At 34.5% G+C, this 141,843-nt stretch overlaps 12 protein-coding genes, 2 long non-coding RNA genes and 1 pseudogene across 41 annotated transcripts; 6 read left to right on the top strand and 9 right to left on the bottom strand.

The window, feature by feature from the left end:
* Window positions 1-10,490: 10,490 nt before the first annotated feature.
* On the bottom strand, window positions 10,491-14,191 carry LOC110824023 (myrcene synthase, chloroplastic-like). Of its 4 annotated transcripts, XM_088213002.1 has the most exons (8): window positions 13,837-14,191; window positions 13,407-13,677; window positions 13,176-13,283; window positions 12,911-13,091; window positions 11,949-12,167; window positions 11,718-11,856; window positions 11,122-11,367; window positions 10,491-10,920 (listed from the first exon to the last, which is right to left on the bottom strand). In XM_088213002.1, exons 1-8 carry the CDS (start codon window positions 14,080-14,082, stop codon window positions 10,624-10,626), a joined length of 1,707 nt encoding a protein of 568 aa, XP_088069128.1. In that variant the 5' UTR covers window positions 14,083-14,191; the 3' UTR covers window positions 10,491-10,623. The 4 variants fall into 4 exon arrangements, with proteins under 4 accessions (XP_088069128.1, XP_021910220.2, XP_088069129.1 ...); XM_022054528.2 differs by having other exon boundaries at window positions 12,911-13,283; window positions 13,837-14,190; XM_088213003.1 differs by having other exon boundaries at window positions 10,491-10,916; window positions 12,911-13,283; window positions 13,837-14,190.
* A 16,508-nt stretch (window positions 14,192-30,699) lies between these two features.
* LOC110823942 (myrcene synthase, chloroplastic-like) lies at window positions 30,700-34,347 on the bottom strand. 6 transcript variants are annotated; one of them, XM_088212997.1, is made up of 8 exons: window positions 33,994-34,347; window positions 33,564-33,834; window positions 33,333-33,440; window positions 33,068-33,248; window positions 32,099-32,317; window positions 31,868-32,006; window positions 31,273-31,518; window positions 30,700-31,071 (listed from the first exon to the last, which is right to left on the bottom strand). In XM_088212997.1, the coding sequence occupies exons 1-8, from the start codon at window positions 34,237-34,239 to the stop codon at window positions 30,775-30,777; spliced, it is 1,707 nt and encodes a 568-aa protein (XP_088069123.1). In that variant the 5' UTR covers window positions 34,240-34,347; the 3' UTR covers window positions 30,700-30,774. The 6 variants fall into 6 exon arrangements, with proteins under 6 accessions (XP_088069123.1, XP_021910141.1, XP_021910142.1 ...); XM_022054449.2 differs by having other exon boundaries at window positions 33,068-33,440; XM_022054450.2 differs by having other exon boundaries at window positions 32,267-32,317; window positions 33,068-33,440.
* Window positions 34,348-37,733: 3,386 nt separating this feature from the next.
* LOC148268711 (secreted RxLR effector protein 161 pseudogene) lies at window positions 37,734-38,201 on the top strand (annotated as a pseudogene).
* Window positions 38,202-44,592: 6,391 nt separating this feature from the next.
* Window positions 44,593-61,146, bottom strand: LOC110824141 (uncharacterized). Of its 12 annotated transcripts, none has more exons than XR_015816891.1 (6): window positions 60,991-61,146; window positions 60,798-60,901; window positions 59,375-60,694; window positions 55,616-57,723; window positions 53,006-53,050; window positions 50,899-52,863 (listed from the first exon to the last, which is right to left on the bottom strand). It is a non-coding gene; the product is annotated as an uncharacterized LOC110824141 (long non-coding RNA). The 12 variants fall into 12 exon arrangements; XR_015816894.1 differs by having other exon boundaries at window positions 55,616-59,520; window positions 59,619-60,694; XR_015816895.1 differs by having other exon boundaries at window positions 55,616-59,825; window positions 60,559-60,694.
* On the top strand, window positions 45,894-52,398 carry LOC110823915 (two-component response regulator-like PRR37). Its single transcript, XM_022054413.2, has 8 exons — window positions 45,894-46,254; window positions 46,774-46,935; window positions 47,051-47,184; window positions 47,458-47,619; window positions 50,018-50,192; window positions 50,291-50,714; window positions 50,785-51,559; window positions 52,005-52,398. The coding sequence occupies exons 1-8, from the start codon at window positions 45,894-45,896 to the stop codon at window positions 52,131-52,133; spliced, it is 2,322 nt and encodes a 773-aa protein (XP_021910105.1). The 3' UTR covers window positions 52,134-52,398.
* Window positions 61,147-72,951: 11,805 nt separating the features above from the next.
* ELP6 (elongator protein 6) lies at window positions 72,952-77,098 on the bottom strand. 2 transcript variants are annotated; one of them, XM_088212995.1, is made up of 5 exons: window positions 76,801-77,098; window positions 75,419-75,491; window positions 74,934-75,130; window positions 74,680-74,826; window positions 72,952-73,387 (listed from the first exon to the last, which is right to left on the bottom strand). In XM_088212995.1, exons 1-5 carry the CDS (start codon window positions 77,029-77,031, stop codon window positions 73,265-73,267), a joined length of 771 nt encoding a protein of 256 aa, XP_088069121.1. In that variant the 5' UTR covers window positions 77,032-77,098; the 3' UTR covers window positions 72,952-73,264. The 2 variants fall into 2 exon arrangements, with proteins under 2 accessions (XP_088069121.1, XP_088069122.1); XM_088212996.1 differs by having other exon boundaries at window positions 76,805-77,096.
* Window positions 77,099-79,553: 2,455 nt separating this feature from the next.
* On the bottom strand, window positions 79,554-81,865 carry LOC148268710 (uncharacterized). Its single transcript, XR_015816888.1, has 2 exons — window positions 80,811-81,865; window positions 79,554-79,752 (listed from the first exon to the last, which is right to left on the bottom strand). It is a non-coding gene; the product is annotated as an uncharacterized LOC148268710 (long non-coding RNA).
* Window positions 81,866-84,330: 2,465 nt separating this feature from the next.
* On the top strand, window positions 84,331-89,967 carry LOC110824639 (putative serine/threonine-protein kinase PBL7). The gene is made up of 5 exons (XM_088212994.1): window positions 84,331-84,575; window positions 85,339-85,532; window positions 86,402-86,591; window positions 87,080-87,471; window positions 89,248-89,967. Exons 1-5 carry the CDS (start codon window positions 84,485-84,487, stop codon window positions 89,509-89,511), a joined length of 1,131 nt encoding a protein of 376 aa, XP_088069120.1. The 5' UTR covers window positions 84,331-84,484; the 3' UTR covers window positions 89,512-89,967.
* A 1,123-nt stretch (window positions 89,968-91,090) lies between these two features.
* On the bottom strand, window positions 91,091-100,795 carry LOC110824050 (Ypt/Rab-GAP domain of gyp1p superfamily protein). The gene is made up of 18 exons (XM_088212993.1): window positions 100,464-100,795; window positions 99,836-99,905; window positions 98,891-99,457; window positions 98,582-98,767; window positions 98,368-98,481; window positions 97,198-97,256; window positions 96,723-96,789; window positions 96,531-96,582; window positions 96,327-96,419; window positions 96,060-96,143; window positions 95,517-95,926; window positions 94,677-94,738; window positions 94,284-94,353; window positions 94,008-94,088; window positions 93,819-93,920; window positions 92,377-92,501; window positions 92,032-92,149; window positions 91,091-91,574 (listed from the first exon to the last, which is right to left on the bottom strand). Exons 1-18 carry the CDS (start codon window positions 100,520-100,522, stop codon window positions 91,461-91,463), a joined length of 2,433 nt encoding a protein of 810 aa, XP_088069119.1. The 5' UTR covers window positions 100,523-100,795; the 3' UTR covers window positions 91,091-91,460.
* Window positions 100,796-103,403: 2,608 nt separating this feature from the next.
* PGPS2 (phosphatidylglycerolphosphate synthase 2) lies at window positions 103,404-107,055 on the top strand. Its single transcript, XM_088212992.1, has 7 exons — window positions 103,404-104,101; window positions 105,141-105,238; window positions 105,355-105,405; window positions 105,507-105,620; window positions 105,812-105,868; window positions 105,994-106,079; window positions 106,394-107,055. The coding sequence occupies exons 1-7, from the start codon at window positions 103,537-103,539 to the stop codon at window positions 106,512-106,514; spliced, it is 1,092 nt and encodes a 363-aa protein (XP_088069118.1). The 5' UTR covers window positions 103,404-103,536; the 3' UTR covers window positions 106,515-107,055.
* A 295-nt stretch (window positions 107,056-107,350) lies between these two features.
* Window positions 107,351-111,636, bottom strand: GSTL2 (glutathione transferase lambda 2). Its single transcript, XM_022054569.2, has 9 exons — window positions 111,249-111,636; window positions 110,854-110,928; window positions 110,619-110,679; window positions 109,422-109,508; window positions 108,686-108,784; window positions 108,485-108,584; window positions 108,319-108,395; window positions 108,086-108,193; window positions 107,351-107,711 (listed from the first exon to the last, which is right to left on the bottom strand). The coding sequence occupies exons 1-9, from the start codon at window positions 111,491-111,493 to the stop codon at window positions 107,622-107,624; spliced, it is 942 nt and encodes a 313-aa protein (XP_021910261.1). The 5' UTR covers window positions 111,494-111,636; the 3' UTR covers window positions 107,351-107,621.
* A 1,029-nt stretch (window positions 111,637-112,665) lies between these two features.
* LOC110824053 (Protein phosphatase 2C family protein) lies at window positions 112,666-117,906 on the bottom strand. 3 transcript variants are annotated; one of them, XM_088212990.1, is made up of 7 exons: window positions 117,640-117,906; window positions 117,345-117,532; window positions 116,954-116,988; window positions 116,371-116,862; window positions 114,520-114,902; window positions 113,413-113,649; window positions 112,666-113,135 (listed from the first exon to the last, which is right to left on the bottom strand). In XM_088212990.1, exons 4-7 carry the CDS (start codon window positions 116,693-116,695, stop codon window positions 112,914-112,916), a joined length of 1,167 nt encoding a protein of 388 aa, XP_088069116.1. In that variant the 5' UTR covers window positions 116,696-116,862; window positions 116,954-116,988; window positions 117,345-117,532; window positions 117,640-117,906; the 3' UTR covers window positions 112,666-112,913. The 3 variants fall into 3 exon arrangements, with proteins under 3 accessions (XP_088069116.1, XP_021910262.2, XP_088069117.1); XM_022054570.2 differs by having other exon boundaries at window positions 114,520-114,887; window positions 117,345-117,904; XM_088212991.1 differs by lacking the exon at window positions 116,954-116,988 and having other exon boundaries at window positions 117,345-117,906.
* A 1,181-nt stretch (window positions 117,907-119,087) lies between these two features.
* LOC110821130 (Nitrilase/cyanide hydratase and apolipoprotein N-acyltransferase family protein) lies at window positions 119,088-123,667 on the top strand. 2 transcript variants are annotated; one of them, XM_088212989.1, is made up of 9 exons: window positions 119,088-119,368; window positions 119,864-120,000; window positions 120,247-120,372; window positions 121,386-121,444; window positions 121,841-121,953; window positions 122,029-122,121; window positions 122,338-122,440; window positions 122,643-122,724; window positions 123,292-123,667. In XM_088212989.1, exons 1-9 carry the CDS (start codon window positions 119,273-119,275, stop codon window positions 123,362-123,364), a joined length of 882 nt encoding a protein of 293 aa, XP_088069115.1. In that variant the 5' UTR covers window positions 119,088-119,272; the 3' UTR covers window positions 123,365-123,667. The 2 variants fall into 2 exon arrangements, with proteins under 2 accessions (XP_088069115.1, XP_088069114.1); XM_088212988.1 differs by having other exon boundaries at window positions 119,093-119,368; window positions 123,316-123,667.
* A 1,013-nt stretch (window positions 123,668-124,680) lies between these two features.
* Window positions 124,681-125,163, top strand: LOC110821059 (embryo-specific protein ATS3A-like). The gene has a single exon (XM_022050757.2). It carries the CDS (start codon window positions 124,681-124,683, stop codon window positions 125,161-125,163), a length of 483 nt encoding a protein of 160 aa, XP_021906449.1.
* A 191-nt stretch (window positions 125,164-125,354) lies between these two features.
* On the bottom strand, window positions 125,355-131,326 carry LOC110821058 (CAP-gly domain linker). Of its 5 annotated transcripts, XM_022050756.2 has the most exons (8): window positions 131,183-131,322; window positions 130,931-130,993; window positions 130,311-130,369; window positions 130,161-130,216; window positions 129,168-129,614; window positions 127,121-129,023; window positions 126,754-126,960; window positions 125,355-125,952 (listed from the first exon to the last, which is right to left on the bottom strand). In XM_022050756.2, the coding sequence occupies exons 5-8, from the start codon at window positions 129,518-129,520 to the stop codon at window positions 125,632-125,634; spliced, it is 2,784 nt and encodes a 927-aa protein (XP_021906448.1). In that variant the 5' UTR covers window positions 129,521-129,614; window positions 130,161-130,216; window positions 130,311-130,369; window positions 130,931-130,993; window positions 131,183-131,322; the 3' UTR covers window positions 125,355-125,631. The 5 variants fall into 5 exon arrangements, with proteins under 5 accessions (XP_021906448.1, XP_088069111.1, XP_088069110.1 ...); XM_088212985.1 differs by having other exon boundaries at window positions 130,161-130,369; window positions 131,306-131,325; XM_088212984.1 differs by having other exon boundaries at window positions 130,161-130,369.
* Between the last annotated feature and the right edge of the window lie 10,517 nt (window positions 131,327-141,843).

The raw sequence follows: 141,843 nt of genomic DNA, 5'->3' as shown, positions 1-141,843 counted from the left end.
AAAAAAGAAAGATATAAAGTTTGTAAACTCTAGTGTTAAACCTTCCCCGGTAAACTCTGGTGTTGAATCTATGCCAAGACTACAAGTTCTTCATCAAATGAATAAATCAATTGTACCTAGCTCTTCTCTTGTTTGTGACATTTGTCATCTTGTCAAACAAAGATGGCCTTCTTTTCCTATCAACCATTAACTGAGTAATCATTGTTTTGATATTATACATGTGGACATTTAGGGTCTTATGAGTTTTTCCTCTCTATACGGACACAAATATTTCCTAACTATTGTTGATGACAAGAGTCGGTACACTTGGTTGTACCCTATGCAAAATAAAGGAGAAGCAAGAAAAATCATAATTGATTTTTTTTGCATATCTTGAGACCAATTTAGTGCAAAAATTAGTTGTGTCCGATCTGATAACAGACTAAAATTCAAAATGACAGAATTCTATGCAAAGAAAGGTGTAGTTCATCAATGTTCCTATCCATACACTCCTCAACAAAATGGTATGGAGAGGAAACATCAGCATATCCTGAACGTGCAAGATCTTTAAAAATTCAAGCCAAACTTCCTCTGACGTTTTAGGTGGAGTGTGTAATTCATGCAGTATATTTAATCAACCTTTTGCCTTCTCCGATCATGAACAATAGGCAGAAGTTGGTGAACCTGAAATCTCGCTACATGCCTTCACCGGTTGGGTTACTGCCTGCACCATGAAAGTTGAGGCCACGATTCGACAACAATCCATTATTGCCCTCATCGACAACGGGTCTACACATAATTTTATTAATGAAATGGTGGCCAGTCGATTGAGGCTTCCTGTAACACCCACAAAACCTTTCTCTGTCAAAATAGTAGATGGGAGTCCCATGCGGTGTCAGGGACGATTCGACAGCATACTGATGCACATTCAAGGTATCTTTTTTCCCTCAGTCTGTTTTCCTTACCTCTTACGGGTCTCGATGTTATCTTGGGAGTGCAGTGGCTAGAATCACTGGGTCCGGTTGCCTGCAACTGGAAGGACCTTACCATGGCCTTCCACTGGAACAGTCAGCTGTGGCTGTTGCATGACCTAGGCGCACCACCCATCCAACTTGTGATGATCGGAAAAATGGACAAGGAAGCAGCAGGCAAACACTCTCTATATGTTATTTTCTTGCTGCCCAGAATAGAGAAAAATCCAGCTGCTGATCGGCCAGTAATCCAACAACTGTTGGAAGAGTTTTTAGAGCTTTTTCAGGAGCCAGATCAGCTGCCACCAACCTAGAAAGTAAGCCACCAGATCAGCTTGAAGGAGGGTACCAACCCGGTCAATGTTCATCTTTAACAGTATACCTATTTTTAGAAAGCTGAAATTGAAAAACAGGTAGCCAAAATGCTCCGTTCTGGTCTCATCCGATCGAGTATCAGTCTTTTCTCATCACCAGTTCTCTTAGTAAAAAAAAAGGATGGTACATGGCATTTTTGTACCAACTACTGGGCGCTCAATGCAACTATCATCAAAGACCAGTTTCCTATTCCTACAGTAGAAGACATATTAGATGAGTTGCATGGAGCAGCTTATTTCACAAAGTTAGATTTAACAGCAGGATACAATCAGATTTGTGTGTACGTTAGACATCCACAAGACAGTCTTTCGGACACACAATGGACACTACGAATACCTGGTAATGCCTTTTGGACTGTGTAATGCACCATCTACATTTCAAACAGTTATGAATTCTATTTTTTAGCCTTGTCTTCGTTAATTTGTATTGATATTTTTTTATGACATCCTATTTTATAGTCCTAACTGGCACTCACATTTATCACACATCCGACAAATGTTTGAGATTTTAAGACATCACAAGTTCTTCATCAAACTCAAGAAATGTGCGTTTGACCAGCAAAAACTAAAGTACTTGGGCCACATTATCACACCGCAAGGGGTTAAGGTAGATCGCACAAAGATTCAAGCCATGCTCGACTGGCCCACACCCAACAATGTGACAGAACTAAGAGGGTTTTTGGGTCTAACAGGCTACTGCAGAAAATTTGTGTAGAACTATGAGTTTATTGCAAGATTGTTGACCCAATTACTCAAGAAAGAGCAGTTTAACTAGAATTCAAAGGCCGAAGAGTCCTTCAACAGACTGAAGCAAGCAATGACTTCCACTCCTACATTGGTTCTTCCCAACTTTAATGAGCCCTTCACTATTGAGACAGATGCCTCATATGATAGAATAAGTGTCGTCCTCTCACAACAAGGGAAGCCAATAGCCTACCTCAGTCGAGATCTGGGGGTATCCAAATAGGCCTGATCAATTTATGCGAAGGAAATGTTAGCCGTCATCATCGCAGTCCAAACTTGGCAGCCATACCTATTGGGTCACAAATTTTTCATCCAAACAGACCAACGCAATCTCAAGTACTTTCTCGAGCAGTGTATCACAACACCAGAACAACAGAAATGGATTTCTAAGTTGTTTGAGTATGATTATGAGATTACATACAGGTCAGGGAAAGAAAATGCAGCCGTAGATGCCCTATCCCTTCACACTACAGGACCAACACTAAGTGCCTTATTTATTCAGCAAACACAATTATGGGATGATATAAAAATGGAAGTTCAGACATACCCTTACATGCAGAAAATCAATGACCTCGCCGATAAACAACCTGGACAACCTTACGACTAAAAGAATGGATCACTCTTCTACAAGCATCGTACAATTATTCCTCTTGGGTCCCACTTGGTACACCAACTCTTGCAGGTATACCATGACTCAGCCCTAGAAGGCCACTCTGGAGTACTACGAACCAACAAAAGACTAACACAATAATTCTACTGGTCTTCAATGAGAAAGACCGTACATGAGTATGTCTCGGCCTGCGAAACATGCCAACGAGTCAAGACAAAGACTCTCTCCCCAGCTGGCCTGCTCCAACCACTGCCAATCCCTTGTCGAGTATGAGACAACATCACCATAGATTTCATCGAAGGGTTCCCTTCCTCCAACGACAAAAACACCCTCCTAATTGTTGTCGACCGTTTAAGTAAATATACTCATTTTCTCACTTTAGCTCACCTTTATACAACAAAAATAGTGGCTGAGCTATTTGTTGATGGAGTAGTCAAGCTCTATGGTATGCCATGTTCCATCATATATGACTGCGACCCTATATTCATAAGTAACTTATGGAAGGAATTTTTCAAGATATTAGGGACACAATTGAAAATGAGTTCTGCATATCATCCACAAATCGATGGGCAATCTAATGTTGTTAATCGATGTGTCAAACAGTATCTATGGTGTCTAGCTCATCAACGACCCAACAAATGGCTTTTCATGCTTCTATGGGTCGAATTCTGGTACAACACTACCTACCATCTCTCTATTGGCATGACACTATTTTAAGCATTGTATGGACGACCACCACCGACCATGCCATACTACCAAACCAGCATGACCGTCGTCAGCAAAAGTTGATCAACAACTCACCAACTGGAATGAGCTACTCGCACAACTTAAACAGAACTTGTAAGCTGTAAAGAAAAGGATTGGGTCTTCCTCAAACTCTAACCATACCGCCAACAGACCGATTTTTCGCATCGCTCTCCAAAAACTTATTTGCCGTTTCTATGGCCTTTATCTGATAGAGCAAAAGATAAGCTCAGTTGCTTATAAGCTCCAACTACCATCCAACTCCCGAATTCATCCAGTCTTTCACATATGACTGCTTAAGAAGAAAATTGGAGATGCGACCTTCCCTACCAAGGATCTACCGGCCACTACCAATGAAAGCAACTGTTAAATTTAATTATTTTTTTCTGTTGAGTTTAAATTCAAAAAAAAAAAAAAGGAAATCCACCGTGAAGTTGTTTTACGGAAGGATACGTAAAATTCCATGCAATGTGTATGCATGATTTTCGGTCAATTTGATTTGATCGGTTGGTTGATGTAATATGTTTAAATTTGTATTTCTATATATATATGCTGAAATAAAAAGAAGAAATAACTTCTTCTCTCCAAAGAAAGTGCACGCCTCTTCAATACAGCAAAACAGAGGCAGTTGCATTAGCTTGCTCTGTTTTGCTGCCCTCTCTCTCCTCAACTTTCTCTCTCTAAGTTTTCTCATTCACAGAGCCACCTTTCAAGCTTATTCCCCTTCGATCAACAAGTGGTATCAGAGCTGTTATCTTAAGGGACCGGTAAACTAATATACCATCGAAAAAAATCCAATGACATCCACTGGAACAACACTCCCCCCCCCCCCTCCCCCACATTTCAATGGAGAAAAGTACCATGTATGGGCAATCAAAATGAGAGCCCATCTGAAAGCCTTAAGTCTGTGGGATGTTATTTTGGATGACAGTGATCCTCCTCCACCAGGGGACACTGCCACTATAAACCAAATAAGAAGGCACGAGGAAGATAAAGCCAAGAAACCAAAGGCAATTGCTTGCCTTTTCTCGGCCGTTTCGGATAGGGTATTTTCAAGGATTATGAACTTCGAATCACCAAAGGCTGCTTGGGAGAAACTTAAGGAAGAGTTCGATGGAGGAGTCAGAAGCAGGAAGGTAAAAATCTTGATACTGAAGAGTGAGTTTGCATTACTCAGAATGCAAAAAAATGAATCAGTGAAAGACTATGCATCCAAAATGACAATTCTTGTTGCACTAAGTAAGCTGCCAGTGGAGGATGATACTCTCTGGGTGGTGGACAGTGGATGCACCTCCCACATGTGCAAGGATGATGGCTTATTCATATCACTTGACAGAACAATCACTGGCCAGGTCCGACTTGGAAATGGTATGCTGGAAACCATCAAGGGCAAAAGCAACATAGCCATTGAAACCAAGGAAGGTAAGAAACTTATCACTGATGTAAATTTTGTTCCTACCCTCTCACAGAATCTTCTCAGTGTGAATCAGATGACTGATCGAGGCTACTCGGTCGGATTCAAGGATAACTGCTGCAGGATATATGATCCTGAGGATCGCTTGATTGCTTTAATCCAAAAGAAGGATCAAGTCTACTCCTTGAAACTCAGAGAAATAGCCGAGAGGGCCAGTGTTGCCTCTGTAACAGAAGGTGAGATCTGGCACAGGTGCCTTGGGCATTTTCATACGGCAGGGCTACAACAACTGCAGAAGGGAGGCCTAACAAAGGACTTCCCAAATATTGCAGTCACTGAGACAGTATGTGGTGTATGTCAGATGGGAAAATTGGCAAGAAATTCATTTCCTTCGCAAGCAGATTGGAGAGCAAAAGAGAAGCTAGCACTTATCCATTCTGACATTTGTGGTCCAATGACAGAAAACTCCATGAGTGGTTGCAGGTATTTTGACTTGTTTATAGATGATTTTTCTAGGATGATTTGGGTTCGTTTCCTGCAGAATAAAGCTCAAATTTTTTGTGAATTCAAGAAGTTCAAGGCTATTGTAGAGAAAGAAAGTGGCAGTGTACTGAGGTGCCTAAGGACAGATAATGGGCTTGAATTCAATTCCAGCCAATTCAATGATTTCTGTTCTGAAAATGGGATCAAAAGACAGCTCACGGCACCATATTTTCCTCAACAAAATAGTGTCTCGGAGAGGAAGAACAGAACCATTGTGGAAATGGCAAGAAGCATGCTTGCTGACAAGCACCTGCCTAAAGCTTTGTGGGCTGAGGCAGTGAACACTATTGTGTTCCTACTCAACATGCTACCTACAAAGGCTGTAAAGCAGATGACACCGGCGGAGGCCTGGAGTGGCATCAAACCATCAACTAAGTATCTAAAAGTGTTTGGATCCGTGTGCTACTGCCATGTCTCGGATGACAAGAGATCCAAGCTAGAAATGAAGGCTGAATTGGGAGTATTTTTAGGATACAGTACTGAAGCAAAAGCATATAGAATTCTAAACCTAAAAACTAACAAGCTTATGATTCGAAGAAATGTAATGGTGGATGAAAACAACTACTGAAATTGGGAGAAGTAGAAAGTCGAACGAGACTGTGTCACAGTTGAAGAAAAAAAGAAATCAATGACAGTATCAAACTCAACCAGTGATGAACAAGATGAAGAAGATGAAGAAGGTGAAGCAGAAGAGAGAATAAAAATGAAAAGTCTAACTGACATCTATGAGAGGTGCAACTTTGCCTCAAAAGAACCTTCTTCTGTTGAGGAAGCACTTCAGCAGCAAGAGTGGAGACTTGCCATGGAAGAGAAAATCAGGATGATTGACAAAAATAATACTTAGTCTTTAGTAAAATTAAGTACAAACAAAAAACCTATTGGAGTAAAGTGGGTGTTCAAAGTAAAACTCAATCCGGACGGGACAACAAACAAGCACAAGGCACGGCTTGTGGCAAAAGGGTACTCCCAGCTTCCAGGAATCGACTACACAGAGACCTTTGCTCCTGTGGCCAGATATGAAATAATTAGACTCATTCTGGCCATGGCAGCTCAGTTTAGTTGGAGTGTGATGCATTTGGATGTGAAATCGGCCTTCTTGAATGGCAAGCTGAATGAAAAAATTTATATTGAGCAGCCACCGGGGTTCATTCAACCTGGAAAGGAGAGACACGTCTATCTTCTTCACAAGGCCCTATACGGCCTCAAACAGGCTCCACGAGCCTAGTATGATAAGTTAAATACATACTTACTCCACTGTAGGTTTGAGAGGAGTATGACAGAAAATACACTGTATGTGAATAGAGATGAAGACAGTCTTATCACTGTAGTATATGTTGATGATATACTGGTAACAGACAGCAACAAAAGGAAAATGATAGAGTTCAAGCTGAAATTGGAAAAGAAATTTTAGATGTCTGATCTTGGAGAGGCTACCTACTTCTTGGGAATGGAGATTCATCAAAGCAACCTGGGTATTTTTCTTTCACAAGGAAAGTATGCCAAAGAAATTCTAAATAAATTCAACATGAATCACTGTAAATCAGTGTCTACACCACTAGTGTCCAACGTGAAATTGTCAAAGAACGAGAAAGGTAGCAAAGTTGAAGATGAGAATTATAGGAGTCTGATTGGGAGCCTTCTGTATCTCATAGCTACCAGACCAGACATTTTGTTTGCAGTAAGTTTGCTTTCAAGGTACATGGCTTCACCGAGGGAATCACACTTACAAGCTGCCAAACATGTGCTAAGGTACTTGAAAGAAACCTGAAATTTTGATGTTCAATTCAAAGCAAGAGCTGATAGTGGATTAGTCGGCTACAATGACAGTGATTGGGCAGGAAGCGTAGAAGATGCATGTAGCACAACTGGATACTTGTTCAAACTAGGCTCCGGTGTTTTTTCATAGGCATCTAAGAAACAGGATACTGTGGCTCAGTCCACAGCTGAGGCTGAGTATGTAGCCGCAGCTACAGCAACTAACCAAGCAATTTAGTTGAGGAAGTTGTTCAATGATGTAAAGCTGGACAAACAAACACCTACAGTGTTGTATGTAGACAACAAGTCTGCAATTGTCATTGCGAAAAATCCTGTAATGCACGGAAGAACTAAACACATTAACGTTAAGTATCATGCTATACGTGAGACTGAGAGGAATCAAGAAATAAAGCTGATACATTGCTCCACTGATGATCAGCTTGCAGACATTCTAACCAAGGCCCTGTCTAAAGCTAAATTTGAGGAATTGCGGGAAAAGGTGGGGATTGGTGAAAAAAGTCATTAAGGGGGAGTGTTAAATTTAATGATTTTTTTTGTTGAGTTTAAATTCAAAAAAAAAAAAGAAAATCCACCGTAAAATTGTTTCACGAAAGGATACGTAAAATTCCATGCGATGTGTATGCATGATTTTCGGTCAATTTGATTTGATCGGTTGGTTGATGTAATCTGTTTAAATTTGTATTTCTATATATATGCTGAAATAAAAAGAAGAAATAACTTCTTCTCTCCAAAGAATGTGCACGCCTCTTCAAAACAGCAAAATAGAGGCAGCTACATTAGCTTGCTCTGTTTTGCTGCCCTCTCTCTCCTCAACTTTCTCTCTCTAAGTTTTCTCATTCACAGAGCCACCTTTCAAGCTTATTCCCCTTTGATCAACAGCAACATCATTCTCCAACCTGAATTTATCCTAGACACTTGCTAGATCAAACGAGGTGGCAAGATTATTGAAGAAAACCTGGTTAAATGGAAACAGTTCCCAACCGAAGAAGCTACCTGGGAGCTCACCCAGAACTTAGCCGAATAATTTCCTAACCTTTAGGACAAGGTTGCTTTCAATGGGAGGAGGGTGATGATAAGATCCGAAGATCACAAAGAAAGGCCAGACAAAATCTAAGATACTTGGATAACTTATCGACCCAGCTGCTTCGCACAGTTTGTAACAAACAGAGGAAGAAATCTACCCAAAAATCACGGACGAGCTATTATCCACTTCAGAATTTCAGCACCAGCATTTTTTTTTTTTGAATTCCTTTTGATTTACTTGTATCTTCTGTTCTTATCTAAGATTATATAATCAGTTGTACTCATGTCTATTTACAGGTCTCGACATTCGTCAATAAAGGAGTCAAGAAATCCAAAAACTTTCTCTGGTATTTTTTTGCCTAAAGTAGAAAACCTTACTTGAGTGAGAAGCTTTGATTGAGACCTATAAGCTCCTTTTAAAATTCTGTTCAAAACTATTCCTCAACATCAGCATTTAAAAGTGTTTGGGTGCTTATGTTATGCATCAAATCTTTCTCCAACCCATACTAAATTCGATTGTAAAGCTGTTAAGTGTTTATTCCTTGGATATCCTTCTCATATTAAAGGGTATAGAGTCTATGATATCCAGTCTCACAAAGTTTTTGTATCCCGAGATGTCCAATTCTTTGAACATATATTTCCCTTTTCTTATTTATCCTCTACTCCTTCGACTACAGATTCAAACAATCTTGTACTTCCTTGTGTTGATGATTTAACACCAGATTGTAGTGTACAACCGACTTCACAGCATCAGGGTAATGTAGACCTCAGCTACTATGCTGGATCAACTAATTCTGGTAATTCTCATTCCTCATCATTTACATCTGATAATTCTTTTACTCATGCATCTCCTTCTTTGATTGGAAATAGTTCACCAGAAAATTATAACGACTCAACCACAGAATCAGATAACTTACCTATTTCACATTCACCACCACTCAGAAGAACTAATAGATCCATAAAGCAATCGTCTCATTTACATGGTTACTACTTATATGGTTTGAAGTCTCATTCTATATCCACTCCACATTGCCTTTCAAATGTCCTTACTTATGATAATCTTTACAACACACACAAGCCTTTTGTTCTTTCCCTATCCTAAGAAACTGAACTAATCACTTATACTCAAGCTATTAAAGTATCTTGCTGGAAAGAGACAATGGTCACTGAGATACAAGCACTAGAAGCAAACCAAACCTGGGATCTTGTTCCTTTACCTCCTGATAAGCGACCCATTGGTTGTAAATGGGTCTACAAGATCAAAAGACGTGCAGATGATTCTATCGAAAGATAAAAAGTCAGATTAGTTGCAAAGGGATACACCCAGCAATCTGGAATTGATTTTTTCTTTACACTTTCTTACCTGTTGTCAAGCTGTTCAAAACCACCATTCGGACTTGTTGGCACTAGCTTCTGCAAAAGGCTGACATCTTCATCAGTTGGATATCAATATTGCTTTTTTACATGGTGATTTAAAAGAGGAAGTATATATGACTCTTTCCCCCTGGAGTTCATGACTCTCAGCCCAATCAAGTTTATAGATTAAAAATGAGCTTGTACGGTCTTAAACAAGTTAGTCGACAATGGAATTTCAAGCTGACTGAAGCCTTGAAAATTTATGGTTTTATGCAAGCCCATTCAGATTCCTCACTGTTTTTTAAGCATACTGGTTTTTCTTTTATTATGATTCTTGTGTATGTAGATGATGTGTTTCTTGCCAGTGATAATTTGGATCAGATTCAATCAGTTAAAAATTTTCTACATGATATTTTTAAAATAAAAGATCTTGGTGAAGTGAAATATTTCTTGGGTTTGGAGATCTTGTGTTCCTCTGCAGACATTAATGCTTGCCAATGTAAGTATACTTTGGATTTATTTCGTGATACTGGATTTTTGGGCTGTAAACCAACTTCTACACCCATGGTTCCTTCTGTCAAGTTGACAAAACAGGATGGTCCTCCTCTTCAGGATGCTTTCTTATACAGGCAACTCATTGATAAGCTACTTTACCTTGCCAATACTCAACCTGATATTTGTTATTCTATTCAACAGCTTTCTCAATTTTTAAATACTCCCAGTCAAACACATTTGCAAGCTGCACCTTTGATTTTGAGGTATCTTAAAGGTACTCCGAGTTAAAGTCTTTTTTATCCGGCTGAGAACTCTCTGCACCTCAAAGCTTTCAGTGACTCTGACTGGGTAACTTGTAGTGATTCTCACAAATCCCTTACTGGATTCTCTGTATTTCTTGGTGATGTATGGATTCTCTGTATTAAAGCCATTATTCTACAGTTTCTTTATCACAATCTCAATTAATGAAGAGATTGACAGATGTACATTTAGTCATTAGTTTAAAAAAATTACAAAAAATTAGAAAATTAAAATCTATATAAGTTTTTGTAATATGATCAATATCCATACTTCCCATCTTCTATATACCCTTTACTACATAATGTAAATGGGATGAACAAGTTGTGATGATACATAATCTTTAACACTATATCCGTCTCCATAAGAGTCTCCGAGTCTATACATGCATAGGGCTATCCTTGCAGCATCCATTGCAACATCGATGTATATCTTAGAGTGTGGTAGAGAATATGTGATTATGTATGTATTTATCTTTTTCAACATTTTCTCAATTAGATTTCTGATATGTTGACGAGCATCTTCCTCTGATGCTCCAGTCTCGTGCATGTAACACTGAATTGACTTTGAAACATCTCCTCTTTTAAGCTCTACCTATATGTACACAACAAATAATAAAACATCATTGTTATATATTAAAGCTCTACAAAAACTATATCATACTTATAGTTCAATTATGAAAAGATGAAAATAAACTATACAAAATTTGAGATAATGAATTTAATATCAAAAGAATCTCAATTAAATTGAAAAATATATTTAAAATTTTGTCGAAATCAAATTTAAGATACATACCGATGATGTTCCAAGATCATCCACGAGACGTATAATTGTTGAGGACCAACGAATAACATCATGGTATTCATTTAAACAATCTAATGATTTATTATTTATAACGTTTGTAAGAATGTAAACATGCTTTAGAATAATTGCTCCTCCTACTGAAATCCATGCATTTTCCATGTAGTCTTCTAGGCTTGGCCTCCATTTACTATAGTACCACTTGGCCTCTAATAAATATGCTTCACATAATTCCGCCCACTGAAAAATAAAATAAAATTGATTTGGTTATTAACTTGCTATAAATTTGATTCACCTTTTTTAAAAAACAAATTAAGGTTTTTATATACAAAAATAATTTATACATAAAATAACAACAAATCATCTTATTAAATTACCAACTATTTTTGGTTGGATGATTAATATTTATATAATTCTTTATAAAAGTATGGATTTGAGTTATGATTTGTATTAAAAAAAATTGTTATTTAAAAAATTGTGTTATTATTTACTGTGTTAGTATTAGTGTATGGATGATTATCTAATTAATGAAATATATATATTTCTATTGAAAAAATTATTTCATTAATGAAATTGAATTAGATACTTACCGCTTCTCTTAGGTGAGGAATGACATTAGTCCCATATTCCTTGAGAATGCCAAATGAAATTTCGTTTATAGAGTTATAGAGGCCAAGAAAACATATTTGCATGTACTCTGGAAGTTGGTCAATTGTATGAATGTCCCACCTGTAATTTTAATATTTATAATATAAATCTAGTAAACATTGATCATCTTATAAGACAACTACAATTAATTTAGAAAAGTGTGCATTACTAACCTTTTAACGGTATCTGTAAAGAGCTCCAGTTCATTTAAAGTACCATATACATCATAAATATCGTCAATAGTAGTCACGAGAGAAATCACTTTTGTTACCATTTGTCTGTAATATCCAAGTTGAGTCTTAAATGTAATACCGATACTCCATAAAAAGCTCTCCACTAACCTACTCCTCGAGAAGACTAGCTTGTCCTCGAAGCCAATATTCTTCCACCATCTTATTTTGCAAAATAAGAAAATTGCTATTAGTTTGAGAAAATTATAGCAAATGATTAAGATTTTTCATCATAATGTTTTAAGCACATCATATTTTACACTAATCCAAAAAAGTTGCTTAAGTAACATGCAAGTTTGAACACAACCAATTCGTTCCAAGAATAAAATGATACTAATCCAATAAAGTGATGTAGGTATCATGGAAGCATGAAAACAATCAACTCAATTTATTAAAGCTTTCAAAGTTTAGAATTCACTAACTTAATCCCATTGCCTAAAAAATATAGAACATTAACACTAAAGAGTAAAAGAAATATATAAAATCTTTTAAGTTTCTACTAAGCAATTTGATTGACTAATTCTAGTTGTAATTAAGTTTTTACATAATACTCTTATGCATAAACTTGTTAAACCAAAAGTTTCTCAAGTACAAATGTAATACATCTTGTATTGGAAGTTAATTAGCAAAAATAAGACAATAACAACCATAAGTTGAAATTTAGGTAACTAACTGAAAATTTGTTATAATAAAAACTTAATAAAAGATGAATCAATTTATTATTTATCTCTACCTATAATATTGGTGATATTTGAGTCAAGAAATTAAATATTCAAATTGCGTTTATGAATTTCTCATTGCCTATAAGACTATTATATATTGTCTAAATTTAATTATTTTTAGAATTGATTAGGTCTTCTTAGTCATAAAATAGATGAACAAAATATTTGCTTCCTCTTACTTACCTTGACTCTTGTTTTAGATCCTTTTTGTAAATGGCCTGCACTATGTTGAAATCTAGCTTTGCAAACTTAAGCAAGATAGGACTCATGTCTTGTTTCCTTTCGTAGTACTCAATGAACCATCTGGCCTCCACTCTTGGAACTCTCCAGTGTAAGGGAAGCTCTAAGGCATGGCTCACAAACACTGAAAGATCATTTTTATTTTGCTTTATATATTCCTTAAGATGTTTTGTGGTAAAACTTCTAGCTTCTTCTAGAATTATTTCACCTTCTACCAAAAGATATGAAGCTTCATACAAGCTCAAAATTCCCTTTATATCTTCGTTGAGGTGTGCCTTAAAGCTCCTTTTCTCGTCCATAAAAATATTAAAAATCTCTACAAGATACAAATGAAGATTTGTTTTACGAATTTGTACATGTTGACTTAAGCAACTTTATGTATCAATTTCTCCATTATTTAACTCAAAAAAGAAGTGCCAATATGGTCATGTTTAAGTACCTTGAGGTATGTGGTAGCCATGTTGTCTTAGAAGTCTGAATTCAAGTGCTGTTGCATATAAATTATTTTTCTTCCACGAATCATTATTTGTTTTGTTTTTCTCACTTATGCACTTCAAGATTTTGTCTATATCATTTGTAAAGTGATAAGATAATCCCAACCTCTCAAGAATATCAATTAACTCAATGCTATCCAATGGATCCTCCAAAAGTTCAAGCATCGTGCTCACTTGTGCCTTTAGCTTCCTTAACTGTATACCATAAGATTCTTCCTGTACTAAAAGAAAGGCTTAATCAATTTGTAAATTTGAAGTAGGCTAATCAAACGATCATAAATATCATCTTTTTTTTTTTTGGCAAAGTCAGATCATTTTATTAATAAAGAAGATGCACACTAGTAATTAAGCAAGGTAAGAAGGAAACGTACGTACCAGATAATCATTTGTCAGAGATTGAATATAATCATAGCTCCAAAGAGGAGGTTCATAATTTGCTGACCTCCTTGGAATGGATTGTTGATGCATCGGAATTTCACTTCCACCAGCTGCAAGCTTGCACCGAACCCTAAAAGGATCAACACAGACACCATTTTTGATGAGATTACAATTTTCTGGTCTGCTATTCATGAAGAAGAAGCTTGAAGGGATTAATCCTTGAATTAAGCTGTGAATAGCCATACAATAGAAATTTATACACCCTGATATAGATCTTATTATGAATACTGCAAGTTTTAGTAAACGCTTTGTTGTGTATATATCGATCTTAACTCAACAAATGCCCTTATACGTACATATATATATATATATATTTATTTATGACACGATCTGATTTCTTAATTTTCTGTAATTATTATTATTTATTTCTCTGTCTAATGAGTGAAAAAAATATTCCACTGTTGATGGCAGGCATGTGTTTTTCATGCGTACATAAAGTCAAAAAGGTAGGTCCAAATGAATATATATATATATATATATATATATACTGCATTTTTTTGTACGTTCTCTTGTAATTTTTAGCGGACTAACTATTAACTTAGTGCAAGTATTAATCATATATGTTTAATTAATTAATGTACTAATTTTTTATTCTTTTGATTCTAATATTTTTTTAAAAAAATGTGTATTAATTTCAAAAAAAATATTTTTTTAGTTTATGTATTATTAATTAAGTTGGACATGTGATCATTTACAGTTGAATAAATTTTCGTCATAAATGATACGTACTATTTATCAATCAATCGTGTAAATAATTAATTTTTAATTATTTCGATGAAATTTTTTTTTTTAAAAAAAAATTCTTCCTCCTCTCAATAATAGTTGAAAGAAATTATTTTTTCTTAATTTTAATATTTCATCTTTTATATTAAATAAAAATAATATTTATACATTAGATATAATATAACATTTTATATAAAAATTTACTCAATTAAGAAGTCATGCGTCCAACGTGTTGTATCAAATCCACTAACAGTGTAAATATTAATCTAATAAATAGAGATTAGTATGGATGGACAAATTTTAATATAAAGACTAATTCAATAATCATACCATTTTTTTCGTTGGGATGTTGAACTTGTATGTAGACTAACAGAATCTTTGACAAGAATCTACCCAATGAAGAAAATTAACAATAAAATGATATAAACTTTATTAGGCGCTTTAATTGACAAATTTCATAAATAAAAATATGTATTTGAAGATTCATTAAAAAGTTTATAAGAGCAAAATTTTATACGTACGTGAAATTTAACAAGTTAAATATGCTAACACCTAATAAATTTTAACTTGAGCGCATTAAATCTTTAATTAATAAATTTTTATACATTTTTTAAAAAATATTTAGAGATTTTTCGTACGATTTTCATGTGAAATGCATGTTATGTCTATTTGTAATTCTGAGTCAATAAAAAACAAAGCTACGACTTAATAATTCGTATCAGATGTCTTTTTCCGCCAAGATTATATTATTGACTTTCCGATTGCTGAAAAAATTTTAAATATTTTTGTTGATGTGTCTTGAATTTTGGCGATATCTATTTATATTTTGAGAATAATTTATTTGAATTTTTTTCGTATTTATTCTGAAAAATATTTGATGTATATCCTATAAAAATTTTATTTGTGAAAAACTCTATTAGTTTCTCTATAAATAGATTTGCTAATCTGTTGGTGATGTACTCTCAGATTACGTAGTAAAATTCTTTCTTGCTAGTCTTGTCCGTGGATGTAGGCACACTGCCGAACCACATAAAATACTTGTGTTCTTTTCTTTATGCTTTTACTTTGGTATGATTGTGCATGTTTTATGGATTAATTTTTCTCAACAAGTGATATCGTAGCTCGGCTTGAGTTGGATTAGAGAGAGAGAGTGTGTATAGATTTACAGATAAGATCAGACAGAGGAAACAGAGGCGGCAGCCACCGTGGGTAGTGGATCAGCTCAAATCTGCGCAATGAGTGGTAATTTTTCAAAGAAGAAGAATCGATCTTGCGTGCGACTTAGAACTAGAAGGTTCGCAGGCGACAGCAGCTGATAGGGGTATCTAGAAGCTCACCGAATTTGCAAGGAGGAAGAAGGAGCTGCACACAGTTTTGGTTTTGGGCAGAAACAAGAGAAGAGGCTCGCGATCTGACCGAAGCTGCAGCTGTGCATGACAGACGGACAAAGAGAAGCTAGAAGAAGTCGTCTATGTGCGAAACCATGGCCGAAGAAGGAGAACACTTGCCGGAGAAGGAGAACCAGCGCAGCGGCACTTGGTTCGCTCCAGGCCCGTTTTGCGGCGTTCCTAATAGTTTTTCAACATGTTTTCACCAGATCAGTACCGAATTCGTCGAGCTGCACTTTTTTGTGTTTTTTGGTGTTTCCTAGCAGCGGCAAAAGGCGGGCAATGGCCACGTGTGACATCTCCGGCAGTCGTGCATATGACAGCGCGTAGAGGAGCACGTGGCGGCACGTGGAGGAGTGTGGAGGCACATGAAGGCACGTGTTGTGTTTCTATGGTTGCGTTCGATGGTTTTATGTGTAGTGGTGACTCCCTGCGAGTATTTTTTGCTTTCTGACAATGTTTTTTCTCTCTATTTAGTTTTTTAGTGCAAAGTTTAGGGATTCAAGATGATATCCACAAAGTATAAGATAGAAAAATTTGATGGTGGTACAAGTTTTAGCTTATAGAAGATTAGAATGAGATCATTCCTAGTACTACAAGGTTTATGTGGGGCAATTAAAGAAATATATTCTTAGGGTATGAGAGAGTCGAAAAAGGCAAGTATGCAGGATATACCCTTATGTGCGATTTTTATGAGCGTTAATGATAATGTTCTATGAGAGATTGCTGAAGAAATTTTAACTTTAGCTACGTAGAAGAAATTAAAAGATTTCTATTATGTAAAATCACTGACGAACTGCCTTTATCTAAAGAAAATGATGTATAATTTTAGAATGAGTGAAGATACGCCCATTAAACAATACCTCGATGAGTTTAACTCTTTAATTATGAACTTGAATAACATAGATATTAAGATTGAAAATGAAGATCAGACATTGATTATTATGTGTTCATTACCATCTTCTTATGAGACTTTTATTGATACTCTATTGTATAGAAAAACTAGTATTTCACTAGATGATGTTAATAATGCACTAAAATTGAAAGTTACAAAAGAACTTTACTGAATATAGAACAGAAAGGGGAAGGTTTGATAAGTAGGGGAATGACACAGAGAAAGGGCAAATCAAAATTTAGAGGTAAAAAGGAAAATTATTTTAAGTGTGGGGAGAAGGGTTACTTTAGAAGAAATTGTCTTATGCTAAAGAGAAGAAATGAGCAAGAGAGTTATGTTAATATAGTCATCAGAGATAATTCTGATGATAGTGATAACAACAGTGTTGGGGTAGTTCTATCTATGAATTCGAATCATAGAAAGAACTTCTAGATTCTTGATTCTGGTGCTATATTCTACATGTGTCCACATAGGCACTGATTTACTACTTACAGGCAGATGAGTGATACCGTTTATATGGAAGATGATAATTCTGATGATAGTGATAACAACAGTGTTGGGGTAGTTCTATCTGTGAATTCGAATCATAGAAAGAACTCCTAGATTCTTAATTCTGGTGCTATATTCTACATGTGTCCACATAGGCACTGGTTTACTACTTACAGGCAGATGGGTGATACCGTTTATATGGAAGATGATAGTTCGTTATCTGTAGTTGAGATTGATAATATTATATTAAGAATGTTTGATGTTATTATCAAGACTATTGAGTGTTGGCATATTCCTCATATGAAGAGGAATCTGATGTCTCTTTCTACATTAGTGATTCAGGATTACAAATATCATGTAGAGAATAGTACTCTTAAAGCGTATAAAGGCACCAAGTTACTCATGAAAAAAGTTTAGAATCTAGATTGTTTGTTCTTCAGGAAAATATAATTTCAGAAGAAGCTATTGTAGCATCAGAGAGCAGTAATCCAAATCAATTATGGCATCTACGTTTGGGTTATATGAGTGACAAGGAGTTATCTATTTTGAGTAGGCAAAATTTGTTGAATGGGTATAGAAAATGAGCTTTGGGTTTCTGTGAAAACGGTGTGTTTAGCAAGCAAACCAGAGTGAAGTTCAACAAAAAAGCAGTGCACAAGACCAGAGATAAGTTGGATTATATTCATTTGGACTTATGGGATCCATATAGAGTTTCCTCCAAGAGTGGTGTTAGGTACTTTATGACATTGATTGATAATTACTCTTGTAACAGCCCCGGAAATTTAAAATAAAATATGTGTATTAAAAAGGTCAACTGCGGAAGCGTAATAAAAATTTTAATTTAACATCCCTTACACTAAAACCAAAAACGGGCTCAAAGTATAAAAGAACAAACTAACTAGAAGGGAAACTCGAAAATAAAAGCTATAAATATGACTACGGAGTCTTCAGGCGTCCCCTTCGCCGTCTTCCTGCGGAACGGGCTCGGGAACAATGTCTTCCTGATATGAAATGATTAAATAAGGAATGAGCTACACCAGCCCAGTAAAGACATCACACTATCTCACCGTCACGAAGGTAAATGTGGGTAGAAAACACAAAAGGACCAATGAAGCATAGTTTACAACAAACTCGTTTATTAACATAAAAACCTTTATTATCCACTTATCTCGGTAAAATTCATAAAACAATATACGAAAGCAATAACATTATCATCATCACGAAATCATAGAAACTGTATAACATAATACTTATCACGCCTTTTGCATCTCAATCATTACACAACATATTTTTTTTTATTTACCAGCCTACTAGTATCCATGGGGATCCATAGGGGTCCCGCTACCTGTGAACCCTTAACACTTGTAATCAGATTCCAGGGCTGTCCCCATACCCCGTCCGGTATGGGCGCCAAAACTATAAACCTCAATACCCCGTCCGGTATGAGGGTGAAACGGGCCGTCCCTATACCCCGTCCGGTATGGGCGCCAAAACATATAAGATCTCCATACCCCGTCCGGTATGAGAGACCACAATCCCGGTAGGGTTCCCTACGGACCCGGTCCGTCCACCATCTCCCAGGATATCTAGTCAGGCTGACCACATTATACAATTATCAATTCACATAACCTTTCATTCCCCTTTTCCTCAGTCAGCATCATTAATTCGCAAACAAACAAGCAAACCAGTAATTTATGCCAAACAAGACAACATACAACATCGGATTCTCAGTCATTCAACCATAATCAATAAAACAGTAATATGTGCATACGAAACTATGAAATGAAAACATAAGACCTCATACTGCATTTAAAACCGAAAAATAGGCCAAACAACAGCTAACAAACAAACACACCAGACTCGGGCTCCATTAGCGACTTAAAACAATTTCACACATCTGTTGATTCATGAGATACCATTTTATCATTTATTGAACTTTAATACCGTGATAGGAAGTAGGGTGAGGGGTCCTTACTCGTTTCGGGGTTCGAACACGGCTCTACAGTGTGCCTACAGGCTGTCCCTAATTTTTCCTGAATTTTTCCTGAGGAACTGAAACGCACTACTGGTACCTGCACGTGTCCCAAAAAATCCCAAATTAGACCCAGGCCCCTTTCAGCCAATATCGCAATTTCGGCACGGCAGCTCCGCAGTGCTCCGACCAAGCGGCGGCGATTCGCCTCGGGTTGGCCGTGTTCGGCCGAATTCGGCCACACTTGCATCGGTCCCTGCGATAAAACAACCCTAGGACCCTTGGGGGGCCAAAAAATTACGAAAAACCGAAGCTTACCGGCGGCGGTGCTCTCGGGTGCGGCGGCTCTCCGGTGAGGTTCGTGTTTTGGTAATTCGGCTCCGATAAACCTGTAGAAAAAAGAATGGTGATCACGGTGATATAAAAATTGCATCAAACGGAGGTCGGGAAGGGTCTCATCGGAGGCAAAAACTGAGGAGGGGCACGGCGGTGCCGCTGGGTTTCAGCCGTGTTTTTCGGCCGTTTGGCCAGGATTTTGGCTCCAATTTGGCCACAGGGGAACTCAGCGTGGAAAAACGAGTTGGGGGTATGAAATTTACCTCGATCGGCGGTCGAAAAACTCCCCGGTGTCGCGGCGGGTGGCAGCGGCCGGCTCCTCCGGCGTCTGGTTCGTCTTCTCCGGCGAGGGCAGGCGGCTAGGGTTTTTGTGGTCAGGTGTGGGGGTTTTATTTATACCCTTTTGCCTTTTGATCACAGCCGTCCATTTTGATCAAATCTGGGCCGTCTGTGCGCACGCTTGATCTGGGCCGTCCGTGCGCGCGGGGACGCATCTGGGCCGTCCGATCGCGCGCACGCGGATCGCCTACGTGGCCCGTTCCCTGGTCGACGTGGTCTTGCCACGCGGCAGGTCTTGGTTGGCCAGGACTGCTGACTGGGCCACTGACGTGGCTGCTGACGTGGCGCTGACGTGGTACAATTTTTCTAAATTGCGTTTTGACCCCCGGTTTCCGATTTTCTTTTCAAAAATACCTCCAGAATCCTAATTTTCACCCCTTTTTCCCAAAATCAATTTCAATTAAATCCAAATAATATTTTTACCCAATTTTACAATTATTATTATTTTTATTATTATTTTAAATTAAATTAAAATAAACAAAATAAAATAAATAAAAATAAAAATAATAATTGTAATAAAAATAATTTAAAATTATTTGGGCGTTACAACTCTAGGAAGGTATGGGAGTATTTTCTGAAATCCAAGGAAAAGACATTTTTAACATTTGTTAGATGGAATACAATGATTTAGAAGCAGATAGAGAGGAATATCAAGTGTCTTAGAATTAACAATATGTTAGAATTTTACAATCATGGGTTTGATGACTTTTGCAAAAGGCATAGTGAGACATCGCACTTGTGTTGGGACACCACAACCGAATGGTATTGTAGAACTCATGAATAGGATGCTTTGTAATAGGGTGCAAAATATGTTGTCTTATTCAGGTGTGGGACAGGAATTTTAGGCTGAAGCTGTGAATACTACTAGTTTCTTAGTTAATAGATATTCATCTATAACTATTGAGAGTAAGACTCCTTTTGAGATATAGTCTTGGTCACATACTGATTACTCTCAGTTGAGAGTGTTTGGTTGTCCTATTTATACTCATGTTAGGGATGGTAAACTCGAGCTGAGAGCAAAGAATTGCATATTTTTGAGGTATGCATATAGAGTGAAAGGCTATAGGTTGTGGTGTAATGATCCCAAGTTCTAGGATTTATTATCAACAGAGATGTGACATTTAATGAGTCTGCTTCATTAGACAGTTAGAAGGGAAAGACAATAGCAAAATTAGATCACGATGTCAGAGAATAAGCATAATTAGAAGTTCAGTCCAATAGTACAGAGAATGAAGTGCATGATTTTAATCAAGAAGATGATAGTACATCTGATCAACAATAACCATATACTATTATAACAGACAATGATAGAAGATAAATTAGACGACCATAGAGATATGAGAATCTGGTTGCATATAACTTGTCAGTTACAGGACCAGCTGATTTGCAGGAACCAGATAGTTCAAATGACGATAAGATGATTAGTGTTGTAGTGAAGAACTTGATGGCAAATGCCACTATGTTTAGGGATTAGATAGCAAGTTTAGGTGCGACCTAAACTTGGTTGGAGTATGTGATATTCAATAACACCCCAGTGGTGACCGAATAAAACATGTTGAGATGGATAGATTTTTCATCAAGGAGAAGTTGGAAGATAAAACTTTGGAATTGCCGAAGATTTGATCTGAAGATCAATTGGGCGATATTCTGACTAAGGCAGTCTCAACTAAAGTATTCCAAAATATCTGGATAGGTTGGGCATGTATGATTTGATTTGGGTCATCCAATCGCGTTTAAAGGGGGAATGGATTCGAACTGTCCGTACGCGCAGGAATAAATCTGGATCGTTCGATCGTAGGTACGCGGATTGCCAGCGTGGCCTCCCGCGTGGTATCGCGTCAACGTGCCTTGCCACGCAGTGCGCTCTGTTTCGTCGGGGCTGCTAACTGAGCGTCCTACGTGGTACAATTTTTCTAAATTATATTTTGATTCTTAATTTCTGATTTTTCTTTCAAAAACATCCCTAGAACCAAAATTTTTACCTTTTTTTTTTCTAAACTTATTTTCAGTTTCATCTTCTACCTATTTTTCTTCATTTTTACATTAAATAAAAATTTAAAAAATTTAAAAATTATATTTATACATTAATTTTAAATATATTAAAACTAATTAAGGGTATTACATATGACATCTTATGTGTAAAAAAAATATCAAAATTTGAATTATTTTTAATGAAGATTAAAAAATTAAAAAAATATTTTTCCTCTCAATAGAAGTTGAAAGAATTTATTTTTAAAATTTTATGCTTTTAATTTTAATATTTATTTTTTGTTATATTAAAAAATAAATTAAAATAAAAATATATTTTTTCATACTTTAGATATCATATGAATTTAAGATGAAAATTTATTCAACTAGAAAGTCATGTATCTAACTCGTCCCAATGTGACAAATTTCCAGAACAGCATTAGTGATATTTAATAAATAATAATTAATATAAATAGATCAAAAGAAAAAAAATTTAATATAAAAATAAATTTAAATATTTAAAAATAATATAAAAACTAATTTAATATTTACATCTAAAAAAGTTTTTAGCTGGGACGTAAAACTTATATGTAGATTAGTTTATTATTTATAACACCCAACATTTTATTTTTCTTATTTTTATTTTTTAAATTTATTTTAACTTATTTTATTTTAATTTAATAAAAAAATAGGTAAAAATTCGTTAAGGATTAAATTAAAAATAATTTTTGGAAAAAGTGATGAAAATTTGGGTTCTGAGAATATTTTTGAAAGAAAAATAAAAAATTAGGGGTTAAAACGTAATTTAAAAAAAATTACATCATGTCGAATCCTCGGTTAGCAGCCCCGACCAACCAGGACGCATCAGGTGGCATAGGCGCTGACACGGGAGGCCATGCCGGGGGGGGGGGGGGGGGGGGGGGGGAGCTACGTGGGCGATCCGCGTGCGTGCGATTGAACGGCTGAGATCCGTTCCCGCATGCACGGACGGTCCAGATTGTATCGCGCACGGACAATTCAAATTGAATCGCGATGAACGACCCAAATTCACTCCCTATTTAATCGCGATCGGACGGTCCAAATCAAAAAGCGATGGACGGCCCAGATAAAAAATAGATGAGTATAAATAACCCCATTCGCACCAAAACCCTAATCCTGTAGTGTTTTTCATGCATATATAAAATCAAACAGGTATGTCCAAATGAATATATATGTACATATATATATATGGCATTTTTTTGTACTTTCTCTTGTAATTTTAAGCGGACTAACTATTAACTTAGTGCAAGTATTAATCATCTATGTTTAATTAGTTAATCTACTAATTTCTTATTCTTTTGATTCTAGTATTTTTTTTAAAATATGTATTGAATAAAAAAAGTGTGTGTTAATTTCAAAAAATATTTTATTGGTTTATGTATTATTAATTAAGTTGGACATGCAATTATTTATGATTAAATAAATTTTCAAGACAAATGATACGTACTATTTATCAATCGTGTAAATAATTAATTCTTAATTATTTTGATAAAAATTAAAAAAATCTTTCTCCTCTCAATAATAGTTGAAAGAATTTATTTTTTCTTAATTTTAATATTTCATCTTTTATATTAAAAATAACTAAAACTAAAAATACTCTTTTCACATTAGATATAATATAATTTATTAGGTGCTTTAAAATTGAATTCACATAAATAAAAATATGTGTTTGAATTTTCGTTAAAAAAGTTTATAAAAGCAAAATTTTGTACGTATATGAAATTTAAGAAGTTTAAATACGCTGTGCTTTTCTAACACCTAATAAATTTTAATACATATTAAAATATTTTCAGAATTAATAAATTTTTATATACTTAGAAAAAAAAATATTTAGAGATTTTTCGTACGAATGGGGAGCAGTTTTCACGTGAAAACACATGTTATATGTCTGTCGGTAGCTCTGAATCGATAAAAAACAAAGCTATGAATTAATAATTCGTATAAAATAAAATATTTTTTAACCAAAAATATATTATTATTTTTTCCGTTAGTGATAAATATTCAAAAATATATTTTATGTCAAGATTCGATATTAATATGCGATTGAAGGTAGATTTTTTTTAAAAAAATTAAATTTTAGATAATTTTTGGGATAATTTGAAAAAATTTCAAAGATTGAAGGTAGATTTAAAATGTAAAGAAATAGAGAGGATTGAAAAGGAATTAGAAGAAAGAGAAGAGAGGGAGTGAGGGAGAGAGGAGAAGAGAGTTAATGAGAGAGAGGGGAGTTTTTAGAGAGATGAAGAAATAGAGAGAGAAAGTGAGCATGTTTTAGAGAGAGAAAGAGTGAAATATAAGGAGAAAAGAGAGAAGAGAAAGATAAAAAATTTAGAGAAAGAATAATAATTTGTGATTTATTTTGTATAAATTTTTTTTCTCTTAGTTGATTTATAACTAATATTTTATAAATATAAAAGAGTATATAAAATTTTTTATCAACTATTACAATAGTTAAAATATATGAAAGTCTTTATCAACAATTGTAACTAACTGTTTATGATTTTTTAAGATATCAATATTTTACTATTAAAATAAGTTAACGTCGTTATGTCGAAACAGATATAGTGTAGTGATGCAACCTTAATTTATTTTATAAAATTAGTTTATAGTAATTAATTTATTTTAAAGTATAAATTGGTCGATAGTTATAAGTAAAATTTTTTAGTGTATTAAGAAAATTGCAATTTAATAGACTTCAAAAGTCGATGTAAAATTTTGTCACTAGGATAGATGTCAAATAAATAATTTTTATCTACTTTAAGTATAGGATACATCTAAATTTATAAATTTATTAAAAAAATGAGTATAGCAATGAACAAATCTGATTCATATTTATTCTGCATCAATCTTTACGAATAACATGTCATTTTCAAATGAATGAATTTTCATAGATCATCAAAAATTCATATAAGAAAGATTCTTCAAAGTACACATTTTTAGTTTATTTATACAATTAGTTTCCAACAATATGCTCTTAAAGTGCAGAAAGCCACAACAATAACTTCTTCTCAAAACTATTCTCTTATATAAATACAACGTAGCAACCTATTTAACGGAGGAAGTAGAAAAAAGGAGAAAAAGTTTGAAATACAAAAGCCACAATGAATGAATGAAATGTTGGATTCACAAATTGAATTTTCAATATAAATTGTAATTATATGTATTAGAAGTCACTAATCCCACTAAAATTAAAATGTATATTCAAAGCTTCAAAATATAAGAAATTTTAATGGATTTTTATGTAGTGATCATATGACTTGAATCATGTTAAGATTATATTCATTTATGGGATGGGTTAGAAGTACAGTATGCAAGAAATCGTGGGCAAATGATCATCATAATACCCTTTATTATAGCCATTCTGCCTACTCTGAGTAGTTTGAAGATGTCTTCTTATCAACACAATATTTTCTCTAGTCTCCTCTACTATTTATAGTCCAATTAGTTTCTTCTCTCCAACTTCTTCCCAGCAAGATGGTGATTTACAGGATCTCCTGTATAAAGCTTCATAAGGAGCCATTTTACTGTTGGTATGATAATTGTTATTGTATACGAATTCAATCAAAGGCAAATGATCATCCCAGTTCCCTCTGAAGTGAATGACACAATCTTTCAACATATCTTCTAGTATGTCTGAATTACTCTTTTTGACTGCCTATTAGTTTGAAGATGGAATGTCGTATTGAAAGACAGTTTAGTGTCTAAGGTTAGGATTTTTGTTATTTTCAACAATTCAGGTCATCTCGTTTGAGTTTTTTCATGTTTTGACTTTTGAGTTTTTGTTTACTTAAAATTTTCATTATTTGTTCACTAATTTTTCTTTTGTTGGGGATATAAGTGTTATACCCACGATCCAATTATTCGTCTAATATATTGAATAAATTGTTATTTGACAATTTATTCAATATATTATACGAATAATTGGACAATTTATTTTAATATATGATAATAGTATTTTATTATCACATCATTTAATTTATGTGATAAAGTTCTTAATTAAATTTATAGGTTTTACATCAAGACGAGAATTGAGAGAAGCATAAAGTCGAACGAGACTGTGTCACAGTTGAAGAAGGAATGAAATCAATGACAGTATCAAACCCAACCAGTGATGAACAAGATGAAGAAGATGAAGAAGATGAAAAAGATGTAGAAGGTGAAGCAGAAGAGAGAATAAAAATGAAAAGTCTAACTGACATCTATGAGAGGTGTATCTTTGCCTCAAAAGAACCTTTCTCTGTTGAGGTGTATCTTTGCACTTCAGCAGCAAGAGTGGAGACTTGCCATGGAATAGGAAATCAGGATGATTGACAAAAACAATACTTGATCTTTGGTAAAATTAAGTACAAACAAAAAACCTATTGGAGTAAAGTGGGTGTTCAAAGTGAAACTCAATTCGGACGGGACAACAAACAAGCACAAGGCACGGCTTGTGGCAAAAGGGTACTCCCAGCTTCCAGGAATCGACTACACAGAGACCTTTGCTCCTGTGGCCAGATATGAAACAATTAGACTCATCCTGGCCATGGCAGCTCAGTTTAGTTAGAGTGTGATGCATTTGGATGTGAAATCGGCCTTCTTGAATGACAAGCTGAATGAAAAAATTTATATTGAGCAGCCACCGGGGTTCATTCAACCTCGAAAGGAGAGACACGTCTATCTTCTTCACAAGGCCCTATACGACCTCAAACATGCTCCACGAGCCTGGTATGATTAGTTAAATACATACTTACTCCACTGTGGGTTTGAGAGGAGCATGACAGAAAATACACTGTATGTGAATAGAGATGAAGACAGTCTTATCACTGCAGTATATGTTGATGATATATTGGTGACAGGCAGCAATAAAAGGAAAATGATAGAGTTCAAGCTGAAATTGGAAAAGGAATTTTAGATGTCTGATCTTGGAGAGGCTACCTACTTCCTGGGAATGGAGATTCATCAAAGCAACCTGGGTATTTTTATTTCACAAGGAAAGTATGCCAAAGAAATTCTAAATAAATTCAACATGAATCACTGTAAATCAGTGTCTACACCACTGGTGTCCAACCTGAAATTGTCAAAGGACGAGAAAGGTAGCAAAGTTGAAGAGGGGAATTACAGAAGTCTGATTGGGAGCCTTCTGTATCTCACAGCTACCAGACCAGACATTTTGTTTGCAGTAAGTTTGCTTTCAAGGTACATGGCTTCACCGAGGGAATCACACTTACAAGCTGCCAAACATGTGCTAAGGTACTTGAACGGAACCTGAATTTTGGTGTTCAATTCAAAGCAAGAGCTGATAGTGGATTAGTCGGCTACAGTGACAGTGATTGGGCAGGAAGCGTAGAAGATGCACGTAGCACAACTGGGTACTTGTTCAAACTAGGCTCCGGTGTTTTTTCATGGGCATCTAAGAAACAGGATACTGTGGCTCAGTCCACAGCTGAGGCTGAGTACGTAGCCGTAGCTACAGCAACTAACCAAGCAATTTAGTTGAGGAAGGTGTTCAATGATGTAAAGCTGGACAAACAAACACCTACAGTGTTGTATGTAGACAACAAGTCTGCAATTGCCATTGCGAAAAATCCTGTAATGCACGGGAGAACTAAACACATTAACGTTAAGTATCATGCTATACGTGAGACTGAGAGGAATCAAGAAATAAAGCTGATACATTGCTCCACTGATGATCAGCTTGCAGACATTCTAATCAAGGCCCTGTCTAAAGCTAAATTTGAGGAATTGCGGGAAAAGGTGGGGATTGGTGAAAAAAGTCATTAAGGGGGAGTGTTAAATTTAATGATTTTTTTTGTTAAGTTTAAATTCAAAAAAAAAAAAAAAGAAATCCACCGTGAAGTTGTTTCACGGAAGGATACGTAAAATTCTATGCGATGTGTATGCATGATTTTCGGTCAATTTGATTTGATCGGTTGGTTGATGTAATCTGTTTAAATTTGTATTTATATATATATGTTGAAATAAAAAGGAGAAATAACTTCTTCTCTCCAAAGAAAGTGCACGCCTCTTCAAAACAGTAAAATAGAGGCAGTTACATTAGCTTGCTCTGTTTTGCTGCCCTCTCTCTCCTCAACTTTCTCTCTCTAAGTTTTCTCATTCACAGAGCCACCTTTCAAGCTTATTCCCCTTCGATCAACAACAACATCATTCTCCAACCAGAATTTATCCTAGACACTTGCTAGATCAAACGAGGTGGCAAGGTTATTGAAGAAAACCTGGTTAAATGGAAATAGTTCCCAACCGAAGAAGCTACCTGGGTGCTCGCCCAGAACTTAGCCGAATAATTTCCTAACCTTTAGGACAAGGTTGCTTTCAATGGGAGGAGGGTGATGATAAGATCCGAAGATCACAAAGAAAGGCCAGACAGAATCTAAGATACTTGGATAACTTATCGACCCAGCTGCTTCGCACAGTTTGTAACAAACAGAGGAAGAAATCTACCCAAAAATCACGGACGAGCTATTATCCACTCCAGAATTTCAGCACCAGCATTTTTTTTTTGAATTCCTTTTGATTTACTTGTATCTTCTGTTCTTATCTAAGATTATATAATCAGTTGTACTCATGTCTATTTACAGGTCTCGACATTCGTCAATAAAGGAGTCAAGAAATCCAAAAACTTTCTCTGGTATTTTTTTGCCTAAAGTAGAAAACCTTACTTGAGTGCGAAGCTTTGATTGAGACCTATAAGCTCCTTTTAAAATTCTGTTCAAAACTATTCCTCAACATCAGCATTTAAAAGTGTTTGGGTGCTTATGTTATGCATCAAATCTTTCTCCAACCCATACTAAATTCGATTGTAAAGCTGTTAAGTGTTTATTCCTTGGATATCCTTCTCATATTAAAGGGTATAGAGTCTATGATATCCAGTCTCACAAAGTTTTTGTATCCCGAGATGTCCAATTCTTTGAACATATATTTCCCTTTTCTTATTTATCCTCTACTCCTTCGACTACAGATTCAAACAATCTTGTACTTCCTTGTGTTGATGATTTAACACCAGATTGTAGTGTACAACCGACTTCACAGCATCAGGGTAATGTAGACCTCAGCTACTATGCTGGATCAACTAATTCTGGTAATTCTCATTCCTCATCATTTACATCTGATAATTCTTTTACTCATGCATCTCCTTCTTTGATTGGAAATAGTTCACCAGAAAATTATAACGACTCAACCACAGAATCAGATAACTTACCTATTTCACATTCACCACCACTCAGAAGAACTAATAGATCCATAAAGCAATCGTCTCATTTACATGGTTACTACTTATATGGTTTGAAGTCTCATTCTATATCCACTCCACATTGCCTTTCAAATGTCCTTACTTATGATAATCTTTACAACACACACAAGCCTTTTGTTCTTTCCCTATCCTAAGAAACTGAACTAACCACTTATACTCAAGCTATTAAAGTATCTTGCTGGAAAGAGACAATGGTCACTGAGATACAAGCACTAGAAGCAAACCAAACCTGGGATCTTGTTCCTTTACCTCCTGATAAGCGACCCATTGGTTGTAAATGGGTCTACAAGATCAAAAGACATGCAGATGATTCTATCGAAAGATAAAAAGTCAGATTAGTTGCAAAGGGATACACCCAGCAATCTGGAATTGATTTTTTCTTTACACTTTCTTACCTGTTGTCAAGCTGTTTAAAACCACCATTCGGACTTGTTGGCACTAGCTTCTGCAAAAGGCTGACATCTTCATCAGTTGGATATCAATATTGCTTTTTTACATGGTGATTTAAAAGAGGAAGTATATATGACTCTTCCCCCCTGGAGTTCATGACTCTCAGCCCAATCAAGTTTATAGATTAAAAATGAGCTTGTACGGTCTTAAACAAGTTAGTCGACAATGGAATTTCAAGCTGACTGAAGCCTTGAAAATTTATGGTTTTATGCAAGCCCATTCAGATTCCTCACTGTTTTTTAAGCATACTGGTTTTTCTTTTATTATGATTCTTGTGTATGTAGATGATGTGTTTCTTGCCAGTGATAATTTGGATCAGATTCAATCAGTTAAAAATTTTCTACATGATATTTTTAAAATAAAAGATCTTGGTGAAGTGAAATATTTCTTGGGTTTGGAGATCTTGTGTTCCTCTGCAGACATTAATGCTTGCCAATGTAAGTATACTTTGGATTTATTTCGTGATACTGGATTTTTGGGCTGTAAACCAACTTCTACACCCATGGTTCCTTCTGTCAAGTTGACAAAACAGGATGGTCCTCCTCTTCAGGATGCTTTCTTATACAGGCAACTCATTGATAAGCTACTTTACCTTGCCAATACTCAACCTGATATTTGTTATTCTATTCAACAGCTTTCTCAATTTTTAAATACTCCCAGTCAAACACATTTGCAAGCTGCACCTTTGATTTTGAGGTATCTTAAAGGTACTCCGAGTTAAGGTCTTTTTTATCCGGCTGAGAACTCTCTGCACCTCAAAGCTTTCAGTGACTCTGACTGGGTAACTTGTAGTGATTCTCACAAATCCCTTACTGGATTCTCTGTATTTCTTGGTGATGTATGGATTCTCTGTATTAAAGCCATTATTCTACGGTTTCTTTATCATAATCTCAATTAATGAAGAGATTGACAGATGTACATTTAGTCATTAGTTTAAAAAAATTACAAAAAATTAGAAAAATAAAATCTATATAAGTTTTTGTAATATGATCAATATCCATACTTCCCATCTTCTATATACCCTTTACTACATAATGTAAATGGGATGAACAAGTTGTGATGATACATAATCTTTAACACTATATCCGTCTCCATAAGAGTCTCCGAGTCTATACATGCATAGGGCTATCCTTGCAGCATCCATTGCAACATCGATGTATATCTTAGAGTGTGGTAGAGAATATGTGATTATGTATGTATTTATCTTTTTCAACATTTTCTCAATTAGATTTCTGATATGTTGACGAGCATCTTCCTCTGATGCTCCAGTCTCGTGCATGTAACACTGAATTGACTTTGAAACATCTCCTCTTTTAAGCTCTACCTATATGTACACAACAAACAATAAAACATCATTGTTATATATTAAAGCTCTACAAAAACTATATTATACTTATAGTTCAATTATGAAAAGATGAAAATAGACTTTACAAAATTTGAGATAATGAATTCAATATCAAAAGAATCTCAATTAAATTGAAAAATATATTTAAAATTTTGTCGAAATCAAATTTAAGATATATACCGATGATGTTCCAAGATCATCCGCGAGACGTATAATTGTTGAGGACCAACGAATAACATCATGGTATTCATTTAAACAATCTAATGGTTTATTATTTATAACATTTGTAAGAATGTAAACATGCTTTAGCATAATTGCTCCTCCTACTGAAATCCATGCATTTTCCATGTAGTCTTCTAGGCTTGGCCTGCATTTACTATAGTACCACTTGGCCTCTAATAAATATGCTTCACATAATTCTGCCCACTGAAAAATAAAATAAAATTGATTTGGTTATTGACTTGCTATAAATTTGATTCACTTTTTAAAAAAACAAATTAAGGTTTTTATATACAAACATAATTTATACATAAAATAACAACAAGTCATCTAATTAAATTACCAACTATTTTTGGTTGGATGATTAATATTTCTATAATTCTTTATAAAAGTATGGATTTGAGTTATGATTTGTATTAAAAATAATTTTTATTTAGAAAATTGTGTTATTATTTCCTGTGTTAGTATTAGTGCATGGATGATTATCTAATTAATGAAATATATATATTTCTATTGAAAAAATTATTTCATTAATGAAATCGAATTAGATACTTACTGCTTCTCTTAGGTGAGGAATGACATTAGTCCCATGCTCCTTGAGAATGCCAAATGAAATTTCGTTTATAGAGTTATAGAGGCCAAGAAAACATATTTGCATGTACTCTGGAAGTTGGTCAATTGCATTAATGTCCCACCTGTAATTTTAATATTTATAATATAAATCTAGTAAACGTTGATCATCTTATAATACAACTACAATTAATTTAGAAAAGTGTGTATTACTAACCTTTTAACGGTATCTGTAAAGAGCTTCAGTTCATTTAAAGTACCATATACATCATAAATATCGTCAATAGTAGTCACTAGAGAAATCACTTTTGTTACCATTTGTCTATAATATCCAAGTTGAGTCTTAAATGTAACAGCAATACTCCATAAAAAACTCTCCACTAACCTACTCCTCGAGAAGACTAGCTTGTCCTCGAAGCCAATATTCTTCCACCATCTTATTTTGCAAAATAAGAAAATTGCTATTAGTTTGAGAAAATTATAGCAAATGATTAAGATTTTTCATCATAATGTTTTAAGCACATCATATTTTACACTAATCCAAAAAAGTTGCTTAAGTAACATGCAAGTTTGAACACAACCAAATCGTTCCAAGAATATGATGATACTAATCCAATAAAGTGATGTAGGTATCATGGAAGCATGAAAACAATCAACTCAATTTATTAAAGCTTTCAAAGTTTAGAATTCACTAACTTAATCCCATTGCCCAAAAAATATAGAACATTAACACTAAAGAGTAAAAGAAATATATAGAATCTTTTAAGTTTCTGAAGAATACTAAGCAATTTGATTGACTAATTCTAGTTGTAATTGAGTTTTTACATAATACTCTTATGTATAAACTTGCTAAACCAAAAGTGTCTCAAGTACAAATGTAATACATCTTGTATTGGAAGTTAATTAGCAAAAATAAGACAATAACAACCATAAGTTGAAATTTAGGTAACTAACTGAAAATTTGTTATAATAAAAACTTAATAAAAGATGAATCAATTTATTGTTTATTTCTACCTATAATATTGGTGATATTTGAGTCAAGAAGTTAAATATTCAAATTGCGTTTATGAATTTCTCATTGCCTATAAGACTATTATATATTGTCTAAATTTAATTATTTTTAGAATTGATTAGGTCTTCTTAGTCATAAAATAGATGAACAAAATATTTGCTTCCTCTTACTTACCTTGACTCTTGTTTTAGATCCTTTTTGTAAATGGCCTGCACTATGTTGAAATCTAGCTTTGCAAACTTAAGCAAGATAGGACTCATGTCTTGTTTCCTTTCGTAGTACTCAATGAACCATCTGGCCTCCACTCTTGGAACTCTCCAGTGTAAGGGAAGCTCTAAGGCATGGCTCACAAACACTGAAAGATCATTTTTATTTTGCTTTATATATTCCTTAAGATGTTTTGTGGTAAAACTTCTAGCTTCTTCTAGAATTATTTCACCTTCTACCAAAAGATATGAAGCTTCATACAAGCTCAAAATTCCCTTTATATCTTCGTTGAGGTGTGCCTTAAAGCTCCTTTTCTCGTCCATAAAAATATTAAAAATCTCTACAAGATACAAATGAAGATTTGTTTTACGAATTTGTACATGTTGACTTAAGCAACTTTATGTATCAATTTCTCCATTATTTAACTCAAAAAAGAAGTGCCAATATGGTCATGTTTAAGTACCTTGAGGTATGTGGTAGCCATGTTGTCTTAGAAGTCTGAATTCAAGTGCTGTTGCATATAAATTATTTTTCTTCCACGAATCATTATTTGTTTTGTTTTTCTCACTTATGCACTTCAAGATTTTGTCTATATCATTTGTAAAGTGATAAGATAATCCCAACCTCTCAAGAATATCAATTAACTCAATGCTATCCAATGGATCCTCCAAAAGTTCAAGCATCGTGCTCACTTGTGCCTTTAGCTTCCTTAACTGTATACCATAAGATTCTTCCTGTACTAAAAGAAAGGCTTAATCAATTTGTAAATTTGAAGTAGGCTAATCAAACGATCATAAATATCATCTTTTTTTTTTTTGGCAAAGTCAGATCATTTTATTAATAAAGAAGATGCACACTAGTAATTAAGCAAGGTAAGAAGGAAACGTACGTACCAGATAATCATTTGTCAGAGATTGAATATAATCATAGCTCCAAAGAGGAGGTTCATAATTTGCTGACCTCCTTGGAATGGATTGTTGATGCATCGGAATTTCACTTCCACCAGCTGCAAGCTTGCACCGAACCCTAAAAGGATCAACACAGACACCATTTTTGATGAGATTACAATTTTCTGGTCTGCTATTCATGAAGAAGAAGCTTGAAGGGATTAATCCTTGAATTAAGCTGTGAATAGCCATACAATAGAAATTTATACACCCTGATATAGATCTTATTATGAATACTGCAAGTTTTAGTAAACGCTTTGTTGTGTATATATCGATCTTAACTCAACAAATGCCCTTATACGTACATATATATATATATATATTTATTTATGACACGATCTGATTTCTTAATTTTCTGTAATTATTATTATTTATTTCTCTGTCTAATGAGTGAAAAAAATATTCCACTGTTGATGGCAGGCATGTGTTTTTCATGCGTACATAAAGTCAAAAAGGTAGGTCCAAATGAATATATATGTACATGTATATATGGCATTTTTTTGTACTTTCTCTTGCAAGTACTATTCTTAGATGGGGAGCAGTTTTCACGTGAAAACACGTGTTGCATGTCGGTAGCTCTGAATCGATAAAAAACAAAGCTATGAATTAATGATTCGAATAAAATAAAATATTTTTTAACCAAAAATATATTATTATTTTTTCCGTTAGTGATAAATATTCAAAAATATATTTTATGTCAAGATTCGATATTAATATGCGATTGAAGGTAGATTTTTTTTAAAAAAATTAAATTTTAGATAATTTTTGGGATAATTTGAAAAAATTTCAAAGATTGAAGGTAGATTTAAAATGTAAAGAAATAGAGAGGATTGAAAAGGAATTAGAAGAAAGAGAAGAGAGGGAGTGAGGGAGAGAGGAGAAGAGAGTTAATGAGAGAGAGGGGAGTTTTTAGAGAGATGAAGAAATAGAGAGAGAAAGTGAGCATGTTTTAGAGAGAGAAAGAGTGAAATATAAGGAGAAAAGAGAGAAGAGAAAGATAAAAAATTTAGAGAAAGAATAATAATTTGTGATTTATTTTGTATAAATTTTTTTTCTCTTAGTTGATTTATAACTAATATTTTATAAATATAAAAGAGTATATAAAATTTTTTATCAACTATTACAATAGTTAAAATATATGAAAGTCTTTATCAACAATTGTAACTAACTGTTTATGATTTTTTAAGATATCAATATTTTACTATTAAAATAAGTTAACGTCGTTATGTCGAAACAGATATAGTGTAGTGATGCAACCTTAATTTATTTTATAAAATTAGTTTATAGTAATTAATTTATTTTAAAGTATAAATTGGTCGATAGTTATAAGTAAAATTTTTTAGTGTATTAAGAAAATTGCAATTTAATAGACTTCAAAAGTCGATGTAAAATTTTGTCAATAGGATAGATGTCAAATAAATAATTTTTATCTACTTTAAGTATAGGATACATCTAAATTTATAAATTTATTAAAAAAATGAGTATAGCAATGAACAAATCTGATTCATATTTATTCTGCATCGATCTTTACGAATAACATGTCATTTTCAAATGAATGAATTTTCATAGATCATCAAAAATTCATATAAGAAAGATTCTTCAAAGTACACATTTTTAGTTTATTTATACAACTAGTTTCCAACAATCTGCTCTTAAAGTGCAGAAAGCCACAACAATAGCTTCTTCTCAAAACTATTCTCTTATATAAATACAACGTAGCAACCTACTTAACGGAGGAAGTAGAAAAAAGGACAAAAAGTTTGAAATACAAAAGCCACAATGAATGAATGAAATGTTGGATTCACAAATTGAATTTTCAATATAAATTGTAATTATATGTATTAGAAGTCACTAATCCCACTAAAATTAAAATGTATATTCAAAGCTTCAAAATATAAGAAATTTTAATGGATTTTTATGTAGTGATCATATGACTTGAATCATGTTAAGATTATATTCATTTATGGGATGGGTTAGAAGTACAGTATGCAAGAAATCGTGGGCAAATGATCATCATAATACCCTTTATTATAGCCATTCTGCCTACTCTGAGTAGTTTGAAGATGTCTTCTTATCAACACAATATTTTCTCTAGTCTCCTCTACTATTTATAGTCCAATTAGTTTCTTTTCTCCAACTTCTTCCCAGCAAGATGGTGATTTACAGGATCTCCTGTATAAAGCTTTATAAGGAGCCATTTTACTGTTGGTATGATAATTGTTATTGGATACGAATTCAATCAAAGGCAAATGATCATCCCAGTTCCCTCTCAAGTGAATGACACAATCTTTCAACATATCTTCTAGTATGTCTGAATTACTCTTTTTGACTGCCTATTAGTTTGAAGATGGAATGTCTTATTGAAAGACAGTTTAGTGTCTAAGGTTAGGATTTTTGTTATTTTCAACAATTCAGGTCATCTCGTTTGAGTTTTTTCATGTTTTGACTTTTGAGTTTTTGTTTACTTAAAATTTTCATTATTTGTTCACTAATTTTTCTTTTGTTGGGGATATAAGTGTTATACCAACGATCCAATTATTCGCGTAATATATTGAATAAATTGTTATTTGACAATTTATTCAATATATTATACGAATAATTGGACAATTTATTTTAATATATGACAATAGTATTTTATTATCATATCATTTAATTTATGTGATAAAGTTCTTAATTAAATTTATAGGTTTTACATCAAGACGAGAATTAGGAGAAGCAGAAAGTCGAACGAGACTGTGTCACAGTTGAAGAAGGAAAGAAATCAATGACAGTATCAAACCCAACCAGTGATGAACAAGATGAAGAAGATGAAGAAGATGAAAAAGATGTAGAAGGTGAAGCAGAAGAGAGAATAAAAATGAAAAGTCTAACTGACATCTATGAGAGGTGTATCTTTGCCTCAAAAGAACCTTTCTCTGTTGAGGTGTATCTTTGCACTTCAGCAGCAAGAGTGGAGACTTGCCATGGAATAGGAAATCAGGATGATTGACAAAAATAATACTTGATCTTTGGTAAAATTAAGTACAAACAAAAAACCTATTGGAGTAAAGTGGGTGTTCAAAGGGAAACTCAATCCGGACGGGACAACAAACAAGCACAAGGCACGGCTTGTGGCAAAAGGGTACTCCCAGCTTCCAGGAATCGACTACACAGAGACCTTTGCTCCTGTGGCCAGATATGAAACAATTAGACTCATCCTGGCCATGACAGCTCAGTTTAGTTAGAGTGTGATGCATTTGGATGTGAAATCGGCCTTCTTAAATGGCAAGCTGAATGAAAAAATTTATATTGAGCAGCCACCGGGGTTCATTCAACCTCGAAAGGAGAGACACGTCTATCTTCTTCACAAGGCCCTATACGATCTCAAACAGGCTCCACGAGCCTGGTATGATAAGTTAAATACATACTTACTCCACTGTGGGTTTGAGAGGAGCATGACATAAAATACACTGTATGTGAATAGAGATGAAGACAGTCTTATCACTGCAGTATATGTTGATGATATATTGGTGACAGGCAGCAACAAAAGGAAAATGATAGAGTTCAAGCTGAAATTGGAAAAGGAATTTTAGATGTCTGATCTTGGAGAGGCTACCTACTTCCTGGGAATGGAGATTCATCAAAGCAACCTGGGTATTTTTATTTCACAAGGAAAGTATGCCAAAGAAATTCTAAATAAATTCAACATGAATCACTGTAAATCAGTGTCTACACCACTGGTGTCCAACCTGAAATTGTCAAAGGACGAGAAAGGTAGCAAAGTTGAAGAGGGGAATTACAGAAGTCTGATTGGGAGCCTTCTGTATCTCACAGCTACCAGACCAGACATTTTGTTTGCAGTAAGTTTGCTTTCAAGGTACATGGCTTCACCGATGGAATCACACTTACTAGCTGCCAAACATGTGCTAAGGTACTTGAACGGAACCTGGAATTTTGGTGTTCAATTCAAAGCAAGAGCTGATAGTGGATTAGTCGGCTACAGTGACAGTGATTGGGCAGGAAGCGTAGAAGATGCACGTAGCACAACTGGGTACTTGTTCAAACTAGGCTCCGGTGTTTTTTCATGGGCATCTAAGAAACAGGATACTGTGGCTCAGTCCACAGCTGAGGCTGAGTATGTAGCCGCAGCTACAGCAACTAACCAAGCAATTTAGTTGAGGAAGGTGTTCAATGATGTAAAGCTGGACAAACAAACACCTACAGTGTTGTATGTAGACAACAAGTCTGCAATTGTTTGGCAAGGGGGTCTGGCGACTAGGGTTAGGGTTTAGTGTGAAAATAGGTATTTATATTCGTCTCTTTTTAATATGCATTGTCCATCGCATTTGATTTGAACCGTCCGATCACGTTTAAATAAGAAGTGAATCCGGACCATTCATCGCGATTTGATCTAGACCGTCTGATCGCGTTTAAATAGGATGTAGATTTGGACCATTCATCGTGATTTGATTTGGGTCATCCAATCGCGTTTAAAGGGGGAATGGATTCGAACCGTCCGTACGCGCAGGAATAAATCTGGATCGTTCGATCGTAGGTACGCGGATCGCCAGCGTGGCCTCCCGCGTGGTACCGCGTCAACGTGCCTTGCCACGCAGTGCGCTCTGTTTCGTTGGGGCTGCTAACTGAGCGTCCTACGTGGTACAATTTTTCTAAATTATATTTTGATTCTTAGTTTCTGATTTTTCTTTCAAAAACATCCCTAGAACCAAAATTTTTACCTTTTTTTTTTCTAAACTTATTTTCAGTTTCATCTTCTACCTATTTTTCTTCATTTTTACATTAAATAAAAATTTTAAAAATTTAAAAATTATATTTATACATTAATTTTAAATATATTAAAATTAATTAAGGGTATTACATATGACATCTTATGTGTAAAAAAAATATCAAAATTTGAATTATTTCTAATGAAGATTAAAAAATTAAAAAAATATTTTTCCTCTCAATAGAAGTTGAAAGAATTTATTTTTAAAATTTTATGCTTTTAATTTTAATATTTATTTTTTGTTATATTAAAAAATAAATTAAAATAAAAATATATTTTTTCATACTTTAGATATCATATGAATTTAAGATGAAAATTTATTCAACTAGAAAGTCATGTATCTAACTCGTCCCAATGTGACAAATTTCCAGAACAGCATTAGTGATATTTAATAAATAATAATTAATATAAATAGATCAAAAGAAAAAAAATTTAATATAAAAATAAATTTAAATATTTAAAAATAATATTAAACTAATTTAATATTTACATCTAAAAAATTTTTTTAGCTGGGACGTAAAACTTATATGTAGATTAGTTTATTATTTATAACACCCAACATTTTTATTTTTCTTATTTTTATTTTTTTAATATAATTATTATTTATTTAATTTATTTTAAATTATTTTATTTCAATTTAATAAAAAAAAAGGATAAAAATTCTTTAAGGATTAACTAAAAAATAATTTTAGGAAAAAGGGATGAAAACTTGGGTTTTAGGAGTATTTTTGAAAGAAGAATAAAAAACTAAGAGTCAAAACGTAAATTAAAAAAATTACGTTATGTCGGATGCTCGGTTAGCAGCCCTGACCAACCAGGACGCATCAGGTGGCATAGGCGCTGACACGAGAGGCCATGCGGGGGGGGGTGGGAGCCACGTGGGCGATCCGCGTGCGCGCGATTGAACGGTTAAAATCCGTTCCCGCATGCACGAACGGCCCAAATTGAATCGCGCACGGACAATCCAAATTGAATCGCGATGAACGACCCAGATTCACTCCCTATTTAATCGCGATCGGATGGTCCAGATCAAAAAGCGATGGACGGTCCAGATCAAAAAGCGATGGACGGTCCAGATAAAAAACGGATGAGTATAAATAACCCCATTCGCACCAAAACCCTAATCTTAGCCGCCAGAACCCCTCGCCGGAGAAGACAACCCAACCGTTGGGGAACCGACTGCCACCACCCATCGCCGCACCGGAGCAATTTTCGACCACCAAAAGAGATAAAAATTTTACTCTTTGCTCATAATTTACTTTTAAACACATTCATGACCAATCGGAGTAAAAGGACCAGCTGATTGGCCGAAAAACGCTAACAAAGCCCAGCAGCGCCGCCGTAGGGTATTTCAAAAAACGTCTCTAATGAGACCCTTCCCGATTCCCATTCGATGTGATTTTTCTACCGTTGTAATCATCGTTTTCTTCTCTATAAGTTGACCGGAGCAAAACACCCAACCTCAACACGAGCCGAAGGAGCCGCCGTACTAGAGAGCCCCGTCACCGATGAGTTTTAGTTTTCTACATTTTTTCGAACAACCGAGGGCCCTAAGTGTGTTTTCTCGCAGGAACTTATGCAAATTTGGCTGAATTCGGCCAAAAACAGCTAACCCAAGGCGGATTGCCGTCACCAAAGCACGACGAAGCCGCTGTGCTGGATTTTTAAAATTGGCCAAGTAGGCCCTAGGACTGATTTTTGGATTTATTTGGGACATTTGTAGGTACCGTAAGCACGTTTTAGTTCCCGAAGAAAAATTCAGGGAATCTAGGGACCGCCCGTAGGCGCAGTAAACTATTTAGTTTTTCGGTGTCAAATCAAGTAAGGACCCCTCACCTTATTTCTTATCATAGAATTGAAGTTTGAATAAATAATAATACTGTATTTTATACAAATTAAATAGATGTGTATAATTAATTACAGATTGCTAATAGAGCCCGCCCGAACCGGATATTATTTTTTATTGATTGATCTTGCAGTCTAAAAGCATGATGGTTTCTGATTTATCTATTTTATAGTTTAAATGCATGTATTATTACCTTACTTGACCACTGTTTGATTTTAGGATCTAAGATATGATTGCGTTGCTGGATGCATATTTATTTGTTTAGGTAATTATATTTGATTTGGTAACGGAGACTAAGAAAAAACAGGAAATGGGTATGATCTAATAAACAGATAAAATGACAGTCTCACTAGATATCTTAAGAGATGGTAGACGGACCAGGTTCATAGGGAACCCTACCATGAATGTTGTCTCATACCGGACGGGGCATGGAGACTTAGTAATTTGGCTCTCATACCGGACGGGGTATGGGGATGGCCCACTTCACCCTCATACCGGACGGGGTATTGAGGTTTAATGTCTTGGTGCTCATACCGGATGAGGTATGGGGTCGGCTATATAATTATGACTGTTAAGAAAAAGAGTTCACGTATAGTGGGGACACCCCTATGGATTCCCATGGATATTAGTAGGCTGGTGAAACAAGAAATTGTTACAATTTAGTTTATTGTTAATAAATGTGAATTTATTATATGTTTTATGTTGCTGATCGTGCATAAAGTTATGATCTGTATGATATTATTATTTTTATAATTTGTTTTCATAAATTCCTCAATGGTAAGTAAAATGGTAAATTATTTTATTTTTAGTAAATGTATTGGTTTAAATTTAATGCTCCATTAGTTGTTTTTAATTTTCTACCAACATTTACTTCTGTGCCGGTGGTATAACGTGATGTTCTTGCTAGGCTAGTATAACTCACCCTTTATTTAACCATTTCAGATCAAGAGAATCTAGTTCCCGAGGCCGATCCGCAAGAAAATTGCGAGTAGATGCTAGATACTTTATAATTTCTTTTATTTTTCTCATTTCTCGTGTTTCTTTCAGAGAATTCATTCTGTGATGTTTGTTTAGTACTTTTAAGTTATTGTGTAAGTGATGTAAACCTTAATCTTTTATTTCGTTTCCGCATTTAAATTATTATATATATTTTTTTTAGATTTCCGAGGCCGTTACATTATTAGACTGAAAATACGATAAAATTTAAGAGGTGCTTTAAAAGTGAATACAGGTAAATTGACAAAATTCATAAATAAAAATAATATATTTGAATATTTGTCAAAGAAATTTGTGAAAACAAAATTTTATATGTATTTGAAATTTTAAGTTTTAAATACGCTGTGCTTTTCTAACATGTAATAAGTTTTAACTTTGAACGTATTAAATCTTTAAAGCTACCTGTGCACCCATCAAAGAGATAAGATCAAAGTATTTTGAGAATTTTCTATTTGAATAATAAATTTTTATATACTTTTTTAAAATATATATATATATATATATATATATATATATAGAGAATTTTCATACGAAATGGTGTTCGGATTATAGCAGTTTTCATGTGAAAACGCATGTTATATGTCTGTTGGTAGCTCTGAATCAATAAAAAAACAAAGCTATGAATTAATAATCCGTATAAAATAAAATATTTTTTTGACCAAAATTATATTATTGACCTCCCTATTACTGAAAAAATCTCAAATAAATTTCTATAATATTTTTTAATTCAAAGAGAAAAAACCCAGATGCAATCATAAATTATCTTGAAAGATTAGTTTATAGTAATTAGTCTATTTTAAACTATAGATATTAGTTGATAGTTACGTTTATATTTTAATATGTAAAATATTTTTATGTATCAGAAAATTAGTTTCGTAGACTTGAAAGGTCAATTAACTACTGTTTTACATTATACATACAATCGCTTTCTAAATAATTGAATATAATTAATCATACCAATCAATTCATTAATAAAATTTTAATTATACTTAATTATACAATCTAAGAATTTCCATTATGGAAGAGGAGAAGACAAGTCGTCTTGTCACTCAACTTGCTAATTTAACAAACTCCATTACGTATGTATATATATATATATATATATATATATATTAAAAGCATATATAAACACGTGGGAGAAATAAGGAAATGAGGAAACTTTCCGGGTATCCGGACGGTGTGATATAATATATATATATATATATATATATATATTATATATGTATGTATATCAACTCGTGCAGTTTTGAGAATATAGAAAAAGGAGAGATGAAGATTAAATTAATTAATTAATATTGGATCAGGATTAAGAATGGGGAGGAAACAGACGACTACTGAGGCACCAAGATTATATTCCATTATTTGGTTTGCATTAATTTTAGAATCACAAGATTAGTGTTGTGACTTTCAAAACTTTACAGACTGTTATTCACAGCTAGAATTTTTAATGCATCAGTAAAAATTTAGGTGTTGGATAAATTATTAATCAAATTTTAGTGATTTTACTGAAGAATGTAGAAGGATATTGGATTCTTTTCAAAGTAAATTACAGTCTTCTCTATGATTCTTGTGACCAGTTCAGGAATCAAGAATGCAGAAAGATATTGAATCGCCATGGCGTCTGTAAGTTGTTTTCATTCTATTCTTTGATCTTGTGATTTCTTTTTGGATGGAGTGAAGAAGATAATCCAAGCCTTCTTTATGATGTGCTAATTAGATTGCATGTATGTTTTTTTTTTTTTTTTTTGGCAGAAAGATGCCTTCAAAAAACTTTTAACCTAATGATTTTTAATATGATATGATATATATATATATAGCCCCAGTGTATTTACTTATGGAAATGAGCACGTAGAAATTCATTTTTTCTTCTTCCTAGTTATTGTTTCGGAAGCTCCTTCCTGAAATTTGAACATTATAATGGCTACCAAAATACAAGCGAAATTGAAATTTTTTTTCAATTAAGTTTTAGTTACTTATTTAAAAATTTTACAATATTTTTATAATTAAAAAAATTAAATAGCATCGATAATAGATGAAAAATAATAATTTTTAATCATTTTGAATATAAGATAGTTCGAAATTTATATAGTGAACAGAATAAACATAAAAAAAAACAAATCCACTTCATATTAAAATTTCAAATCTATGTAGCACTATAAATAACATGTCAATTTTTAAATGATTCTATTTTCACATGCAATGAAAACTTTGTACGAGAAAGATTTCTTAGAATACATATTTATAGTTTGTTTATATAATCAATTTTTAATACGAAAAAATCACATCATTAACTTTTTATTAAATATTGTTCTCTTTTATGAGTACAAATAAACATAATAACCTGACTTAAAGGAGAAACAAAAAAAAAAAAAAAAGATAAAAACTTTGAAATACAAAAGACAGCCACCATAAATTAGTAAAATGGTGGATTCACAAATTGAATTTTTAATTTAAATTTTAATTATATGTGCTAGAAGCCATTACTATATTAGAAGCTTCAAAATGCAGGAAATTTTTATTACTTTTATCATAAATTTAAATTCAATTTTAATAAGATTTTATGTGACGATCGTATGATTATTTTATTTATATTTAATTTATAAATAATTAAAAATGACCCATAAAGGTATCATATTATATTATTATTTTATCAAATATCACAGTCGTTTATTACATTATAATTTATATTTATTATGTTTTTCTTTTAATTTCATGAAAATCAACATGACTTAATTCTCATTCAATTATCTAAACATTCTTATTCTATTTTAACCAAACATGACCCCTAGATATCTTTTGAGAACAAAATACCCATTGCAAAAATGACCCAGTTAGAAACGAATTTCGACGTGCATGACGTGGCATCTGTTGGCCTTAAAAACACATCCGTATGGGATGATCGACGTCGTCAGCAAATACGACACCGTTGCTTTTCAGCTTTTTTTTAAAAACCATAACGCATCTTTTACTCCATGGTTAGTGCGCCACGTGTCATCCTTTTGCACCATATGGATATCATAGCATCACTAATATCACACAGTTTTAGATTTTACTGCCACGTCAGCAAACGTAACAGAGATGGCATCTGACGTGGCACCGTTTAGGCCCTTCACTTGCGCCACGTCATCTTCTCCAAGTATAGTACCTTTTCTTGTATGTATCCTATTCTTGTGTCCCCCTCTTTCCTCCCTATCATTCTCTACCAGTTCAAGCTGTTTTCCATGTCAATTTGCATTTTCCTGAAAAGTAAAAAAACCCTAAATAGAGCTTCTCTATTTCAAGTTTCAGTGAGAGGAATTTTTCACTCTCGCTAAGTACATGGAGCTGGAACAAAGTTTGTGAGGTAAGTTTGTTCTCGTTTGATATTCTTCTATTTTATCTTTTTTTTTTTCTGGAAAATGATTATGCCTGATTTCAATTTCAGGTTGTTTGGCGGAATTTTTCTTCCAATTTCGGGACACATTAAAATCAACAAGGACTGTTTTTCTTTTAGTTCAATACCTGGATTGATGATTCCGTTTCTTCGATTGAAATTTGAGATCGGATTTCTGGTTTGCTTTTAATGTGCAATTTGGGGAGTCTAGTAATTGACTACATTTTGGAAGATTGAGTTTCTATCCCTAGACTCTACTTGAAACAAAAAGAGTTTAGTTTCCATTAGGACTTGTTTGGCCGTTCGAGAAAATTCGAGGAGAGGAAATCAATATCAGCTTTCTGAATCTGCTTGTCGCCTGAATGCTCTTATTAGGGATGTTGATCCCACGTTGACCAAGTATAAGTATATAATTAATTGTTGAACAACTTTACCAGTTAAGATATGGTGTGACTTAGAATATAAGATGGGATCAGAGGTATTCTATCTGTACTTGTCTGTTTACTTACACGTTCTGCCTGAGGGTTAACCTGACATCAAGCAACAATGAAGAGAATCTATACTTGTTTATCTATCTTGGGAGCAACTCTACCTGTTAGCATATGATTTTAGGTTTTAACAATTCTAAAATTGTCTGATGGCATAATTTGGGAGTTGAAAGGTTTGTTTTCCACCTGCAAGGCATGGTTGCAGCTTGTAATAATGGTATTTTCTTCCACTTCTCAAGGTCTTATTAGTTTGCTGTGCTTGTCGAAGTCAAAAATTTTGAAGGAAACAGGATGGGCAAGCTGTCTTGTGGGATAAAAAGTTTTTGGACATATTCTATCCAGTGCCTTCCTTTTTCTTGGTCCTTTTGAATCGGGTTGATGGGAATCACTGAGACCAGTAACAATGGTCCTGTGACCAATGGAATACTAAAATCAAATCATCAAGTACAAGATGATCCAAATGGAACAAAGGATGAAGTAATAAGAGACAGACCGTTCTCAAAGGAAAATGAATCGCGGATTAATGAGGATGTAAAAGATGTAGATGATGGAAAGACTGGAGCAGTTCAGCTCCAGGAGCATGTACAGATTCTCCATAGGACACAGAAGAGATCCCAAGGGCCTCCAGACCACTGGGAGAGTTTTCTTCCTTTTAGGTCTGTGAAAGTTCTACTGGTGGAAAATGATGATTCTACCCGCCACATTGTTTATGCATTGCTGCGCAATTCTGGGTATGAAGGTGAGTTAGTTTTCCTACTAACGGAAACTCCGCATTTGGCATTGGAACTGTGCATGATTATCTCTGAACTTTGAGATAAATTAGTTCTGTTACAAAAGAAAGGACTTTTATATGATATACTTTGTAAAAGCTAAAATGAAGGTCTTGATGACGCTAACATTTTCAGATCTAGACCACCCTAAGGATTTCAAACATTGTTACCTAGACTAATTTGCAACAAATGAATTGTGTGATAATTTAGTTCTCTTACAAAAGAAAGGACTTCTATATGATATACTTTGTAAAAGATAAAATGAAGGTCTTGATGACACTAGCATTTTCAGATTTAGAACTCCCTAAGGAATTTGAACATTTTTATACTACACTAATTTGCAGCAACCTCATGTGCATCTAAAGGCTAACTTTGTGATGGAATAAGATGTTAAATATTACTTGGTATTGTTATGTGGTGGATTTTTCCCATTTCTCTATTGTGGTAATCTTTTACACAATTCTGACTTTTTTTGTCAATCCTGGCAGTTATTGCTGTCGAAGATGGCCTGCAAGCCTGGAAAATTTTGGAAGATATGACAAATCGTATTGATCTTGTTCTAACAGAGGTAGTCATACCATTTTTATCAGGCATTGGCCTTTTGTGCAAGATAATGGGTCAAAAGACTTGCAAGAATATTCCAGTGATCAGTGAGTATATTTCTTATGAAGTCCTTCCTCCATTTCATGTAATACTGTTAACTGATACCTTTTAACAAATTCTTTTATCCTTTTTGCTGCTAAACCTGGTGAATTTTTTGTGCAGTGATGTCATCTCACGATTCTATGAGTGTAGTCTTTAATTGTTTGTCCAAGGGTGCAGTTGACTATTTAGTGAAACCTATACGAAAGAATGAGCTTAAAAACCTTTGGCAGCATGTTTGGAGGAAATGCCACAGTGTGAGTTGCTAATATTATCTAACTTTACTGGTGTGAACCTTCAATAAACCAACTTTGAACTCTACAAAATCTTCATGTCAATCTTTATATATTCTTTTGTTTGCTAACTCTTAAGCTATCAGAACTATATCTTTACTTCAACAGCAACATTTCAAAAATATTTTTGAAGTTCTTTTCTCCTTTTTTTCACCATTTTAAAACTTCGCCAAATAGAACTATAGAAGTGCAAAACTTTGCCCCTTCTGTTGCATTCATTGTTCATCATTTCATCAGTCTAGTGGTAATGGGAGTCAAAGTGGCATTCAGACCGAAAATTCCTCAAAATCCAAGAGTGTTGAGGACTCGGACTACAATACTGGTAGCAACACTGAAGATGATATAAGAAGCATCGGTTTTAATGCTTGGGATGGAAGTGACAATGGAAGCAGCACTCAGGTATGACCTATTTTTCTTTCCTAAGTGCAGTGCGCACTATTTTCGGTGAAGGGAGTCTTTTCATTTGAAGTTACGGTGATGATTAAAGAATAGGATTACCATTGTTTTCTTCACTATAAAGAGTTACTATCGTTGTCTGCAAGCAAATTCATTCATTTTTGTAACCCATGCTCAGAAAGCTTCAAAATCCCTGATAGTTCCAAGTTAAGTCGCAGAACCAAGGCAAGAATAAGTTTTTTAATAGAAAAAAGCAATTAATAGGAGAGAAATCTCAAGAAACACCAACACTCAGGAGGAAACAATTAAAATCTTGGTAAAACATCTCAAAGAATAGAAGATGAAAGCAGCAACCAACAAATGATGGTATCAGGAACATTTTGAGATTCAAATTAACTGACAAGGTTGTGGACCTTACATCGGGGTAATTAAAAATGGGTATCAGGATCTGGAATACGTAGCCAGTTGGACAAGGAATAATCAGTGTTTCAGGGGATGTCACATGTCTGTTATCATTCTCTATACTGTAGTTCTAAACTTCATCTGTCTTCTTCTCAAGGTTTTAACTAAAGGCTTTAAGATTTCATGGATCTACTTTAAGCAAAATTATTGTGGAGAAATAAGAATAAGCAATAAAAATTAGAGAAAACCAAGCCTTCACAAATAGTCATCTCTAGTAATACATCTATGGTCTAATTGCTATAGGGCAAGCAAAATGACTGGTAAATTCTTCTGTTAAATACTAAAGCTTATAGAACTCATGGTACTCCCGATCCTATAATCTTCCAAAGCAAGAAACTTCTTTGAGTTCTGACTGTATAATGGTCATATATAAGGTTCCAAATGTAAAAAGAAGTCTGCATTAAGCCTTATAGATCCTAATACTCACATCCATCAATTTCAGAACCATCTGTCCTTTTTGACTCCTAACCCAAAGAAACCTACATGAATATAAAAGCCTATCTAAGTGGAAAAAATATGGGGAATATAAGTTATGAGACCAATCAAACTTAACACTTAAGTAATATGAATCACATAGCCATTGAAAACCATAGATAGGTATTAAAACCCAAGCTTTGTCATTTAACACCCCTTCTATCCCATGGAAGACATGTTACATTCTAGTGATTGGCGGCACTTGTGGTGACGCGGGAAAACCATAAATTAGTTATTTATTCTCAAGAATTCTTCTTATTCCTAGATCCTATCTTTAGATACTTCTTGAAAGGAAGAAGAATTTCACATTCTTGGTGAATAGGAAAAATTCCTATTGATTGCAGTTTTCTCCGAACTCCAGCAAAGGCATGAAAAAAAAGGCTCAAAAGGTAAAACTTGAAGGAGAAAAGGAAGTAGGTTTAGGCTTTGAGGATTTTCTAAATAAAGAATTTGTTAAAGAAGAATTAAGCTGCAGTACCTCTTTCATTCAAAATTGGATTTCCCAACCAAGTATTTCTGCCTGTGGCTTCAGAGGTACTGAAGTTTGGCATATTTTCCTGTGTCTAAGCATCTATTGTTCTCCTTGACTTGGATGATCAAGTAGTTCAGAAAACTAAATTTAGTTGTTCATCAATATCTTTCAACAGAAGGCTATGGATTTTTTTCAGCTCTTGTCCAAAACATGCAATAAGTTAGTTATGTTTGCAACTATTGGATATAGTAGCAAGCGATAATTAGTGAAACCGGCAAATTCCAACAGAAGACATCAAGCAGTATGAGGGAAAATTGAAGCATTAACAAAAAAAAAATCCAATAATATAGTAGAATATAACAAGTCCACACCAGCTGCTATAGATCATATGTATCTAGTCTGACAGTTACATGACACCATAGTGCTTAAGACCCCAAAAAAACTAATTTGAGAATAGTTTGTACAAAATCTGAAGAAACTTGCAAAAAAGCATATAATATAAGGTTATCTAATTTATTAATATTTTATAAGATTCCTGATTTACTATTCTTTTGTCAGTCAAGATTTTTACCATTCTTGATCCCTTCCTCACAAATTTCTTTTCTAATAAGTGTATCCCCAGAATGCACTTATTGAAAATCCAAACATCATTCTGATTCTATAATTAAATATTATGTAACTTCACATGGCAAATGATGTTTTCCTATTGAAGGTTCTTTCAAGGATTATCTTATCATTTATGCTTGCTTTGTCTGTTCTATGTGCCATGAAAATGTGCCTCAACACATGCAGGTGTGTCTCCTTGTGCATCTATCAGCTTTCATGTATGTAAATGGGCTTGTGGAGCCCACATTCCTATGAAATGAAAACAGTTTATTTTGGTGTCTGTTAACTGATTTTAAGTGACGACATAGTTCTGACCTGAAACCTGAGAATCACACTACAGAATAGATGTAGAGATTATAAATGCACATTATCCATTTTTCTTTGCAGAGCTCATGGACAAAAAGGACAATCGAAGTTGACAGTCCCAAACCAATGTCACCAGGGAACCAATTAGCTGATCCACATGATAGCACATGTGCCCAGATCATTCGGTCAAGATCTGAAGCAATTCATAACCATTGGTCTGTGACTGCTGCAAAAGAGTACAAAGGGGACAAATTCAGTATGAACAATTCTGTTTTTTTCTGGACTTCTCTCATGAATCCAATACTTTCTTTCCATTTTGCTCCATTAAAGACTATATTCCATTTCACTGTTTAGGCAATATGCTGATGGGCAAAGATTTGGAGATAGGAGTCACTAGAATTCCAAAGTTGCAACTTAAAAAGCCAAGTGCAGAGGCACTAAGCCACATAGATGGTCTACCTGGATTGAACTCGATTAAAGATCCTGAGAATTTATTGAAAGAAGAACAGGGAAACAACAGTGATAGTGATTTAAAAAGCCTATCTGCTGATCTTATTGGTTCCATCAATTACAAGTGTCCTAATCTAGAATGTGTTACCTTTGGCACCACAAATCTTCTTCCCAAGGTCTCTGATGATAAAAATAAGGTTATTTATGACACGGAGGAAATGCCATGCCTTGAGCTCAGTTTGAAAAGATTTAGTGATGCTGGAGATACTAGGAAAAGTACCCATGACAGAAATCTTCTGAGACATTCTAAACTCTCAGCCTTCTCAAGGTATGGATAGATTTCGGTTCCCTACTCAACTCCAAAGTTTTAGTTCGACTAAGATTTCACTTCTTTGCAGGTATAATTCTGCTTCAACTGCTAATCAGGCACCAACAGGCGATATAGGTAGCTGTTCTCCACCAGATAATAGCCTAGAGGTTGCAAAAACAGAATCAGAGCAGAATATTCAATCTAACTCAAATCAGCATTCCAATAGTGATAGCAACAACAATGATATGGGTTCTACAACTAATAATATTTTCAACCAATCGATTGTATTTAGTGACAAACTAGCTCCTATATCCAAAGACAATTGTCTCCCTCCTTCCGCTCTGCACCCTATGCAAAATGGTCATTTCTCTCCTGTTGAGCCTGTGTTAGAAGGTAAATCTGATGCTGCAGTGCCTAAGGCAATGTTGGCTCAAGGGAAGAGCGTGGACCAGCTGATCCAAGTGCACCACTACCATCACCATCATCACCAGTATTACATCCATAATGTGCCACAGCAGCAGTATCTAGCCAACCATGATGATACGCCTTTAAATAACATGGTGGAAGCAGCTTCCCAATGTGAGGCATGCAATTCATCAGGTGCATATAATGATGGTAGTGATTGTGCTCATGCTTTCAGTGGAAGCGCCTCAGGCAGTAACCATGGGAGCGATGGGCAAAATGGAAGCAGCACTGCATTCAATGTCACAGGAACAAACATGGACATTCACAATAGGATATCTGGTGAAGGTGGAGCTGGTGGTGAAATCACCATTGGGATAGATCAGAATCATTTTTCACAGAGAGAAGCTGCCTTGAACAAGTTCCGCCAGAAAAGGAAAGAAAGATGCTTTGAGAAGAAGGTAGCTAAGTTGCATTTTAATATCAAAATCTTTGGTTCCTCAAACAAAATCTAGATATTTACAACAAAAGAATTTCAAGATATCACCCTGTACTGTCAATCATTATGTCATAGTAATCATCCAACGTGCAAACTATTTTGACATTCAATGAGACAGTTTTAAGGCAGATTTTCTCATGGGTATTTGGGCAGCTAGTCATTACATTGACCACCTTAGAATGAAAGAATATCTATTAGCTATGTTTTATTCTGCCAATACCAAATTTGGTTAGCATGCAACTTTGGCACCACTAATGCAAATCCAAAGTATGAGCACGACAACCTAATTAATTGTGAATCCCATGGTTGACTCCCTGTTTCTACTGTATTGTGAGAGTCTTTTACTTCTGTATTAAATTTTGTTAGAACTGAAGGATGCAGGATATTCCTAATTTAGTTCTTTTCAGGTCCGATATCACAGTAGGAAGAAACTAGCAGATCAAAGACCTCGTGTTCGTGGACAATTTGTGCGACAGGTGGTGCACGAAAACAGAAACGAGGACAAGCATTGTCAACCTGACGCTAGTGAGAGATAGCAGATGAGGTTTGTATGAGGTGTCATTAACTGTGTGTCCATTGGAGTGAGCATTTAACATTCCAAGGTAGAATATTTAGGCAAGTGACGGTGTTTAGTTAAGATCTTATTTTATCAAAAAGCCAAAACCCGCTGTAGGTGAGGCTCCAAAAGGCACCTTGAGGTTTTAACCTCTGTTTATAATTCTAAGATTTATGCTGCCACCAGTGTCGCCCAGAAGGCCACCCTTTAATGGCAGCTTTCTCTAATAAACTAAATCTTGACAAGTAGCATCTTCAAAGACTTATTTAAGTCAGCAATTCGGACACCCTTTCTTGAGGAATACCTCTCACATAATTTCTCCAGGATTTTTCTTCCTGTACATGCTAATATTGAATGGACTTCTTAGCTATGCATATTACTCACACAAACGCATTTAGCGGGTTTACAAATAAGCACTTGATCTGGCTTCACCAGATGTTTGTTTCGAAGAAGGGAGCTTTTTTTTTTTTTTTTTTTTCTTTTGGTATAATTTAAAGGAATACAAATATTGCCTTTCAGACACATACTACAACCAGATTTATCACACCACTAGTATCACCTAAAAGATACATAAAGATGACGAAGTTGGGCCAGAAATTATCCATGCAATTCTACAATTAATCAATATCCTGAAATTTAGCCCAGACGAAAAAAGAATTAATTGGAAGAGATCGAAGGCAGCTCTATCCCCTCAATGTTTGCCTCCTCTCCTAAGAAATATAATATGATAACGTGAAATAGTGGCATGCGAACACCATTTTCACGCCTAGTATGTAAAGCAAATATCATACTGCTCAAATACATACGTATCTAATAAATTATATGTACAAGAGAGACAGATAGGAAGCTAACCGTTTTGAAGAAACCCAGAAACATGACAATTACGCAGCTGCTATCCTGAAGAATAAGAGTAAAAATAGGTTAAGAAATCTATTGAATCAAAAGGGTAGAGTAGTTGATCAGAAGTGGAAGCAGAGATGCAAGACTTTTTCATTTTTTGGGTTTCACAAATCAGGGAATTTATTCACGTGAGCAGAAACGAAAAGATGGCTTTCCCCTTTTTACCGGTATTGATGGACGAGTTAAAAGTTCACGTGTTATATATAAAACTAATGGTTTTCTAAAAATTAATTAAAAAAAAAAAAAAGAAAGGAAGAGATTGTGTGATCGAAGTAAAGACAACGTGGCCGAAGCTGTGACATTTAATTATGTGACCTTTCTTTCCTTTTAAGGGGGGAGGGGGGTGGGGGGCAAATACGGTATTTTAGGCGAGTCCACCCGAGCTCAACAAGTAGAATCTCCCAAAAAAAAAAAAAAAAAAAAAAAAAAAATAGTTTAAAAGATATTTTATGTATTTTAAAAAAAACAACTTGAAACAAATACCATAACATCTTTATCTGGCAGATGCGTTTTATAGACTTCATTAAAAAATTTCATATTCACTTTTTACACCTTTCTAGAATGGTCCTTCACCTTCAAAATTTTATTTTTGTCGAAATTTAGACACTTTGTGTCGTTATTACATTGAGAGACGACGCCTATGCCACCGCCTCCGCCCTCTTAGTGCATTATTTCGGAGAAAAAAAAAAAAAAAAAAAAAAAAAAAAAGTAAAATCAATTTTATATCTTATGAGTACCAATTCACCCTATTTGTTGTGAAAGTTTTTCTTTTTATTTTTATTCACTCTGTGTCTTTTTAATTTTCTTTATTTTATAAATTTATTTAATTCATTTATAAAATATAATAAAAATAAATAAAGATAATATTATTATATTTAAATTGATATTTCTGTCAAACAGTTTTTAAATTTTACACAGAATACGTATAGCACATATATGTTGCTAATTTTAGTTGAAGTAGTTGTCAGTTCATTATATATTTTGCTAATTTTTAAATTCTTAACTTATCATGTTTCATACTCAACGGAAAGAGATTGGGAAATAAATGCGCCATGGTAGCATAAATCTCTTTCTTGTTTCTGTCACTCGCATGTTTGAACAAGCTAAAATAGTACTCGATACCCATGATCCATATACAGTCCATACCCATGAATAAGCTAGGAAGGTAGCTCTATTTCTTAAATAAATTCAACCACTTTGCAATCATAACAAAACTACAAGATAGTCCAAAATTTGTGAAGCTAAAAAATTAGGAATTTTTCTATAAGTTCATTACATTTCTTTCACAATAATTTAAGAGTAAGAAAAATTATCAAAGAACCATGTTGAACACTGGGTTCTTAATGTTACTGGAGTTAAGGCTAAGGAAGTCGGTAATATTATTGATAAAGATTATGGAGCATAGTGATAATCACTTCACGAAAATGCTTACGACAGTTCTTGCCGGACAAATGTATTAATTAATAAACATGAAAGAAGCTTATTTTAAGTATGATTGACGCAGTGCCCAGCATAAAAAAAATCTAGAAACACCAACAAAAGCAAAAAATACAAACAAAACAGGACCAACCCCGAGGGATTGCTTTGCATGGATCTTGTTATTTATTTATGTCAACGGTAACTAATAACATTTTTTATAATTTTTTTAACATATTTTCAAGACACGATTAATTAACAAATAAGTTTTATTGTCCTAAATAATATTCTTTAACAAATATATAACACTAATTACAAAAGGTCAGGCTAGAGACGATTTTTCCCTTAAGACTTTGGAACTCCTCCTCCACCCCCTTATCCCTCTAGGTAAATCCAATAACTTTGCAATGAATCTATATGATTATCCAAGCCACCGAACAATTCGACTGGTAAAAACCTACACATCCTTTACAACTGTGACGTTTCCTTATCATGGAGTAGCACTAGTTGATGTCAACCCCATAGGTGAGCCAAAAAGGATGGTGAGCGCATGTTGTTTTCTGGTGAGTGGGTTTGGTGATTTTGTGTTTAAAAAAGTCAGTACAATTGGTCAGCTGGTAGCCACTATAATCAAATATAGTGTTGTATATTTTCTGTTTAAAATTTAACAAAATGTTAATAGAAGAATCATATTAATTGAAAACTTGCTTGTTCAATTTTGAAATTTTTAGTTGAAGTCATGTCTAATGTATACAAGCTAAGCTCAATATTCGATTTTAGTTAAGACCTAATGAATCAACCTCCCGACAATCGATACTAAGGTATCGAACAAGCATAATAATTAAATTTTCGGAAATAGGAACATCTTACGCTCAATGTAAGAAGAAAAAAATTCAAGGAACCTGATTCTGAAGATCTGGAACAGAATCGATCTTCTTATTTCCATTCAGGCTAATAAGCATTTCATCTGATGCATTGACGAATCCATATTCTAGACGAGATAAATTTTTATTTACCTTATATCAACATTGATTATCAAAAATATTGATATTACGCATGCATGAAATTTAAAATTACGAGTAAATTTTTACTAAAACAGTACAAAAATATTTGAAGAGTAAGTGTTCAATAGGTAACGTGAAGTACCTGAGATTTAATAGTCAGCAACATATCTCTGAGTCGCTGCATCCAGCGCGGCGAATCTCGAAGTATCATCTCTCGCTCCATTTTTTACAAAATTAACAGGTTATAATGCAATTATTCAAAAAGAAAATAACGTTGCAAGAGAAAAATAGACATGAAGAAATTGAACACGGAGCAAAGTGATGTTCTGGTTCTTGATCCTGCTTCATTGAGAGTAGCTCGCCGGAGCTGGAAAACCTGGAGAGCGTACTTACTTTTGTTTTCCAAATGAAGAAATTTTCTATTCACGTGTTCTTAAATATGCGGTAGAGAAGGAAAACTTTCACTTTTTAAGGATGCGAAGACCAAGTAAATTTCACGTGTTAAATGTGAATTTAATGCTCTCCTTTTTTGTGTCTCCCTTAAAATGCCACCGTTTGACTAGGAGAAAAAGATATACACCCAATTTATTTTGTCTGCACTCAAATTTTTTCCTCCTTTGGGAGCATACCTCAAAAGAGATCTCTTTTCCTTCTCCTATTTTTGTTGCTTGATTTGAGGAGAAAAAAAATAATAATTTAGCACGTGCCAAAGTCATTCGGTGAAATTATACGAATAATAACTAATTCGGTATACATCAACAATAATAATTTAATTCAAAATATGTTTTATTAATTTTATTAATCCGTTAAAATTTTCAAGACAAATAGCATGTATACGTTTCGTCCAATTTCTTTCATTTTAGTTCTAATTCTTCGCTGAAGCGCACAGAGCAAAGCGAACAAAATAGGGCAAGCGAAGTGATCGAAAGAATTTGAGAAAGTTGTGACGCAGAGCTGATGTCTCGTTGGTCTCCTGCTGTAAGAATGAAAAAGAGTCCTTCTGCAGGACCTACTCCAGAGCAATTAGAGACAAAGAAGTCAAAGCAAGAAAGCGTCAACAAGAAGGCCGTGAGAGGGCATTCATGCCAAAGGGCAAAAGATTGTGGTCTTCCAATCGCAGAAGATCAAACAACAAGAACTTTTTTCAATTCCAATAGCATCTCCTGATGACACTCTATCACCTTAATCCCTTTTTTTTTTTTTTTTTTTGAGGGAGGCTGGCTAGGTGAACCAATCTATTCTTCTTTCTAAGCAGGCGGGAAAAGGGTGTCTCAGAATTTCTTCTTAGGATTTTATTCTTCTTTCTTTTTATTTTACTTGGAGAGATTTCACTTTCCCATCAAGTAATATTCTTCCTTCAGTGAATTTCGGGTGTCCCCCTCTTGTAGGTTTTCCCTTGCCCTACTTCTAAAGATAGATAGAAAAGGTTGGAGATCAATCCTTCCACAGATGCCACTTCAGGATTTAAAAAAAAAAAAAAAGCTTCAAGCTCAGTAAGAAATCAGTCCATCACTTTGATCACATCAACATATGATTGCACTCAGCCTCTCATCAGATCCACCATATTTACACACATACAGTCCTAGCTCAGCCCCTCAAATGCATCACTTTTACATACTCATAATCCTAGCTCAGCATTAGATCAAATCTCATTAATATAAGATATATCACATCAATCACATTAGTACGTAGGCACATCTGGCACCTCATAATATATATACATGCAGGTCATAGAGAAGTCTCTTAAAAGCTTACCGTTTCCATTCTTCACACGTTAAAGAAAAATGAGAATAAAAAAAAAAAAGGAGAGTTAAACATTTTAACCCAAAAAAAAAAATCTATCTTATTTCTAATTACCTGATATACTATTTTATTAATAAAGATTATAACTGACAATATCTAATTACTTATTTTCACATACACCTGACCCAAAGAAAACAGAAAATATCTTTATTTCTTTCTTTCTATTTTTTCCCATTGCATTAATGATTTTTATGTACTCAGTAAAGAAACAGCTGCGATATGAAAACAAAAACAGAGAACTCCAGTGTCATCTAGTATAAGAAAAAAAAATCCTTTATTTAATATTTTTCCCTTATCTATTCTAAATTAACAAAGAATATAATATAAATCATTTCATTTATTATTAAAAAAGATAAATCTCTATACAACCAAGTTCACTTAGTCATGACGGTTACTTCCCCGCTCGCCAAGCTGGAGGGCGAGGGTACGAGTCCTTGCTTGATGCTCCTTCAAGTAGGGACATATTATTCGAATCAGTATTCAATCAACCAAGAGTTGTACATCCGTAAATATTGTAATTTAATACCACGTTTTAGTATCATTAAGCATTTATAAATTTTTTTTTTCTTATTAAGATGAAAAAAAATTAAATATATATTCAGGAATGTAAAAACTAACTTCTCACAACAAATCAAATTATCTTACCAAAAAACAATTCTAAAGATATACCTATCGAGTTGATTGGCTTTGGGTAGCAGTTTGTAAACAAAGGAAGAAACTTCTCAATCTCATTCCTTGTTATTTTGCAGGGAAAGAAAGAAACAAACATATTTTTTGAAGAAAGAAATGCACTTGCTCTCCTTCTGATATAATTAGAGACTTTGGGTTCTAGTCTCTCAGTATTTATCAAGCTCCTTGAGGCTGTCAAGAACTGAGCTTTCACTGTGGATGGAAGAGGAAGGATGGTGGCTTCTTGAAAACACGATGGGTTAGTGGGTGATAACAAAAGCTTTATGAATCAAATGGACAGAGGTGCATGTTAGAATTTATATAACATTTAGGAAAAATATCCAAGTTAGTTCTCAAATTTAGTTCTAAATATTTTTTCTGTCACAATTTAATCCCCAAACTTCTTGTCTTGTTTCCAACTTAAATTATTTAAAATGGAATGGAAAATATGAAATTAGTTTATGGCTTGTTTGAAATTTAAAAAATTTATGGATCATAAAAATAATTTTAAAAAAACCCTAATAATCCTTAAATCATCCTCTTTCATCGTAAATCATCTTCTTCAACCAGCTCATAATTGCTGCAGTGCAGAGGAGCAGAGTGCATTCACCCAATCAGGTAAATATCTGTGGAAATTAGGCTTATCATTGGTGATTCCAGTATGTCAAAAGGAAATGGAGATAGGGATTACAGATCTGATAAGATGGAGGGAACAAAGATGTGACCTAGTTTTTCAGGCAAAAGGAAGAGAAGAACATTCAACTAAGGCATCTCAATCAGGCAGTAACAAGTTAATTTTTTTTTTTTATTTAAAGACTAAACAGTGTTTGTTTTTCGAACAAAAACTAAAAGTTCGGAGACTAAATTGTAATAAAAAATTAAAACTAAATTGTAAGATAAGCTAAAGTTGAAAGACTGAATTTGATATTTACTCTAATATTTAAAACGTTATCTATTAAATATGTAAATATATAATTATGTGTATGTCATGTCAATGTCACATGTACAGAATATGCCAAATAAATGGTCATCTCAGCCCAAAAAATGGCTATTTAGAATGACCACATTAGATGCCATATACTACTAAATAAGAAGGTGTTTGAAGTGTTAACGTTCGGCCAACTGAGAGGCATATTCAAATATAATTCAAAAGTTCAAAGTATATATGAACGGAAAGGTGAAAGGACTTGTTTAAATATTTTAAAATAACATAAGAGTTTTTTACTTATTTTGACCTTAGCACAAATGACAAAACTGTTACAGGGCGAATGCCAGAGAAAGCAAGTAGATTAATTTGTAAATACCATTGAATTTTAGAAGTTACTTGCCTCCCCAACTACCATTAAGCAATAATTCATGCTAATTCCTTTTAGAAATTTTGTTTGTCAAAATTGAATGCTCATTGCAAGCAGAAATGATTAAAGAATACCTGTCCATGAATATTACTTGCCAAACCTGTCACCAAGAGGTCTGCCTTTATAAGAATGTTTGCAAGGTAACCATCTGAAACATGAATGTAAGCCTCCTCATGCTTGAATATTTATCCTTTTGATTAAGTACAAATAAAGAACAATCCTGAAACAAGAGCTATGTAAGAACGCAAAAACGGTTGCATAACTTTAACAGGCGTGAAATGCAAGGAAAGTACTTATAAAGTTCAGTCACTATCTTACAAATTCAGATGTTAAACTGTGGCAAGAGTGCAGTAAGTCTGAGACATGGTCTGAATTCACAGAGAATTTTTGTATAGTCCTGGACTATAGGTGATCTGGAGCACTCTTTTTTTCTTGTTCTTTTAGTTTAGTTTTGTCTAAGAAGAATCTCATATGATTTGATAAAAGTGCTGAGGTTGTCCAATTAAATTCATAGGGTGTTGTGCTCTGAGGTCACACAAAAAGTTCTCCATTAGAAGCCACCTCCGTAAGTAATACATCATCTATCACTATGGTAACTTGGTTCTTCTTAATATCAAGTAAGCTATAAATAATTTAATCCTTCCCTACAACACTACCTATCCACCTTCAGTGGTTTCTCTTTCATCTCCATCAAGCCATGAATCAAGTTAAAAATAATTCCCTGTCATAAGTGCAGCCTAACTGAAAACAATAACTCCAGATAATTTTTATGTTTGACAGGATAAATATTTTATGCAAAGAGAACATAAATCCCAAAAGCAAAATTTTTCTTCTGAATATTTTATTTATATTTGTCGATGAAGCATCTCAACTAGCAAGTAATACTATTGAAAACCCCAAACCTAGTCTGTAAATTGATGAACTTTAACTAACATATAAATAAATTCATGCAAAAATCGTTTTCTCTGATATTCTCAAATGGACAGCACAGCATATGCATGTCAAAGAAAGAGAACAAATTAGAATCCATTTCTGCTAATAAGTCACAACCGTGTCATATTTTCACAAATGAACCAATGGAAAAACACTTTGTGTTAAGAACCTAACAATTAAAAGTTCATCATAAAAACATAAAAAGCACCAATAATTTCTCCTAGCAAAAGACCCAATTATCACAGCTACTTATTTGCAGAAAATCACAACCATATCAAAGCTTACACTGAAAACGCTAAGAAAGAATGTGTGGGATAAAAAATACCCAATCGTTACAGCTACTTATTTGCAGATGCATTCCATCTGCTGCATATGGTTCTAGATCCTAAACGAGACAAAGTTCCATTTGTCTTTGTGCCTTTAGTTGTATCCATCAGCATTTCATCATCAACAACCTTGAACTAAGACACATTCGAAAGTAAAATTTAAAAAGCAAATTTTCGGTAAAGTGGAACCAAATTCAAGCCCCGGAAAAATAAGTGCTCAAAAAGTAACGGAAAGAACCTGAATCAATTCCGCAACATATGTCTGAGCCGTTCCACCCTGCTCCGCGAATCACCGAGCACGTACGGTACCTTCTGCTCTTCCATCTCACTAATAAGTATAAACTGACAAGCAAAGCCCGTTGCAATATAAAAACAGACTAACCAATTGAAGACGGAGCAAAACTGAAACGTAAAGCACTCCGTTTTCTTACTCTGATCATCAGAAGCGGCTCCCCGAAACTCGGAAATCTCAAGCGTAGCCCGTTTCTGGTTGTTCTGGTTTTCAATTATGAAGTTTTGATCACGTATCCGAACAATCCATTAGAGGGCAAAATTGAGAACATAATTTTTTCTTTCACGAAAAAAAAAGAAACTAATTTTTTTTTTTTAACGAAATTATTAATTTTTTTTTCCTGAAAGATATCGAGAGTAAAATTAATAATAAAAGAAAATTAGAGTATCTTTGTGATTAATACTCTTTTTATAATAAGCATGATTTTTAACCATAACAAGTTTATTGAAATTTAATTCAACTTAAAATTTAAATTAATATTTAATTTTAATTTTTTAAATTAATAAATGTATCCAATGATAAAATATTTACGAGATATTATACGAACATTAATAAAATAAAAAATTTTATAAATATAATTAATGTATTAACAAAATAATTTATTATATAATATTTAGATTGGAAAAATTAGTTCAAAATAATTTTTTTTTTTAATTTATAAAAAATATATATAAATAATTAAAATTTATTTTAATTTACTTTTGTTAAAGTTTAAAAAAATAAATAAATTATGGACGAAATTGAAAATAATTCTGAAAATAGTCAAAAGTGCGAATATGGAGAGTATTTTTAAAAGAAAATTTAAAAATATGGAGTAAAATCATAAAAAGACAAAGTTTGACAACGTGGAACGGCGAACCAGAACATGCAAGAGGCCACGCGTGCAATCCGCGTGCTTGGGCGATCCGACGGCCTAGATTGCATCACGCGCGCATGAATGGTTCAGATGCACTCCATATTTAGATGCGATCGGACGGACGAGATTGATACCGATGGACGGTCCAGATTCATCCATGCAATCAACCTAAATAGAAAATCATCGAACGGTCTTCCTCGCTCCATATCGACTCGAACAAGCGAGCTGGATCGGATGGAGAAGAGTATTTAAACTCCTCTTTGTAGGGAACCAAAACTCTAGCCGACACCCAGCCGGAGAAGAAGAAGAAGAAGGCCGGAGGGAAGACCAGTTGTTGGAGAGACGCCGCTGCCACCGCTGCACCAGAGCCACTGTCGACTGCCGAGAAAGGTAAATTTTTGTTCTTCCCACTCGGAATTCAATCCTGACTCTTTCTACGGTCATATTAGAGCAAAAGGGTTGACGGGTAAACCAGAAAACTGCTGACAAAGCTTGGTCGAGCTGCCACAGCCAAAACTGAAAACCTTCTCCGATAATCCTTTTCCTGTTTTTCGTTTTGTGATTTTTTGACTACCGTGTTCACCGTCCTTTTCTGGTGCAGGTCAACTAAAGGAGAACTTCAGCTGCAAAGGAGGACCGGCAGATCCGCCGCACCCAGAGACCTTCCACCGGTAAAGTTTCAATTTTTTGCCTTTTCTGGCCAATCGAGGTCTCCTAACTCATTTTTTCGCAGGTTTATATGTAAAACCGACCAAAATTGATCTAAACCAGCCGAAACTGACTAGGTCGAAGCGAACCACCATTGTGGCAGCAGATTCGGCACCGTCATGGGTAGTGGAGCCAGCGCCGGAGTACGGCGACACCGTCGTGCTGGAACTTTAAAATTGGCCGAAAAAAAATTTCAACCCTATTTTGGCATTTTAGGATATTTCTAGGATATGTGACGGATGTTTTAATTTTTGCAGAAAGATTCAGGAAACCTACAAGATCGCCAAGAGACGCAGTAGAAAGTACGGTATTTTGGACACCGATTCGATGTAAGAATCTTTCACCCTTTTCTTTGTTACGTTAAATTGAAGCTTAATAATCGATAATACTGTATTTTGTGAAAATTAGAAAATCCTAAAATAATTACAAGTCACTAGTTGAGGCAGAACCGGTCAATGTATATTTGTCCTAGTTTACTGTTTATTTTCTCCTGTATTGCTTAAAATGTTTACTATTGTATTGTGTGCATTAAATTGTTAGTTAAAATTATTTTTTCGATTATTTAGTTTACCTAACTACATAGCCCTCATTTATTGAATTATTTTGCAATAAATGTCTCAATCATATTTCTTGATGTACGTATGCCTATTTGTATGACTTACGGTTAATCTGTAAATATAAAATATTGGTATGTAACTGGTAATTGGTTAATGATGTGAATCTATGTATGAAAAGTTTACTGGGTACCCTGAAAAAAGGTGGACAGACCCGATACATAGAAAACCCTACTGTGGATATTATCTCAGTCGGACGGGACTGAGAAGTCTCATACTAAAAGAGTTTGGAAGATATGGTTCATCATCAAACCGAACGGGGTATCGAGATGATGGTGTTTGATGCCCATTACCGGACGGGGTATGAGGACAGTCAGTTAATTGACAAATTTGGATAGTAGGTTCATGCGTATAGGGATATCCCTATAGATCCCCAGATATCAGTAAGCAGGTAAAAATAAAAGTTGTTATTTTTGCTCACTTGTAAATGAAATCATAATGCTATTTGAGTTATTTTCTTTATATATCGATTTTGAAAACTCGTAATAATAAATATGGAATAAACAGTTTTATGTTAAATAAATTTACCAAAATTAAGAGTTCCATTAGTTGTTTTATAATTTTTACCAATCTTCGATTTTTCGTAACAGTGATTAGTGTGATATTTTTACTGGGTAGTGTAGTTCATCCCCTATTTAACCAGTTCAGATCAAAAAGACCAAAATTCATATCCTGAACAACAGAAGGGTTACGAGTAAAAGTTACCTCCCGGACCCCATTAAAGTTGTCAATAGAGGTTAACCCCATAGGATTTTAGTTTCATCTTTGTTTCTGCTATTTTAACTCCTTTTAAAGATATTTTTATAGTTCTATTGGGCATCCTAATTTACTGTGTAAATGATGTAAACTATAACTATTATTTGCTTCTACTATTTTAATATATATTCTTTTTCTTAAGGTTTCGGACATTTACATATTATGAGTTAAACTCTTATATAAGTAAATTTGAAGAAGAAAGATAAAAAACTTTAGGTTTGTTTTTGTCGAAAAAGATCGAAGTTGAGAAAAGAATCCTTAAACGAGGTTAAGAAAAGAATAGGAACCTTCTTCAAACTTTATGAAATACATATAATGGACAAAGCAATTTCTATTTTATAAGTTAGTATATATTACTAAAAATGTAAATTATTATGTGTAATTATACTTGGCATAACTTATTCTCTCATAATTATGAGTCATCTCATATGTATCATATTAGGATAACTTCTTTATATGTATATTTTGGTATCAAATTTCATATAAAAACAAAATATTTTTTGTATCAAGATTCATGAAATCATCATCAGTTACAAAGGAATGAATGTGATAAATGTAACCTCCATCACTTAAATTACAATAATAAATGAATATATAGACATAGATAGAAATATTTATAACACTTTCTTAAAATTAAAATTTAATATTCAAACATATGGGAGAAAAAGAGTTTAAAACTTTCAGAGTCAAAGTTGTTACTTTTAACTTTTAATTGTTCAACTTATTATTTATTAATAAAAATAAGTATTACTCACAATTATTATATTTTTTTATTTTCTTAATTTTATATGTCTTATATAAACAAACAAAGAACTTTCATTTTCTTTACTTCTATTTTCTCCAAATTCCATTTAATATTCTTTTTCTAAATATAAAGGAAAATAACATCAATATTTTAAGACAAAAAATTCACTGATATCACTTTTAAAAATATATACAATTAAATATATTTTTACCTTATTTAGTTTAAATTAAAAAAATATTTATTTTTTATTTAAAAAGATTGATATTCTCGTAACTATATTGACTTAATCATGATGATTATTTCTTCATTCCCTGTAAAGAAGAAAAATATTCAAAATTTAATGTTGGAGTCATTTATTATCTAATAAAATTGTACATCTCTAAAAAATATAACAAAAATTTTTAAACCACTTTTTAATACTATTAAAAAATTTACTTAAAATGTTTTGTTAAAATAAAAAAAAAATGCATTAGACATATTTAGAAAATGTTAGAAATATAAAAGTTAATTTGTATATGTTATAAAGAAATACTTTAAATATATAAAAAACATAACATTTAATAATACGATGTAATGACCCCGAAAATCCAAAAGAAAAAATATATAATAATTTAAGTGCATAAGCAAAATAAAAGGTTAAAATTTACATTCCCTACACAATACTTAAAAGTATTAAACAGCATTACATAATTAATGCTTTGAAAAAAACACGAGAAATAAAGAAACAAATGGAAAATAGAAAATATGTAGCATTTACTCACAATCTTCTTGCGGATCGAGCTCTGGAATTAGGTTCTCTTGATCTGAAATGGTTAAATAAATGATGAGCTACACTAGCCTAATAAGGATATTACACCATATAACCGGCACATAAGCAAAGGTTGGTATAAAATCAAAACAACTAATGGAGCACTAAATTTAACAAATTCATTTATCAATCATAAAATCATTTACCGTTCACTTACCATAGTAAAATTTATGAAAATAACCTATAGAGATAATAATATCATACATATCATAATTTTATGAACAATCAGTAATGTAGAACATATCGTAAATTCATATCCATTAACAATAGACCAAATCATAATTGTTTCTCTTTTCACCAGCCTACTAGTATCCATGGGAGTTCATAGGGATGTCTCTGCTACACGTGAACTTTTTTTCTTAACAATCTCAATTATAGGGTCGTCCCCATACCCCATCCAGTATAAGCGCCAAGACATTAAACCTCAATATCCCGTCCGGTATGAGCGTCAAATTACCAAGTCTCCCCCGTCTGGTATGAGACAACGTTCACGGTAGGGTTCCCTATATATCTGATCCGTCTACCATCTCCCAGGATATCTAGTAAGGCTGTCGTTTCATTTGTTTATTTAATCATACCACTTTCTTGTTTTTCTTTAGTCTTCATTACCAAATCAAACATAATCACATAAACAAATAAACGTGCATAGATAATGTAATCATGTCTCAAATCTAAAATCAAACAGTAGTCAAGTAAGTGAGCAATACATGCGTCTAATGTAACGGCCCCGGAATTTTAAAATGAAATATGTGTATTAAAATAGTCAAATGCGGAAGCGTAATAAAAATTTTGATTAACATCCCTTACACTAAAACCAAAAACGTGCTCAAAGTATAAAAGAACAAACTAACTAAAAGAGAAACTCGAAAATAAAAGCTATAAATATAACTACGAAGTCTTCAGGCGTCCCCTTCGCCATCTTCCTGCGGAACAGGCTCGGGAACAATGTCTTCCTGATCTGAAATGGTTAAATAAGGAATGAGCTACACCAGCCCAGTAAAGACATTACACTATCTCACCGTCACGGAGGTAAAGGTGAGTAGAAAACACAAAAAGGCCAATGGAGCATAATTTACAACAAATTCTTTTATCAATAATAAAATCCTTTACTGTCCACTTACCTCGGTGAAGTTCATAAAACAACATACGAAACCAATAACATTATCATCATCATGAAATCATATGAACTGTATAACATAATACTTATCACGTCTTTTGCATTTCAATCATTACACAACATATTTTTCCTCATTTACCAGCCTACTAGTATCCATAGGGACCCATAGGGGTCCCGCTACCCGTGAACCCTTAATACTTGTAATCAGATTGCAGGGCCGTCCCCATACCTCGTCCGGTATGGGCGCCAAAACTATAAACCTCAATACCCCGTCCGGTATGAGGGTGAAACGGGCCATCCCCATACCCTGTCCGGTATGGGCGCCAAAACACATAAGGTCTCCATACCCCGTCCGGTATGAGAGACCACAATCCCGGTAGGGTTCCCTACGGACCCGGTCCGTCCACCATCTCCCAGGATATCTAGTCAGGCTGACCACATCATACAATTATCAATTTACATAACCTTTTATTCCCCTTTTCCTCAGTCAGCATCATCAAATCACACACAAACAAGCAAACCAGTAATTTATGCCAAACAAGACAACATACAACATCGGGTTCTCAGTCATTCAACTCATAATCAATAAAACAGTGATATATACACACGAAACTATGAAATGAAAACATCAGACCTCATACTGCATTTAAAACTGTAAAATAGGCCAAACAACAGCTGACCGACAAACACACCAGACTCGGGCTCCATTAGCGACCTTAAACAATTTCACACATCTATTGATTCATGAAATACCGTTTTATCATTTATTGAACTTTAATACCGTGATAGAAAATAGGGTGAGGGGTCCTTACTTGTTTCGGGGTCTGAATACGGCTTTACAGTGCGCCTACAGACTGTCCATAATTTTCCCTGAATTTTTTTTCGAGGAACTGAAACGCACTACTAGTACCTTCACGTGTCCCAAAAAATCCCAAATTAGACCCGGGGCCCCTTTCGGCCAATATCGCAATTCCGACACGGCGGCTCCGCCGTGCTCCAGCGGCGGCGATTCGCCTCGGGTTGGCCGTTTTCGGCCGAATTCGGCCACACTTGCATTGGTCCCTACGATAAAACAACCCTAGGGCCCTCGGGGGGCCAAAAAATTACGAAAAACTGAAGCTTACCGGCGGCGGTGCTCTCGGGTGCGGCGGCTCTCCGGCGAGGTTCGTGTTTTGGTGATTTGGCTCTGATCAACCTGTAGAGAAAAGAATGGTGATCACGGTGATATAAAAATTGTATCAAACGGAGGCCGGGAAGGGCCTCATCGAAGGCAAAAACTGAGGAGGGGCGCGGCGGCGCCGCTGGGTTTCAGCCGTGTTTTCTGGCCGTTTGACCGAGAGTTTAGCTCCGATTTGGCCACCGGGGAACTCAGCATTGAAAAACGAGCCGGGGTATGAAATTTACCTCGATTGGCGGTCGGAAAACTCCCCGGTGCGGCGGCGGGTAGCAGCGGCCGGCTCCTCCGGCGTCTGGTTCGTCTTCTCCGGCAAGGGCAGGCAGCTAGGGTTTTTGTGGTCAGCTGTGGGGGTTTTATTTATACCATTTTGCCTTTTAATCACAGCCGTCCATCTTGATTAAATCTGGACCGTTCGTACTTGATTGAATCTGGGTCGTCCGTGTGTGTGCATTTGGGCCGTCCGTGCGCGTGCATTTGGGCCGTTCGTGCGCACGCTTGATCTGGGCCGTCCGTGCGCGCGGGGACGCATCTGGGTCATTCGATCGCGCGCACGCGGATCGCCCACGTGGCCCGTTCACGGGTCGACGTGGTCTTGCCACGCAGCAGGTCCTGGTTGGCCAGGGCTGCTGACTGGGCCGCTGACGTGGCGCTGACATGGTACAATTTTTCTAAATTACGTTTTGACCTCCAGTTTCCGATTTTCTTTTAAAAAATACCCCCAAAATCCTAATTTTCACCCCTTTTTCCCAAAATCAATTTCAATTAAATCCAAATAATATTTTTACCCAATTTTATCATTATTATTATTTTATTTTTATTTAATTAAATTAAATTAAATTAAATAAATCAATTAAAATTCAAAAATTATAAAATAAACTAAATAAAATAAATTAAAAAAAATCAAAATAATAATAATAAAAATTATAAAATTAGTGGGTGTTACATCTAAACCGTAAAATAGATAAATCAGATACTATCATACTTTTAGACTGTAAAATAAATCAACAGAAATTAACAGAGAACAATTTTCGATTCGGGCTCCATTAGTAATCCGTAATTAATTATGCACAAATATCATATTATTATTAATTTAGACTTTGATTCTATGATAGGGAATAGAGTGAGGGATCCTTACTCGATTTAACACCGAAGAGCTAAACGGTTTACTGCGCCTACGGGTGGTCTCTGGGTTCCTTGAATTTTTTCTCCGAAAACTGAAACGCGCTTATAGTACCTATAAATGTTCCAAATAAATCCAAAATCAGTCTCAGGATCCACTCAGCTAATTTCAAAAATCTGGCATAGTGACTCCGTCGTGCTCCGACGACGGGCGCCACCGCTTGCGGCAGCAGTCCGCCTCAAGTCGACCGTTTTCGGCCAAATTTGGCCGATTTTGCATCGATTCCTGTGAACAAACACGTTAAAGGGCCTCAGTTGGCCGAAAAAATACGAAAAATCGAAACTCACCAATGGCAGAGCTCTCCGGTGCGACAGCTCCTCCAGCTCACGTTGCGGTTGGGTGTTTCGCTTCGGTTAACCTGTAGAGAATAAAATGGTGATCACAATAGTGAAAAAATTACGTGAAATGGGAATAAAAAAAAGCCTCATCAGAGGCGATTTGTGAAATTATCCGCGGCGGTGCAGTTGGGCTTCGCCGGTCTTTTCACTCTGATTTGGCCATGGGTGAGCTTAAAATTGAATATCGTGCAAAAAAAAATTTACCTTTTTTGGGGGTCAAAAAGGGTTCCGATGCAGCGACGGGTGGCGACTATTAGCTCCCCGGCGGCTAGGTCATCTTTTCCGGCGATGGGTTCTGGCGGCTAGGGTTAGGGTTTGGTGCATATTTGGGTTATTTATACTCATCTGCTTTTGATCTGGGTCGTCCATCGTATTTGATCTAGACCGTCTGATCGCGATTAAATAGGAAGTGAATCTGGACTGTTCATCGCGATCCAATCTAGGCCGTCCATCGCGATTCACTCTCGGTCATCTGATCGCTTTTGAATCTGGTTGTTCGATTTTGTTCAGGAGGGAGTGCATCCAGGTCGTTCGTGCACGCAGGAACGAACCTCAACCGTTCGATCGCACGCACGCAGATCGCCCATGTGGCCCCCCCGCGTTGCCTCCTGCCTCAGCACGTCTGCCACTTGGCGCGTCCTAGTTGGTCAGGGCTGCTGACTCAGCGTCTGACGTGGTGAAACTTTCTAAAATTACTTTTTGGCCCCTATTTTTTAATTTTTCTTTCAAAAATACCCACATAACCTAAATTTTTACCCATTTTCTCTAAAATTATTTTTAATTAAATCCTCTTTATATTTTATTCTATTTTTTACTCTAAATTAAATAAAATAAAATACAATAATACAAAATAAAATAATAAAATAATAAAAAAATTATATTTATTAATCTTTTAATCCCCAAACAAAAGAAATTGTGGGTGTTACATATGATATCTTTAATATCATGTCAGTCATATTTTTTATTGTATGACTAAAAATGAAATATTTCTAATTTTCAACTACATTTTTATTTTCTATACAGTTGAAACGAAATAAAAAGAATAAAATTATTGTTTTTATTTTTAATTATAAAATTAAATGGAATATTTTAGAGAAATTTGAAATAGATACATGTCATTAACATTTTCTTTCTCTTTTATTTTTGGTCATTAACCTTCAAACTATGTACTCGTGCACATTTTAGTCTAATCTGTAACGACCCCGGAATGTCCAAAGCAAATAAATTATAAATTAAGCGCGAAAACAAAATGAATGGTTAAAGTTTACATTCCTTACACAATAATTTAAAGTACCGAATAGTACTACAAAAATTATCATTTTAAAAGAAATACAAAAAAATAAGGAAATAAGCAGAAAATAAATAAAACTAGCATCTTAATCGCAATCCTATTATGGATCGTGCTCTGGATCCTATTCCTCTTGATCTGAAATAGTTAAATAAAAAATGAGCTACACTACCCCAATAAGAATATCACGCTACTCACCGACACAAAAATGAAGGTTGGTGGAAAATCAAAACAATTAATAGAGTACTTAATTAAACAAATGCATTTATTAATAAGAAACTATTTATCGTCTACTTACCCAGCGAGATTTATAAAAACAACATATAGAGATAGTAACATAGCACTTATCATAAGTTCATATACAATCGGCAACATGCACACATTGTAAATCCATACTTAATAAATCAAACAACAACTGTTTCTTTCCATCAGCCTGCTGGTATCCATGGGGGTTCATAGGGATGTCCCCGCTACGCGTGAACTCTTTCTTTTAACATTCTTTATTAACAGGTCGCCCCCATACCATGTCCAGTATGAGCATCAAATTACTAAATCTCAATACCTCGTCTGGTATGAGGGTGAAACAGGCTGTCCCCATACCCCGTCCGGTATGTGCACTAAATTACCATGTCTCGATACCCCGTCCGGTATGAGACAACGTTCATGGTAGGGTTTCTAATTGTACTCAGTCCATCCACAATCTCTCAGGATATCCAGTAAGGCTGTCGTTTCATTCATTCACTTAATCACACAATTTTTTATTTTTCTTTAGTCTCCATTTTTCAATTCAGTGATAATCACATAAATCAAACAATACATGCATTCAAAACTATAAAATCAATCAATGAAATATTATCATGCAATTAACTCTAAAATAATTCAACAGAATCAATAATAGATAATTTTCAGTTCTGCCTCTATTAGTAATCCGTAATTAATTATAAATATTTTTTAAATTATATAAAATACCGTATTATTATTTATTTGTACTTCAATTTTATAACAGAGAATAGGGTGATGGATTCTTACACAATTTGATATCTGAAAAGCTAAGTTGTTGACTGCGCCTACTAGTGGCCTCCAGGTTCCCTGAATTTTTCTTCAGGGATTAAAACGCACTATAAATACCTACAAATATCCCAAAAAACCCAAAATCAGTCTCAGGACCCATTTTTGGCTAATTCTGGAATTCTGGCACGGCCAATTTTGCATCAATCCCTGCAAGAAAACACGTCAAGGGGCCTTAGTTGACCGAAAAAACACAAAAAATCGAAACTCACCGGCGGTAGGGCTCTCCGGTGCGGCGGCTCCTCCGGCTCACATTGCGGTTGGGTGTTTTGCTTCGGTCAACCTGTAGAGAAGAAAACGGTTATCACAATGGTGAAAAAATTACACAGAACGGGAATCGGGAAGGGCCTCATCGAATGAGATTTTTGAAATTCCCTACGGCGGCGCCGCTGGGATTTACCTGCAGTTTTCGGCCAATTAGCCAGTCTTTTTGCTCCGATTTTGCCATGGGGGTATTTAAAATTAAATTTCGAGTAAATGGAGAAATTTTTACCTCTTTTGGTGGTTGGAAGTAGCTCCGGCGCGTCGGCGGATGGTGGCGGCTCTCCTTCCCGGCGGCTGTGTCTTCTTCTCCGGCGAGGTTATATGGCGGCGAAGGTTAGGATTTGGTGTGAAAAGCATTATTTATATCCATTCCCATTTAATCTGGGTCGTCCATCGCGTTTGATATGAACCGTCCGATTGCGATTAAATAGGGAGTGAATCTGGACCGTCAATCGCGATTTAATCTGAACTGTCCGATCGCCTTTTAAATAAAAAATAAATCTGAACCGTTGATCGCGTGTAAATCTAGCCGTCTGATCGCGTTTGGGGAGGGAATGCATCCAGGTCATCCGTGCGCGTATGAATGGATCTGGGTCGTTTGATTGCGGGCACGCGTATTACTCACGTGGGCTCCCGCGTGGCACCGCGTCAGCGTCCGTTGTCACGCAACGCGTTCTGATTCGTCGGAGCTACTAACCGGACATCCTACATAGCACAAATTTTCTAACTTGTATTTTGACCCTCATTATCCAATTTTTCTTTTAAAAATACTAATAGAATCCAAATTTTCACTTTTTTTTTTAAAATCATTTTCAATTTCATCCTCCATCAAATTTTCTTTATTTTTACAGTAAATTAAAATTAAAAAAATTATAATTATAAATTAATTTAATTTACATTAAATTAAATTTGAGCATTTTGTTACTTTACCATATCAAAATTAACCAAAGACGTGAAAATTAGCTAGAGTTTGAATATGGTGTCATACATTCATTAACAATATGGCGTCATTATTCATTGATAATATATTCAAAATTTGGAGATACTGTTAAATTCATTTCAAGATTGACATTTGATTCAACTAAAAAGAGCAAGAAATTTTCTCTCCTTCCAATTCAATATAAAATTCCAGGAAGTTAAATTTTGTTTTTCAAAAAAATTTACATGGCCTTCTAGTTGCATTACCTATAAATTTAATCATTTATAACTAAATTATACAAAGATTTTTTTCAATACACAGGCTAAAAAATAAATGTGAATGGAAGGGCAGAACGCATGTTCTAAAAATTCTGGAGTACTTCTCTTATCTTGGGAACAAATTTAAACAGGAAAAAAGTCAGAGTTTCCTTACAACACAAGTTTCTGAGTAGCAATCAATATTCGGCATCTACCCAACAGTGTTATGCAACTGGAGATTTTTGCCAATGCATCATCATCCCAAGCATGGAGATCGAACGATAAAATTTTGGCCAGAAAATCTAGTAGTTCGTTTGCTTAACTCCGGTTCCCGGGATAAAAATATTCAACACAATTTTCTTTGACTCTGAAGTGAAAATTATGGAACTTGTTTGTTGAGTTCCCTTGTTGGTTATGCATCCCCTTGTTCAAAACTGTCAACTGCAAGAGAAGTTAAACATATGAGAAATTTTTCTCGGAAAAAAGTTCACAGCAGATCAAAGAGGAAATAAAATCAGAGAAATGGTAAGTGCTTTACAAGCTGGTTGATATGTTTATTTTGCAAGACATTTGGTCAAGAAGGAATACAAGTCATAATCAAGGCTTATTCGCTTATGAGGATTTCACATAGACCTTTCCATCTTTAGAAGAAATTTAATCATAAATCAAAAAACCATCCACCCTTTGGTCTGAATTAGTTGGATATGAAACATAATGGTTTTGCATCTAGAGCCCCTCGTAAGCACATGAAATTTTTTTCTTGGGAAACAGCTGGGCAAAGAATCCTGACCATAGACAACTTAAGGAAGAGAGGAAAGATTTGGTCAATGAGCATGTATTGAAGGAGCAAGAATCCCATTATTGTCTTCTCTTGCAACAGTCAGAGGCTAGAAGGTTATTGGATTCTGCCTTATTCCTTCATAACTTCTTTTGGGTGATGGCTGGATCAAGCAGGAGATTTGGGCTTGATAAGATATTAGAGTTTGTAAAGCGAGAGAGAAACTACTCAACCTCACTCTTAAGTCCATTTTGTGGGTCATATAGAAAGGAAAACAACCGTATCATTTGGGTCACTTACTCTACTCCTAATATAAGACTATTGGTTGTCCTTGAGTATTTTATGGACTGGTCATCCCCTCCTATATATAAATTCTGGAAAATCTTATTGACATTTTGATTTGTTATATGCTAATATGTCATTCTTTGGTTGCACTTGGTGCTCTTAGAATGATATAATTCTAATCTTAAAACAGAAATTTATTCTCATGTTTTCCTGACTAACACAATGCAGAATTTAACACATGGAATCAAAAGGCCCAAGGGTTCCATATTCTAGGCGTCCTAGCTCCGTGATTGAATCAATAGTCCTATATCTGATGCGTGTCCAGAACTCATCCAGCCTCTTCTTCAAATTCCAATTTCTATGCTTCAAGAGAAATCTCTAAACAAGATCCATTTCGCATCATATATAAAGTATTCAGGGATCACAGTGAACAAGCAATGTCGCTCGATCATTATCAAACTGATTGCAATCTTTTTTTCGTCTGTGAGGATCCCACCAAGCGGAAATTCTTAAAAGGATAAATGCTAGAGAAAGAAAGCAGATTAACCTGTTAACTTCTGGCAATTACCTGCCTCACCAACTACTATTTAGCAACAAGCCAGACTAATTCTTTTCAAAGACTTGGTTGTTAAGAGAATGCTCACTACAAGCAAAGCATATTAGAAAATACCTGTCCGTGCACATCAGTTGCTAAACCAGTGGCCAAGGGTTCTGCCTTAATTAGAATGTCTGCAAGGTACTCCATCTGTAACATGGATGTAGGCCTCTCCGTGGTTGAATAAATATCCTTGTGATTAAGTACTACCAAAGAACAGTCCTAAAACAAGAGCTATGTAAGAATGCAAAACGAGTTGCATTATTTGACACAGCCATGAAATACAGGAAAACACTAGACAAAAGTAGAAAGTTCAGCAACTATCTTACAAATTCAGATGTTAAAGTGTGGCAATAGTGCAGGAAGTCTAGGACATGGTTTGAACACCCATTAGCAGCCACCTCCATGAGAGATACATCGTCTATCATCAAAGTAACTTGGTTCTTCTTGATGTCAGGTAAGCTACAAATAATTTTTTGTATTTTTCCATACAAAGCTACAAGCCCACCTTCATTTGTTTCTCCATCTGCCCATGAATCCAGTTAAAAATAATTTCTTGTCATGAATACAGCCTTAGAAAGAAACACTATATCAAACTAATTTTCTCGTCTGGGCAATAGCATTAACATTTTATGGAAAGAAAACAAAAATGCCAAAACAAAAACTTATCTTCTGTAAATAGTTAATGAAGCATATCAACTAGCAAATATTACTATTCAAGACGCCAAACATGATTTCTAAATCAACAAACTTTAATTAACATATATCAACTTAAATAAGTTCACACAAAAATCATTTTACCTGATTTCCTCACCTGGACACTGCAGCATAAGCATGTCAAGGAAAAAGAATCTATTAGAATTCCTTTGTGCAACTAAGTTGCAACCCTGTGCAATGAAGCCAAGACCAAATATAATCAGTTATATGATTGAAAAGTTTCATAAATGAACCAATGAATAAACACATTTCAATAATAAAAACCTACTCATTAAAAATTTTTATGAACTCATGCTATAAAACATAGAAAATACCTATGGGTCTTAAAATCTCTCAATTCAATATCTTACTCCTTAATCATCTCAAAAATAAATTCTCTGCTAGTAAAAACCCAGTTATTGCAGCAACTTGCAGACAACCACAACTATATCAAAAAGGTCACAGTAAAAACTCGACAAAAAACATGTGTACGATGACAATAAAGAAGGTCACAGTGTATTAATCAAATCACTTTTCATGTGTTCCACTCCTCCTTAAACGGCTGAAACGAGCATATCTCCACGCAATTTTCATTCCTCGAAATATAAGTACACAAGACAGCTCATTGGGGAATTGGCATATCATGCCCCTAGTGATTATCAATAACTGTTTGACACAGGCTCTAAAACTTCCGACCTCGGCAAAATCTTTGGCTTTTCTCTTTCTGACGTACCATAATCAAACTTTTTTTGATACCTTCCTAACACTCCTCCTTTCCCCCGCCCCCAAGTTCCCTTCTTTATAGGGAACAGAGTGCAAAATAGGCATATTCCAGTTGGTTAAGCCATTACAGAAGTAAAATAACATCCCAGAAGTCCTTTTTCTAGTCATGCTCTGATAAAGCCAAAGGCCTGTCAGTTATGAATAACTGACTTAATTCTTTTCTTGAGAGCGTTGCTACATAGGCACAACATCCATGTCTAGTAAAGTTACTGCCCCAGGCTGAAATAAATCAAACCCACAGAAAGCCGAAGTGCCTTCTGTCTGCACTTGGAGTAAAGTGCGAAACTGAAAATTTTCTTAAATTGAACATAATCACCGTATCCCAACTATCTATAGTATGTTTCTCTACGTTCATCAACTGGCACGCCCAGGGAAATTTTAATAGTCTTCAAAAATTTGATAAAATCACTCATATTAGCACATTCATTAGTCTTCATTCTCCATTATCAACAAAGACGACCATTTTCATCTTCCAAGCCTAGAGTGCATCAATTCCAACCCGACTACTTACCTTAAACCAGAATCACTCAAAACAAGTTCACACAGCATACAAAAATCACAAGGTAGGAAAAAAGGAGAAGAAAAAAAGCAGCAGCTTTTTCAAGAAAATCAATATATACTAGCATATACAACGACCCAAAAAAACCCACTAGCACGTACACACACACACACACACACAGAGGCTAATATGTATCTATAGAGAGCGAGAGAGAGTACGAGCTTGCGGAGGATGCGATCGTAGTGAGAGAAAGGACGAGAGAAGGCAAGGAAAATGAGGGTATTCATGGAAATTGGAGAGAGAGCACGTTTTATGAGTTGGTGAAGGACGAAGGAGCCGCTGGTCTCGACGCAGTCCTCGATCACCAGCAACCGCCCGCCCAGCGTCCATGGCTCCACTGACTGATGGAACCCTAGGGCTTGATCGAGCAGGTTCCACGTTCGATCCATGATTTTGCTGATTGTTCCAATATTCTGCAAACGTATCAAGAAACTGTGGCGTTCTAGGTTTTAATTATTATTATTTAATAGGGTTTTAGTTTGGGTTGAATTAATCAGGATTTACTCAGGGAGTTAATATTTTTTGTTATTAAGAGTATAATATAATATTAAATATCAATTATAATATTCTAGAAAATAAATTTTAAACTATAATAATATTTTTCATATTAAATTTTACTGAATATAATTAATAAAATAGATATCACAATAATCAAATCTTGAAATATTTGCTTCAAACTAAAAATGGGTCAAAAAGTTTTTGAAAGAAGGCCGTATAAACTAACATATAGAGGTAGACCATACTTTGGTATGGGCGACAAGTACCCTAGATTCTCTCGTCAAAAGATACATATGCGGGATTACGGCTTTTATGATTTCACAAAACTATTTTTTTTTTTTTTTTTTGTTTTGTAAAGCAAAAACTATTAATACAAAATTACAGTGTATGTATATATTGTTTTTATGTATATATATATTATATCAAATATAATCTCCTCAGAATCATACGCGTGTTGACCCACCCCAAAAGAAAATAGAAATAGCAGTTTCATTTCCTAGATGTTTCCGCCGCTAAAATTAGTTTTTCTAAATATTAAAAATAACGATAAATAATAATTGAAATAATAATAAAATATAATTAATTAATAACTATAAATAATTAAAAATTATAAGATTTGAAAGCTTCTACATGTATACGGCAATATTTTTATGTTTAAAATAAATCTAAAATTTTTTCGTAGAATTTATATATAAACCAATACTTATTTTAAACATGTAATAATTAAGTATTTCTTAAAATAAAATATAAAAAAAAATTCAGCTTATATAAAATTTTATGTGCAATTAAGGTAATAAATTTCCAATTTTCTCAATTTTGGTATAATCTAAAATAAAAATTTTTAAGTTACGTATTTTATTACATGTAGATTCAAAAACTTATTATCTTAATATAAAATATAATTGAATTAAATGTGAATTTATAAATGAATTATTTAAATTTTTAAAAATCAAAAACATTTTTTTAAAAAAAATTTTGAACAAAAATAATCACAAAATGAGGATTTGTTAGAGTGGATGCAAATATAATTCACCAAAGTGTATTGGTACTTTGCTATATGAAGATGTCTAAATTTTTAAAATTAGGATATGTATGTAGGTAATTATTATTCAAAATTTTAATGTTTTGTAATAATTTTTGTTAGATTTTATAGAAGATGGAATTCGAATTCAAATAAGAGCATAATAAAATAATTCATATTTTTATTATTTATTATGCAAGTAAGATGCAAGAAAAAAAAAAAAAAAAAAAAAAAAAAAAAGAGAGCCCGGTAAGAAGTCCAAATTGAAGAATTAATTAATGAAACTTAATTGCACCTTATGGGTCATAATCAAATGCCACTTTATATTATGGGTTGGTCCTTCAAATTAAGTCCAAATTCGATGAATATGTCTTGAAAAATTATGAAAATCTAGTTTCCAGTACTACATCTGTAATTAATTTAAAGTTTTTTTATAGACATTTATAACCAAATAAAGTTATGTAGCTTGAATTATATAAGTTTAATGAAAATATATTCTTATCAATCAAAATATCTTAAAATTAATGGAGCAGCTACAAAAACGAACGCATACGACTTTATTTTACAGATTTTGTGATAGCTTGAAAATATTTTTAAATTAATTTCTTATATTTGATATATTTAAATTAATTTTACATATGTTTGAAAATATATAATAAGGTTAAAAATATACTTTAGAATTAAACGGAAAAATGATAGATAAAGATGAAAGAATTAGAATACGCATGAAGATGTATGAGAAAATGTAAAAGAATTTTAAATGAAGTAGTATAATGAAAAATAGCAACTATTAGATAAAATGTGATAACGAAAAATGACAACTTTTAAATAAAGTGATATTTGAAAAGTAATAACATTTTAGATGAATTAGCATGTGATATTTTTTTATAGAAAAAATGGCATATAAAAAATAGTAACATTTTAAGTGAAGTATCATGATGAAATGTGACAACTTTTAGATAAAATAATAAGGTAGAATGGTAGTCATATTTCTTTCGTGGCTCTCACTTCTATAAACAGGGGATCTGAGAAAGGATGGAGAGACATTACGAATAAGAAAAAAATAGTAGGAAGTATAGAGGTGAAGGAAGAAGAGAGAGTACAAAGTGTGTAATATTTGAAAGTATTTTGAAGTTTTAGATGAAAATATTGGGGAAACTTTGTTAAATTTATGAGAGTAGAGAAAGATAAAAAGAAGAAGAATAAGTCTTACGATCAAAAGTAAGTTATAAACCGTTAGAAATGTAAGTTTTTTCTTAATTTTTGAAATTCGGTTTCTCTTTGATATTTGGAATTAGTTTTTGAGTATCATGTTATATATTTTTTAGTCAAGAAAGTGACCAAAAATGTAACGGCCCCGGAAAATATTAAAATGAAATGAGTATTTAAATATATCAAATGCGGAAGCGAGATCAAAATTTCAATTAACATCCCTTACACGAAAAACCAAACAAACGTACTTAAAATATAAAAGGTTAAACTAACTAAGAAAGAAAACTCGAAGATAAACTATGCGTATGTCTACAGAGTCTCTAGGCATCCCCTTCGTCGTCCTCCTGCGGAACGGGCTCGGGAACCATGTCTTCCTGATCTGAAATGGTTAATTAAGGAGTGAGCTACACTAGCCCAGTAAGAACATCACGATATCTCACCGTCACGGAAATAAAGGTGGGTAGAAAACCACAAAAAGACCAATGGAGCACAATTTACAATAAACTCGTTTATTAACATGAAAACCTTTACCATCCACTTACCTTGGTGGAATTTATGAAAACAATATGAGAAAAACAATAACATCATCATAATCATTTAATAATCTAAGCTGTAAAACATAACACTTATCACGCCTCTTGTAATTCAATCATTGTACAACATATCCCTTTTTCTCATTTACCAGCCTACTAGTATCCGTGGGGGTCCATAGGGGTTCCGCTACCCGTTAACCTTTAACATTCATAATCAGTTTCCAGGGCCGTCCCCATACCCCGTCCGGTATGGGCGCCAAAACCATGAACCTCAATACCCCGTCCGGTATGAGGGTGAAACGGGCCGTCCTCATACCCCGTCCGGTATGGGCGCCAAAACCATAAACCTCAATACCCCGTCCGGTATGAGGGTGAAACGGGCCGTCCCCATACCCCGTCCGGTATGGGCGCCAAAACCATAAGATCTCCATACCCCGTCCGGCATGTGAGACCACAATCCCGGTAGGGTTCCCTACGGACCCGGTCCGTCCACCATCTCCCAGGATATCTAGTCAGGCTGACCCCCATAATACAATTATCAGTCTATACAATCTTTCATTTTCCTTTTCCTCAATCAACATCATCAATTCACATTTAAACAAGCAAATCGTAATTCATACCAACAGACAACATACAATATCAGTTTTTCAGTCATTCAACCCATAATTAATAAAAACGTAGTATATGCACACAAATCTGTAAAATGAACACATCAAACCCCATAATGCATTTAAAGCTGTAAAACAGTGTAAAACAGGCCAAATAACAGTAAATCCTCAATCACACTAGACTCGGGCTCCATTAGCAACCTTAAGCAATTTCACACATGCGTTAATTCAAGAAATACCGTTTTATCATTTTGAACTTTAATACCGTGATAGGAAATAGGGTGAGGGGTCCTTACTTGTTTTCGAGATCCGAATACGATTCACAGTGCGCCTGCAGGCTGTCCCTAATTTTCCCTGAATTTTTCTCGGGGAACTGAAACACACTAACAGTACCTGCACGTGTTCCAAAAAAATTCCAAATTAGGCCCAGGGCCTCTTTCGGCCCAAATCGCAACTCCGGCACGGCGGCTCCGCCGTGCTCCGGCGACGGCGCCGCCGCTGGCGGCGGCGAGTCACCTCGGGTTGACTGTTTTCGGCCGTTTTCGGCCGAATTCGGCCACACTCGCATTGGTCCTTGTCAGAAAACAACCCTAGGGCCCTCGGGGGGCCAAAAAATCACGAAAAAACGGAGCTTACCGGTGGCGGCGCTCTCGGGTGCAGCGGCTCTCCGGCGAGGTTCGTGTTTTGGTGATTCGGCTCCGGTCAACCTGTAGAGAAAAGAATGGTGATCACGGTGATATAAAAATTGCATCGAACGGAGGCCGGGAAGGGCCTCGTCGGAGGCAAAAACCGAGAGGGGGCGCGGCGGCGCCGCTGGGCTTCGGCCGCGTATTCCGGCCGTTTGGCCGGGATTTCGGTTTCGATTTGGCCATAGGAGGAATCAGTGGGGAAAAACGAGTCGGGGGTATGAAATTTACCTCGATCGGCGGTCGGAAATTTCCCCGGTGCGGCGGCGAGCGGCGGCGGGTGGCGGCGGTCGGCCTCTGGTTCGTCTTCTCCGGCGAGCGGCTGGCGGCTAGGGTTTGTGGTCTGGTGTGGGGGTTCTATTTATAACCCCTTGCCTTTTGATCACAGCCGTTTATTTTGTTTTAATCTGGGCCGTTCGTTTTTGATTGAATCTGGGCCGTCCGTGCGATTGAATCTGGGCCGTCCGATCGCGTGATTGATCTGGGCCGTCGGATCGCACCCACGCGGATCGCCAACGTGGCTCCTTTCGGAGTGACGCGATCTTGCCACGTGTCAGGCCCTGGTTGGCCGGGACTGCTGACGTGGCTGCTGACGCGGCTGCTGACGTGGCCCCCCCCCCTTTTTTTTTTTTTTTTTTTTTTTTTTTTTTTTTTTTTTTTTTTTTTTCCTCCTCCTTTCCGGGTGCTACAAAAAATCATTCTGAAATTCTGCCAAATTTTTTAGAGGAAAAATTCATAAATAAAGTAAGAACTCTGCCGGAATTAAGATTATAACTGATAAGGACCTAAGATAAATGAATATTATGAATTCATAACCTACTAAGTTTTGAAGTATTTTACGTATTTCCAGTATAAAAATGTATACGTGTTTAATTTATTTTTCTCATTTGTTAAGCAAGTATTTGTTAAAAGCTTACTTTGATATAAGTGTTATTTTGTTTTATAATTTTAAAATGTGAATTTGATATGTTTGCATCATTCATTATGGAAATGAGTTATTCTAAAAGCATCTGTATTATGTTATGCTTTAATATAGTCGTACATAACCGTTCCGTGTTCGGGTATATTGGCGAAATAATAAGTGTGTACTCATACATAACCGTTCTGTGTTCGGGTGTATTGGCGAAGTAATAAGTGTGTACCCATACATAACCGTTTCATGTTCGGGTGCATTAGCGAAATAATAAGTATGTACCCATATATAACTGTTTCATGTTCAGGTGTATGGAGAAACTATCTTATCTGCGTACCCTAACCATTCCGTATTCGGGAAGTAGTAGTGTTTCAAGATACTCATGTATATCGTTCCGTATTCGGGTACATGAAGAACTAGTGATAAGTATATGTGTCTATACATAATGTATGGTAACTGATTGATCCTCCATAATAGTGATGAAGTATATAACATGAATCTGTTTTCTGGTTTGCATTTTCATCTTTTGATTCGTATCTGTTTTGAAAATATTATTTGATATATGTTCTATTGTATGTAACTAAATTATATATTGCATCTACTATGTTGTAATTTTATAATATTATTTATTATGGTATTTTATCTCTTCCTTATTACCTTCCAGATACTGAACATACCACTATAGAGTGAGCGGTAATATGAAAGAAATTTCTGAAGTTTAGACTCTGATATTAAAGTTATTGTTTCGTATTTTTGTTTAATAATATAAGTAAGAAAATTTAGAGTTTCATACGTATATTTATATTTTATATTAAAGGATTTAACGCTTTTGCGACTCTTTTATTATTAATAAAGTTAATTTATTTTACTTAACTCGAGTTTATATGATTTAAAAGAATATACCCTGGTCATTACTTTATAAAATATGGTGTAGTATGTGATACATTTTCTATGTTTTCGGAGTTGTTCCTAAGGTATTTTTATATCTATTTGATTATGATGAAAAAATATTATTAGATTTTGACCGTTAAAAGAAATTAAACAACATTAGTGCTTTCCTTTCAAGCAAGTTCTTTATGCATGTGGATGAAATGAGTGTATAGCTTTCTTTGTATTTTAGGGTAAATTACTTCGAGTGGTGAATGTATTTATTATATATTTGTAAGATTTTAGAATTATTTAGAACAATACTTTAATAATTACTTTTAATTTATTCATTCAATTTTCAAAAAACATATTTGTCGTTTAGAATATCTTTTTTTTTTCTTCATTGACCCAAATAATTTTTTATATAAAATTTAAGTTCAAAATTTGAACTTTTACTCTCTCAAACTTCATATTAATACAAGATGAAAAACATACAAGTTGTAATAAGATTCATGGGATATATTTATTTTAGCTAACTTCCATTATTTTGTATCTAATTTCTCATCCATTATGTTAAAAAATAATCTCACATCATTAAATCGAATTATATATTCACGTGAAAAGACATCTAAACCAGATTATATTTAAATTAAATTATATTTAAAATTATATGTTCACGTGAAAAGACAGCTAAACTAGATTATTAGCATGAAAAATTGAGATTATTATTCATCCCTTTAGCGAATACATTTTGATGCTTGGCTTGCAATAAAAGAATTTCTATTTTCTCCAAGACCAAAAGAAAAGGAAGCATGAATTATTTTATTTATTTATTTTTTTTAAGATTTATATTGGTAGTATTTATACTTTTTGGAAATTTTAATTTAGTTCTTTTAGTAGTATTTTTTTTTTCCATATTATTTTATTATTTTTCAAAAGTAAAATTTAGTCCCCAATTGGGGAAGATGGTTTTACCAACACCTTAAAATACATACTAAAAATTTAAATGTATAAAAGATAATCATAATTTTATCAAGTAATTTTTTAAAAGTACATATTTTATTTATTATAAATATGTATATATATATATATAGAATGTAGGTAAAAATTATAAATAAATTAACAATAATTTATTTTTTATTTTTGTTTATTTCCTACTAAGACTCAAATAGAGATGGGTAAGTCAGAATCTTCTGCTAAATAATATCATAATTTGATAAAGATGAGAATAAAATAAATAAATATGGAAAAAATAAGGTCTGGGTTTACAAATTGACAAAAGTTCAAGGGCATAACTACAAAGAGAAAAAAACAGAAGAATGAGAAGATATATACCAGAATAGAATAGCCTCCTGTCTGACATTTAACCTTTCTCTCTCCTCTCTCTCTCTCCCTCTCTTTCTTTCCTGACTGTCACAAGTTTTGGCTGCCCACTTCTTTTCTCTTATTTTTTTCCGTGTATTTAGCGAGTAGTCTTTGGAGTGAAGGGAGAGAAACCAGGTCAATGAGTTGGTTTCCTTGTGGTGGGAAATCAGGTGAGAATGCAAGGAAGAAGCAAAAGAAGAAGACTGATGATCAGATCCAATCAATTTCTGGTAATTCTATATGTAATCACATTACCCAGTAGTTCAGTAACACATTACTGTACTTCTAGGTTTCAGCATTTCTTTCTTTCACTACTTGTCTTTTTTTTTTTTTTTTTTTTTTTTTTCCTTCTTTTTTTATATATATGCTCTGACAGTATATTGCAATTAGCGGAGAAGAATAAGCCATTTTCATAATGAAGTTTTTTCTTTTTTGAATTATTCTATTATGGGTCTGCAATGCTGTTTTAATCTGAACTTGATATAATGGGTGTGATTTAATAATAAGTATGGGTGTGATTTAATAATAAGTTTCATACTGTGTAAATGAACAAGAGATGTCGTGTCTTGTGGTCATCTGGCGTTGTTTTGATTAGGATTTGATGGCTTGGATATCATCTTTAGACTGGCTTCGAGGTATAACTAAAAAAAAAAAATTATTCCTTCTTCAGAGTTAGTTTACCTGATAGAGTTGAACAACATTTTTTTTCCTAGTCACCAATCTATGAGGGTTCGATTTTTAATAATAAAGAATCCTGAACTAAAGAACCATTTTTGTTTGAGTTGTTTTTGGGGCATCCATAGACGTTAGCCTAGTGGTAAGTCTATGGATGCCTTTTCTTTTTTATCTATTGATTCTTTTTTCCGTTACTAGCTGACCAATATTAATCCTGAAAGCTAAGTCTGCTTTTTGTGACATATGAGTACTGCAGGTTTAATTTAACAAGTCATCCTTTGGGAGGATTGATTCATTTGTTTTTCTTGCTTTATTTAGAAAAACTGAAGGTGAACGCTAGCCTGGATGTAAAAAAGGAGGCCCCTAAGGATGGTGATTCTGATCACATTGCAGCACATACATTTACTTTTCGTGAATTGGCCGCAGCAACGAAGAATTTCAGGGCCGATTGTCTTTTGGGAGAAGGAGGTTTTGGCCGAGTATACAAAGGGCGGTTGGAGAGCACCAATCAGGTTTGCTATAATGAATTTTATTTCTTATATCTATCTCGGTTACGTAGAAATGGTGGCTTGCTTTTTTTTTTGTCAGTGTTAACACGTTTTTGGTATTAAGATAGCAATATGACCTATGACTTGATAAGTTATCCTGGCTGTAGATCAGAACCTCTTTTCTAGTCTTCTTCTCTTTTAATTGTAATGAATCGTTAATGGCAAAGCACATAATGGCTGTTGGAGGGTTTTGCTTTAGATGTTGACAAACTTGCCACAGTCCATGTAAAACATGGAGAAGTAAAGAAAACCTAGGGTTTTGCTTTGAACTAAACCGAGGGTTTAGTTCAAACTTGTTGCTCAATTGACTTCTTTGCACAAAGGAAGTTTATAAAATAACAAGTCACCCACAGGCTCAGCTCATTGCTCAAAAGTTTTAGTTGTCAGTGTTTTTTAGGTATACAGACTGCAATACATACTATACTTTCTCGTACAGAATTACTGACATGAGATGCAGGGTGTTAGTAAATTTCCTAAATACATGGGAATCAGGTCCTCACATTTTTAGACAAACGGAACTGAACACATAATCAGACCAATCCAAACAAGATCCTCAAATCACTAACATGGCAATGAGTCTGAGCTTAACTTTGATACCATTTGTAAAATTGACAAGTCCACCACAAGCTTGGCCCATTACCCAAAAGTTTTGGCAATTGGTGCTTTTGCCATAAATATCTACATCACTTTCTCATATAGCACTATCAATATGGGGTGCGTGGTGTTATGATGTTCCTTTGTTGATATTGTTCACGTTGCATTTCAATGTCCTTGACAATACATAGTGTAGGTTTTTAGTGTATTGAACTATGTTATTTGCTTTTGGTTTGTAGATTGTAGCAATTAAACAATTGGACCGTAATGGACTACAAGGAAACAGAGAATTCCTTGTCGAAGTTTTGATGCTGAGTCTGCTTCACCATCCTAATCTTGTTAACTTAATTGGATATTGTGCTGATGGAGATCAGAGACTTTTGGTTTACGAGTATATGCGATTAGGATCTTTGGAAGATCATCTACATGGTATGTAGAGCACCAAGTGCTAATATTTTCGTGTTCATAACTGATTGCTGATACTTGTTTCCTGAAGATCTAGTTTCTCTTACATGTGGCTTGTGAATATGAACATAAAAAATAGAGCATTAACAATTAATGAATTCCGCAATGAGATCTATAGGATTGAAGTAATCAAAGAGTTCAATATTTGGAATAACATCATGTACTTCATAACAATCTTTTATAAGCTTCTTCCTTAAGTTTGGTACACCAAGAAATCTATCACATCATCCATACATCATCTTTCCTGCATACCAGGCTCTCTATTGGAGATAAGTTGTATGATACTAAATCTTGTATTTGTGTTGGTCTGTCGTGCTTGAGAACCTGTGCTTGTGCTTCAGGAGCTGGATTCTCTTTCTCGTCTTTCTTATTGTCCCAGATTTATCTTCCTTTTTATGGCTTTGTCTAATATAGTTTAGTAATTGTTCTTCTAACTTGCTTTTATACTCCAGACCTACCCCCAGATAAAAAACAGCTTGACTGGAACACAAGAATGAAGATAGCTGCAGGTGCTGCAAAAGGGCTGGAGTATTTGCATGACAAAGCTAATCCACCCGTTATTTATCGTGATTTAAAATGCTCAAACATTTTACTTGCTGAAGGCTATCACCCGAAGCTATCTGATTTTGGCTTGGCAAAGCTGGGTCCTGTTGGTGACAAAACCCATGTATCCACCAGGGTAATGGGAACATATGGATATTGTGCACCTGAATACGCAATGACTGGTCAGCTCACCCTAAAATCAGATGTTTATAGCTTTGGAGTTGTTCTTCTTGAGATAATCACTGGCAGAAAAGCTATTGAAAATTCCAGAGGTGCTGGGGAACACAATCTGGTCGCATGGGTAAGACATTATCTTCTTCAGTTTGATGTTTCCTTCGCTTTTGTGAAAATAATTGCAAGAGATTTCTGTCACAATACGCGACGGGCGAACTTGATTGATTTTTTGTCAGTTATGAGTTATCAGAACCAACGAGCAGAATGCCAAATCTCTTTCTTGTTATAAATGGGGGGTTTTTTTCTGACGCCTAATGTATTATTTGTGACACTATGAACACATAGATAAGGGAAAGTGACATGATTTCTTCGTGGCAATCAGTTTATCCTTCTAACTAATTTCTCATAGCTTTCTTATCCGAAGATGGTTACAATTTTTTTTTTGTTTGGAATAAAAAGATGGTTACAATATTTTATTGAAATGTTCATTGAGCATTTGAATAAAATTTTTGGTGCATCAAGGAGTTGGGATTTATTGTAGTGTTGTCATTAAGCAAATGATATATTAGGTGACATGTTTTCAATGAATTGAATCTTTTGCAAGTACCTCAGACTGTTGGTTCAAAACCCTTTATATAAGCCTCACCCTATTCAAGATGAGGCTGATTTTGTTGGTCTGGTTGATATTTTGTACTTCGGTGGAACCATCTTGGTACCCTATCAAAATCCTTTATATTTTATTTAAGCCTCACCTTACTCAAAATAAGGCTGATTTTGTTGGCCTTGTTGATATTTTGTGTTTGTGTTCTTAAATCTTTTTATACTTCTGTGGCACCCCCTTGGTGCCCTGTCAAGGAATTTATTCCTCTCTTCTTCTTCTCTTTCTTTTCTTTTTCCCCCAGAAAATGTGATATTTTTATGTACTAAACTTTGGTGGCTTAGGAGTTAATTTCTTACCTTAGCTTAACTGATTGGAAAACCATAGTCCAAACTGGAGGTTGGATTACTAGATCAGTTATCAGCAAATTTAATTGCTTAAGGTATCCCAACTCTAAGGTTGGTTCAATAGGTGCATTGAATAAGTGAAACCAAGGTCCATTTGGTTCATTTCTCATTTGACTCCTAGTTATTACTTGATCCTAGTTTTATATTAGTCTTGATATGCATAACTAGAATATGAATTTTTTGTTTTTGATTTATTGTCACCCCCCTCTTTAGATTCTTTGGAGGTGACAGTACAATTTCAATTTCGAGAAATAAGAACTCAATTCCACTTCTAGCGAATTCAAGTTGGGAATGAGAATAACTTAAACACAAAAAGCATCTGTCAGTGTGAATATGAATACTCAAATTAGAAATTAGTTAAAAATCGAAAGGGGAATGAACTAAACAGGTTGTAATAAATAGGGCTGGGCTCTTTGAATTTTTCTATTATAACTAACCTTTTCAGGGGAAAGAAGTCCAGCCTTTTTGTAGGATATGACATACTGTCTCTTTCCTTAACAGGGATGACTCTGATTTAAGCATCTTAATGGTCTTTCGAGATACTGAATGTAATGCTTTGGCACCCAGCAGCTGCTCTGCTCTCCACACTCTAGGAATCCAGAAAAAAAAAATGCTACAGAGAATTTTTCTTTGTTAATTGTTAGCATATAATTCTTTTTAGCAACAACTGTGGAGAAGGCAAATCCTTTTTTAACTTGGGTCTGCCAGTCGTACTGTCTTTGTCGCTTCACATTTGCAACATTCCTAAGAAACTTGTAATGCAATGAGAAAAATACTCAAGCTTAATGCTACAACAATTGTTTAAGAGATCAAAACAAGTTTGGAAGTATCTCAATTTTGCTTGAACAAAACTAGTTAATTGTAAAAATGCTGCTGAAAAGTTATTTTCATGTTACAGGCTCGTCCCTTGTTCAAGGATCGAAGGAAATTCGCACAGATGGCAGACCCACTGCTTCAAGGCCAATATCCAGTTCGGGGCTTATACCAAGCGCTTGCTGTAGCTGCAATGTGTGTTCAGGAGCAGCCTAATATGCGGCCCCTTATAGCTGATGTGGTCACGGCCCTTACTTACCTTGCTTCCCAAAAATATGATGCTGAGAGCCAGCCAATCCAGGGTTCTCGTACAGGATCTTCCATGCCCAGATTCAGAAGAGAGTTGTGAAATGAGAGAAGATGCTAAACAAAGATAGTTATTTAAACAGTTCTGTCTTTTGGAGGCTCATCATAAGCCTTCTGGCACCTGTGCTACCTTTAGATACACTTCCAGAACATGTTTATATTTACTAGTAAAGATATCCGACAACTTGAAAGAGAAAGTTCTGCAACAACTTTTGGTTGCACATGTGATGTTGCTCTCCCCTGCCAGGACCTCGCATAAACGATCAAACTCCAGATGGTAGGTGAAATCTCCAAACACAGTATGATGTAACAAAAGCATTCTTTTTTTTTTTAGCCTGTTTATTTCCTTTTACCTCAATTTAGTTATTCTTGTTCATCCTACCCTTTTTTCTCCATAAAATTTTTTTGTGTACAACTGAGCCTGAGGCATTGTATTTAAATGCCTTACTATATGGAACTGGTATTTCGTTGGATGGAAGCCACAGTTTTCTCTGGATTATTTACGTGTTGATATTGTCCTTCCTTTTTCTGTGCTTACAATGTACAAATGCATTCTACCATTCAAGCTTGGTCATGTGAAGGTAATTGCCGGGTAATATGATCTTGTAATGTCCTTCCCTTTAGTTATTGAAAAAGAATATGTATGATGTTTTGTAGCTACGATTACTTAATAATGATCACTCTTTTGATAATTTGGATAACTTGGAATAATTCCATAATTTTGTGTTGTTAACCGCTTGTAAATTGTAGTAATTTATTGTATGGTATTAATTAATTACTACACAAGTGTTGTTTAATGGTTGATAAGGAATATAATATCTTGTCAACGTAGCGATGTAGTAATTAGGATTCTTATTTTTTTTTTGAAATTACGAATTTAAATTTTATTGAAAATATAAAAATTTAAACTTTACTTATTATAAATTTTTTATCTATTATAATCAATTTATAATATTTAATTAAATAAAATTAAAAATTTAATTTATTAATATATAAATAAAATTACAGATTTAATTCTAATGAGTTATAATTTATATAAATTTTTATAACGTTTAGATATCCTTAATTAAGATAATTTAAACAGAATAAGAATTTGGCCGACATTTTTTTCTCTTATAATATATATAATCCTTAATTATTTACATTGGTTTTGGTAGAACTTGGTGGAATTCTAGCTATTATGCATTTTTTTGCTTTTGGGTCATAGGAATTCTCTTCGAGGCGAGCTCATCACTCATCAGTCTTACTTTAATGTAAACAAAATAGCTTTCTCCTTATATTGACTAAAAGCATAAACTCTAAATCTATAATGACCAAAAGTACAAACTATACTATTGAAATGCATCTTTGGATCTGTCACCTTTTTTTTTTTTTTTTTTCTGGAAAAAGTCTTTTATCACTTAAAATTTAACACTTTAGCACCATAGTAATCCCTTCTTCCAAGTTCTTGAGGTAAATACCCAATTTATCATAAAGGATATTCATTAACTACAAGATGTCCGGTTGGTTGATTGTCGATGTTTAGGGTATCCAAATAAAAATAAAGGCATAGCTGAGCCATCTGCCCGAGCACGAGGCGGCATTAGTACAAGTATAGAATTCTCTTTAATTTTGTGCAATACTTATATCAGACATGAAATGCATTAGTATAAATATAGAATTTGTACCTGATACTCGATGTTCATACCGGACACTTGATCTGGGACGAGGATGACTACTACACACCATGATAAGGCATAGGTTGATACAAGGTCCGGGTGGAAAGATACAATGTTTTACTACTTCCCCTCACTACACTATTATTGTTTATATTCAACAAACGAACAAACAAAAAAATTGATATGAGCTCTATATAAATTGTTTAATAAAAAAATACATAAGCAACCTCATCTACACTTCTTGCATTTTGTAGCTGAAATTAAGAATATATCTACGAGGAATATGAAAATTGAAGATGGCAGAAGCAAGTAACCACTGACACCCATTGTCGTTTTACTCGTTGTCTTGTGCTTGGACACCATTTGTCTCTTTCTGCTGGGAGCTTGGACTCTGTCCCTCATTTGAAGTCTTTGCATCATTCATCGTATCGATATCCATGTTTTTCCCCTGTCCCACCAGTATAAAAACAAATCAGCAATCTTACTAGAAGGTTTCAGAGCTTAGATTACGTGGCTTTTCGCTCAAGGTTCTAGGCTTCAGACGTCAAGACAGAAAGTTATAACAAGAAGTATCTTGTCAATAACAGAGCGCAGTTGCAGAAATACAAGCTTAAATTTCAAGAACATTGAGTACTAATGCTTTGAAATGAAAATTATTTGCTAATTAAGATGCAACATGTTCACTGGAAAACTACATCAAGTTTTTGGTATGAAGATGTAGCTTTGCAGACGAGGAACATCAAGAACAAAGATTTCCCTACCAGTTTTGTTAAAGCATGATTTCATTTAAGTATATTTCATTTAGGTGTTCTATCAAATGATCACTCATAAGAAGAAATCTCCATTATATATTGCTAACATAAAAATGATAGACCATGATACTAAATGACAGTACAAAAACAAACCTTGTTCTTGTCACGCCAACCAAGTCCAAATGGCCTTGCTAACAAGCTAATCTTTCTTGGAGGCAGTTCTTGGGTCTGCTCTTGAGCGCTTCGTGCTTGTGAATCAGGATTAGTTGATCTGTAAATGTAAACTGATTAGAAAAAAAAATTCAGCATATATAAATAACTAAAGCTAAAAATAAATGGAATTTTACCCACCAGAACAAAAGGAAATGCAAAAGAATAGATTGAAACAAGATTTATAGGTCTCATCAACCAAGATAGGCACCATTTAATATTTGCAAGACCAACAAATTTCATTTATTTCTTCATTTTATACGGTTTATAGCAAGTTAAACCAAATACCGAGGAGATGGTTGTGCTTTAAGTTGGCCAGACTGGTACTGCAAGGTCGCCTCCAACATTGATTCTGCCATCACTGCTCTTTTCTCCATTTCAGTAAGTGAAGCAATGGACTCCTCATACTTCTCCTGAGATGATACGCATATTATTGTCTTATCACACAGTATAAGATAAAGAAAAGAACTATGCATAAAATTGATCTAGATAGTTTATGATGGCTGCACAAGCATGCAATTCTACGAAAAGCAGTTAATGCATGTTCGTTTTTTTGCTAGGTAGAATAGTGTAAGTACTACCTATCCTAGGGAGCATGTACTTTTAAGCAAAAATATCCTTAAATTCTGTGGATAAATATTTTCTAAAATATTATTAAATAAAAAATTATTTCAAAATATTTTTTATTAATATATTTTAAAATGATATTACAGTTTAAAACTTTTAATTTTATTTTTAGCATATTTTAATTTTATATTCGGTATATTTTAAATTAATTATTAATTTTTAAAATCTATGAATGATATTAAAATAATTTTTCAAAATATGATTTTAGAAATAAATTTATATTTTTGTATTTTAAAATAATATTAGTTTAAAATTTTTAATATTTAAATCTATTTTATCTATGATATATTAATAGATTTTATATATTTTTATATTAATCATAAACATTTTAAAACGTATTAAGGTTGAACTTGTTCAAACTTCAATAATTATATAATATTAATAGTAATAGGAATAAATACAATGAGATAAATATTTGAATGGAGATAACATTATAATTCTAAATCTATTCCATGTCCAATTTAATTTAATTTTTTTAATTCTTTTTTTGACAAGTGAAAATATAAATGTACCATTGTGGAAATGAAGATATTAGAAAATATAAATCCATCATCATGGAATTGAAGACATTTGAGTTATGCATTAAATATGTAAATTATAATCAAACTCTAATATTAAGATCTAGGAAAGAATAGACTATATTATATTAGAAAACACTATCTATTCATACCTTAGCCAACTATCCTAAATATACTAAATTCTTACTTTTAACACAAACCAACTAAAACGTGCCTTTATGGTTCTAACATATAGGAAAGTCAGGAAAAAATGACGACAACTATGGGTCATAAATTAAGGTTTTTCAGAAGAGAACATGATTGGGAAAATAGAGGTTGACTGCTCACTCTTTGGAACAGTTCATAATCATTTCACCATTAAAATAGAAGTTCAATGGATAAAGATGATCAATTTGGAATGATAACTGCTTTTTTTTTTTTAGTTCAGTCAATATTTTTTTCTAGGTAATAATTCAGTTAGTAATTTGCACTTGAGAAAAAAGAAGCCAGTTTACAATTTAAGCACATATGAACTGTTAGTTACAAATCTTAGCAAATAAGTACCAAATGTTCACATGAAAACAAGTGGTTAGGAACCTGAAGTACCTGAAGTACTTGAGCAGCGTATCTCTGTGCTGCCGCATCCTGCTCGGCAAATATCCGAGCATCTTCTGTTACCTTTTGCTCTTGCTCCACTCGCATCAAGATCTATGTAACAGGTGATAGCAATTATTGCAAGCCCATTGCAAGAGAAAAGCAAATATGAACAAACTGAAACTGAAGTGAAATTGAAACCTGAAGCATTGCATTTTCTTGCTCCTGCTTATCAGATAGGCCTCTTCGAAGCTCGGAAACCTCCTGCTCTAGCTGCTCAACCTAAAGCCCATATGCATGACAGCTAGGTGTAAAATATATTATTTTTTCAAAAGTGTACAATATATTATATTGAATAATATAAACTAACAGAAAGCTGATAATATGTTCATCATCTTTAATTTAGCATGGTAACGAAACACAAGTTTTATGCAAATTCCACAAACCCCAAGACCACGCAAGAGTATGATGGCATACCCTAGCACTCAACTGTCGCCGATTATCCTGCTTGACCATCTCCATCAATGCTGTTTCCAGCTCCTCAGCTCTAATAAGATCAAATAGAAAAATGCAAGAAGATCAATACCAGTAGTCTCTTCGCACATCCTAAAACATAGAGAGATGACAGCTGGAGCTTCTTAGTGCTTCAGCTGAATAGGAAGGATACCAACAGATAAAGTGGCAATTTTGTAAATTTTGCAGAAATTTTTTTAAGGCAACTTTCTAAGTAGGTTAAGCAGCAATTAGCCACTGATGTTATATACTCAAGTTAATAACCATCAGGAAGTAATATTAAGATCAAAGTAATCACAGTACAGACCAAGAAAGAAAACATTATGCAAAAATTGGAAGCACATTGATGAAAGTAACCTGAGGACAGCTGATCTTTTTTCCTCCAGCAAGTTGCATAATTCACCTTTTAACCATACCACCTACATGAAATCAGTGAATTTATATTCAGCATAATATGAAAAAGAAAAAAAAAATTAATTACCATTCACCACGTTTCCAAAAGGTGAAGGAGAATTAGACTTATAATGTTGAAGGCACAATAACAAGACGAACTGAAATACATTTTAACACATTATTACCTCCTGTTGTTTTCCTCTCATCACTATGATTAGTTGTTAGAAACTATCAACAAAACTCTCCTTCTATAGTACCTCATGTGTACCTATGATAACTGATAGGATGCTTCTTGATGTATAAATTGATTAGAATGACAGCCAACCAGCAAGATATGACAGCTTATCTTGATATAAGCACAGAGCAAAGTTTACAGTTTTCATTAAGAGATTGTAGGATGATATGTAAAACTGGTTCATGTGTAGCACCATTCAACACTAACATCAATGTATTTATCCAAATAATCATTTTCTTTTACATCATCTACAACTAAATGCAGCCAACCCCTGAACAAGAGCATGTAGTTGTTATTTAGTTTTTTTAGTAACCTTACTGATCAGATACATATATAAAAAAAATAGGAGTAGAAATGGACGTAGAAATGTAATGCAACCATTATATGTTTACATCCATACCATACAGAAAAACAAAAGAAAATGTTTTCATTATATTAATGACTGTACGTTGGTGCTTTTGGACAAAACACTGGGAATTGATATTAACAAATAGAATATGCCTAAAAGATTAGCCCCCAGAAAGAAGAAAAAATTGTATGCTCAATTAAAGGAGAAAGAATCGAGGAACCTGATCCTGAAGATCTGGAACTGAATCAATCTCCCCATCTCCATTCAGGCTAATAAGCACTTCATCTGCATTGGTGCTTCCAGACTCTGAACGAGATAAATTTCCATTTGACTGTGTTCCCTTGGTTCTATCTATCAGCATTGATTTGGGGTCATTCTTAAAATTATAAAGCTTAGATGCCAAACCCTGGGAAACCCTCCAAGCCTGAAGTCCCTTGGATCTTTCCTCGAGGGCTGCTATCACATCTGGCCTATGCTTGTTTCTCAATTCTTTTAATCTATCTTCATTCACATTTTGGTAACCCATGCAAGCTGTCAATACAAGTTGACTGCTATCAAATGTTGAGCCGGCCAGTGACTGTAACAAAGTAACTGCATCTCCAGCATCTTTTGTTGTAACTAATGCAGGACCTACAAGAAACAGAGATAAATCAAAGTTCTGCAAACTAAAACAGCCTAGAAGATAATATTATGTTCAACAATTCCTACAAGACGTCACATAATTATAAGGAAAAAAAAAGAAATTGATGCTTTTACCCAGTACCATATAACTCCATCAATGCAAGCGCTGTCCTAAAAAGCATAACACGGTTTCCTTCATAAAGAAGCACATCCCAGACTCGAAGAACTGTTGGGAGAAGTCATCATATCAGAAAGCTAGTAATAAGCATTTACCAATCCCAATGATAGCAATAAATAACTAGAACAAAATACATATATATATATATATATATTGCAAAGACTAGAGCAATAACAAAGTCATAAATAAGATTAGCTTAATATTTCTAAATGATACAACATAAAACCTGACCACTTTCCCATGGAAGCATGTTCATGAAAATGGAGAGGAACCATGGTCCAGTAACCCATGCAACCTGCACGCCCAGGTAATCTAGATGGTTGACTGCATAAAATGTAAAATTGACATCAAACCTCCAGGAAAAGAAAAGGCTTCAATTGAAGCAAACACTTCAAGAAAATGAGAATCCAAATAAATGGAAACAGAAAAATAAACCTAATTTAGGAAATCTTTCACGCACCAACTCTTCAAATACAAGTTGGTCCACCTGAGAAAAAGAGAATTTATTGCAAACTGTTCACAATAGCTGAATGAACTCATAAAATGCATTACAAGTTCTTACGGAGAAACCACAAATACATAGAAACACAGAGAGAAAATACAAAGGAAGGATATTGGAACTATAACCTGGGACTCAATCATTTCCTCAGAGTAATAACCATCAAAATAATCATCAATAATGCCCACCAATGTCCTGGAAATTAGACCAGATCTTAGAAGCATTGGTACCATTTTTTTAAATAAAAAGTATAGAATGTATATTAATAAGGTACCAAATCGGGGTACCGCCCATCCTATAAAAAGTATAGGATGTAGAAGCATTGGTACCATAGAAAGCAATTACTATGAAATAAAGTATAAAATGACGTCAAACTAATGAAAGTTCATTTGCTGTTCCTGAAAATGAAGTAACAAATGTCTCCATGTAAAAAAAGGTACTACCATATATTTTTTTAAAAAAATAAATTTATAATGTAAGAAATCGGCACCTAAACAGGACGCAAGACAAAAAGAAATCATTTCAGAGATATAATCTTTTTTCAGAGAAAAAGGATATTTCATAGACAAATTTTACAATAAGTATCTAAACAGGGTAACATACCAAAAGGCATTTTCTTCTGGCATGAGAAGTAGCAACAATGCAGCAAAGAAATTCATGGCCTGCATGTGAATATTATATGAAGCAGCTTAGAAATAGGTAAGAGAAGTCTATATATAACAGCTATGATAAGTAAAAATGAAAATAGAAGAAGAAAAAGAGAGAAGCTTCTGCACAAGAGACAGAATATAAAAGCTTCAACATGTATTTAGCCGCATATGCTCTATATATAGGTTCTGTTTGATTTCAGTTCCACTCCATTCCCGGTTCCTTTTCATTCTTAACATTCATAATAGTTGGTATGTATAATTAAACATATATATATTTGTAAAATTTTTGTATATGGGTTTCATCACTTTAGTATTTTTTAATACTATATTTTTTTCTAAAAAAAATATATTTGAGATGTGCCCACCCCAAAGAATTCAAATTTAAAGTGGGGACAGCTTAAACATAAAATTAAGTTGCAATTTTATAGTCAAGATTATTATGAAAAGTAAAAAAATAGGAACTACTAGAAGTTAAATAAGAATAGAATCCAGTTCAAAATACACAAAAAATAAAGATGACAAATTCATAATATTTATGTCAAACATGCAGCTTGATACTCTCAATTATGGAAGGAATGGTGGAATGTTATTTCATCCAGCCATCACTGCAAGTTTCAACTTATAAAAACAACTTCTTCAGACCATATGCATTACTCAAAGACCACTAGGATAAGGAAAAAAATGTTTAAAATGTACGTACACTTCTTAGATATCTGATTGGGAAATCAATGGGGGCCTGATTTTGGAGGCTAAAATCTTTGGAGGTACCTCATAATGAAATACGCACAATTCAATATATTCAGCCATTAGAATTTGACTGTAAAAATACAGGGCAACAAAATCAAACCTAGAGATACTGAAATCTGATTCTATTCACCAGTTTGTCATGTTAGCTGAAAGCACTCCACAGAGGAATACAAGTCCTCGCCTAGTTATTAACCGCTTTATAGCAATTAACAACAAAATACCACGAATTCAGTTGCTGTCATATCTGAATATGCAAGCATCAAGATCCCAAGTGAATGGAACAGCATATGCACACTCATTAAAAAAGTGCATAATGATGAATGGAAAGGTAGTCTGTAACTTAGGGACGAGTGAATTTTTCGGTCTTAGTTAATACCTGACAGTATCCAACAGATGGGTTATGCCGTGCATATGCAGTAAGTAATCGCCTCAAAGCATTTCTACCATCAGCGTCTAGTGCAGGATGACCTGGAAAGGTTCTAGGCAAATCCTGCACTTAAAGCAGCAATGAGTTCAGATAGTCAGAATCATATCTCCACACAGATGAAAGAAAATGACATAAACATTAGGAGAAAAATGCAGTTAACAACCTTCTCAATCTGCCCTTTCCATTTCTCAACCACACAACCAGCATCTATAGTTGAACCCTTAATATGGCTATCTGACTGCGAACCTTGTTGATCCACATTGTTGCTTGGATTAGTTTCTTGAGCAAGCAGACCTTCATAGTATTTTTCTGTTCTACGTGTCTTCACACCCACAAAGGCTTGCCAAAGCTGAAATATGTGAGAATTATAATGGAAAAAAGAAAATGAGGCATGGTTCTTAAGAGGTGAACTTTGTGGGCAGAGAAAAGTGCAAGGGAGAGATGGAAGTTAGGAGAGATCAAAAGGCATTACCTCTCCCCTAAGAGCCATTGGCACTCCTCCACGAACCAGGACTTCCAACTCTTCCTTCCATGGAAATGAAGATTCCAGAGGGGCTGTTTCAGCAGTACCAGCTGTCGTAGAGGCAGTCACACTATCAGTAGAAGGACCTTCCTGAATCGGGTCTGATCTTTCAACATCATAAAACTCATCCTCTGAGTCCTCCTCCGATGCTCCTTTCGGAAATTTCGCATCTTCAATTGGAGACGCTGGCTTCAGTTTTCCAGTCTCCTGCTCATTTTTGGGTAAATTTGCCTTCTTCACACGAATACTCATCATGTCTTCAATGGCATGCAGGGAGGATCTTATCTCAGTCCAGATTTGTATCCTATGAATCGTCTTCTCCGCAGAGGACTGTACCTCCCCCTCATCTCCTTCAACAACCTTCACTAAAGTACCATCAGCCACTTCCCCATTAGCTTCAGTATCCAATGCTTTGTTATGCTCCTCAAAAGAAGACCCATTTTCAGGCAATTGAGTAGGCTCTGCTTGACGGTCCAAGAAACTCTTCCACCTATCTGATCTTTCCTCCTCTTCCTCCTAAGATAATCAAACAAAAGGATCTCACGTCTCTTTCTCCAAATTCATTTTTCTTTACATTTCCATTTGATTACCATATGAGGTGTTAACATTTGAATTGCGAATTTCATCATTTTTGAATTAAAGATGAAAAGAATTCTCACTGATCCTAAAACAACTAATTATCGTACTTTACTCGATGCAATAAACCCCTCCTTTGCTTAGTCTGTTCATTTTTTTAGTTGTAAGTGCCTTCTTACATATGTTCAGTTTTTCAATCACGACACATTGTTTTCCCTTTGTCCTACACTCATTAAGTAGCCAAAAGGAGACAAACTTTGCCAGAAACCAAAGAGAAAGTTATCAAATTAAAAAAGAAAAAAAAACAAAGATGAAAACCTTGTATATGTTAGCATATTCTCTGTATCTCTGCACATGCTGAGGTCTCACCGCAAATCCATATGCGTCCCTGTCCACCATAAGAGTACTTATTAATTTTCTCCCAAAAAAAGTGCAACAAAACCCGCTATGTTCACAAGTGGCTACCAATTCTAGTACAAACCCGTCAAATCAACTCCTCCAAACTACTGCCTCCTTACATTTTACAACCAGATACTCCATTTAATTTCTCTATTCTATTTCCCATATCAGTTATTTCTTATCGTCTTAGTTCAAACTCAGTGCACTAAAAATCATGCCGCATTTCAAGCACAATCCCTTAATTACCCAAATCAAATGCAAACAACTGAAAATCAATTTTAGTCCAGATCATACATAAAACTTTCGACAGCCAACACGAACAGTTAGATTCAATCGATCAAAATCGAAAAAGTTGAAACAAATTAAAACGAGAAAACGAAAAGATCGACTCAGTTCAAAGCCAAATTCAACTGAAAATGAGTACGTATGTGATATGCCAAGTGCATAAACTACCGATTTCGGGATCAAACTGAGATAGAGAAGAGGAAGATAAGGAACGCGTGGCAGAATATATAGAACTATAGAAGGCAGGATGAAAGAAGAGTACCTCTTGTGCTCGAAAGTTATGAGAGGGTTTACGGCCTTGGAGGTAACGGCTGCCTTCATTTGCTAACGCCGATCGACTCGATTGGCCCCTGAGATCTCACTTGGTGTCGGCGCTGGTCGACGGACTGTCAAGGATCTCGCTCTCTGCAAGTGAATTGCAATATGGATAGATATTTCGGTTTCCTCAGAGTAGCAGTGAGTGTTTGTTCGGTGCCGGGAGGAGAGAGAGAGAGAGAGAGAGAGAGAGAGAATCACATGCAGAAGGCGAGATTAGCGTCGCATTATTACATGTACTGATATCTTAACACGGAGTCCAAAATGAAGATCAGACCTGACTCAGAGAAGGAGAGAGAAGAAATAGGGTTGAAATTTACTTTTTTAAAATTTATTTGAAAGTTTAATTTTTTTCATTAATTACCAAAATTACACTTTTCTCCAGTAATTTAAATATTTAATTATCACAATATCTTTTCAAATTTTCTTTTTCTGATATTTATATTAAACAAAACTGCTTTTAATTTTTTAAGCAAATTATTAAAGATTGTGAGAATGCATGACAATTTATAAACGTTAAATAATTTATAAGGCATAAAAAATTTCTTATATTTTTATAATTAAATAATATATTTAATTACTTTAATAATAAATTTACATTATTTTCGCAAACTTAATGTTGACATCTCTTAAAAAGTTTTGGATAATATTGTATTTTTTTGAATTTTTGCCTATAAATTAATTGACCGTTATACTTCTATCCATGTATCAATTAAAAGGCAAGTGAAAATCAATTACTTAATATGTTATATTATTAATTAATTAATAAATTTATTTTTAAAATAATTTTATTTTAATATATTTTATTTCCTTTTTAGGTAAATTTTTCTGCATGCTCTTTAGTTCTCTAATGTTTCAATTTTGATTTGATTGCACCACACCATACTAATAACAATAATAATAATAATAATAATAATAATAATAATAATAATAATAATAATGGGATCCTTAAAAAAATATTTTTTTAAAAGAATATTGTTTATAGATTTACATTTATTTTTTTAATATAAAAATCATAAAAAGTAAGCTAATATAAAATTGTATATAAAAATTAAAATAATACCACCTAACTTTTATCAATATTTACTTTATATTTGGTTAACCTATCAAATTCTCATTCAATTTATAACTTTTAATTATCTAATAAACAGTAAGTTAATCGTAATTAATACATTTAAAGCATAAAGTAATTAATTTTATACATATTTAATTTTGTAATAATAAATATGTATTCTCATGGACAACAAAATAAAACATAAAAATTACTTAATTGAATTATAAATAAAAATATATAATATTATTTTTATTTAAAATATATTATATTTTTGTTCATATTTTATGAAATTATATATTTAACTTATAATAATTAATATCTTAAAATATAAATGATTGAGTTATTAAAACTGCTAGATTAAATTAGATATATAATTGATTTAAAATTTTAATATCATTTTTATTTAAAGTTTATCATATTGATATTATATTTATGATGATATTTCATAAATTAAATTTTGAAAAAAAAAAATTAGTATTATAAAATTTAGAATTCTTTATACGAGTTCCGTTTAAAATTAAAAAAAATATATTATATTTTGTAAAATTATATATTTAACTTTGTAATAGTAGATATTATGTAAATAAATGAATCATAAAAAAATATTAAGTTAAATTAGATATAGAACTAATTTGAAATTATAATATAATTTTTATTTAAAAATATAAATTTCGAACTATTTGGGAAGTAATTAGTGATTACGATTGTCGGCAATTAAATTTTTTAATTTATGAAAAAAATATAATAAAAGAAAATTAAAATTACTTCTCGTGGGCTCCATGATGGATCTTCATCACCCTCTTATCTTGTTAAAATAAAACAATGCTACAAAAAATTCACCATGCCTAATTGTCGAAAATAATAATTAGTGTTATGCACACTTAATCTTTATATATATATATATATATATATCTAATAAATTAAAAATTAGAAGTTATATTTTTTATTTAACATAAAGATAATATATGTATATTTTATGTTGTACTGTATAAAAATATAGGTGTTATACATTTAAGATCCCAAACAAGTGGGACCAATAGTGTATGTGTCTTTCTTTTTTTATTTACATTTTTTTAAGATAGTACTCTCTCTCTCTCTCTATATATATATATATATATGTATAAATATGTGTGTGTGTGGGGTGGGTATATACACCTACCCACAAGAAAAGGTTTAGTGCTTTGTCAAAATCAAAATGACCGTTCTATTGACAAAAAAGAAAGACCATTATTACACTTTTCTAAATATAATTATTGACATTTTTTTGAGAAAAAGATATACGCCTTATTTAATTAAAGTAAATGTATTAAATGAATTAAAACTCGAACCTGCATTATTGAAGAAAGATGAAAGTAGTATAAAAAAAAATTTATGTAATGATATAATAGATGTATGTATATATGCAAATGTGGATAAAGACTCGGGTGACGTCATTTTGTTTTGTGTTTACTGCTTTTCTAATAACACCTTTCACGTCATTTCCTCCATCAAAACATAAAATTAACTTGCCTTTTTTTTTTTCTTTTGCCTAAAAACATTTCATTTAATATTTAATTTGAATTTTACTTTTTTGGTAATTAAGAAAAGACAGAAGAACAGTCAAACAGTCAACAATATCAGGTTTTAAATTTAACAAAATGACTAAATTAAATAGTGGATTGAAAGTTGGGTACTTAATTTAATTGTATATTTTAAAAAAATAGTAATTGATATAAAAAGTTAATAAATTTATGATAAATTAAGTATTTGATTGTGAATATTACTAGGCAGAAATAGGAATAAAATTATATCTAAATTAACATGCAAAGAAGAAAAAGTTTAGTAAAATATTTTTTTAAATGTTGGAAATTAATAGAAAAAAATCACCGCTAAAATTCTAAATCAAAATCTCAAACATTCACTGACGGAGAAAAATATGAAGTCAATAAACTAACGACTGCAGCGCGGTTCCGGTTGAAAAGCGCCCATGTCAGGCCTAAAGCTTTCAATCGCCGCGGCGTCGTCAGTCTACGCCAAACCGTACAAGTGGGTCCGCACCATCGGACCTACCACCGCCGCCACCGTAACCGCCACCATCCCTAAACTCACCGTTTCGACCCCCAAAACAGTTTTCTTACCTTCCGACAACAGCAACAGCAAGGTGCGCATGATAACCCCGCGCGCACCCCCCTCTCAATTGGCGTACGTTAGAGCCTCCCCCTCCGTTAATAAAAGTGAATTCCTAGGGTTTAGGTTTCGTGGCCACAAGTGTTTCTCCTCCTTTTCTCCCTCCTCCGCTAGTGTCTCGCCGGATAATAACAAAGCTGAAGCATCCGGATCCGAGGGGTCGGGTATTGTGGTGGCTATGGGTGTGGGGCAAGAGAACGGCGTCAAGGCGGATCATGACGATTGGTACGATGATGACGATCGTCAAGATCAGCAGATGCAGCAGCATCGGCAAGAACAACAATCGCAATCATCGTCTAAATTCATCACGCTGCCTACTGTTTTGACGCTTGGCCGTGTAGCTGCCGTTCCGCTTCTCATTGCCAGTATGTTTTTTTGTGTGTTATTATTTTAATAATAGAATTGTTTTTTCCTCGTTTAAATCGTCAATTTTGACGATTTCAACTGAATTTTTTATTGGCGTTTTGCAGAATTTTGAAGGGTATTTTATTTAGCTGTCATTTTCTCAAGATAACAGTATAATTCAAACTGAATTGTAGATGAACTGGGTTGTTTTGACGTCTTTTAGTGATGAAGAACTATAACTTTGAGATTTGAGATTGTGATTAAAATCAAAATAGAAATAGAATTCAACTTCCCTTTAGGAAAGGGAAGACTTTTGGGTGTGATGAACTTCATGGTGCATTGTTGCTCTGCTAGAAACAGAAGTACTCTTTTGCAATGCTCAATTTTGGGGCTTTATAGTGGTGCTTTCTCATGGATAATTGAATTTAATTCCGTCTTTGATTGGCTATGAGGCTATATTGCTTTCTTCTATTTGGTTATGCATTTCTGCCATGACAGATATGTTGTAATGTTGATTAGTTGATTGTAAAGGTCCCTACTCTGGAATTTTGTTATAGACAATAAAAATCAGAACCCAAAGAAGATGAACACTTTCTGGATTTTCTTCCTTCTTTTCATATTTTAAATTTTGAATAATTGTATGGGCTCATTAAAAGAGGACCCAATAATCTCGAAATATTTAAAAGAGCTAAAGAACTTAAGAAAATTGTTCTCAGCATAAAATCCTGTTCAAATCAGAGTAACCTTTTACGGCTTATAAAATAAGTGCATTTCAGACATAAAACCGACAGATAACTAACTGTAAATTCTTGTGTAAAAAAACCAGTAACACTCACAAAAAAAACTGACATAAATTTAAAGTAAAACTGAATATAAACAGATTAGATTAGGACAATCTGTCTGCTCAGTCAGTTGCTGACTAGGCCAGTCTCTCCCGCGACAGTGAAATAAGACTGGTTTTGTTCATGTGCTTACTACACTGCCCGTAATGCAGCAGTTACCTATTGTTAATTTGTGGGAAGGCCTTTAATGTGATAACTCGCTTGTTTGAATTTCTAGCCTTTTACGTTGATAATTGGTGGGGGAGAACTGCTACAACAGGTATTTTTATTGCTGCGGCAGTTACAGACTGGCTTGATGGGTATATTGCCAGAAAAGTATGCCTTTTCTTTTCTTATTTTTCTTACTCATACGATTACTCAATACATGCTTTTTGAGTTTTCGGTCTTTTTCATTTCTGTAAATGAAACCTTAAATCTAAAATGAATTTCAGATGAGATTAAGCTCTGCCTTTGGTGCATTTTTGGATCCTGTAGCAGATAAGGTACAAAAGAACTTTATTAATTGATTTGGATCAATTAAATTAATATCTATTCTCTGCTTAAGTTTAGGGATAGTGAAGAGTTCTTGATTTTGTGGATGCAGCTTATGGTGGCCACAACATTGGTTTTATTGTGCACTAGACCTCTGGAGGTTGCTATGTTTGGACAAGTGCCATGGCTACTGACTGTGCCTGCAGTTGCCATAATTGGCAGGGAGGTAAGACATCTTGATAAGTATTTCTCAGGTTGCATGTAATTCTCTAGTATCTCTCTCTGCCTAAGTGTTTGTCCATGTGTCATCAAGTTCTTGGCTCATATGAGATTTATTCCTTTTACTTGCCCTTGGCCTCTTGCTGAGCGTATAATTTATTGTTGATCTTTTGGATTTTAATTCACAACTTATATTAGATAACCATGTCTGCTGTTAGAGAATGGGCTGCTTCTCAGAATGCTAAGCTTTTAGAGGTTTGTCATCTTCTTTCCAATTTATCATCTTGCTCCTTTTGTCTTTTACCTATTCTTTTTACTTTTCCTGAATGAATGATTGACTATAATTGTAATGACATCACAAAAGTGGTATTTATTGTCAGGCTGTTGCAGTGAATAACTTGGGGAAATGGAAAACTGCTACACAGATGATGGCACTAACCATCCTTCTTGCCACCCGAGACAGCAGGTTCATTCTCTTCCCTGTTATACTGTAAGGATAAGGATTGGGGAACCATCTGGTCCACAGACCAATAATATGATGGTTTGATAACTTCTTTTGCTTGGTAACTTAAAGATTTACTTGTTAATACTTAACATAATCCTTGTGAGATAGTAACTTCTTTGCTGACAGAGTCTTGAGACCCAGTCCATTCCAAAGCACTACCGACACTATGGCCCACAATCTTAAGTGGCATAGAATAGAACACTATGTAGTTTTGTTTAAAGCTTCTAATTGATTCCCTTCTTCTTTCTTCCCATTTATTCTTCACTTTTTTGCAGTCTTGGAGCGCCAGGAATTGTTGTAGCTTCTGGTGTTATTTTGCTTTATACATCAGCAGGGCTTTCCTTATGGTCTTTGGCTGTTTATATGGGGAAGATATGGAAAGTACTGATGAAATAGCATGCTAGGCCTGTTGCTGCTCATTGATGAGTATAGCGTTGTTATTTGGTCGTATGCACTTGCATTTACACCTGTGGATTTATTTTGGTGGAGGAATGGTGTTTCTGCATATATTGTTACGCACTGGAGGAGACATTTTCAGACAAGCAGATTAATTCTGCAGATTGAAGTTCATTTCAGTTGAATTGGTTTAGCTGAGGAAAACTGATTCTTTGAATTGATTTGATTTACAATGTTCAAACAAAAATTGTCCCCCCAAACCTTCACTATTACTCGGAACTAGTAGCAGCTGTCAGATTAAGGACAGATTTGGAGCTTGCTGAATCACCCACTCAGATGATTGGAGAGGCTAACCGAAATTCATTATATGCCATATTTATGGTTTTCTTGCCATTTAGTTTAACTTATTCTTGGAATCCAAGTATTTTTATCGTTTTTAAAAGGCTTAGCCATTTAAACACCAATGTAGTAGATTTGTGACCAGCCGTAATGTTACCGGCAGTTTCATTCATATTCAGTATAAGTTGTATGATTTCATGCTGCCGCTATGTCCTCTTTTATTTATTAGTATAAAAAAAATTAAATTTGAGCAAGAATAGTTTTTGAGTATACCAGTAATTTTAGGGTTTTCATACTTCTGGGAGACTGATCTTTGCCACTGCTTACTTGCCTGTGGATTCTAAGCTAGAGCCAACCATTTCTCTTTGCACAATAAAATAATAGTTAGTTTGCTCCCTAATTCCCTTAAATCAAACAAGACAGCAAATTAAAACTATGCATTTCTGACATCCAAAGTAAACATCTATCAGTAAAAATATAAATCATGCAGCCAAAGCTGGTCAAATCTGGTGGACTACTGCTGATATTTATGTTGAAGAGCGTCAAATTACAAGGAGCAAACACAAGAACACATGCAAGACATTATTCTCGGAGATGAGATGTGACAGTGTTGTAAGTTACAGACTTCAGCTTCTGGTTGAGAATAAAAGTGAAAAATCAGAATTCAGAGCAGAGCCTATTGAAGAGCGCAGGTTGGAAAAAAAAAATTCGACTCTGCCATTTCAGCAGTTCTAAAAACCAGCTGAGAACTTCATGGGATGTGAATTTCTAGTTTCCCAAGAACCGTCTCCTGTACCTCTCAACATGCTCTTTTGGATCATGACGTGTGCGTTTGTAGGCCTCAATTTTGTTCATTTCCTGCCCACAAGTATTAGAACATTACACGAAGCAATAAACAAATATATAAAATCACTCCGTGATTATGCAATCTTGCCAGACAGACAAATCATTACTCAAGAACTCAACTACGCCACTCAGCTGAGACCTACCTCAGACCGAAAACTGCATTAGCATGGTTCTAAAGAAAAATAAAATCCTTACTAGATTAGAAACTCCAATGATGTGCTTGTAAGATATCCAATCTAACTCTTAACCCTTCAAGTTGTAATCAGTGACTAGCAGATAAATTGAAAATAATTTACCAAGGCAGGGCATCATATGTGCCGAAAGGTATACTGGATGAATGCGTAACAAAATAAGCGCTAAAAATAGAAGAGTTTTCTTATTTATACCTCAATCCAAGCGGTCAGTTTAGGCCTGCCAGAGGTAATGTCATAGTTCTTCACATCCAGGAGTACAGGCTCAAATCTTTCAATGAATGGAGCAAAAGCTATATCCACCTGTAGATGACAACACAACACAAATTTTCCATAATCTCCGGCAGTAAAAAGAAAAAATTTCAAATAGAAGATGAGAAAGAAACAACTTGTTGCAATTTGTCATAACAATCTAAATTTCCACATACCAGACTGAACTGACCAAGAAGAAATGGCCCATCGTCAAATTTGGAAAGAGCTTTTTCAATGTGATCAAATGCATCACCTGATTCAGTTTACCTCTATTAGTACATATTAACATTTGCAGATTAAATCGAACAGAAAACAAAAAGCAAAACAGAACTAGCAACTCACTCGCTCCATTTATCTTTCCATTAAGCGAAGAAACCACAGCTTTATTAAAGGTGTCAGTATATGAAAACAGCTCTTCCGCAAATTCTTTCTTGACAGGATCCTACCATTCAGAGGAATATTTATTTACTAACTTATTTTGTCTATGTATGACAGATAAAATTACTTGAGCTGCCGAACAGTATATCAGTTTCCAGATCTTACATCAGGGAAAAGTGAAGGCCCTTCAAAGTGACTATCAACATATCTAATCAAGTCAAGACTCTCCCCCTTGACTTCATTATTGTGTTCCAAGGCTGGCACCTGCATACAGTGGACATAAAAATGTGAAAAGAAGGAAATAGCACTGAAAACATAACTAAACATTGTATTTCTTTGTTCATCATCCAAGGATGAATGATTTCCAAAGGATGAATGACTTCCAAAGTTATCAACTCCTAAAAGGTTAAGGTTACTGGAAAGGCCGAATTATTGGGGCTGTAAAAATGACGAGTAATATAGAAAAGCTATCGAGGTTGAAATTCATGACCTTTAATTAGGTTGAGTGACAAGATATTTCAAAGGTTTAAGTCAATTAAAAATGATCAATTTTATTATTCCATATATATTTTACATTGAAAAAAATTAACTGTCCATTTAATTCTCTAATTGTTTGGGCATCTCAACGAAGTTAAACAGATAAAAGCATTTGCAAATTCGGTTCTCTGATTCCATGAAAGTAAACTTTAATTGTGTTTTTTAAGATCTCCATACTGTCTCATGCTTTTTATTTCATAATAACTCTATTTCATCTTATCTTTCACTAAGAGATGTATCATATAAAGTTAGTTATGTAACATTAGAATAATCTGTCCCATTCGCTAGTTAATTCTGTGAAATGCATCAAACAGCACAAAATAGCATGTATTGCCCAGAAATTTGAAGTACCAAGTCAGATTACCTTGTTAGCTGGGTTCACATTCTCCTTATACCAAGCAGGCCTGTTTTGCAGATCAATTGGAACTAATCTTATCTTATCCTCTAAACCCTGCTCATCCACAACATTGTAGAAAAGAAAAAAAGAAAAAGAAAAAGAAAAAGATGAGCTTGTTTGAAAATATTGAAAATGCCTCAAGCTTTAACCACACCAGTTTAGATATGAGATAATGCGCATAACAAATTTTTATTGGTTAAGAATGAATCATAAACCTTCATCAACCAAATGTCAGACGATTTTCTTAACAGTTGTTTTAAAAGTTTTTTTTTAATATAAAATCATTCTACTAACCAAATAGTAAATGACCCCCTCATTTGCAATATATTCTCCCATTCTATTGTGTAAAAGCAAGATACTAAACTTAGCACATGAGCACAGGCATGCCTTGCATGAATGAAAGCCAAATTATGGGCAACAAACATGTGGACAACCAGAGGGGTTAGTTAAGACATTTTGAACCCATAATCTCATGTTTTCATTCCACTTAAAGGCTATGTTTGGAAAAATGAACTTTCTTTGTAAACTTATTTAGAAATCTACACTTATTTTGAGTGGGGAGGATAGAAATACTTTTCAAAACAATGAAATATACCATCCTCAGGAATTTGAAGTGAAATTGAAAAAGTGCATTTCAAATACTGGTAGAAGTTTCAGGGTGCATTGTCTCGATCTTCTTACAACTTTCTAAATGTCAAAATTTATCATTTTGGAAGGAATTTCACCCTCATATAATTGAAACAAACCATGAATTTCTAAATGAATTCTAAAACAAAATCTAGTTACTTCAAATATAGACCAAATTATTCATTAGATTATCAATTCTCCTAACTTCAGGTTAATCTAATAGGAAAAAGGAACTTTTGTTATTTAAATTTCCACACCAAAGATCCAAGAAAGAAAATCATTTCTTCTTGGCTACTTAAGAATGAATGGCAGGATCTCCACAAATCACCTAAAGAATCAAGAAGGAAAAACATCTCCTATGCCTACTGCTAAACCAGACAAGCAGAGTTGAAAGAATACATGTGCAACCCCCCTTCTCATAAGCTTTCCTTGTTTTTTCTCAGCAAGCAAGCAATCAAATTAACTGAAAAAAAGAGAGGGGAGACATAAAATCAGAAACAATAACGCCATCAAATCATGAAGAGAAGCTGAAACAACCTTACAGTTACGAGTAATCCACACACGCTGTGCGTAGGGACACGTATATGATATATACAACCTTTAAAACACCAAAAATGAAAGCACTTAATATATGTCGAAATTCAAATAAAACACAAACACAGACGAAAAATATGGACGTCGGATCAATCATATGCAGTTAATCCTTTTATATTTTGATGTGATTGTAAACAAAAAAGAAAAAAAAAGGAGCAAATTAAATCAAAATTCCAACCTTGTTGTTCCATCAAAGAGTGGAGGAGGATCTGAAGATGAATCAAGAGGTGGTGGTAAAATTTCTCCCGCGCTTCTGCATACAGAGAAGAAGATTTTAAAAACCTACCCACAATCTTCGCAATTCTTTGTTGGGTTTCCATGAAAATCGATAAAGTGAACAATGACACCGAAATTTCGAAATTAACTACATTCCACTTTCCATTTTAGCGAAGGAAAAAATTGTAAACTCGAAACTCTCAACTCACTGAATCAAAAACACCAAACACCCTCCAGTAAAGTTGTTTTTATATCCCAGAAAATCAGGAATCAATAAACAATAAAAAGAACTTGTTTTTCCCGTCCCCAGGTTATTTCATAATCCCCAGCAACCAAACAGAAAAAGCTACCACATACACCGTTTCCAAAGTAGCTGATACACGTGTAGCTCCTTTATATCTGCTAACTGTGGACCGTAAGAATTGTGCGTGTAACGTAACCCTATTATCACGAAGAAGGAATTTGCCATTTCTCGGGAATCTTACAGTACAAACACAACCAATTTTCTTGGAGAGAAAAGGAAACAGAGAAATTGAAGTATCTCTGGAAGACGCCAGCAGTGACACGTTGGTAACACCATAGCTAATTTTCAGAGCTTCCATTTTGAACCTTCCCCACTCCTTTTTCTCCTTCGCGTTTGGCTAAATTGACTGTTAAACTAGCAATTTCTTGAGCTTCGTTGTCATTTTGATCAACTGTAACTGCGACTGAATGGATCATGATCTGCCACGTGTTCCATGATTTTGGGAAAATTTTTGCTCTTTCATTAGGAGAATAGAATTATAACAATTAAGACTTTTTAAAAGTCCACGTTCAGTGTTTTGATTAATTACTGTGCCCGGTTAATTACATATTTTTAGGATGAGTACTAACAAAATAAAATAGTAGTTTGCTTATTAAAATTTTTATATTTAATTTAAAAATTATAATATTTAATTTAATAAAATTAATAATTTCATTTATTAATATATTATTATAATAACCGATTTGTTATGTAAAATTCATGGGAATATGAAAGAAATTAAGCAGTTCAATTAATGACTACAAATTATTTATTTATATTACTGTCTCAAATTTGCAAACAATATTTGTAAGACATTTCGGCAAATCAAATCCAGCAAACAGGAACATGATTTTGTTAAAGAGAGATGGAAAAAAACAAAAACAAAACCTTCAGATTTTCATTATCGGAGCTTCTGTATCTACAGGCATCAAATGTGAAGGTGATTCTAACGCAGCCAAACATTTCTTCAAAAAAAAAAAAAAAATTCACAAACACCAAATGGACAGCAGATATCGGCCACAAATGAACATCTACTACTCCAAGGAAGTTAGTTAACCAGGAAATACTCAAGAGAAGGTTTAGCCACCTTGAGGAGAATCTGTGTGTTCGCTCTACTTCAGCAGCCCTCCCTAACCCGTACTGATATTTACACATGCCCATGCACACACACACACACACACCCACTGTTGTGCTGAAAGGAGATTAGGATGAACTAGAGAAGTAAACCACGTGAAACCCTAGAGGTCACGGTTCATAGCTAAACAAGATTGCTCGCAGTTCATTAGAGATGTAGTGACAAGTTTTACTCGGAAGAGCAACCACTACGCCTCAAACTGAATATTTTACAGTAAAGAAGTATTTCTGGGGGCTCTAACATAATATTTTACAATAAAACAGCGTGTACTTCAATAGTAATGCCTAGGATAAGTTGTCACACTAATAGCTCCTACACTTTCCTTTTCTCGGGAAAAAAACAAATCACAAGGCAGAAACCGGAAAATTTCTATCATGTTTTCTGAGGAACTAACCTCTGTAGACAAATTACTCTACTGTCTATGGAGAAATCTTTTATGGCTTTCCGCCTAAATGGAAATAAGTTTTCCAAGAATCATAGCTATACATTAACTTCGATTTTTTTAATCTCTGCTTTTTTTAAGAAAAAAAATGGGAAAAAAATGTTTCTTAATACAAATGAAGAAAGTATGGATTAAGTAAACAGACACATAGAACCTCTTGAACTATGGATTGGCATTTCCAGTGAAACCTTTGACAGACAGAAGAGGGCCACGCGAAGAGCTGCGACTGATTAGATGTAAATCCAGGAACACAACTATAACTGTTATGTCATCATGAAAATGTCTTCTCACCCCACGATCAATCTTCTTCAAGTCTGAATATCTCATTTCTCGTTTTTTTGCTGCCTCACGAAGGGCTGCTTTGACAAGTCTCCTTGCAATACCCTGCACAAACTTGGGATTATTAAAGCATTTAACAACTCCTATCAGAACTTGTTTCCAGTAAACACGATAACAACAGATTTTGTAACTCTAGCTTGTTCAGAAAGTTGGAAAAAAAATGGCTATAACTCAGTGCTCAATAAACTATTCACAGGAAAATTGTGTTTTATTTTCTGTAGCATCATTAGTTGATCTTTCACCAAGTAAATTATATTCCTACTAAAATAACAATAAATAAAACAGCCTCATTATAAAGATGAGCAGCAAGTAGGACTCCTACGTTACGTGGACAGGTGTTGACTATATCAACAGCCTCCTGATTGCTTAAGTGCTCCCATAGGCCATCTGATGCAAATATTAGAAAATGATCTTCAGGTTGAATCTTATGCACTGATACTGTTGGTTCAGCTTTAAGGATTGGTTTACTGAAAGGTTCTGGAAGTCTAAACTTAGGCAACAGAGGCTCTTTATTGAATTCTGCCATCTTTAGATATGCATCTCCAATGGATCTTGAAACCTGTGAAATAACATATCTCCTTTGTCAATGCAAATATTTTTCATAGGATCACTGTATTTTGGAACAAGTATTGTTAGCAAAGCAGACAATAACTCTGAAACTTATCATGGCGTGCACATGACTTCTACTTCTACATCCTTTTGAAACAATGTACGCTCTTCCTTACATTCTTGTAAAACTTGCATGCAAAATCAGAATCCAATAGCCTTGTAGAACATGAGTGAGAACATCAGAATTCAGTTATAACTTTTAAGTGCATATACAATATTTGGCAAGAAGCATATTGCACGCACCAATGTGAAAACTATCAATCATTTTTTTTTTTTGAAATAAAAAGTATGAACATATTAACAAAGCACCAGGGAGGCGCAGGCCATGTACAAAAACTATCAATCATACATATAACAAGCAATCATTAGATAACCAAGTGCCTGAACAGATTAGGTGGTGAACCTGTAAGTAGGGTGTCGTAATGGGTATGGATCAGTTCCTTTACATAAATAAAGAAATATTAAAGCGTTGATTATAAAAAAGCAATATGATGAGCGTAAAATTAAAACAAAGAAACTGCAAGTTTAGGTTAGATTTCAGGATAGCATGCAATCGATGTACGTGTTTAAATCATTCAATTAACTTTCACATTTAAAAATTATTGACATGGAGAGATATACTTAATGACAGGAGTTATATTCTAAACCAGGTTGCGCATTTAGGATCAAAAGTTTTGATGCATGCCAACAGATTATTATATGTAGCACTGCTATAACGACATTAAAAAGAAATCAGAAAGATGAAGTTGAAGAGGGAAAAAAAAAAGAAAGCAAACCATGCACATGAGCAAGTATACATCGGAAACCCTCAAAACCTCACCTGTATGAGACCCTTAACACGCCAAACTTTATGTTTTAAAACCACAATCTGTGGATCATCGGGATGCAATGTGCGCAGTTCCTCTCTCACAGATTCAACACTCGCATTATGCTCATATGATAATTGAACAGCTTTGACCTCTTTAAAGGCTTTTTCCAATCTTCCTAAGACCACTCGAGAATCTCCTGCATTCGCAATGTATAGTAGTCCACTACAAATAATTCCTACCAAACAACATGATCCAACAGAAGCAATTTGGGCTTTGGTTTGCCACTGTTTCCGCACAAGCGTGAGAAATTCCTCTTCTGTGGCTAAAAAACCTTTGTTAATAACATCACCAGACATCCCATGATTTTCTGATGTAAACTCTGCATCATGAATATCTATAAAATCAATGAACCATCTAAAATCGGCACCAGAAACAGTATGGAAAAAAGTAAATAGATGTGTAGAGGGAGGCTTTCAACTGTTGGCATCCAAAAGATAAAAATTTCGCTGACTTGCCATTTGAAAACTTGCATTCACCACTATTTTGTTGCATAAAACATACTTGCACACTTCTCAAGCTCATGGAAAGTGAAAATATACATGCAACTATGAGCATAGCATCAAATTCTCAAAATGCAAAAACACTAAAGAGCTTATGTAACATAATATCATTGCCATTTCAGATAGATCTAGTTACAAGCATTCCATGTTATTCAAAGAATGGCCATGTTTTTCTCTTTCCCTACACACTTTTTCTTCCGCAAAATCAAGTTGGTTTTCCCTTTAAAGAAACATTTGTTGTCACATTGACAAAGAATTTGATTACTATTTTAAGAAAAAAATATTTGAAAGCAGCTCTCAAAAACCAATCCTGTTTCTGGAACCACTTTTTTTAGTGTTTTTCCCCCTTTCTTTTGTTGAACAGATGTTTATATTGTTTTTTTTTTCAAAGTCTTTACCATCAATACCAAGAACACACAAAAAGTATAACTCTCTACGAAGAGAGACAAGACAAATCTTTACTTTACTTACCAAACTATGTCTACAATGAAAAACAGAGAAAAAATCCCAGTCCTTTGTTCAAACAATATTACTTTGAAGAACAAGAACACATTCAAATACTCACTCTTTTGTTTCTGTAGCAAGCATTGATATATAACGTGCAAATTCACTCCTTACAGTTCCCTGCCTCTTAATGACAAGTCTCAACTCAACTAACCCTTGAACCCTTGAACCCAAGACAGTTAAGGTAGATTACGAAATGATAGAGGTTTCTTTTACCCTACAATCTTCGCCCTTTTTCCAACCATCTCAATCTATGTAAATCTTGGGTCGCCTAACCTGTTCCCTGTGGCATATCCTGAACAAAAACTAACGGAAAAGAAGACTGCAATAGAAAACAATGTCATTTATGAACCACATATTAAATTATAAGGCTCCAAATTTACAAAACATCATCTGTTTCAGTTCAAGAGATTGACATGAAAGAAACAACACACAAAATTAATTATTTCGGGGTCCTCAAAAGGTGCTAGAAAGGCAGGTGTAGAACCAGGTTCTTCAAAAGAAAGATAGTTTTAAATTATCTTCAGTTCCCATTTTATCCTGCAGCATGCATATGATACATGCAATTATATCACAAGACTCTATAGCTTCTGGATGTAGAAATCAAAAAGGCACAAAAATCAATGTGCTTATAGAATCATGGGCATGCATACCTAGGATAGGAAATTTATTTGACATCACATAGACAATAACTCCAAGATAATCATATTTGAACAATGAATAAAAACCAAAAGATATAATAATCATCAAATTGTAAGCTGAAACAATGAATACATGTGCATTAAGAAGAAGACATACTCTTGATATTACTGAAGAGGCGATCATTTACAAAACGGGCAGTTTCTGGACCTCCATGACCATCATATATTCCAATATATGTTCCATGAGGTCCTGAGTCGTGCAAGCTCATTGGCCCTGATTCAAGCTGACTTTGATCTTCCAAGAGATTGTTTGCTTGAATTACTGCCATTGAGAACTCCCCACTGACATGATGTCCTATGTCTTTGTACCACAAGAGTCCATCAAAACGGCCATTATTGTCACCACCTCTACTAGAATTTTCACCCTCAACGGAAGGTCTCCAACAATTTGGCACGATTCTCATCAGCGCAGTAGATACCATAACTTACATATTCTCACCCAAACAACCCAGCAATCAAATTATTCATACAATTGCTGTCGAGAACTATATCAACCTCTACTTTCTGTTCTAGCTTTTCTTCAATTTGCAAAACCACAACAGAAGATTCAGAAGTCAAACGCACGTTGAGAAATGCAGACAACATTAATCTGCATGAACAAGAGATTAATAGTTTTTATCAGAAATGCATAATACCACAAAAAAAGTGAAATAAATTAAGTGAATATACAATAGTTGTACCAAGTTTGAGGGAGAATTACAACAGAAACACCATTCTGCAACCCAAAAATTTCAAATCAAATTAATCAATGCTGATTCACAAATAAAAAAAGCTTCATGATACTATGAGCTGGAAACAAAAATGAAAATGCAAGATCATAAAATGAAACACTGTTTATAATCTTCAGTAACCATGAAAACTACCCAATTATCCAAATGTAGAAACCACCATTTCCACCATGAAATCATCAAACAAATTAACAGATAGTTCTAAAAAAGAGTCCGTTACGTAAGGTTTTAACACCATAGACAAAATAAATAAAAAACCATCTCCACATCAAGGGCATAATGCGAAATTGCAGAATAGAAGCTTGAAAAGGGGACTAAACGACAAGAAAATTCTCCAACATACCTTCTGAGATTTGTGAAATAAAAGAAAGCCCGTATGATCGTTAAATCAAAATCATAGCCGACAAAAACCCATCAGACTGCTGGATTGAAGAGAGAAAATCAATGGAGAAAATACAGGAATAGCAAGGCAAACTCGAGAACCAAACGATTACGACACAATGAAAAAGGCTGTCCCTTGACGAGGCAGATCTGGGAAAAGAGATAGAGGAGGAGGAATCGTGTTGGTTATTTTACTCGTAAAGATAAACAGGTTGACAAATAGACAGAGAGAGAGAGAGAGAAAGAGAGGTCTATACAGCAAATCTCGCGTCGCGTGTTTGAGAGGAGGAAGAGGCCATGGTTATTGATTGTCTTCTTCTCTTCTCTCTCAATGAGATTTTTGGCTTTTGGGTTGGTTCTTTTTCAGTTTTGGTTTTCTAATTTTAATTTCTTGAAGGGGGTTTTGACTTTGACCTGCAACAAACCACCATTTTAGGCAGCTTTCGCTCATCTCCCTTTCTCCTTTCTTTAGTAATGTTTCAAGTCCTCTTTCAGAAATTTCAGAATTAATTCTCTCTCAAACTTTTTAAATTCCCATAATCTGCTCTCCTTCTTAAACAAAAAATTCAATGCTCTACTTTTTGTTTTTAGTTTAATATTTTCTAATTATATTTTAAATATAATAAGTGAGTTATTTTTTATCATTTAAATTTTAAAATAATAATTATTATTATTATTATTTTATGATACCACAATGGTAAGTCCATTGTTTAAAATTTGATTTTCTAATTTATGTTGAAGTTTATTAGTATAAAAATAATCACAATACAATAGATTACTTGTTTTTTTTTTGAATAATTAATTACAACTAAATATTTCACAATTATATGTAATTTTTTTAGAACCTTCTAGTAATTTCATGTTGTGTTATGTGTTACTTTATTATAATGACCAAGAGAATTATAAATATATATTTCAAGATCCTAAATCTATATGTAAATCTTTGAAAATTTGGTTTAATTTGTGAGTCTTTATTTTAATTTTAATTTTTTCATTCTATTTTATTTTAGTTTTACTTTCTTTTTTATTTTAAATTTAATATATAGTGAAGTTAATGGAAATGATTGCCAACTATAAGATTGAGGATATTGCTTTTATTTAATAATTTTTATATACTAATTTAATTATAAAATGTATGGAACACTTATTTAATTATAATGAATTCAACCCGTAGATCAAATTGTGCGATTTATAAGGTAAGGGTCAATACTTAGTATTATCATATAAATTATCACGAATAATTTAAATAATATATTTTTTAAAAAAATTATATAACAAAATTGATAAATTATACTTATTAATTTTTTAATTATTCGTTATGTTACATTTAAGTTTAAAGTAATTATTTTATTAAAATGTAATCATTAAATTTATATAATTATTTTAAATCATGATTTTTTTATGATATTTTATTTGATTTAAATAATAATAATAATAGATACTAGAAGAAAAAAAAAAGCAGATACATGTATTCATCATATTTGATTTATTTTTTTTTTAAGTTTCTAATCGTAAATAAAAATAATATTTTTTTGAATTTAAGAGTTAAATTGTAAGAAAAAAACTAAATTATAAAATACATTATATTTAAAAGTACATGGAAATTTAAAAAAAAAAAATAGTTGAAGTAAAATTAAAAATCAAGATACAATGAATGCTGACTGGCTGAGTTTAGGATCCGCCTTTTGATCATTTTCTTTTTTATTTTTATTTGTCGTCTTCTCCAGGGGGAAGAAGAAGAAAAAAAAAATACGAAATTGTTTCGCTGCCAACAACACGCTGTCTCTCTGTCTCATCAGTCCAATCGGAGCTCCTTATTCTTACATCGCTCCTTCAACTCCCCACTCATTGTTCGTACGGTCACGTGCCTTCCTCGTGAGCGCCTCATCCATGGCTTCCGCCAATTCAGTCCGAGTTGCCGCCGCTCAGATGACTTCGATCAACGACCTCGCTGCCAATTTTGCCACCTGCTCCCGCCTCGCCAAGGTTGTCTAGTCCCCTTCTTCCTTTCTCTTTCGGTTTTGATTCCTTTGATTTTCGACAAATTTCGTGTTTTAGAATTTTGCCGTTCTGCGGTTAATTAACTGCGTGATGATTGTAAATTTGATATACGTTTTGGGAATTGATGAAGAAGTGATTGCTATGTTTTTTTTTTTTTTTCATTTTCCCGCAATGACGAGTGCATATAAGCATGTAATTAAAAACTTAAATTGATTAAATACACCTGCATAGTACGATGCTTATGTTACAGTGACTTGTGATCATTTGTTACATGGCGTGAAATTGGTAAATAGTGTTTTGGGCGTTATTTTTGAACATCCAAACAATCTATGTGTTTAGAGCTGGAAAGTATTGTTATTTATTGCTTAAGTTATTCTAAGTCAGTTAAGAGTTTGTAAGTTCAGATTTGAATTATACGAATTGATTTGGTTGGAGTTCTCTTCGTGATCATTCTAAATTTTAAAAGTTCTTCATGCAAAGGAAGCGGTTTCAAAGGGGGCAAAGTTGCTTTGCTTCCCTGAGAACTTCTCTTATGTGGGTGCTAAGGATGGAGACAGTGTTAAAGTTGCAGAACCCTTGGACGGTCCCATTTTGCAGCAATACTGCTCTCTAGCAAGGTGGTAATCTTTTTAATTATTGCTCATTGACTTACATTATTTCATTGGTTCATCTTATATGTACACTGATTTGCAGCATAGATTGTCTATTCTCACAATCTCAACTCTTTCTGAGCAATCATTATCTGCAGCCAGTGGTGAAAAAAAAAAATATATCTATTCTTGTCAATTTCAGTGTGGCTGTATTTTGACTGGCTGTGGTAATGTCCTGGGATGTTGTAGTTTACTTGTGCCACCTTGTTGCAGAGAGTCCGGAATTTGGCTGTCACTGGGAGGCTTCCAGGAGAGAGTAGATGACACTCATTTGCATAATACACATGTCGTGATTGATGATGCAGGGAACATTCGCAGCACTTATAAGAAGATACACTTGTAAGATGCTTTTAGGCTTCAGCAAGATACCTCTTTTGCATGTTTGGATACAATTAGTGCAGTAATGGAGGGGAAAAGAAGAAGGAAAGGAAAAAGTGTTCTTTTATTAAAAAAAATTAAGAACTAAAAGTCTTTTGACATGACATTGTTGAATAGGAAAATATGCATCAATCCTGACTGCTACTGATTTTTTTGTCTAGCATATCAATTCTTTTTTTCTGAGAAAAAAATGAAAAATAGAAAATATCCCCCCCCCCCCCCCCCCCCCATCCGTATAGAAGCAAAAGACTAAGAAACAGGATACAACAGGTCAAATAAAGGTTCGAAGATCTTCTCCGGAAAGAATGGGCTGATCTAAACACAAAGAACTTAAGGTCTGGAATCAGTGGTTTCTGACATTAACAAAAGAAGAGTCTTTGTCTACAAATTTTTTTTGTTTCTTTCTTTCCAACTGACACACATAGTGACTAACAGAATTAGATAGATGAATTTTTCCTTTCCTAGCCAGCAAAAGTTCCATTCCAAGCCCAGAATGTCTAGCATATCAAACTAACAGAAATACATAATTATTCAATTTAAAACTTGTGTTCTACTTTTGATAATTGCTAGTCTAAAATGTGGGCAACGTGAAAGAAATCCAGAATGTAAAAACAATGATGTTTTTAGCTTACAGAGTTTCCGTCTGTCTCAAACATGAGAAGATACTGTTGCGTGATAAATTTGAAAGAAATTGATAATAATCTAATTTGAGCATCTGAAATTAAAAATTCGTGATCGATTGAGGATGTTAATTCTTGAGGAGACATTGAGGAGCACATTGTTGTTTCCAGATTCATTTAATAATTACTTCCTGTAAACTGAATTTGCTCAAGATGGAATTATAATTTTATTCTCTATTTTTGTTGCTCTGTGATTACCATGGTATTATTTCTATTTTTTCAGATGGGCTTGTGATTACCATGATATTAGTCTACAGGATAGATCTCTTATAAATTGTTTCCTTCTTTTTGAAGGTTTGACGTGGATGTTCCTGGAGGAAGATCATACAAGGAAAGCAGCTTCACAGTAGCAGGTACACCTTTTCTCTGTCCAACACCAAGATAAATGGTTTTCTTGCATAAGAAAAAGTTTTAGCTTTTTACTCATGGTTGTTTGGCTTCCGTCCATGGCTTCTGTTAAGTATATAAAATCATTTTTTTTGTCACACCGGTTCCTCACCTAGATTTTGTCAGATCCATGTCAAGGTAAAGAATCTCCAATGGAGAATAACTCTTTCTGGTTAGAACTTGACTAATATCCTTTTTCCTTTTCTCAAAGGAAATTATATGCATTAATATGTTCAGCCCAGCATCAAAACCATGTGTTTGATACTTCATTTTCATTTCTGCTTTAGGGAGCCACCACTGCTCTCACCCTGAGCCCTAGAGGGACCTTAATATTTTGGTAATTAAATTATTTATGCTTTTAGGGACGGATGTTGTTGCAGTAGACAGTCCCATCGGACGCTTGGGCCTGACAGTCTGCTATGATTTGAGATTCCCAGAGCTTTACCAACAGCTTAGATTCAATCACGGAGTACATGTATAATTGGATTTCTCGCATTTTATAGCACAATTGATTATCTCAACTTCAAGTCTATGGATTTACAATCTGCAGGTTCTGTTGGTACCTTCGGCTTTTACCAAAGTAACTGGTGAAGCACATTGGGAGATTCTTCTTCGTGCTCGTGCAATTGAGACTCAATGCTATGTATGAAATCCATTTTTTAAATAATTCAGCTTGACTTGATTACTCTTCAGTGTTAACTCCCACTTATGTGGATGGCTATGAACTATCTCCTTCATGCAAATCACGGGTTTTCAATAAATAACTCAAACTCTATTGACTGACTAATGTTATATGCTACTGTTTATGCAAACTCTGTATCCTCTCATCCCAAGATTGAAATGACAAATCAACTGCCAGGTAATTGCTGCGGCACAAGCAGGAAAACATAATGATAAAAGAGAAAGCTATGGAGACACACTAATAATTGATCCATGGGGAACAGTAGTTGGCCGATTACCTGGTGCGAACTAGTTAGGATGTCTACTAGTTCACATGACTATTTTTAAGAAGCAAGAGCTTGTCTTATTTAAGAATATAAAAGGGATAGAAATACAATTAATTCAAATTTATATATTATTATATAATCCTTTTACATGCTTATAATACATTGCAGACAAGTTAAGTGAAAACTGCTTTCTGTCTTTGGCTTTGTACTTTTACAGATCGACTTTCGACAGGGATTGCAGTAGCTGATATTGATTTCTCGTTGATTGACTCAGTGAGGACAAAAATGCCAATTTCCAAGTAAGTTTTATGGTATTTGAGGAAGTCTCCTGAAATATTGAGGTAACTGACAGTTAGCTCTGGGACGCAGTATTTTGGTGACTATAGTCCAGGTATCTCCCAATTACCTAGTACTAGTTTGAGCATGGACGTTGCAAGGTCTCTGCTCCACATATTTAAACCAAAATGCAGTAATACCTTGGTATTTGACCAGTATTTATTTCTTAATACTTCTCCATGCTCCATAGTTGATATCCTGTGCAGAGATGTCCGGGCTGTGCCTAATTGCCATTAAACATTCATTTACGCATTATTTACTTGGACATGGCAAGGCCAGGATCTAGTAGTTGTCTTGGTTACTAGGCCTATGTTTGCACACGATTTGAGTACTTTGATAAGGGTTGCACATGTTTATCAGGATCCATATTCCGTTATGTGCAAGAGGGTTTGCATGATTGTGTGAGTCTTTGATATATGCACTTATCATCTGTTTCAACTGCCCTGCAAGTCATATGCATAAGTTATATGCATGAATATGCATATGTGTAGAATCCGTCTAATTATGGATGATATATCTCATATTTTAAGTAAATTCCTTTTCAACACAAAAAGCCCGATGACTTTTGGAGACCTGCATCTCTGTGAAGCATCAAAGAGTTAATCCTTCAGCATCGACTACTGTCATCCAGATTGGAATATCAATTTCGTACTGATTATCTGGGCATCAGAGGATAGCGCAACTGTTCTTATCCATTGGGAAGATTGATGATGTAGCTATGTGCTATGAATTGCTGAATAAGTAAAAGTCTATTTTCCTGACTGATTTTTATTTTATCTTTATTTTTGCTCGTGGCTATGAACGTTATAATCTCCCAGTATCTGGCATTGTTGTATTAGACAGAGAAACATGAAGTTGATTTTAATATTCTTATCAAATTTCCAGTAGTTTCTGCACGGATCAAAATGAACTGTTCACTTTTGACAGTCCTCTGAGTTAATTCAGAAACTCAGTTTATGAGGCTATTACCCCCAAAAAGTGGATGCTAACTCTGAGGCAATTGAAGGACAAGATAAAACAATTAAAATGATGGTTATGAGGATTCTTAAAGGAATTTGTTCGGGTTGTGTTCTGTTTTCCATGTTCATTGATGATTGATGCTTCTATACTTTTTTTAATAAAATTGTAAGTGCAAATAGAGATTTGTCTCTCGTGTGTGTTCTCAACAATATTTAGCTTTACTTTCTAAATCATTGATTTTTATGCTGATCTTTTAAGTTAATTTTAACGTGCATACTTATAATATCACTTATTTTTTATTTACTTAAATAAAAGAAGTGTTATATCGTTTAAATTGCATATTTTTGTTTGAATTTTTATAATTCACTTTTCACTTTATAATTTAACTTTTTTACCTTCTAACGTAGGGATCAGTTTTCTGTCACAAAAAAACTCAAGTTGAGAATGGTGGTAATTCAAAAGCAATTATATTCTTTCTATTCCATCTATGCAATCTCGTATGAACTTATGCTTTGTGGCTTGTATCTACTAACTTTCATCTACTTTGTTTTAGTATTCAATTTTTATTTTTTTTAATTCGAACCATATTGTTTCGTTTTCCACGACTCTATATAGAATTACTATTTCTTAAATTATTTATTTTTTTTTATAATTCTATACTTTTAATAAACTCCTATAGATTCGTGTTTAAAAGGTAAATTCCTCTGTTCCCCTCCTTTTTTAAAGATCTCTACTTTGTCGAACTGATCCCACAAACACTTCCTCACATGGTGCCCCTTCACCAAGGTAAAGCAATGTTTATCCATTCTTTACGTCCTTTCTTCTTTATATCCCAAAACAGAATCTAATCAAAACAAGCACATTATTCCATCGTATAATATAACCTTTACATACACCATCATAACCCCAGACACAAGAAAACTTGCACGCAGCCAAGACAAACAACCCTGAAATCCCAAATGAAGAAACCAATCATAGTGATCATCTTCATTGCAGCCACCATCATTTCTCCTCTAGCCAAAGCAAACCAAAACTGCACCTACTTGGTTGAGATTCAGACATCATGTGCACCATCAGCCGAAACAACAGACCACATAAGTCTCCGGTTTGGTGACGCGGCCGGCAGTTTGATCACCGTGAAGCATTTGAAAAACCCTAAGTTGGTATATGATCCAAGCCATGGCTTGAAGAGACATGGTAGTGGATATGGTGGGTTCATAAGATGTGGTATAGACATGTTTGAGGCAAGTGGAGAATGCATGAAGCAGAGTGTTTGTTCGTTGTATCTCAAGAGAGTTGGATCAGACGGGTGGAGACCTGGCTGGGTGAAGCTTTTTAAGCAGGAAAAAGAAGGCCGAGCCATGCCGGTTTCTTACATGTTTTATTTTAGGACATTTGTGCCTGCAAATGTTTGGTATGGGCTCAATTACTGTAAACCTTGAGAGGGTTTTATGGTTCATCATATGTACTTTAGCGTAGTCTCATAAGTGTTTGACCTCTTAACCTTTCAAATCTTGAAGTTCTCTTCAAACATAACTGAACAATACAGACCACAATTTGAGAAAAAATTTTGAGAGGAAGAAAATGGGTTAAGGGTTAGCTAAAAAACAAATTCTCCAAAAGAGGATAGACGGGAAAAAAAAAAAAGAAAAAGATATAGATCATTTTTGGTATTGTCAGCCACCGAAGCCCTCTATCTATTACATACAGTTACATTAAACTTCCCACTTACAAAAAAATCAAGGTTTTGCCCCCTTTTCTCACCCCCTGCATACCCAAAGTTTCTAAAAATGAAGAGAAAAGAAATGGACAAAAAAGCAAGCTTCAGAACATAAAAGTCAAAAAAGTATAGAACTATGAACAAAACTATTCACCTGCCCGAAAAAGAACTCCAAACAACACTCCTTCAGTCATTCCAACAAGAACTCTCGTGAAGGATCAGGACTAGCAAGGAGATCAAAAGTTTTGCTGGAGCCAATAGTGTCCTTCAGAATTGTAATTTGACCTTCCTTCAACAGTATATCTTCATCGAGAGCCTCTATCTTCTTTCTTAACACATTAACCTCAGAGTTCAAGAGCATGTTCTTCTCACTATAATTTTTCACTTCTTCCCACATTAAATCTCTTTCCTCTGAAACCTTTGGTAGAATCCCCTTCATGATCGTCAATTCCTTTCTAGATTCTTGGATATCAATTTGAAGTTGATTAATGGTCTCATCCTTCTTCAGCATCTATTTCCATGTAGCCAATTAAAAATACATGTGATAATGTCATATCTCATATGTAATAAAAGATTTCTTACAAAGTACCTAATTTAAAACATATTTAGTATGAAAATAAGTGTAAGTGTACGACTTGTGAAATAATACATCATTATATCACAAAAACTTTAAGTTGCTAGAAAATAGTCTGATTTATTATTTATATGTTAAGATATTCCCTCATGCATAATAAGTTCACTAAGTTGAAAGTCTGGATCAAGCACATATCTCTATATCTCCTACTAACTTTTAGTAGTAGAAATGAAATATCAACTATTTGAACTTTACAACTATGACTCCGATAACATACGAAGTAATAGATTGTAAGAAATTATCCAAAATCTTTGGCTAATAATGATTACCTAATTTATTATTTCTACAATAACATTTGTGAACTATCCATTTTCTTTCCAAAAAAAAAAAAGTTGTGAACTATGCACTGATGCCCCTTGAGTGAAACATGAACTTAAAATGATTGCAAAACACAACCAAAAATCATCAACCCTAATATAACAGTATTTGATAAATGCACTTGCCCAGCCTTATAATAAATGCATCTTATAAAGGAGGGACACATAATAAATCATACAAATCCAAGACGTGCACTGAATATTAAACTTTAAAGAGTATTTCACATAAGTTTGTATGCACTACCATTAATTACTCGTCAAGCAATAAGGAAATACCAACATGGGCAACATGTGCATACACTAGCATTAATCACTGATGTAACAGAAAAATCTTTAATTGGAAAAGGTAGTAATAAAATACCTGAAGTTCAAGCTCCCTCAATTTGTGAGTGGCACAGGAAAGGTTATCCATTGCATTTTGGACTTCATATCTGAGGATGTCGTTACCTCGCACAGCTGTTGCCAATTCTGCTTGCAATTGCTCAATTTCCAGCTCTTTAGAATACAGCTTTTCTCTCAATAAATTGGTAAGCAAAGTCTCAGCTTTGAGTTCAGCTCTTATACTTTCCTATAAAAGTTATAAAGTCAATGATGCAATCAAATAGAGAATACAAATATAGTAGTTATTGCAAATTTGAGATGATATAAAACATTAGTCTTAGTGAGTTGTACTCGTTCTCCTTACTCTTTGAAAAGCAGCAATAACTATAGATATTTCATGTACTCACCTCTGAGATTTGATCATTTTGTTTCTTTGATCCTTCAGCATCCTTGAAGGATGACTCAGATTTTGAATTAACTGAAGTGGAAATCTCATGCAGTGAAGTGGATATTGTCTGCAAACTACGGGTTAGGCTTTCAGCTCCGCGCTTGAAGCCCTGAATTTTCATGTCAGATTCAACAATAAATTGCACATCCAGACCATTTTTTATTAATTCTTTACCCTGCAGAGTTTCTGGAAGTTGGCTCCCTTTTGCTTTGATAAATTCCAGTAACTTTGAACATAATCGGGTGCTCTCATTCAGCGCTAATAGCCCTTGATTCTGCAAGGACAATATGCGAGTCCGTATTTCCTTATCTAGTTTGAAAGTCATCTCTTTTCCATTTCCTTTTAAGCGATTTAGTAAATTGATATTCTCTTGCCTTAAAGAATCAATCTCAACCCTGTAAAGTTCCACATCCTTTCTCAATGCTAGTTCTACTTCTGTCAGCCTCATCTGTTCCATCTGTAATTTCTTAACCAGCTGATCAAATTTGTCCAGCGACGGCTTTGTTCCAATTTTCTCACTAAATCCTATGTGCAATCCCTCAATTGTCTTCTCCTGTTCACTGCAGGTTCTTAGTAATCTCGTAATGGATTTTTGCATCTCCTTACATTCCCTCTCCTTCTCTTCAAAGTTTCTTCGAATGCAATCTAAATCTTCTACAGACCCTCTGTACTTTTCTTGTAATTCGGAGAAACTTTGCCGAAGATCTCTGTTCTCCTTGCTTACCTCTTCAACCCTTGTACTCAGGTCCTTAAGTTGTCTTTCTGAATATGTGATCATTCTTCTGCTCTCTGTTTCTCTCTCATGAAACGAAGACACTTCCCTCTGTAATGAGACATTCTGTTCTGCAAGCTCCCTGACTCGATCACGAAGCCTCTGCTCTTCCCCTTGATACTTTTCAAGCTTGAAAGACCACTCACTTGACCTTCTATCCAACTCTTTCTCCAATCCAATCTGCAACTCATTCTTCTCCTTCTCAAGTCTTCGGGTTACCAAATCCAGTTCTGCCTTTGCTAACCTGATTTGTTCCTTTTTGGAAGCCCTCTCAGCAATTCGAGACTGTAGAAGAGCTGAAATCTCTAGTGCCAAGCAAATCCTCTCCTCTGTTAGTTTTCTAGCTAGTGAGGGCATGTCAAGCCCACTATCATAAAGAAAAATTTCCTGCTCAAGTTCCTCAGAGAGTAGCATCACCCTCTCCTCAGCTTCCCTAGATCTCCTCTCCAATTCAGCATCGGTGTCCTCTTCCATTTCAACATTTTCATGACCTTCATCAAGAGGATAAAATTTTTGGCTGGCCATATCAGAACTTGGATCAGAGCATCTGTTAAAGGATCCACCATAGACATCTTCAATCGTGATTGGAATATCATGATCAAATTCCATTGAACTAGTTCCGGGAAATGCACGAGTCTGGGAGAGCCTCTCAATCACAGTTTTTGCAAGTCTCCGAGGAGATTCATGACCAAATCCAGTTTCCACCCAATCTTTAGATGAGAAATGAAGGCATGTACCTCTAGCTTCCCTAAATGAATGAGACTTTGGCTTACCCTTGACAGTATCTGATGGTGATGTGGGTGCTGTGTAGTGGACTCGTGGCGGAAGCTTCCTGGTACCATTTCCATTCCCATGGTAGTTTCTATGTGAAAAATTCTTCTTCTGTTTGCTCCTTTCCTGCTGCTCTTCTCCATCGATATAGCGGTCCACAACTTTACTTGAGACATTGCTGGAACAAGAAGATCCTGATGAATCTTGACAAGTCTTTGAAGAAGCAGAGAAAGCTTGCCTCCCAAATGCATGTGCATCTTGAGTAGCTTCCACTTCAAAATGTTTTCCTCTGGATAACTTTTCTGGAGTTACGGCCCGACTGGAAAAGAAGATAAACTCACTAATTACTTGCAGTAAATCACTTGGAGCAGAAGGGTAGACAGGTGGTAAATGCAAAAACAAAGGACTAAATGATGCAATTCTAACAATTTACTCTCTGAAACAAAATAATCAGAAGGTTTACCGAGATGAATGTTCAGATTGCTGACACCGTGCACTTGCAGTGCTACAAGGAGATCTACATTGATCATTTGAGTTGGAAAAATCCCTCTGTTCCAGCCCATCAACAAGAAAAGCTGCTGATGACAATGATCGGCTTCTTCTAAGAACTGAACTGGAACAAGAACCTTGGCTATCAGCTACTTGCTTCCGTGATTTGGAAAACAAGCCTCTAGAGCCACGAAAATTGTTATCAGCTTTCTCACTAGCTTGGCTGGATTCCAATGGGTTCTCCCAGAAAACTTTATCATTTGATGGTGGAGGAACGTTGGTGTTCCCACTATTAGAGGAAGACCTGAAAAAGAATAGCTTCTTCATCTGTGCCGAATAACTAACTTCAGCTTAGTTCATGAAAACATGTTCTCAGTTGAGGTTTTTATAGCAATCTCAGAATGGATGGATCTCCCCACACCTGAAATTAATATATATAAACCAAAAGGATATAGTCACGTACAAAAATCATCAAGATCACTAGATTGTGGGACTGATTTAAGAGGCCAACTAAAAGAGCCTTTTGTATTTTAAAGGTACAAAACAGCTCATAGCAAGGTGGTATTAGATATGCTGAGGGAAAAGAAAAGCAATCAACAAGAAGAGGTTAATCATGAAATGATCTTGAAGAACTTGAGAAAAGGAAGAACCTAAAAGATCCAAAGTAGAACTTAATTCAAGAATTCTAACAGCAGAGCAGGGTTTTTAGGCCTATGATATCTTTGAAACTCTGCTCTTCCCAACAACTTGTATAACAAATAAATTAAATGGACAATTAAAAAAGCTAAAATGCTCAGTTGTAGTTCTTTGTATAAAGAAAAAAAAGGGCCGCATCTGCTACAAATTTCAGAAACTTCCCGTTAGAGGGAAGGGAGAAAACCATTTTATAACATTAAATGTTATTGAAACAACAGCAAACTACGAACATATATATATGTCAAAGATTTTATTCAATTCTGGAACTTACACTGAAAAGACTAAACTACCCTTATCCTTTTCAATTCCTTTATCCTCGTCAATCCGCTGCCCCAATAAATAAAGAAATATATGTATTTTGTTTAGTCTACAATCTGACACCAAAAAGGATGCTAATATGAAGTTATCGAGGCAAAATCACCATTCTCAGTTTACCAAACACCACCCACTCAAGTCTTTCATGGTACTTGCAAGTTAAAGCTGCAAAAGATATCAGGAAAGAGAAAAAAACAGTAAAATATCTTCGATGGAATACTGAGAAACACCAAAAACTAACTGAAAGAAAATACCACTTCGCTGTTTGGTGGCAGATAAACTTAAGGAAGAGAATAGCAGAGGGAAAATTTTGCAGTCATACATTAATGTTCTGAAAATTCTTAAAACATGAAAAGAAAATAACAAACAAACAGGAGCTCTTCGAGAATGTCAAGTAAGTCTCTTCTTCCATTATTTTCTCGAATTTCTCGGCAATAAAACAAACTCACAAGAGGTAGAAGATTAAAAAAGGTCAAGAAAATTCTTCGCGAAACTAAGGAGCAAGAAATGCTTGTGAGAGTCCCTTTCAATCATTTTCCTTGATTTCCCCGGCAAACAAGAAGATTCAAAGCCGATAAAACAAAAGAAGAATGTCAATAAAACTCTTCAAGAAACCGATGGATGTCACTGAGATTCCCTTTTTCCCATTATTTTCCCCGATTTTCCCGGCAAACAAACAGACTTATAACATACAAGAGGAAAAAGGCTAAAGAGAGTGTTACTCACAGATTCTCCTCCCCGCTGCTGTTCTCCTTCAAACGGTCAAAAATGAAATCGCCGCTCCACTCTCTAAGAATCAGAGCCAGAAACAACACCAAAAGAAAATGAACGAGCAATTCAAAAACTTCAAAAGGAATTATTGTACTTAATTAACTATCGAATTTAATCGCAGGGCTCAATTTTTGAAAATTCAAAAAGCTAAATACAGCACAAACAAAAAAAAAAAAAGAAAGACAAATCAAGAATTTAATAACTTACCATTAACAGTGAGATACTCTATACAGAGAAATTCAAAATTAAAAGAAAACAAAAGAAGACTACAGGCGAAATTTAAGGGGGAAACGAAAAGGTGCCAAAGCAAGTTTACTCGGAGAATCTTACTAGGTTGCTGACTTTCAACGGCGTCAGAAACAGGCGTTTAAAAACGTTCGAATTCGGCTATTCAAGACCGTGATTTGACGGAGACGTCTATTATTCTTCTCGCAAAGACAAGGTTAATCATTTTAATGATGGAAAACACGCATAATTATTCTGGTATGGTAGTAAATAAAGTAAAAGACTAAGGGCAATATCGTCATACAAAATAACTTTTTAAAATTTTTGATAGCGCGGATAAAGCGGGGAAAGAGGAGCGGAGTTTTCAGGCGGTGTAATCTGCTACAGTCGAATTCACGGAAATTCAAGCGGGTCCTGATCAAACCGTCTGAAATGAGCTACTTAAAGTCAAGTTTTGGACAGTCGGATTCAACTGATGGTGAGAGTGTAGTGAAGTAATCATGTACGTGGACCCAGTTAATTATATCTCACAATTGAGTGAAGCGGCGTCATTATGTCAGCAGTCAACGTGGTTTATGGTGTGCTCATTTTTTCCATTGCAGCATCATGCGTGATGTACTGAAGTTGAAAAGTATAAATAAATAAATAAGAAAACAACTCACAAACAAATTTTAAATAAATAAAACCATGTTTCGTTCGGTTAAAATGGAATTTTCTTTTTTATAATTTTGTGTATTAAAAATTTGGAGAAAATTATTATTATTTCTTATATTATTACTGCCGTAACAATTCCATCCCTATTTTTTTCTTCCAATTTTTTAGTCATAATTTTATTTATTTTTAAATATAAAATATTCTTAAAATCTGTATTTTAAATTTTAAAAATACATCTATAGCAAAGAATCGTTCTAAAATTTATTACACTCTTGCTTAGATTATCACATCAGAATATTTTATATATAAATGCAAAATTCAAGACTATACTTAAATATGAAATCAGCTTTATATAAAAAAAATGTCATATTTATGTGACTATTAAATTAAAAAAATGTCATTTGTGATTCAGTTTTGTTTAAAATTAAATGATGAAAATCAAAACTCCGATGCTATTTTAATTTCTTTAATAAGATTAAAATATTAAAAATTATTTTTTTTTTTTTTGTAGAAATGTCCAAAATATGCTTTTTGGCAAATTAAAAATTAATTTGTTCTCCTTTAAGAAATATAAAAATCTAAAAATATAATCATAAATTTTTCATTAGCATGTTTGTTTTTAGCCTGTCCATCACACTTGTGCCGACAAAACATCAAGAACAATGATTATAACATATTTATGAATGTAAAATTAAAATAAGAAGTATTTTTGTGATTAGTGTATAATTCTTCAACATTAGATCTTTTAGTATATGCACATTAATATTATACTACTAACAAACAACATAAATGCCAGACTAAAGATAACATGGAAATACATAACAAATATTTTTTATATTATATAAATCATTAGCTGGTATGTTATAAAACAATATTTTAAGGAAATTACATGTAAAGTTGTATACAATTTCGTGAATTATTTAACAATAAATGTTGTAATAAATAGTTTGCATATACTACTATTTTTTGTTATAACATCAAACTTTTTCAAGTTATTAAATTTTATTTCTACATGTTTGGTTACCCTACATTTTTTTTATTACTACATCAACGAGTTTATTACACAATACAGTTAAAAATTTGAAAAAAAAAATCAAAAATTTATTTAGGTGTTTATCAAGATAATTCATTGACATAATGTTAATACATTTTATATTTTTAATTTTATAACTTATATTGTAACGCCCCGTTTTTTTTCTTTTAACGGCGCAATTTAAGACAATCTCACGACCCAACACGCAAGTCTCATGTCAAATCAATCACATATAAAGAAAATTTGTTCACACTTCATTATTCAAACTCAGTGTAAATTTACAATCCTACATATACATCACATGATAAGACAATCTCATACACCTCCAGCAGACATTATCCATACTAATATAAACTTTTACACACTACAATCTGCCCACAAAGAAAATCCTTGCCCTGTGGCGCTAAAGACTAGGCTCGAAAACCAGCAACTCAGATCTCGGCTCCATCCCTACTTCATCTATTAATGATAAAAAGTGAGTTCACATAACTCAATACGGTAAAAATTAAATTGCAGGTATAATATACAATAACAAGAAATTCAGTATGTCTATATGCATTTCATATACACAACCTAAGTCATACCTTAGAACCACTATAGAACTAGTCATCATTAACTTACCCCGAAACTCCAATTATGGTTATCAGCAGCACATATAACCACAGCAAATCCAGTATTCCCATAGGTACCCTATCTATACAACCTAAGTTCTGCCTTAACACCACCCTAAAACTACACCAACCCAACTTATCCCAGTAAATTAGTTATATTGCATATCAAACATGACCGCCTTCTGAAGTCACACCATGGGCCCACATGTTCTCACTCATCACCAACATCGGCGACCAATATTCAATCTTCTACCTCTTGACCCTTAATAGGCCACACACACACACACACACATACAATTCTCTCACGTCACCAATATCGGCGACCCAATCCCTTGCCCATTGGAGTCTCTCGACCATCATCATTATCGGCGATCAACCTACTATTTCTAGATAGCGACACCAACATCGGCGTCCCCCCCAAAGCTACCACTCAAGGACCACACCATCCCGTACTCGCTTCACCATGTTATCTTGAGACTCCCCTATTCCTTTACCTAGTATACCGACCCTACACACATCTTCCCGTATGATACACACTAACATTTCACACATACGCCGGTAATGTTCCCTCGCCAATCCTTAAATTTACAGTAGCTATACCAACCTATATCCCACCCCCATACTCACACCACACAACTACCAACACACCCCTACTCCCACACCTTAAACCACGCCTTACAGACCCCTCCTTTACTTCTCTAATTTCTAGCATCTACACTCTCCTCCCCTTCTATACCTACCTCTCCCTACAGTCATACCGCGCCTCTTCCCTCACCCGAATCTCTTTATACACACCGAACTCCTCTTCCACAGCCTGCTCTATCGTATAATCATGAACTCTCCTCTCCCTCACGGACCTCATACACCCTGCTTCCCTTATTCTTCTACCTCCCAAGGCTTGTTTGAAACATCTCAACTCACACAGTCACCATCACCAGCACTCATCCCTCTCACAGAACACTCACCGAATGCATTCTTCCTTCTATCTCCTCTCGCGGCTTCCTTCACACACCCTGCTCGCACACACATAAACTCTCTTCGTCATCCCGGATCTCACACACTCATTAAACTCCTGGTTCACTCTCTCTTCTCGCGACCTTCCTTCCTCCGCACACCCCGATCGCACACACACAAACTCTCATCGTCATCCTGGATCTCACATACTCACCAACTCCTCGTTCACTATCTCTTCCCGCGACCTTCACTATGTGCTTACACTCAATTTACATAAAACATCCACTCTCCCCCACGGACCTCTCCTACTCTCCAACGTCTTCATCCTCTCTCTTTCCGCGGCCTCCTCCGCGAACGTCTCCACTGTTCAACCTGTAATCCACATCGTCTATCTCTACATCTCAGTTCAATCACTCTACATACTAACTAAAATCTGGATTTCTCAACCTACAACCAACATTTCGAAATCACACCACACCTATACAAGAACTCAAATTTTTTACCGTACCTCCTATCTCCATCTTCCTTCCTCCCGTAGCTCGCACTGTTCCGTTCCTCCTTCCTGTTCACTCATTTTCCTCATTCATCTCCAATCCAGCTCCTCTCCTTCTCTCTCTCTCTCGAACCTTTTCTTCCCGCCCCCAATCTCTCTATTCTCTGTTTTCTTTCTTTTCCTCTCTTTTTTTTTCTTTCTTTTTCTTTTTTTTTTCCTTTTCCTTCTCCTATTTATACCCCACCAGCCTCTCATCCTGTCCGTCCATCTCACCTCATCCCAACCGTCCATTTCTCCCTTCTCTAAACGACGTCGTTCCTTCCTCTACTTCTCTAATCGACATCGTTTCCCTCAAACGAAGACGTTTTTCACCCCCTCTCCTCCAAACGACGCTGTTTCACCCCTGAGATTCCCACCCTACCTATACATCCATACATACATACAAATTTTCTTTTTTTTTTTTCTTTCTTTCCAGTTATTACATATATATCTTATTTTTAACCATAGAGAAAATCATATGTAAAAGTTCAAACCCCTAATAGGGATTACAAGCGTAAAACTCAGTAATAGTCAAATAAATAATACTAAAATTTATAATTTAACGAATATAAATTAAGTTTAGGGTTACAGTCCTCGCACGTTTACTTAAAATATCCAATAGAATTACGAAAATGCCATCGAAACTTAAATAAAAGAAACATAAGAGAAAATAAATATAATTAACCTCTACTCAAAACTGATGAAACGGAAGAGGTAATCTCTTAACTAATTTTTTACTGTTCAGGATCCGGATCTTAGCCGTCCTGATCCGAAATAGTTAATAATAAATGGGTGAGCTACACTAACTCAGTAAGAATATTAACGTCTTACTACTGATACAGAAAATCAAATAATTTTAGAAAATATAAAACAACCAATGAAGCTCATTCTTAATAAAACTTGAATCCTAGTGCATTCATTATTCGTTTTATTGAAAATGTCTGTATTTTTTCGACTCATATATAAATTCTCAAATGTCATTTATTAAGATAAGAATCAGAATAACAATCTAACGGTATATATTTTAAAGACATATAATAATTAACCATTCATTACTTCCTAAAATTGGATTCTTTACCCTATTCGTCTCTATCATTTCACTTTTTTTCTATCGGTGTCGTTGGGGGTCCACAGGGATCCCCACCATACGTGGACACAAACTTTTTTTCTATAATCAAACAGTCGTCCTCATACCCTATTCGGTAATAGGTGTCACAACATATAACTATATCAATATCCCGTTCAGTATGAGTGTAATTAAAATAATTTTCAACTCCGTCCTGTATGAGACTTCTCAGTCCTGTATGACTAAGAGTAATGTTCACGGTAGAGTTCACCCTATGCACCAAGTTCTATACTATTTTTTAAGACACCCACTAAGTCCCTTTTATTCAACATCATTAATTCACACATATTTTCTTTTCATTTACTATTTAGTCTTAAAATACATGTATATCCATATTCCAAGTAACACATGAGTACTAAATTCATATTATTAAAAATGCATTATGTCTGACAGAAACGTATTATGCATACAATAAAATGACATAACAACATAGATTAAGAAACCTTATCATGTTAGTCACAGATTTAAAGCAGATAAATTAAAGTAAACAGAACAGTGAATATATAAGCATAATAAACGAATGAAGAAATAACTAATACAATTAAAACTCAAAACAAATACAAACTGACCAGTTAGTTACTCTATTAGTAACCTGTACTTAATTAATTAAAGAGCCATCAATTATTTAAACTTTATATTTATTAATAGGTTAGTTTCAATTTAACCATAATAAGAAAAAAATGTAAAGAATTCTTACCCTAGATCGATGTCCAAAATACGATATATTTTTTTACTACGGTTCCTGACAGTTTTCGGTTCTTGAAGTTCTTAAGTTTTTATACTAAGATCGAAACGTACGTCAAAATAGTGTGAAAATACACAAAAAAAACAACAACAAGGATAAAAAAAATTTAACTGGGGGTTGGGTTGGGTTTCTGGTGCAGCGCCGCCGCTGTGCTCCGTCGCTTGGTCATCCTTCTCCAGCGGTTCTTCCTCTTGGTCAAACCATTTTCAGCCGGTTCTCGGTAAAAATATATTTAAATCATGGTTAGAAGGTGTTTATCGGCAAAATGAGCGAAAAAATAGAATCTTATAGTGTAACGTGTAATGGCCCCGGAAACTTAAATGAAATATATGTATTAAAAATGTCAAATGCGGAAACGTAATAAAAATTTTGATTAGTATCCCTTACACAATAATTAAAACGAACTCAAAACATGAAAGAACAAACTAACTAAAAGAGATACTCGAAATAAGAACTATAAATATAACTATGGAGTCTTTAGGCGTCCCCTTCGCCGTCTTCCTGCGGAACGGGCTCGGGAACAATGTCTTCCTGATTTGAAATAGTTAAATAAGGAATGAACTACACTAACCCAGTAAAGACATCACACTATCTCACCACCATGGAAGTAAAGGTGGGTATAAAACAAAATGACCAATGGAGCATAATTTATAACAAGTTCTTTTATCAATAATAAAATCCTTTACTGTCCACTTACCTCAGCGAGATCCATAAAAACAACATCTGAAAATAATAACTTTACAATATCATGAAATTATATACACTTTATAACACAACATATATCACACATTTACATTTCAATCATCAGGAAACAGATTTCCTCTTTTAACAGCCTATTAGTATCCCTGGGGATCCATAGGGGGTCCCCTCTACACGTGAACCCTTAACATTTATAACCTGATTCCAGGGTCGTCCCCATACCCCGTCCGGTATGGGCACCAAAACCATGAACCTCAATACCCCGTCCGGTATGAGGGTGAAACGGGACGTCCCCATACCCCATCCGGCATGGGCACCAAAACACATGAGGTCTCCATACTCCGTCTGGTATAAGAGACCACATTTCCGGTAGGGTTCCCTACGGACCCGGTCCGTCCACCATCTCCCAGGATATCTAGTCAGGCTGTCCACATTATCCATTTATCAATTCACATAACCTTTTTGCCATTTTCCTTGGTCTCAATCATCCAATCATACACAAACATGTAAACTAGTAATTGACACTAAACAAGACAACACAGTATCGGGTTCACCATAATACAAACCTTAATAAAAGAAACCATAGTTCATGCATACGAGACCATAACATAATTACATCAAACATCATGCTGCATTTAATACTGAAAATTAGACCAAACAATAACAGACTAACACTGTATCAGACTCGGGCTCCATTGGCAACCTTAATCAATTATACATCTATAAAGTCACAAAGTACAATTTAATTATTTATTTAGATTTAATACCGTGATAGAAAACAGGGTGAGGGGTCCTTACTTGTTTCGGGGTCTGAATACAGCTCTACAGTGCGCTTACAAGCTGTCCCTAATTTCTCTGAATTTTTTCTGAAAAACTGAAACACACTACCGGTACCTACACGTGTCCCAAAAAATTCCAAATCAGACCTAGGGCCCCTTTCGGCCAATATCGCAATTCCGGCACGGCGACTCCGCCGTGCTCCGGCATCGGTGCCGCCGCTTGCGGCGGCAATTCACCTTGGGTTGGCCGTTTTCAGGCGTTTCTAGTCGAATTCGGCCACACTTGCATCGGTTCCTGCGATAAAACAACCCTAAGGCCCTCGGTGGGCCAAAAAATCACGAAAGCCCAAAACTTACCAACGGTGGTGCTCTCGGGTGCGGCAGCTCCTCCGGCATGAGTTGCGTTTTGATGTTTGGCTCCGATCAACCTGTAGAGAAAAGAACGGTGATCACAGTGGTATAAAAATTGTATCGAACGGAGGCCGGGAAGGGCCTCATCGGAGGCAAAAATAGAGGAGGGACGCGGCAGCACAGCTGGGCTTCGGCTAGGTTTTCCGGCCGTTTGGCCGGTGATTTGGCTCTGGTTTGGCCACAGGTGGACTCAACATCGAAAAACGAGCAAGGGGGAGAAAATTTACCTCGATCGGCGGTCGAAAACTTCCCCGGTGCGGCGGCGGGTGGCAGCGGCCGGCTGCTCCGGCGTTTGGTTCTTCTTCTCCGGCGAGGCACTGGTGGCTAGGGTTTTTGTGGTCAGGTATGGGTGGGGTTATTTATACCCTTTGTCTTTTAATCTCAACCGTCCATCAAGATTAAATCTGGACCGTTCGATCATGATTTAATTGGGATTAAATCTGGGCCGTTCATCGCGATGCAATCTGGGCTGTCCATGCCTTATTAAATCTGTGCCGTCCATGCGCGTGAATTTGGGTCGTCCGATCGCGCGCACGCGGATCGCCCCCGTGGCCCGTTCCCTGGTCAGCGTTGCCTTGCCACGCGACGCGTCCTAGTTGGCCGGGGTTGCTGACCGGGCTGTTGACGTGGTGCTGACGTTACACAACTTTTTTAAATTACATTTTGACCCCCAGTTTCTGATTTTCTTTTCAAAAATACCCCAGAATCCAAATTTTCACCCCTTTTTCCCAAAATCAATTTCAATTAAATCCAAATAATATTTTTACCTAATTTTATCACTATTATTATTTTTATTTTTATTAAATTAAATTAAATAAAAATCAAACAAATAAATAAAAATGAAAATAAATAAAATAAAATTTTTTATTTTTATTTGGGTGTTACATAACGACCCTGAAATTTTAAAGGAAATAAATCATAAATTAAGTGCATAAGTGAAAAAATTAGCTAGGTTTACATTCTTTACATAATAACTTAAAGTATCAAATAGTGTTACGAAAATTAACATTTTGAAGCAAATACAAAAAATTAAGGAAATAAATGGAAAATAAATAAAGCCGGTGTCCTACTCACAACTCTCTTGTAGATCGGGTTCTGAATCTTGATCCTCTTGATCTAAAATGGTTAATCAATGAATGAACTACACTAGCCCAGTAAGAATATCACGCTACTCACTTACACAGAAATGAAGGTTGGTAGAAAAATAAAAAATAACTAATTGAATTTTTAATTAAACAAATTTATTTATCATAAACAAAATATTTTGCCATTTACTTACCATAGTGAGATTTACAAAACAACCTACTGAGACAATAACATAACTCAGATCATGATTTCATACATAATCGATTTGAATAATAATTTTATCATTTTATCAGCCTACTGGTATCCATGGGCGTTCATAGGGATGTCCCCACAACGTGTGAACCACTTCCTTTAATATTTCAAATTAACGGCCGTCCACATACCCCGTCTGGTATGAGTGCCAAACTACCAAACCTCAATACTATGTCCGGTATGAAGGTGAAAAGGACTATCCCCATACTCCGTCCAATATGAGCGCCAAATTACCAAATTTCGATATTTTGTCCGGTATGAGACAACGTTTATGGTAGGATTTTTTATGTACTCGTTCCGTCCACCATCTCCCAAGATATCCAGTAAGACTGTCGTTTCATCCATTCACTTAATCACGCAATTTTTCGTTTTTCTTTAATCTCTATTATTTTCCAATTCAATCGTAAATACATAAAACAACCAATACATGTATTCAAAGTTATGAAATCGATCAATCAGATAGTATCATACATTCAAATCGTAAAAACAATCAACAGAAATAACAGTAGATAATTTTTTGTTCTAGCTCCATTAGTAACCTGTAATTAATTATGGATATTTTTTAAATTGTACAAAACACCGTATTATTATTAATTTGACTTTAGTTCCATAACAGAGAATAAGGTGAGTGATTCTTACTCAATTCGATATCCGAAAAATAAAACTTATTGATTGCGCCTACCGGCGGTCCCCAAATTCCTTAAATTTTTCTTCGGAGATTAAAACGCACTACAAGTACCTAAAAATATCCCAAAAAACCTAAAAACAACGTTAGGACCCTTTTTGGCCAATTCTAAAAATCTATCACGACGGCTCTACCGGTCCGCCTCAGGTTGGTTATTTTCGGCCAAATTTGGCCGGTTTCGCATCAATTCCTGTAAAAAAAATACATTAAGGGGACTCAGTTAGCCCAAAAAAATGAAAAATTGAAACTCACCGGCGGCAGCTCCACCGGCTCACTTTTTGCAGTTGGGTGTTTTGCTTCGGTCAATCTATAGAGAAGAAAACGGTGATTACAACAGTGAAACAATTTTGCATAACGGGAATCGGAAAGAGCCTTGTCGGAGGTGATGTTTTAAAATTTTCTACGGTAGTGCTACTGAACTTTGCCTGCGGTTTTTGGTCAATCCACCGACTTTTTTGGCTCCGATTTAACCATGAGGGTGTTTAAAATTGAATTTCGAGTAAATGAGGAAATTTTTTACCTTTTTTAGCGGTCAAAAGTGGATTGGCGTGACACCGGGCGGCGATGGCTCTCCTTCTTGGTGGCTGGGTCTTCTTCTCCGGCAAGGGTGTCTGGCGGCTCGGGTTAGGATTTTGTGTGAAAAGGGTTATTTATACCCATTCCTTTAAATCTGGACCGTTGATCACATTTAAAATGTACCGTCTGATCGCGTCTGGGGAGTGCACGCATCTGGGCCATCCGTGCGTGCAGGAGTGGATCTAGGCCGTCTGATCGTGTGCATACTAATCGGCTGCAAGACCTCCCGCATGGCACTGTGTCAGCATCCATTACCACGAAGCGCGTTTTGGTTTATCAGATATGCTGACCGGGCATCCTACATGACACAACTTTTTTAAATTATATTTTGACTCCAGTTTTTAATTTTTCTTTTAAAAATATTCTAAAACACAAATTTTCACCCATTTCCCCAAAATTGTTTTCAATTTCATCATCCTTCAAATTTCTTTCATTTTTACACTAAATTAAAATTAAAAAATTTAGAAAATTATATTTGCAAATTAATTTAAATTACATAA

This window comes from Carica papaya, chromosome 2 (assembly GCF_054855325.1).
Source record: "Carica papaya isolate Zhongbai chromosome 2, ASM5485532v1, whole genome shotgun sequence".
Taxonomy (NCBI): Eukaryota; Viridiplantae; Streptophyta; class Magnoliopsida; order Brassicales; family Caricaceae; genus Carica; species Carica papaya.
This window is presented reverse-complemented; position numbering and strand designations above follow the sequence as displayed.

What these genes read in the sequence shown, in the direction of transcription:
- LOC110824023 (XM_022054528.2), bottom strand. Translation starts at nt 14,082, where the DNA reads ATGGCTATTCACAGCTTAATTCAAGGATTAATCCCTTCAAGCTTCTTC. An exon ending in GATCTAAAACAAGAGTCAAG is followed by an intron (nt 12,168 to 12,910) that starts GTAAGTAAGAGG and finishes TTGCAAAATAAG; the next exon opens with ATGGTGGAAGAATATTGGCT. An exon ending in TTTACAGATACCGTTAAAAG is followed by an intron (nt 11,857 to 11,948) that starts GTTAGTAATGCA and finishes TTAAAATTACAG; the next exon opens with GTGGGACATTCATACAATTG.
- LOC110823942 (XM_022054449.2), bottom strand. Translation starts at nt 34,239, where the DNA reads ATGGCTATTCACAGCTTAATTCAAGGATTAATCCCTTCAAGCTTCTTC. An exon ending in TGGCTACCACATACCTCAAG is followed by an intron (nt 33,441 to 33,563) that starts GTACTTAAACAT and finishes TGTATCTTGTAG; the next exon opens with AGATTTTTAATATTTTTATG. An exon ending in TTCCTCACCTAAGAGAAGCA is followed by an intron (nt 31,519 to 31,867) that starts GTAAGTATCTAA and finishes TTTATTTTTCAG; the next exon opens with TGGGCAGAATTATGTGAAGC.
- LOC110823915 (XM_022054413.2), top strand. Translation starts at nt 45,894, where the DNA reads ATGGGAATCACTGAGACCAGTAACAATGGTCCTGTGACCAATGGAATA. An exon ending in AAACTCTCAGCCTTCTCAAG is followed by an intron (nt 50,715 to 50,784) that starts GTATGGATAGAT and finishes ACTTCTTTGCAG; the next exon opens with GTATAATTCTGCTTCAACTG. An exon ending in AAAGATGCTTTGAGAAGAAG is followed by an intron (nt 51,560 to 52,004) that starts GTAGCTAAGTTG and finishes AGTTCTTTTCAG; the next exon opens with GTCCGATATCACAGTAGGAA.
- ELP6 (XM_088212995.1), bottom strand. Translation starts at nt 77,031, where the DNA reads ATGGATCGAACGTGGAACCTGCTCGATCAAGCCCTAGGGTTCCATCAG. An exon ending in ATCGCATCCTCCGCAAGCTC is followed by an intron (nt 75,492 to 76,800) that starts GTACTCTCTCTC and finishes TTCATTGCACAG; the next exon opens with GGTTGCAACTTAGTTGCACA. An exon ending in GCTTATGCTGCAGTGTCCAG is followed by an intron (nt 75,131 to 75,418) that starts GTGAGGAAATCA and finishes ATTCATGGGCAG; the next exon opens with ATGGAGAAACAAATGAAGGT.
- LOC110824639 (XM_088212994.1), top strand. Translation starts at nt 84,485, where the DNA reads ATGAGTTGGTTTCCTTGTGGTGGGAAATCAGGTGAGAATGCAAGGAAG. An exon ending in TTTGGAAGATCATCTACATG is followed by an intron (nt 86,592 to 87,079) that starts GTATGTAGAGCA and finishes TTTATACTCCAG; the next exon opens with ACCTACCCCCAGATAAAAAA. An exon ending in AACACAATCTGGTCGCATGG is followed by an intron (nt 87,472 to 89,247) that starts GTAAGACATTAT and finishes TTCATGTTACAG; the next exon opens with GCTCGTCCCTTGTTCAAGGA.
- LOC110824050 (XM_088212993.1), bottom strand. Translation starts at nt 100,522, where the DNA reads ATGAAGGCAGCCGTTACCTCCAAGGCCGTAAACCCTCTCATAACTTTC. An exon ending in CCAGAAGAAAATGCCTTTTG is followed by an intron (nt 96,790 to 97,197) that starts GTATGTTACCCT and finishes TCTAATTTCCAG; the next exon opens with GACATTGGTGGGCATTATTG. An exon ending in AGGAAATGATTGAGTCCCAG is followed by an intron (nt 96,583 to 96,722) that starts GTTATAGTTCCA and finishes TCTTTTTCTCAG; the next exon opens with GTGGACCAACTTGTATTTGA.
- PGPS2 (XM_088212992.1), top strand. Translation starts at nt 103,537, where the DNA reads ATGTCAGGCCTAAAGCTTTCAATCGCCGCGGCGTCGTCAGTCTACGCC. An exon ending in TGGATCCTGTAGCAGATAAG is followed by an intron (nt 105,406 to 105,506) that starts GTACAAAAGAAC and finishes TTGTGGATGCAG; the next exon opens with CTTATGGTGGCCACAACATT. An exon ending in CTTGCCACCCGAGACAGCAG is followed by an intron (nt 106,080 to 106,393) that starts GTTCATTCTCTT and finishes ACTTTTTTGCAG; the next exon opens with TCTTGGAGCGCCAGGAATTG.
- GSTL2 (XM_022054569.2), bottom strand. Translation starts at nt 111,493, where the DNA reads ATGGAAGCTCTGAAAATTAGCTATGGTGTTACCAACGTGTCACTGCTG. An exon ending in CTCTTTGATGGAACAACAAG is followed by an intron (nt 110,680 to 110,853) that starts GTTGGAATTTTG and finishes GGTGTTTTAAAG; the next exon opens with GTTGTATATATCATATACGT. An exon ending in GGCCTTCACTTTTCCCTGAT is followed by an intron (nt 108,585 to 108,685) that starts GTAAGATCTGGA and finishes TCTGAATGGTAG; the next exon opens with GATCCTGTCAAGAAAGAATT.
- LOC110824053 (XM_088212991.1), bottom strand. Translation starts at nt 116,695, where the DNA reads ATGGTATCTACTGCGCTGATGAGAATCGTGCCAAATTGTTGGAGACCT. An exon ending in CCTCTTCAGTAATATCAAGA is followed by an intron (nt 114,903 to 116,370) that starts GTATGTCTTCTT and finishes TTGATTTTATAG; the next exon opens with ATATTCATGATGCAGAGTTT. An exon ending in TCAACACCTGTCCACGTAAC is followed by an intron (nt 113,136 to 113,412) that starts GTAGGAGTCCTA and finishes AAGTTTGTGCAG; the next exon opens with GGTATTGCAAGGAGACTTGT.
- LOC110821130 (XM_088212989.1), top strand. Translation starts at nt 119,273, where the DNA reads ATGGCTTCCGCCAATTCAGTCCGAGTTGCCGCCGCTCAGATGACTTCG. An exon ending in CCTGCTCCCGCCTCGCCAAG is followed by an intron (nt 119,369 to 119,863) that starts GTTGTCTAGTCC and finishes CTTCATGCAAAG; the next exon opens with GAAGCGGTTTCAAAGGGGGC. An exon ending in GATTCAATCACGGAGTACAT is followed by an intron (nt 121,954 to 122,028) that starts GTATAATTGGAT and finishes TACAATCTGCAG; the next exon opens with GTTCTGTTGGTACCTTCGGC.
- LOC110821059 (XM_022050757.2), top strand. Translation starts at nt 124,681, where the DNA reads ATGAAGAAACCAATCATAGTGATCATCTTCATTGCAGCCACCATCATT.
- LOC110821058 (XM_088212987.1), bottom strand. Translation starts at nt 129,520, where the DNA reads ATGAAGAAGCTATTCTTTTTCAGGTCTTCCTCTAATAGTGGGAACACC. An exon ending in CAATCTGAACATTCATCTCG is followed by an intron (nt 129,024 to 129,167) that starts GTAAACCTTCTG and finishes CTTCTTTTCCAG; the next exon opens with TCGGGCCGTAACTCCAGAAA. An exon ending in AAAATGATCAAATCTCAGAG is followed by an intron (nt 126,961 to 127,120) that starts GTGAGTACATGA and finishes TAACTTTTATAG; the next exon opens with GAAAGTATAAGAGCTGAACT.